General features: G+C 43.7%; 8 protein-coding genes and 1 long non-coding RNA gene across 13 annotated transcripts in view; 4 read left to right on the forward strand and 5 right to left on the reverse strand.

The window, feature by feature from the left end:
• Window positions 1-7,890, forward strand: part of LOC132978274 (L-amino-acid oxidase-like) — a 9,352-nt gene extending 1,462 nt beyond the window's left edge. The window contains exons 3-8 of one of the 2 annotated variants that reach the window (XM_061043424.1): window positions 4,413-4,636; window positions 4,981-5,093; window positions 5,609-5,810; window positions 5,881-5,949; window positions 6,086-6,222; window positions 6,691-7,890. In XM_061043424.1, coding sequence (XP_060899407.1) covers window positions 4,413-4,636; window positions 4,981-5,093; window positions 5,609-5,810; window positions 5,881-5,949; window positions 6,086-6,222; window positions 6,691-7,492 — 1,547 coding nt within the window. In that variant the 3' untranslated portion in view covers window positions 7,493-7,890. Of the gene's footprint in view, window positions 1-4,090; window positions 4,637-4,980; window positions 5,094-5,608; window positions 5,811-5,880; window positions 5,950-6,085; window positions 6,223-6,690 lie in introns of those variants that run through there. The other variant, XM_061043423.1, reaches the window with a different exon arrangement.
• A 6,069-nt stretch (window positions 7,891-13,959) lies between these two features.
• crtc3 (CREB regulated transcription coactivator 3) lies at window positions 13,960-46,783 on the reverse strand. Its single transcript, XM_061043429.1, has 16 exons — window positions 46,451-46,783; window positions 45,540-45,743; window positions 43,486-43,596; window positions 35,424-35,552; window positions 34,818-34,879; window positions 29,934-29,999; window positions 28,780-28,883; window positions 27,146-27,184; window positions 26,973-27,055; window positions 24,821-24,870; window positions 24,485-24,705; window positions 23,388-23,623; window positions 23,009-23,287; window positions 22,629-22,703; window positions 20,088-20,301; window positions 13,960-15,969 (listed from the first exon to the last, which is right to left on the reverse strand). The coding sequence occupies exons 2-16, from the start codon at window positions 45,669-45,671 to the stop codon at window positions 15,764-15,766; spliced, it is 2,007 nt and encodes a 668-aa protein (XP_060899412.1). The 5' UTR covers window positions 45,672-45,743; window positions 46,451-46,783; the 3' UTR covers window positions 13,960-15,763.
• On the reverse strand, window positions 19,392-20,081 carry LOC132978326 (uncharacterized). The gene is made up of 2 exons (XR_009673900.1): window positions 19,754-20,081; window positions 19,392-19,559 (listed from the first exon to the last, which is right to left on the reverse strand). It is a non-coding gene; the product is annotated as an uncharacterized LOC132978326 (long non-coding RNA).
• On the reverse strand, window positions 27,370-28,773 carry LOC132978300 (uncharacterized histidine-rich protein DDB_G0274557-like). Its single transcript, XM_061043425.1, has 2 exons — window positions 27,713-28,773; window positions 27,370-27,556 (listed from the first exon to the last, which is right to left on the reverse strand). Exon 1 carries the CDS (start codon window positions 28,163-28,165, stop codon window positions 27,740-27,742), a length of 426 nt encoding a protein of 141 aa, XP_060899408.1. The 5' UTR covers window positions 28,166-28,773; the 3' UTR covers window positions 27,370-27,556; window positions 27,713-27,739.
• A 1,279-nt stretch (window positions 46,784-48,062) lies between the features above and the next one.
• On the reverse strand, window positions 48,063-106,732 carry iqgap1 (IQ motif containing GTPase activating protein 1). Of its 3 annotated transcripts, none has more exons than XM_061043467.1 (37): window positions 106,494-106,732; window positions 104,875-104,977; window positions 96,665-96,821; window positions 96,473-96,550; window positions 96,308-96,384; window positions 91,671-91,738; window positions 91,384-91,497; window positions 90,117-90,295; window positions 88,446-88,530; window positions 88,205-88,362; window positions 87,775-87,862; window positions 87,479-87,642; window positions 86,885-87,045; window positions 86,541-86,665; window positions 86,234-86,397; window positions 67,822-67,912; window positions 67,481-67,648; window positions 66,642-66,784; window positions 66,371-66,541; window positions 65,509-65,592; window positions 64,704-64,775; window positions 64,344-64,413; window positions 62,415-62,779; window positions 60,572-60,735; window positions 60,266-60,490; window positions 59,557-59,697; window positions 59,224-59,308; window positions 57,875-58,107; window positions 57,642-57,774; window positions 56,012-56,114; window positions 54,460-54,595; window positions 54,282-54,369; window positions 53,453-53,662; window positions 52,361-52,527; window positions 50,495-50,614; window positions 48,590-48,698; window positions 48,063-48,474 (listed from the first exon to the last, which is right to left on the reverse strand). In XM_061043467.1, the coding sequence occupies exons 1-37, from the start codon at window positions 106,537-106,539 to the stop codon at window positions 48,361-48,363; spliced, it is 4,959 nt and encodes a 1,652-aa protein (XP_060899450.1). In that variant the 5' UTR covers window positions 106,540-106,732; the 3' UTR covers window positions 48,063-48,360. The 3 variants fall into 3 exon arrangements, with proteins under 3 accessions (XP_060899450.1, XP_060899441.1, XP_060899432.1); XM_061043458.1 differs by having other exon boundaries at window positions 87,775-87,859; window positions 88,446-88,533; window positions 106,494-106,731; XM_061043449.1 differs by having other exon boundaries at window positions 88,446-88,533; window positions 106,494-106,731.
• A 1,278-nt stretch (window positions 106,733-108,010) lies between these two features.
• On the forward strand, window positions 108,011-111,389 carry cartl (cocaine- and amphetamine-regulated transcript-like). Its single transcript, XM_061043480.1, has 4 exons — window positions 108,011-108,063; window positions 108,476-108,602; window positions 108,965-109,042; window positions 110,863-111,389. The coding sequence occupies exons 2-4, from the start codon at window positions 108,480-108,482 to the stop codon at window positions 110,968-110,970; spliced, it is 309 nt and encodes a 102-aa protein (XP_060899463.1). The 5' UTR covers window positions 108,011-108,063; window positions 108,476-108,479; the 3' UTR covers window positions 110,971-111,389.
• A 14,819-nt stretch (window positions 111,390-126,208) lies between these two features.
• Window positions 126,209-127,189, forward strand: cart3 (cocaine- and amphetamine-regulated transcript 3). Its single transcript, XM_061046471.1, has 3 exons — window positions 126,209-126,427; window positions 126,711-126,794; window positions 126,900-127,189. The coding sequence occupies exons 1-3, from the start codon at window positions 126,248-126,250 to the stop codon at window positions 127,005-127,007; spliced, it is 372 nt and encodes a 123-aa protein (XP_060902454.1). The 5' UTR covers window positions 126,209-126,247; the 3' UTR covers window positions 127,008-127,189.
• Window positions 127,190-134,638: 7,449 nt separating this feature from the next.
• cdkn2aip (CDKN2A interacting protein) lies at window positions 134,639-141,439 on the reverse strand. 2 transcript variants are annotated; one of them, XM_061043680.1, is made up of 4 exons: window positions 141,294-141,439; window positions 136,145-136,394; window positions 135,936-136,057; window positions 134,639-135,820 (listed from the first exon to the last, which is right to left on the reverse strand). In XM_061043680.1, the coding sequence occupies exons 2-4, from the start codon at window positions 136,390-136,392 to the stop codon at window positions 135,276-135,278; spliced, it is 915 nt and encodes a 304-aa protein (XP_060899663.1). In that variant the 5' UTR covers window positions 136,393-136,394; window positions 141,294-141,439; the 3' UTR covers window positions 134,639-135,275. The 2 variants fall into 2 exon arrangements, with proteins under 2 accessions (XP_060899663.1, XP_060899667.1); XM_061043684.1 differs by lacking the exon at window positions 141,294-141,439 and adding an exon at window positions 141,068-141,259.
• Window positions 141,440-141,568: 129 nt separating this feature from the next.
• The window catches only part of tubgcp4 (tubulin gamma complex component 4), a 17,105-nt gene continuing 16,127 nt past the window's right edge, over window positions 141,569-142,546 (forward strand). The window contains exons 1-3 of the mRNA XM_061043676.1: window positions 141,569-141,744; window positions 142,209-142,337; window positions 142,425-142,546. The exon at window positions 142,425-142,546 is cut by the window's right edge and continues 1 nt beyond it. Of these exons, the coding sequence (XP_060899659.1) occupies window positions 141,667-141,744; window positions 142,209-142,337; window positions 142,425-142,546 (329 nt within the window). The 5' untranslated portion in view covers window positions 141,569-141,666. The remainder of the gene's footprint in view (window positions 141,745-142,208; window positions 142,338-142,424) is intronic.

Here is a 142,546-nt window from a genome sequence, read left to right on the forward strand (position 1 = left end):
ATTATTTACCATTGGCATGGATACCCGAATTCTTTTTTGGACATTTCTGCACGTTTGGCTCCTCTGGGAGTTTGTGACTGCGAGCAGAAACAACGTTCCTGGCGGGTCGCGAACCACCTACTGGAGAGACATTCTGCTGCAGCTCGGATTTAAAACTCATCATGCCATCAACACAGACATGCTTCCCGAAGAAATTCTCCAGGATAACTCAGTCAGCCAAGACAACTCCGCTCACAAAAATAACAAGGTAACCAGGAGGGGAAAGAGAAAGGGAGGAATCAGAGCCAGGCTTAAACGGGAGACATGTAAACAACGGCCGCTTCCATCTATCATCCTGGCTAATGTACGCTCCCTCCGCAATAAAACGGACGAGTTACAGGCCAACATTAACCACATGCATGAGTACAGGACTGCCTCTGTTCTTGCTTTTACTGAGACGTGGTTAAATAAGAACGACGATGATAACACGCTGCACGTTGATGGCTTCTCCCCCCCTTTAAGACTTGATCGAGACAGTGAGCTCACTGGGAAACAACATGGCGGCGGCGTGTGTCTTTATGTAAACACATGCTGGTGCTCGACGACCGTCGTGAGGGAGAAACTGTGCATCTCGGACATTGAGCTTCTAGCTGTCTCCCTTCGCCCTTTCTATCTCCCCAGATAATTTCTACAGCTTTTTCTCATCCTGGTTTACATCCACCCAGAGCTAATGCAGCCACAGCCACTGAACACATCACAAACTTATTAAATAAACTGGAACTCATATCACCGGACTCTCCCAAATTCATCTTGGGCGATTTCAACCATTGCTCTCCTGAAAAAGCACTAAAAGGCTTTCAGCAGTACATTACATGCAGCACCCGCCTGGGGAAGACACTGGATAAATGCTATGGTTCAGTTCCTAACACATACAGATCTGTTGCTCTCCCCCCTCTTGGCTCTGCTGGCCACCATGCCGTCCTACTCGCTCCAGCATATACTCCTGTAATAAAGAGGGTTAAGAAAGTTGTTAAGCATTCTTACACTACAAGGATGCTTTGAATCCACTGACTGGGATAACCTCTTAGCCCCCTCCAACAACATTAATGAGCATGTGGACACTGTTTCATCGTACATCTCCTTCTGTGTGGACAACATCATCCCCTCCTAAAGAGTCACAATCTACCCCAACGATAAACCTTGGATCACCAAAGAGCTCAAGGAGGTCCTCAACAAGAAGAAAAGGGTCTTCTTCACCGGCTCCGAAATGGAGAAAAAGGAGGTAAACAGAGAAGTCAAGCACGCCATAAAAACATTTGTAAATAGTTCTGTTTACATCTGGTCACTACTTGCACATAGTTCTGTATATATATATTTATTTCTCGTTTACTGCACATAGTTATGGTTACATCTGGTCACTGCTGCACATAGTTCTGTATATATATATTTACTTCTCGTTTACTGCACATAGTTATGGTTACATCTGTTTACATCTGTTAGTCCAATCACTGTCCACTTATATCTCCTCTTTTTACATTTTGTATTTTAAGTTAAGTTTAAGCTTTAAGTTGTATTTAAATTGACACTTTATATTTAGGTTAAAATGTTTCGTTTACTTGCACTGTTGTTAATTTACTGCTCTGTGTGCCTTTGAATTGCCCCCCAGGGACAAATAACGTTTTTTTTTATTTTTAATTTGAATTTGATGTGATACTGTATTTGGATTGGATTCTAGGCCTTTTGAAGTATCTTATTTGAACTTTCCAGGAGAACTCCCTCCAAAATAAGGAGTTCGTCATTTTCCAGTAACCAAAAGTTAAGCTAATAAAAAGCCTGTTCCTCTGTCTTCTTCCTTCTCTGCTGATTGGACACATTCAGAAAGAAGGAGTTCCCTCTCTTTGTTTCATCATGCTGTGATTCACATCCTCATACTGAAAGCAGAACTCATCATGAAATGTGGATGTGTTTATTGCATGTCACATGCCAAGGAGAAGTTTCCCAACACCAAGCATTCTTCTGATTCTGTAAAATGAGAGCGCTGATTTTGTGTATTTGTTCTTGTAATAGGCAGATCCACTCCGAGTTGTTGACTTTTGATCCAAGTAGAAGTTGTGCTTTTGATTGGACTAAATGTCGTGATTAACCCAGATGAGTGTGCATGCGTGTCCTCTCTGTTATGGCTACGTGCACCCTCGTCATTAACACCCACAGGCTGTGTCCTCCGTCCGCAGCACGGATCAGCACAGCTGGACAGAACCTCTAATCGATTTCAATTATTTCCAGGGCAGTCACACGTCCATTTTGGGACATGAAAGAAATGTCCGTCGTTTGGAAACATTTTGTCTTCAGGGAATATGATACAGAACAAAAAAGGTTAAACGTAAACACTGCAGAAAAACTGTTTGCAAGAAATGCAAGTTACTTATTTTCTTCTGTTTTAGAGAAGTTCATTTATACTCTAAAACTAAAATGTGTCATTTTCATTTCGTGATGTTTTGATCTCAGTTCGAAATATTCTGTTACGGTTCGGTGTGTAAAACAAGAGAGGTGGACCCAAGTGCAGAAACCAAAAATTATTTATTTAAACAAAAAGGCAAAAACTAAAACTATCAAAAATGTCCAAACTGAGAAAATCCAAAAATTGACAAGCACTGAGAAACACTAGGAAACACTGACACTCTAACATACGACAAACAACACTAGCAACTTACATGAACTGACACGGGAGGGAAGGACCTCCAGGCGGACGGCCTGGAGGCAGGGCACATAGCCCGGAAAGTTCAGGAGGCCGACTGAACACAGGGAGCAGTTTGGGTGGGCCGACCAAGCTTAGAGAGGAGATCAGGGGGCCAGCCGTGAGGCCGACCAGATGAACCCACGGGACCAGTGAGAGGCCAGGCCTCCCACAGAAACACAGGGGTGGGCAGAGTCAGCAGGGCCTCTGACGAGAGCACAGGAGTCCAAGTGTGCGGGGCCTTCCACAGAGACACAGGAGTGGGCAGAACCTCCCACGCAGACCCAGGAGTCATAGGAGTGGGCAGGGCCTCCCACGGAGACAGGGGAGTCAGACGCAGCTCAGCAGATACAGGCACAGGGGACAGCAGACGGCGCTCTGCTGTAACTGGTGGCAGACAGCGCTCTGCTGGAACACAGGGAGGCTGAGGCTTGAGCTGGGGCATGGGAACAGAGGTTGAACGTGATGTACCAGGAGTAGCGGCTTGACCTGAAAGCTGCGTAAGCTGAGAGTTGATGTGGGAGAGATTCCTTTGAAGACTCTGTAGAGATTCCATAACTTTCTGTAGCATATTGTCTTCCAATGAGGGCTCCTTGTTCTGGAGAGGGCCTGGTGAAGGGGGTTTTGGTCTGCTGGGTCCATAGTTGGTCAGTTCATTCTGTTACGGTTCAGTGTGTAAAACAAGGGAGGTGGACCCAAGTGCAGAAACCAAAAATATTTAATTAAACAAAAAGGCAAAAACTAAAACTTTCTATCAAAATGTCCAAACTGAGAAAATCCAAAAATTGACAAGCACTGAGAAACACTGACACTCCAACATACAACAAACAACACTGGCAACTTACAACATACAACTGACCTGGAAGGGAAGAAACACAGAGACTAAATAGACATAGGGTAATCAGACACAGGTGAGACTAACAAGACACAGGTGAGACTAACAAGACACAGGTGAGGACAATCACACTGGGAAACACACAGAGGCAGGAATACAAGAAACACTGAGGACAAACTAAATCATGAAACACACAAGGGAAAAACCAGCAACACTGGGAAAACAGGGAAACTCAAATACAAAACCAAATCATGACATATTCATTAATAACCTCAAAATAGTTAATCAGATATGCACTCTGTCATTAGAAACCAGCTTTAATAGTTTAGCATATTTACAGTAGAGACCTTGTCAATGAACTATGAGAGCAAAAAAACAAAAACGAAATAATCCGTCATGAATCGTAATCGAGGTAAAATATTCAATTAATCGTGATGTTGATTTGAGGTCATATCACCGCGGCCTACAATGTATGTATGTATGGTATAAAACCGTATAAAACACATATACGACGCTATACAAATAAAAATTGATTGATTGATTGATAATCAAACACACAAGGACATATTTCCACACTGTCAAAACGGAGTGTTTTATTCTGAAAATAAACCGGATGTTAATTTGGTTTCGGTCACTGACTTCCCATCCCGCCTGATCTTTTCTGTGCTAAATTGATGCTCCGTGAAAACTAGAAGCCCTGCACATCTGGTGGAAGTTAGCCATTAAGGGTCTTTAGACTAAACACAGTGTTTAGATGTATAAAGTAAATGCATATGATAGGATTTAGGGAGGCTACATTACAAACACTTCCTGTTGGACTGATGTGTGTGTTTTTTCTTTTTCTGGGGGGGTGTGTGTTTCCAGTTGCTGTTTGTCTGCTTCTGCTCAGCGTGTTCTGCATCAACCCTGCAGCTGTCAATCTGAAGGAACAACTGGTTGATTGTTTCAAGGACAATGATTATGATGAACTGCTACAGACGGTGCAGAAAGGCCTCCCACACTTGAACTCATCCCATCATGTTGTTATTGTTGGAGCGGGTGCGGCAGGACTGACAGCTTCCAAATTACTGCAAGACGCAGGACACAAGGTACAGACGGCGGGTGGATGCTTTATAGCCACAGAAAGGCACTTTAGGAACAGCATCTGTGTGGAACCAAATGTGTTTGAATGTCTCAGTGCTTCCTTTACTAAAGATGAGGAAGATTGTGAATGTGCACCCTGACTGAAAATGTACCTTTCTTTATAACGGTGGTTCTTTGCAAAAGGTTGTATCTGCTAAATTTCATAAATGTGCTTGTCAACAAATAATTTTGGGTTTCAAAATGACACACCCTTTCATTGGATACATCATGCATTTTTCCCTGTCATAAAAGTTAGACAGACACACATTGGGCGATGTGGGTTATTACTATATTTATCTGTTCTGAAAAGGTGACTGTATTAGAGGCCAGTGGTCGTGTTGGAGGACGGGTAGAGACCTACAGGAATGAAAAAGAGGGCTGGTATGCTGAACTGGGAGCCATGAGGATACCAAGTTTTCACCTGTGAGTTTAAATTAAATTTTCTGTTCAAAACAAGATAAAAAATGTAACGGTAAAACACATTATTCTAAATCAGCTGTAGGCATTAAACTTCTACTACGTCTCTCATCTCACCCACGTCCATCATGATGATATCCATGGGAGTTCTGTTTTATACATATTTATGTCTTGGTGCTGTTTTTATGATGTGTATCGGCTGTATGGACTTCTGTTAAAAAACAAATTGCCCCTCAGGGACAATAAAGATTGTCCAATCCAATCGTAAAAAGGACCCTTCGAGAACACCGCTGTAAAATAATCTCGGAGCTGAGTTATTATTTTTTTGTGATCAATGGGGTCAAAAGCTTGAGACAAATTAATGAATGCTGCAGTTCTGACCTCCTTAATGTCTAAATCTGTAGTAATTTTGTCTGCTAATCGGATCAAGACTATATTACTTTTCATGGAATCCATATTGATAATCGTATTGATGTTCCTATGTGGCCAGAATTAATATCACATTTCTCTTCTCTCCATAGTATCATCCGCTGGTTTGCTAATGAACTTGGCGTGAAGCTGAATACATTTGTCATGGATGACATAAACACTTTTTACCTGGTCAAAGGGCTGCGAAAGAAGAATTATGCCGTGAAAGCAAACCCTGACATCCTGAAGTATAAATTGCCAAAAAGTGAGAGGGGCAAGTCAGCGGACCAGCTGCTACAGCAAGCTTTAGATAAGGTACTGTATGTTAATAAGAGGGATGCTATCTGATAGCAGTAACAACTTAAAAATGCGATCTTCTGTGTAGGTGAAAGAAGAGGTGGAGGCACATGGCTGCAAAGCTGCACTACAGAAATACGATCACTATTCTGTAAAGGTAATTCATATTGTGATCTCATGAGATATTAAGTTAGAAAAAAAAATGTGTGCTAGGAGAAACAGCAGAAAAACCTTATTTTCTTTTTATGGTTAATATGTAGAAATGTAGAAAACCTTTGTGTGCTTTGTCCCAGGAGTATCTGAAAGAAGAAGGTGGGTTAAGTCCACAGGCGGTGCAAATGATTGGAGACTTGCTCAATGAACAGAGTCTTATGCATCTGGCCTTAACTGAGATAATCTACCTCCAGAGAGACGTCAGTGACAGTACCACGTAAGTTTTCCCACATTTGTACATTCATCCAAAAAGATTTTAGGTCAATGTTACAATTTACTTTAAAGCCAGGGTACTCCTGGGTACTTTCCTTGAGTCCGCCTGTTTGTAAACTGAGCACGCTTCATGACGTTATGTATCTCAGAATGGTTGTTTGGTCCGCACCAGGGTTTGATTGATACCTTTTTAACTTGTTGCCAGCTGAACTGCTTTTGCTTACAGCTTGACCCATGCCCACAAGTTTGTTGAAAGACTTCATATATTAGAGAATAGTACTCCATCAAGTGCTTCTATTTTCTTTTCCTTTGTTACTTTCACCCTTTGTTCTTTTAGTATTTGCTAAGAATACTTCAATATTTCTATATTTTTCCGTAAAAGTAGGCAGTAGCTTCACTCTGTCAACATACTATTATCACTCTTCACCATTTCTGTCTAGAAGGATATATGAGGATTTTTTTTCCATTGCAGGTACGATGAAGTCACTGGTGGGTCAGATCTCTTAACTACAGCTTTCCTCACTGTCCTTGATGTCCCTATTCACCTTAACTCCAAGGTCAAACACATACGCCAGTCAAAAAAGGGAGTTACTGTTTCCTATCAGAAAGGCAACCAGTCATCTTTGACAGAAATACCCGCTGACATTGTCCTGGTAACTACCACAGCCAAAGCCGCCCTCTTCCTGGACTTTGATCCATCACTCTCCGCTAAAAAAATGGAGGCCCTGAGGGGGGTCCACTATGAGAGCTCCACTAAAATCATCCTCACCTTCAGCAAGAAGTTCTGGGAGGAGGACGGGATACAAGGAGGGAAGAGTATCACAGATGGACCCTCTCGTTACATCTACTACCCCAGCCACAGTTTCCCAACAAATAAGACCGTCGGCGTCCTCCTGGCTTCCTACACCTGGTCTGATGACTCCCTCCTCTTTTTAGGAGCAAGTGATGAAGACCTGAAAGATCTGGCTCTGAGAGATTTGGAAAAGATCCATGGCAAACATGTCAGGTCTCTGTGCACAGGGGTGGTTGTGAAGAGGTGGAGTGAAGATCCTTACAGCTTGGGTGCCTTTGCCCTCTTTACACCCTATCAGTATTTAGAGTACTCTAAGGAGCTCTTCAGAAGTGAAGGCAGGGTGCACTTTGCTGGTGAGCACACAGCTTTTCCTCATGCTTGGATTGAGACATCTATGAAGTCTGCTATAAGGGCTGCTAGGAACATCAACAAAGTGGTGAACAAACACTCAACTGAAACTCAACAAAGAGAAGAGCTCTAGGGTCTTAAGTTGGCCTTTTTTTAGTGGTTTTAAGGAGGAGGCTAACTATGATTCCCTCTTTTACCATGATTCTTGTTTGGTCAAACTGATGTATTTCATAGGGTTAGATATTGTCAGGAATTGTAACTCTTGTTTAAGAACGGGTTTTAGCTACGACTATTGCTTACACCAATGTATGTTTTTATGACTAATGTTCATCCTGTTTTTCTAAACATTTAGCATTTAAACGTTTAGAAAAACACCTCTACTCTGCACCTATGGAGAAAGAGTCTTCAGCGATACAGCCCCCCAACCTCTGGACCACCCTCCACTCAGACATCCACAATGCTCCATCTTTGGACTCATTTAATAAACTGGGAAAACACCATCTGTTCTCCACAGCCTACAACCTCCCTGAACACTGCCTCTCCATCCTTTGTTAGCTGTCTCACTTTGGTTTTTCTTTTCTTTTTTCTAAGGGTCACTCTACTTTGTAAAGTGCCCCCTAAAAGGTGCTATATAAATTCAACTCATTATTATCATATTACAAAGTACATACTAAGTTTTTTTAAATGACATATTATTTTCTTTTTTTGTTCAAAAATGTATTTAGTGAATGAAAATGACAGTTCTGATGAATCAACATCTTAAGGTAACCATCAAACTGAGAAATAATCTGACAAACATTCGGTTAGTAGAAATCTAGGAGTTCTATTTGATCAAGATATGTCCTTTACCTCTCACATCAGGCAAATTTCAAGAACAGCCTATTTTCACCTTCGTAATATATCCAAGATCAGGAATATCCTGTCGCAAAATGATGCAGAGAAACTAGTTCATGCATTTGTTACCTCCAGACTGGATTATTGTAACTCTCTTTTGTCAGGGTGCTCTGGTAAGTCTCTAAAGACTCTTCAACTGGTCCAGAACGCTGCAGCTCGTGTACTGACCAGAACTAGGAAAAGGGACCACATCACTCCTGTCCTGGCTTCTCTGCACTGGCTCCCTATACAGTCTAGAATAGAATTCAAGATCCTTCTTCTCACTTACAAAGCTCTAAGTGGCCAGGTACCATCTTACCTGAAGGAGCTACTAGTGCCGTACTGTCCCTCGAGAACATTACGGTCCCAGAATGCAGGCCTGCTGGTGGTACCTACAGTCTCCAAGTGTACTATGGGAGGTAAAGCCTTCAATTATCAGGCCTGCTCGTGGTACAGTCTCTAAATGTACTATGGGAGGTAGAGCCTTCAGTTATCAGGCCTGCTCGTGGTACCTACGGTCTCTAAATGTACTGTGGGAGGTAGAGCCTTCAGTTATTAGGCCTGCTAGTGGTACCTACAGTCTCTAAATGTACTATGGGAGGTAGAGCCTTCAGTTATCAGACCTGCTCGTGGTACAGTCTCTAAATGTACTATGGGAGGTAGAGCCTTCAGTTATCAGGCCTGCTTGTGGTACAGTCTCTAAATGTACTATGGGAGGTAGAGCCTTCAGTTATCAGACCTGCTCGTGGTACCTACGGTCTCTAAATGTACTGTGGGAGGTAGAGCCTTCAGTTATCAGGCCTGCTAGTGGTACCTACAGTCTCTAAATGTACTATGGGAGGTAGAGCCTTCAGTTATCAGACCTGCTCGTGGTACAGTCTCTAAATGTACTATGGGAGGTAGAGCCTTCAGTTATCAGACCTGCTCGTGGTACCTACAGTCTCTAAGTGTACTATGGGAGGTAGAGCCTTCAGTTATCAGGCCTGCTAGTGGTACCTACAGTCTCTAAATGTACTGTGGGAGGTAGAGCCTTCAGTTATCAGACCTGCTCGTGGTACCTACAGTCTCTAAGTGTACTATGGGAGGTAGAGCCTTCAGTTATCAGGCCTGCTAGTGGTACCTACAGTCTCTAAATGTACTATGGGAGGTAGAGCCTTCAGTTATCAGGCCTGCTAGTGGTACCTACAGTCTCTAAATGTACTATGGGAGGTGCATGTCGTTATCTATAAATCTTATTTAATAACCACACATTTTCCTGGGAGCTCCTGAGCTCTCAGGTCGTGTAAATTCCTTTGGATTATTGGAGAGGACGGTCTGCTGCTATAATCTTGATTATGACATGACTGCATCGTCCCAAACTGTCAGTGTTCTGTGTTCTTGTGAGCTGACGAGCTTGTTGTTTCAAGTCTGTTCTTTATGTTCTTGGTATGGAGAAAGGCTAATATAAAGATTTCCTCCCATATGACTACTTGTTTGTGAAATGAAAGGAAAAGTGCTTTCCCAATGGCAGTGCAAGAAGATGACAACGTCTTTAAATAGAAGTGCCTTAAATAAACATTTGGTAAAGGTGGTTTTGACCACTCAAAGAAAAATGTGAAAGGAAAATTTGCCTGCTGTGATTTATTGAGAAGAGCGGACATAAATATTTTAGCAGACATGCAAAACAGCTCCTGCTTGACTTCATCACTTGGACACATGAACATAATTAATAACCCCCACAAACACACGTATGAAGGTTTATTTGGATCAGAAACCAATGAGCAATAGTCATTGACTCTGGAGCCATTGGAGGAGAACACTAAAAGACTACAGAAAGGTGGGTAGTAATTTGGTCTATATTTGTTGGTCTCAGATTATTATATTTTAAAGATTGCCATAAAGTTCAATGCAAACTCCCCCTTCAGGTTGATTTCTAGTTGTTGTGGTTCCTTTAATTTAGGTGTTATACCATCATTAGGCCAGTACATTATTTTGTGCTAATAAATACATTTAAGAATGGTGGCATAGATAAAAATTATATGGTAAGAAACATTTAACTTGACTGAAATGATGGCCTTATAATTTAGAGTTTGCCAAATAAAGCTCTCTTGGAGCACTTTGACCAAATGTGGCATCACAGTTCAGAATAAAATCTGTTTTTATTCACAATTTTCTATTAGCTCTGTTATACTACAAAAAAAGGATAAATATTTTCTTTATCAATTTACTGTTGAGATTTTTATTGATTAGACAACATAGGACACTTTACTGTAATAACTGTACTATGAAACACTGAAGTTCTGTGTGAGAGACTCCACAAAAGAGAATGAAATTAACAAAAGAGGAAAAACTTTAATCATAACATGCATTTAACTATTCCTTACTAATTTACATACTGTGGCTAAGCTAACTTACACTTTACAGTGTCAGTGACTCAGTCTGTAGAGACCTGGGTTTGGAACCGGAGGGTCACCGGTTCAAGTCCTGGTGCGGACCAAATCTGGAAGTTGTTCTGGTAGCTGGAGAGGTTGCCCTTGAGCAAGGGCACTTCCCGAGCACCGCCAAGGTGCCCTTGAGCAAGGCACCGAACCCCCAACTGCTCTGGTGTGCTCTCTGCTTAGCAGCTTGTAGCAGCCCCACTCGGACATCTCTCCACCATTGCATGTCCACAGGTCCTGTTTGTGCATGCGTGTGATTCGGGCCTATTTGTGTGAGAAGCATGTCCCTTTCTCTGTCTCTTTAACAGCATCACCACCTCATGCTACACACTGTGTGTGTTTTTTTAAGAACAAAACCCTTTCCTGTGTAGTTACTGTGTAATTTTACATTATTGTATATTTTTATTTAACTGCTGTAAATATGTTTGATTTGATTTTAACTTCTATTTTTATTTTTAATAATTATATTCCCGTCCCATTTTCTGGCGCTGCTGTAATGCACAAATTTCCCCCACGGGGGATCAATAAAGTTTATCTTTATCTTTATCTTTATCTTATCTTTATCTTTCTAACCAATCAGGTGAGACTCCCAGCATTCCTTGCAGATCTGAGACCTGTTGTTTTGCCTGCCAGCCATGTCTTTTTTCAGAAAAAGCGCCTTTTGAGCACTTCTGTGTGAGGGTTCTGTAACCTTAACAACGAAATCTAGCCTACGCCGCAACTGTGCCAGAGCAGACCATGGAGCAGACCATGGAGCAGACGCATTAATTTAACACAGAAAAAAACAAGCGGGACGGGAAGTCAGACACCGATACAACTGTTTTAACTGTTTTAGGCTTCAAATGCTGAGGGGCGCCACTCAGGTCACGTCCTCGCTAACGCTGTGCTGGAATCACATGGACTGATTGTAAATATTAAGTAAGATATATGCAGCGAATAGAAAAACAATGACGTTCCTGTTGGAATAAATGACACATTAGGTGCGTCTGAATTGTCTTTTTTGCTTAGGAAGGTTCCTAACTGAGTGAAATGACCTGGAAGCATTTCAGTGGCCGTTTGAATTCTCTAAAAGCTAAGGAAAGGTGGGTCAATGCTTCCTTTATAACCTCCTTTGGCCTAGGATACACTGGACCATCCTTTACCAAAGGAGATGAGATATGTGGTCCCACAATTCCTTGCGGATGCAACATTTAAAGCGAGTCGTGCATCCGACCGATCTGTTTGAGGAGAAATGCAGAGACAATCTGCATTTGGTTTATTAATTGATTTGACTTAATAATTTGTAAATGCCTTTGTATTTATTGTATTTCTTTCACTGTATTTAGTGTGTGTGAAGAAGGTGAACATTGCTTTTATACATTCTTGTATCATGTTTAGTGTAGAGGCCTTACTGTTATTTGATGTTGATTCATACGAGAAATTGTAATTTAAAACATTGTTAATAAAACAAGAAATGAAAAGTAACGATGACCGAAAAGGGACATGAATATCTCTGCGCCTCGGTAACTGTCCCTGATGTGTGCTAACATCTTCATGTCACAAAAATAGAGAACACTTTCCAGTTTACTGTTTGTTGCCCCTTGCTGAGGGCAAACATGATCCATATTGAAGCTCAGACCATCAATCAATCAATCAATCAATCAATCAATGAAAAATATGTTTTTATACATCCCAAACTTCATGGAAATAGTTCAGGAAATTGAGTAGCAAATTCATTATGGCACAACTGGCAAGTTTTAAGAACTATATCGTTTGGCACTGTCTGACGTCACACTGATTTTTATCCATCCAGATGTGTGCGTGAAACACAGCATACTCAGCGTTTATACAAGAGGCCCCAGGACATGTTCAAATCTGCTATATTCTCTGAAATGGACTGGGTCCTGATTGAATAGGAGCTCACTTCTCCGTTTAAACCTGTTGAGGCCCTCGCACAAACATTAAGGAAGGCTCAAAAAACAAGGGTAAATCCCATCTTGGCTTATTCCAAGACAGTGTGGCAAAAGGTTCATAAAAATTGTAAATGCTCTGAAACTAACCAAAAATATGGTATAATCCTAAAATAAAAATAGGTAAACAAACAATTTACTGGGCACAATGGCTAAGACGAGGTATCAGAATGATTGGGGACCTATTTGAGGATGACCAGTTTCTGTCTTATAACAGGATGAGGGAGAAATTTAACTTAGAGGGTCATGGTCATCTCTGGAAGTATCTGCAAATTAGACACTGTATAGAAAAAATGTTTAACTTTCCTAAGGAAAAAAACACAATCGAGCAATACTTTCAACTACCGGTAATGTTCCTTAAAGCCTCAAAGTGGTACGAAATGTGTCCATGGTTAAACAATAATAAAGGTAAAAATCTTCAGAGGATTTGAGAGAAAGATTTGGGATAAACACTGGATGAGGAGATGTGGGAGAGGATTCTTTTACAGAATGGGAAGTATATCAGAGAAGCAAGAGGCAAATTTATTCAACATAAAATACTGAATAGATATTATTACACCCCTGCAAGATGTAATAGTATGGGTTTAATCCAAAGTAGTTCATGTTGGAAATGTAAATCAGAATGTGGTACATATATTCATGCTTTAAGGGAATGCTGAATGGTTTTCCCATTATGGAACAATGTTTTAGCACTTATGGAGGACTGGTTGGGATGCCAACCACCCAGGTCACCTCAGCTTTGTCTCCTGGGGGATAAAGGTGTAGTACCCTATTTAAGCAAATACTCATAGTAAGTATTAACAACTGGCTTAACAACATGTGCTCGGCTAATTCTTAGATTTTGGAAAGAATCAAGAACTCTGACACTGAAAATGTGGAAAGAAGAAATGATGACAATAGCTGCTTGTGAAAATATGCTTGGAAAGCTGAACTGTAAAAATGACATTTCTAAGGAGCAATGGGACAATTTTAGCCAGTTTATATCAGGAGAATGCAACACATCACTGCCAGGGTGTTGATTGACTTTTGTTTGTTAGTAAGCACACATCACCCTTCTGGTGATGCACTGATGATACTTTCTGCATCGTTGTATCTAATCTCTGTCATCCATTTATTGTCTGTTATGTTTCCTGCCTGTTTTGTTGTTCCCTTTTAGTCTGTTTGTTTGTTTTTATAATTGTTTGCTATCAAAATGTTGTCATAAAATCAATAAAGTATAAATTTAAAAAAGAAAATCTGCTATTTTCTGTTAAAGTAAAAACATTCTGACATCATGATGGCATGCCTATCTACCCCCATACTTCAGTGTGTTTCAGTACACTGCTGCCCTCTACTGGCAGGAACAACAACCACATCCATAATTCAGACTTAAAGTTTATTGTTTATATCAAACCAGAATGATTACCACTATGACTTCTGTTACAGACCAAATATGTTTTAAATGTGGGATTAAACAAACTCAAATTACATTAAAAAAAATAGCAACACTAGTGGACAAAAATATTCTTTAAATAACATGACATGTGCATTTTAATATGAAACTAAAGAGTAAGACAACAAAAAAACAACAACAATGAAACAGAAAGAAAAGAAGACAAATGCTAAAACAGGAAGTGAAAACTGCTGGAATAATAAAATGAAGTAAGGCAGCAGACGGCAGCAGGATTATAAATTTACAGAGTTAAAATGCAAAGCGGCTCCATCATGTTAATAACAAGAGTAAAAATGTGTAATAAGTCAAACTGAATATACTTCTTATAAAACATCATAACCAACAGCCCTCTTCATCACAATCGTCCACACAGTGCAGATCTCACATCAAATACAAACCTCTTTCAATGTTTTTATTCCTGCAGGAGCACAAACCCGTCTATATGTGGACACTGGACTCATGTCATATCGGGCTTTTAGCTCATTTGACCCCCACATTATGAAAAACACACAAAGTGTTCAGAGTTGGGGGGGGGGGGGGGGTCAGGGGGTATACTACATGATGTGAAGTTTAACCTGATCCACAGGGTTCACTGAATACGAAACACCTTTGCATAGTTTAATAAATGCTTCAGGGTTAAAAGGAGAAAATCTCTGAATTGATTTCCATGGTCACTAGGGGGCGCTCTATTCCCAGAGAGTCCAAGTTAGTACAGAATCAGCTGTAAATATTTTTTTAAAATTATCAGCTGATCTAAGAATAATCCATTTTTAATTAGTTCTGATCTTTGGGATAAAAAACTGACCATGTGTAAAAATATCTCATGAGGAACAATTAGTGCAAAACAAGTTAAATACAACGTCACATGAAGTCCACATGATCACTGTGTGTGTGTGTGTGTGTGTGTGTGTGTGTGTGTGTGTGTGTCTGTATGTGTATGTGTATGTGTATGTGTATGTGTATGTGTATGTGTGTGTGTGTGTGTGTGTGTGTGTGTGTGTGTGTGTGTGTGTGTGTGTGTGTGTGTTTTGGCGGTTACAGAAGTCAGGTACAAACATTAGATACAAACTGGGCGCACAGCAGCACAGAGCTTGCCCGTCTTCTCGACCACTCGGCTCCATCTTTTAGTTCTTAGAGTCTTTAGTAATATTTTATAAAATCGTAAACACTTTGCCCTTTTTGTTTCTCTTTTAAAAATACATTTGAATCAGTGTTTCATAGTGTTCGTTTATAAATCTGTCAATAAAAACATTTTGAACAGGAGATCCAAAGTCTTCATTTCTCCCACGATTGTTTCAGAGCCTCAAGTATCCGCAGCTTGCTGCCTTTATTCACCTGAAGAAGAAAAAAGTCACAAGTTTCCAGAAGGAACAGAAAACGTCTCTGAGCACAAACATGTCTTTCAAAGTACAAAACCAGGAAGTGCATGTTTCCATGGCGATAGGGTTACCATGGCTTCAGGGTGCAGTCGGTGAGAGAGGTCGGAGGAATCCTCGCTAGATCGTCCATCCTGATCCGGGTTTTCAAAAACACGTGTTCACATGTCACATGTTAATGTGTGTGTGTGTGTGTGTGTGTGTGTGTGTGTGTGTGTGTGTGTGTGTGTGTGTGTGTGTGTGTGTGTGTGTGTGTGTGTGTGTGTGTGTGTTGTTCCCAGGTAAATGTGCTCACATTGACTGTGGATTCATGTCGGTAAAGTCTGTTCAGATTAAACTTTTTTTGTGTGTGCGTGTTCACAGTCTGTCGCTACGGAAAGAATCCTCCACAGATGGGTCAGGGAGCACCATGTCAGGGTCACTGAGCATGCTCAGACCGTCCAGGCTGAGAGGCTCTATGTGCAGCTCATCCTCCAATCGAAAGCCCCCCTCAGAGTCGAAACATTGAGGAACAGCAGAGAGCGCGGTGCTGATGTCCTTGGACAGAGTCTGGTTTGAATCATCTGAGAGACAGAAAGAGGGAGGGGCTTATCATTTTTACAGTTTTTATCTTTACAAGAAGTTTTTAAATTGTACAGTTTTTACTCCTATAGTTTTTATATTTTAAGTCTTATTTTACAGTTTTATTTTTACAGTTTATATTTTTAGTTGATATTTTTACATGTTGTATATTTAACTTTTTATATTCTACAAATCTTCAATTCACTTTGCAGACGCTATTATCCAAAGCAACGTACATCAGAGAGTAAGTACAACACTAATCCATTCATACACGGTCACTGAAGCAGTGGGAGCAATGCGGGGTTAAGTGTCTTGCCCAAGGACACATCGGACATGTTGCTCAGCTGGGGATCGACGACTCTACCAACTGAGCTAGAGCCGCCCTAACTTTAACACTTTTAAATTTTTACAGTTTTAATTGAACACTTTTTATTTTTTACAGTTTTAATTGTTTTTTTTGTTAGGGTTAAGGTTAGAGAAAAGTTGACAATTCTACAATTCTACAATTCACTTAGCAGACACTTTTATCCAAAGCGACGTACATCAGAGAGTAAGTAGAACACAAGCAAGGATCTAGAAAAAGGGAACAATGTCAGTAAGAGCAAACGATCAGCTTTGAGTCTGATTGGACACACAGGTGCTGACAGGAAGTGACCAGAGGCAAAGCACAACATTGAGGGCAGTTCTTGAGAGCTCTAATCAGTATAGAAACCATCTTATAAGTCATCGTTATCAAACAAAAACCATCGTCATTATCATCATCATCATCAATAATATGGAGACCATCATCATTAAGTTAGTAGGTATTCATGAAAGAGCTGGGTCTTTAACTTTTTCTTAAAAGTGCAGAGGGACTCTGCAGATCGAATGGAGTTTGGAAGTTCATTCCACCACCGGGGGGCGACAGAGGAGAAGTCTTGTCAGAGATTTAGGACCCTGTTGTGAAGGTTGGATCAGACGCCTTTCATTGGCAGAGTGTAGTGGGCGGGAGGGAGTGTAGACCTGGATGAGAGACATGTCATGTGCTCTTTTAGGAAGGTTGAAGACCAGTCGTGCTGCTGCATTTTGTATCATCTGCAGGGGTTTGATAGTGCATGTAGGAAGACCTGCCAGTAGAGAGTTGCAATAATCAATGTGTGATATCACAAGAGCCTGTACCAGGAGCTGTGTAGCGTGTTCTGACAGGTAAAGTCTGATCTTCCTGATGTTGTACAGGGCAAATCGACATGACCGGGCAATCGAGGCTACTTGAACCTTAAAAGTTAGCTGGTCATCAATCATGACACCCAGGTTCCGGGCAGACTTTGTGGGCATGAATTTGGTTGTTCCAAGCTGGATATTGATCTGTGGTTGCATAGAGGGACTGGCTGGGATGACAAGGAGCTCAGTCTTTGAAAGATTGAGTTGAAGGTGCCGTTCATTCATCCATTTAGAGATATCAGCAAGGCATGACGAGATTCTTGTAGAGACTGTAACATCGTCTGGCGGGAATGACAGGAAGAGCTGGGTATCGTCAGCATAGCAGTGGTATAAGAAGCAATGAGAGCGGATTATTGAACCAAGTGAGCTTGTGTATATGGAGAAGAGAAGGGGACCAAGCACTGACCCTTGAGGTACCCCTGTGGATAAGCTGTGCGCTTTGGACACATCTCCCTTCCACAACACTCTAAAGGATCGCCCAGAGAGGTGGGACACGAACCAGCAGAGGGCAGATCCTGAGATGCCAAGTTCAGAGAGTGTGGATAGGAGGATTTGATGGTTGACTGTGTCAACGGCAGCAGACAGGTCTAGCAGTAATAGAACTGAGGACTGGCAGCTCGTAGCGATTCTGACACTGACAGTAGTGCAGTTTCAGTAGAGTGGCCCCGCTTAAAGCCTGACTGATTTGGGTCAAACAGATCGTTTCTGGACAGGAACTCAGAGACTTGCTTGAAGACTGTGCGCTCAAGTATTTTTGACAGAAAGGGCAGAAGAGAAACCGGTCTGTAGTTTTCCACCTGGGCTGGGTTTAGTGTGGGTTTTTTGAGCAGAGGGGTGACCCGAGTTTGCTTGAATGCGGTGGGGAACACACCCATTGACAGAGAGGAGTTGATGATATGCTTAAGTGCAGCATTAAGCGGAGAGGAAATGGTCTGCAGGAGACTTGATGGTATTGGGTCCAGAGGACAGGTGATGGGCCGAGAGTCAAGCTTAGAGACTTCATCCTCAGTCAGAGAGGAGAATGAGTCGAGTGAGGCACTTTTGGTTGGTGCCTTTGGGCTGAGTTGGTCAGGCTCAGAAAACTGGTTACTGATGGTTGCAACCTTTTCAGTAAAATACGAGGCAAACATGTCTGGTGTGAACAGATCGGAGGGTGGAGGAGGAGGTGGTTGAAGCAGTGAGTTAAAAGCAGAAAAAAAAATTCTTGTATCTGTGGCATTGCATATCTTGTTCTGATAATATGTTGTCTTGGTCGTTTTCAGGCTGAAGGAGAATGAGACAAGTCTTTGCTTATAGTCACTGAGGTCAGCGGACTGTTTGGATTTTTGCCATTTTCTCTCTGCTGACCTCAGCCCTGCTCTTTGCTCTCTTATGACTTCTGTGAGCCATGGGCTAGGGTGGGTTTTGCGAGCAGGTTTGGACACCAGAGGGCAGAGCTTGTTCAGAGATGAGGCTAGTGTGGAGCAGTGTGTCTGTAGCCTCGTCTGTAGAGAGTGCGGTAAAGACCTTTTGGGCAGGCATGGCAGCCATTTCCTCGTTAGACAGCTGAGCTGGCTTGAGCGATCGCATGTTTTGTTGGTATGACACCATTTGTGGGTGTGCCTGAGGGAGTTTCCGGCAAGGAGATTGTGAATTGAATAAAGAAGTGGTCTGATAGATGTAGAGGGGTGACAGTCAGGTTTGCTGTCGAGCAGTTCCGAGTCAGGATTAAATCAAGAGTGTTGCCAGCTTTGTGGGTAGGAGGAGTTGGGACCTACGTGAGGTCAAATGAGGATAGGAGAGCAAGGAAGTCTGTAGCCTGGGCTTTATCAGTGTGTATATTCATGTCTCCCATTACAATCAGTGGTGTTCCATCATCAGGGATTTCTGAGAGTAGCATGTCCAGTTCCACAACAAAATCATTCAGATTACACCCTGGTGGGTGGTAAATGAGGAGTTGTTGCTCAGTGGGTTTATTGAATTTCCAGGTATTAGAAATGAGGATACCTGTACCACCTCCACGTCCAACAGAGCGGGGTGTGTGTGAGAACACTGTGTCAACAGAAAGAGCAGCTGGTGTGACTGTATTTTCTGGGCGGATCCAGGTTTCAGTAAGGGCAAGTGCCTGAATGTCTGACATTTTTGCAAGTGCTTGGATGAATTCAGTTTTATTCATAGCAGATTGACAGTTCCAGAGGCCAAAAGTAAATGAAGGGTGGGTAGAAGAGGCTTTCTTAAGCTGAGCCAAGTTGTTAAGATTTCATTGTCTATGACAGATGTGTCTTTTCCTGTTCCCATGAATGACAGAGATTTCTTTGTAGCACATGTTGCGTTTAGCAGATGACCAGAGAAAATAGGCAAAGCAGTAGTCGTGTATGCCCGGGCTCTGTGGCCACGCTGAAGCGCTAGCTTCCTAGTTTTCAGATCAGAGCTTGTTCTGCTGCAGTTTCGGATTCAGACTCTTTTAAACTTGGATTTTCGTGAAAATCCCGCCCCAGATTTTCAGCTTGCAATCAACAGAGGGTGTGACACGCGTCAACTGCCTCTCCTGTTGATGCTCAGAGAATGAAACTTAAGTGCTCAGTCCAAACAAAGCCTGACAACGACCCACTATCAATATCTACTCAAAGCAAGTTTCGATTCACCCACCTAGCTAGTTGACGTCCTCATTGTTGTCATAATGTGTGACCTTGTCAGCAGTTGTGTCTGAACAGCTTTAATTGAGGTTCTGTCGCCATGGTTACTCTTAAATTACACCCAGGCTGATGGACACAGTCTTGTTGAAGAACAGTGAAGAGAGAGTAAAAATGAGTTCTACTTCTTTTCTGCGAACGTGACTGTAAAGGCTTAGAATTTATTATTTTCTTTGTTCTTTCTTTGTTTCCTCTATTGATAAACGACCAATCAAAGCACAGAGAGGGAACATTGTGGTCACACTGACCTGTGAGGATGATGTTGGGCAGTCCTCCACTGTAGTTGGAGTACAGCATGTTGGACCTCATGTTCTGGGGCTCCTGCAGGCTGCCATGGCTGCCCCCCAACTCTGACAGGGCGGCCTGGGAGTAAAAGAGCAGTGAGGAGGAGGAGGGGGGGTTGAAGCCTGAACTCCCCGCTGACGAGCTCAACGAGTTCTCCAGCAGACTGAACTGGTCCAACTAGGTGACAGATGGTGGAGAGGAAACGGCCAATCAGAGAGAGGCTGAAATATTTTATATATCAGAACCTCTCAGACCCCACACAGACGTTTAGAGAACCTCTTAGACCCCACACAGACGTTTAGAGAACCTCTCAGACCACACACAGACGTTTAGAGAACCTCTTAGACCCCACACAGATGTTTAGAGAACCTCTTAGACCACACACATACGTTTAGAGAACCTCTTAGACCCCACACAGACGTTTAGAGATAGACCCCACACAGACGTTTAGAGAACATCTTAGTCCCCACACAGACGTTTAGAGAACCTCTCAGACCACACACAGACGTTTAGAGAACCTCTTAGACCGCACACAGACGTTTAGAGATAGACCCTACACAGATGTTTAGACAACCTCTTAGACCCCACACAGACGTTTAGAGATAGACCCCACACAGACTTTTAGAGATAGACCCCACACAGATGTTTAGAGAACATCTTAGACCCCACACAGACGTTTAGAGAACCTCTTAGACCACACACATACATTTAGAGAACCTCTTAGACCCCACACAGACGTTTAGAGAACCTCTCAGACCCCACACAGACGTTTAGAGAATCTCTGTGTTAGAGAACCTCTGAAACCCCACACAGACGTTTAGAGATAGACCCCACACAGATGTTTAGAGAACCTCTTAGACCCCACACAGACATTTACAGAACCTCTGAGACCACACACAGACGTTTAGAGATAGACCCCACACGGACGTTTAGAGAACCTCTCAGACCACACACAGACGTTTAGAGAACCTCTTAGACCCCACACAGATGTTTAGAGAACCTCTCAGACCCCACACAGACGTTTAGAGAACCTCTTAGACCACACACATATGTTTAGAGAACCTGAGACCAGACACAGACGTTTAGAGATAGACCCCACACAGACGTTTAGAGAACCTTTAGACCCCACACAGACGTTTAGAGAATCTCTGTGTTAGAGAACCTCTCAGACCACACACAGACGTTTAGAGAACCTCTCAGACCATACACAGACGTGTAGAGATAGACCCCACACAGACGTTTAGAGAACCTCTTAGACCCCACACAGACGTTTAGAGAACCTCTGAGACCCCACACAGAGGTTTAGAAATAGACCCCACACAGACGTTTAGAGAACCTCTTAGACCACACACATACGTTTAGAGAACCTCTGAGACCACACACAGGCGTTTAGAGAACCTCTCAGACCCCACACAGACATTTAGAGAACCTCTTAGACCCCACACAGACGTTTAGAGAACCTCTTAGACCCCACACAGACATTTAGAGAACCTCTGAGACCACACACAGACGTTTAGAGATAGACCCCACACGGACGTTTAGAGAACCTCTCAGACCACACACAGACGTTTAGAGAACCTCTTAGACCCCACACAGATGTTTAGAGAACCTCTCAGACCCCACACAGACGTTTAGAGAATCTCTGTGTTAGAGAACCTCTCAGACCACACACAGACGTTTAGAGAACCTCTCAGACCATACACAGACGTTTAGAGATAGACCCCACACAGACGTTTAGAGAACCTCTTAGACCCCACACAGACGTTTAGAGAACCTCTGAGACCCCACACAGACGTTTAGAGATAGACCCCACACGGACGTTTAGAGAACCTCTTAGACCACACACATACGTTTAGAGAACCTCTGAGACCACACACAGACGTTTAGAGAACCTCTCAGACCCCACACAGACATTTAGAGAACCTCTTAGACCACACACAAACATTTAGAGAACCTCTTAGACCCCACACAGACGTTTAGAGAACCTCTGAGACCACACACAAACATTTAGAGAACCTCTCAGACCATACACAGACGTTTAGAGATAGACCCCACATAGACGTTTAGAGAACCTCTGAGACCCCACACAGACGTTTAGAGATAGACCCCACACAGACGTTTAGAGAACCTCCTAGACCCCACACAGATGTTTAGAGAACCTCTTAGACCCCACACAGACATTTAGAGAACCTGAGACCCCACACAGACGTTTAGAGAACCTCTCAGACCCCACAGACGTTTAGAGATAGACCCCCACACGGACGTTTAGAGAACCTCTTAGACCCCACACATACGTTGAGAGATAGACCCCAAACAGACGTTTAGAGATAGACCCCACACAGACGTTTAGAGAACCTCTTAGATCCCACACAGACGTTTAGAGAACCTCTGAGACCACACACAGACGTTTAGAGAACCTCTTAGACCCCACACAGACATTTAGAGAACCTCTTAGACCCCACACAGACGTTTATATATCAGGGTGTGTGTGCGTGTGTATGTACCTGGTAAGGGAGGGTCTTGCTGCGATTGGTGAACTGGGGGTCGATGAAGGCGTCGTTAAAGAGCGTCGACATGTTCTGTCAGAAGAAGAAAAAAAGAAGATTCAAATAAAAAGCAGTTAATAACTTGAAATGTTTAAAGAATAATACAACATAAAATACTACATAATTCAATAATTTAACACCTGATGATGAAAATCAACTTTGACATTAAAATCAGTACATAAGTACAAAAGTTCACTCATAAACTTCAAACATGAAACATTTAACACCTTTACAGTTATTACAGACAGGTAAATACACACCTGAGACTTTGATCTCTCACTGCAGGTAGACAGAGACAATTCACACACACACTGACACACACACTTCATGTTTCTCACTTGGCCTGTGTTGAAGTCCAGCGATCCACTCTGGAGGGGGGAAACAGGTTTGTGTTGTTGATGTTGTTGTCGATGTTGCTGCTGTTGTTGTTGATGTTGCTGTTGTTGTTGTTGATGTTGTTCTTGTTGTTGTTGATGTTGCTGATGTTGTTGCTGATGTTGCTGCTGCTGTTGGTGCTGGTGTTGTCGGCTCTGGTCAATGGCATGCTGGGACTGTTGGTAGAGTGGGTAGGGTGGTGGCGGCTCCCTCAGCATATTGCAAGTATCCAGAGCAACTCCCTGCACAGACAGAAGGAAGGTAAGGATTTCAAGTCTTTAAGTGTCATTAAATTAAAAGGGACAGTACCTGTGTGATGGGGGACACAGAGGAGGACAGTACCTGTGTGATGGGGGACAGAGCAGGAGACATGGTGGGGGACAGCTGCTTGGACAGTCCTCTACGCTGGTCGTTGCCAGGCGACAGAGTGAGGGGGCTTATTGGAGCTGGACGCCTTCGGGGGGAGTTGTTGGACAGTCGTAGAGAAGAGTTGATGGAAGGATTACTCAGAGACGACTGCAGCTGACAGGTGTTCAGAGACGCCTGAATGGATGGATTACTGAGAGACAAGGACAGACCTGCAGGGACAGAAAGGACTTTAATCTATACAATTAATAATAATCAGTAAATTAATAGATGGATTATTGACATGCATGGATGGAGAACAGATTCAGTAAACAACAAAGATGAACATATATCTTTGAATATAACTTTCTTCATACAACATACAGATTTATCAGATTATTTATCAAATTTCTCTAATTGTTCCCTCTGACCGATGATGAAGTCTCTAAGCTGATGCTAGACTCTCAGCGATAGCTGATGATGTTTTTGATGACGATAGATTCATTTTAATTATTTTAATAATTTAATAATAATAATAATAATAATAATTTATTTTATATGAATTGTAGAATTGTAAACCAACCAACCAATCAGATCGGACCTTAATGATGAGCATAACCCTCCAAATGTCACATTACGAGCTTCAAGTAAAACTGAAAATCTTTTATATAATGATCAATAATAATGAGAACGAGCTGTTTGATTGAATTAAGATGATAAATAATTATTTGAATTAAACAGCTCTAAAGGCTTACTTTTTTTTTTTTAGCTTTTTTTATTTGAATCTGAAACACTACTACTACTACAATAAAACAAACGTTTCATGATATTTACTTTAAAGTTATATTATTATAACTTTTAAAAAACGATTTTGCCTTCATTGGATAGGACGGTTGAAGAGAGACATGAAACTTTGGGAGGAGAGAGAAGGGGACATGCAGCAAAGGGCCGAGGCCGGATTCAAACCCTAACCCAGATGTAGCCTCTGTTCATGGGGAGCACGTTATAACCACTAGGCTATCCAGCGCCCCTACATGATATCCATTTGTTTTTGACTCTAATATTCAAAAACAAACACACGTCGCTCTGCCCACCCTGTGTGTTGCTGATGCCCAGGTGCATCATAGCGGCCGGCAGGTTTCCAGTGCTGCTGCCCCCACTCAGGTTAGGGAACCCTGCGTGGTCATCGGTGTCGAGCGGCGTAGAGAGTGGGGAGGGGAAGTGAAGATTTGTGAGGTCAGGCAGAGAGCCGCCTGAGTTCAACAAACCCTGAAAGTGAGAAAAACCGGGGCTCTGATCTGGAGACGAATATACACTGAAGAGAGAAAAACATGAAACAAATAAATACATTGAAGTATTAAATACAACTGAAAAGAGAATCCGTTATTAGAGGTCGTTAGACGTCTTAATGACATTTTCCTCACACTTACCTGATCCCAGGCACTTCACAGGATTTAGGCCTGGAGGCCAGAGACTGGACCTGAGACACAAACAGAAATCATTACTTTTTATTACATTGAAAAAAGAACACTTGTTATTTTCTGAACATGGTTTTAAACTAGTTGACGTCACAGCGACCTGAAATCATCCAAGGTTTCTCTAAGTGGAGGGAAAATGTGTCTGCTCATGGAGGAGAAAAAACATTTATCAAGGTTTAGTTTCTGCTCTGACTCTGATGCTGAACACATTTTTATTTCTCAGTTAAAAAACCTGAACACACTCAGGGCGCTGGTGTCCATCTCTGCTTTCCTGTCTCTCAAATAAAGGTTTAAAAAATCCCTGAATAAAAAATAAATAAAAACCTAAACACAAAAAAATGTAGACGAGACAAAGCTAAAGAATCAGAAGATGGAGAAGGTTGTGAATAATAAGAATCAGATGAATGTTCTGTGTCTCAACAGTTAAATCTGTCTGTCTTTCTTTCTTCTTATGACTTCTTTATTCTGCTTCATATCTAAACATCATGTCTTAAAGCACCAATCTGTAACTTTTCCACTTTCAAAAAGTCGATCTAATAGGACTATAACCTCCAACAGGGAGAATAAAGTCTCTCTCATGTCCACAGAGTGCCCTGCTCGCCTGTTTTCAGCACTATGTAACTTTGTCAGCGGGTCGAGGTAGTGGTGGGCGATATAACGATCTTAGATCGTAAAGGATTTTAACGTGCTGACGATCTGCCAAAGCAGGGAGATCGTAGAACCGGGCTCATGTGTTTATTCTATCATGCTGCAGTTTATGCTCCGACACAGACGTGTCTCCCTCTCCCCTTTTGCTCCGCAGCGGTGAAAACGAAAACTAAACTTAAAAGTAAAGTCCGCAAAAACAACTCCATCCCGGTTATATGCAACTGTTCTGATATTTTTCCAAACCGACACACTGTGAGCAACAGTTAACTTATCTGCATAGTTTGCACAGTTAAGTTTACATCTCAGATAGCGACACAAGAAACCGTTTAACGAGCCGGAGAGACGTTAACAGTCTGCAGAGAGTCAGACAGAGCGGAGCTCAGACAGTCAGTGATGAGAGATATAACCCCGGTATTTAAAATGTTACTGTCGGTGTTTTCTGCTCTCTCTCAGTTTTTAAAAGTTACTATCAAGCTTCTCCACCCGAAGCTCACCTGTTGTGATTACGGAACTTATAGGGATTACACTAAACGACGTTACAAAGCAGCAGCCAGGTGAAAGTGAGTAACCATGGTGACTGTCTGTCTGTCAATCAACAATGTCCCGCTCCCTCTATGAATAAAACTCTTCTATCAGTAAAACTTACTTTGATCATGTGTCGCAGAATGAACACATTCTGTATTATGTTTGATTATATATAAACAAAACTAAAGTTAGTCCAATGACGTCATAAAAACAACAAAGACTGCAGAGCCTGTATGAAGCTACAGCTGTAGGAACTCTGAAGGGTTAAATAGAACAGAAACACTTGAAGTCTACATGTTTTTAAATGAATGCATCACTGCATGAAAATGTTCCTGATGAACATAAAAAGAGGACACATAACTAAATCATAATTTTAAAGTGGTGAGGAAAACCGTCAAACACCTACAAGACATTTCTGTTGCTAAAGATGTTCTGGGTGAGACCTCCTGACCTCCTTCAAAGATGTTTTTCAAATAGATTAAACTTGTCAGCACAGTTTTTGTGCATTTAGAAAGATCATACAGGGAAGTAAGTTTGGTTGAACTGGTCAGTAACTTACAAATTTGTCTAAAGAACAGTATGATTAAAATCGTGATCGTGATTTTGCCAAAAAAAAATTGTGATATGATATTTTTCCCATATCGCCCACCTCTAGGTTGAGGTCATCTGGTGTAAGTGTGTACGTCTTTACGGCGCTAGTTCACACAGCAGCCTTCAGCTACAAAGCAGCCAGTTAGCCCAGAGCTTTGTGAAACAGGATGCTGCAAGTCTGACTTCAAGCTGATTATGCCAACAGTGCAGTTACACTCAGAGACCTTGGGGGGGGGTTGGGCGCCAAAGTGCACCAAATCTAATTCCTCTATAAGGTTGATTTAACACAAAGAGATGAAAACAAACTGATGTCAGATAGAAAAGGAGCCAGGTGTCTCACCTTCTTGGCCTCCCACAGTTGCATTGGAAGAGGTTTGACTCCCATCAGACTCTCCTCATTAGCGAGGGGGGGGAAGGAGAAGACTGAGCAGAGACCAGAGGGACACTTTAATAATTACATAAACACGTGTTCATTCAATGTCAATGGAAAAAAAATATGTATATTAAACTCACTGTTTCCAGAGCCGTCCACCTCCGCCTCGTTCACACTTGCTGTTTGTCACCCGCACAGACACACACAGAAAGAGTAACAAAGGAAAGGAAATATTAACAAGCTGTTTTTCTGTCACAATAACGTCACACGTGTCACATGGTGTCCATGGCTCCACACCTTATTCAGGTCCTTTTACCTGATCAGGTTATCCAAATGAAGAGCTCAGATTCAAACTGACTTTCTTATTGATGATTGATATGACTGTTAACAGCTCAAGGGCACTTTGGCAGTGCTCTGGAAGTGTCCAGGCACCTCTCCAGCTACCAGACCAACTTACATATTATGGTCCACATTGGGACTTGAACCAGCGACCCTCCGGTTCCCAACTCACCAGCACCACCTCATGGTGTCACCACATGGTGGTGGTGGTGCTGGTGTCACCTCATGGTGGTGCTGGTGTGGTGTCACCACATGGTGGTGGTGCTGGTGTCACCACATGCTGGTGGTGCTGGTGTCTCCACATGCTGGTGCTGGTGTCACCACATGGTGGTGCTGGTGTCACCACATGGTGGTGCTGGTGTCTCCACATGGTGGTTGGTGGTGCTGGTGTCACCTCATGGTGGTGCTGGTGTGGTGTCACCACATGGTGGTGGTGCTGGTGTCACCACATGCTGGTGCTGGTGTCTCCACATGGTGGTGCTGGTGTCTCCACATGGTGGTGCTGGTGTCTCCACATGGTGGTTGGTGGTGCTGGTGTCTCCACATGGTGGTGCTGGTGTCACCTCATGGTGGTGCTGGTGTGGTGTCACCACATGGTGGTGGTGCTGGTGTGGTGTCACCACATGCTGGTGCTGGTGTCTCCACATAGTGGTGCTGGTGTCTCCACATGGTGGTGCTGGTGTCTCCACATGGTGGTTGGTGGTGCTGGTGTCTCCACATGGTGGTGCTGGTGTCACCTCATGGTGGTGCTGGTGTGGTGTCACCACATGGTGGTGGTGCTGGTGTGGTGTCACCACATGCTGGTGCTGGTGTCTCCACATAGTGGTGCTGGTGTCTCCACATGGTGGTTGGTGGTGCTGGTGTCACCATGTTGTCTGTGATTACTGGTGCATTGTGGTAACAGCCGGGTCACTTTGAGTTCACTTAAATACAGATATTTATGAAATACTAATAATAATAGTATTTCAGGATTTAAACTTGACACTGATTTTCTGTATTTTGTATTGTTATGGTTTCAAACTTAATCTTTCAGGTAAGCCACTGCTGAGCGGGTTTAACGTGCTATCAAAAAACAAACAGCAGCCGCAGATCCAAAGTCAACTTAAACATTTATTAACAGAAAACTTTCAGCAGAAACTAAACTTGACAAAATAAACAACTCAGATCGCTATCACGTCTAAGCTGCAGTTGAAAAACTGTTCCACTTTCCCCCTACCACACTCACCCCAGGTGTCCTTAATCACCTTCAATGACGCCGCCACAGCTCGGCTCCACAGAGGGAGGAATAAGGCACAAATACCCCCAAACCAAAATAAGCCAGAATAAACAATAACATAAAGAAATCATTCTAATTCATTACTGTTAGGCTCTATTTCTAAACAAGAAATAATCCAGATTCCTATCCCAACATGGATATGATGCGTGCGTCTCTCACCGTTGCGTTGGGGAGGGGCTCTGCTCATCTGCTGATTCATACCAAACGGGTCCTGAGGGTTTGGATTCATAACACTTGTATGAAGAGCTGAGTCCGAGTTTGTTCTGAGGAGAGGGGGAGAGGGTTAGAGAGCTGTTCACTTGTTAAAAATGTTCCTGTATTTACTGTAAATACTTATTTCATGCACTTTCACTGCCAATGATAATTTTTTGGATTTGGAAAATCTTTATTGTCCCCTAGTGACATTTTGACATTGTGACTTTAAAGAAGTTTTTTTAGGCGCTGTAGTAAACGTTCGACCCGCTTATTACAGTACAGTCTGTGAGTCTGTATTACCTTATGACAGAAATCTATGCATTTCCTGTTATTTCTGACCATTTTATAAATAATATTATCATTATGCTTAAGTTACTGAAACACATTTTATTTTAACAGTGAAACATGGGAGGAGTGGGATTTTGAGGGAGAGGGGAGGTCACATCCTGCCAGTGCATTTCACCCTCTTCGCTGCTTTACAAATAAAGATTGATTGATTTAAAATGAGGTCATTTTTGATGATCCTAAAGTAAAAACCTGGAAAAGAGACTGTCACATTTATAGATTATAAATCATTAAAATGATTGAATCTGAAGTTAGGGGCGATTCATAAAGATGTGTTTTTAAACAAGCGTAATTTTTTAGTGTAACGTCATAAAGCTTATTCTAGTAAAATCATGTCTTTATTTAGTTTTATACGAGAACATTTTCACAAAAGGAAAACAAAAATTTACTCTGTCTTAAAATAAATTCAGATCTGCTCATGAGCTTTAAACTCAAACTTGATAAACAATAAAATAAGAAAACGTTCCTTTATATTTTTTGTTTTATCCTCAAATCTTTGAAAATACAAACATCTGGAGGAGGATGTAGGAGGCTGAAAGTTAGAAAATGTGAATCAGGAGCCTTCAGTCCTGTGTCTGGTTAGTCAGAGAAGAAATGAAAGAAAATAAAGATCATATAATCAACGACAGACTGAGATTTGTTTCCTCTAAAAGAAAGAGAACCGAGATGTTAAACATCAGATTTAAAAGACAGAAACAAGAAAAAGTGTTAGTGTCCGTGTGAGCGGGCGATGAACAGCTGAAAACAGAGAGAACGACAGATGTCAAAGTCACCTGTTAAGTTGTGAAATTAATCTAAACCCAGCAGGCCGTTTGTCCTCCGTCCACGCCTGCTGCTCCCTTTAAACAAAGACAGACACCTTTATAACCCCCAAAGATGATCAAATATATGTTATAAATACAATAAGTCTGTTGATAACCTCTAAAGATGATCAAATATGTTATAAATACAATAAGTCAGTGTTTATAACCTCTAAAGATGATCAAATATGTTATAAATACAATAAGTCAGTGTTTATAACCTCTAAAGATGATCAAATATATGTTATAAATACAATAAGTCAGTGTTTATAACCTCTAAAGATGATCAAATATATATTATAAATGCAATAAGTCAGTGTTTATAACCTCTAAAGATGATCAAATATATGTTATAAATACAATAAGTCAGTGTTTATAACCTCTAAAGATGATCAAATATATATTATAAATACAATAAGTCTGTGTTTATAACCCCCAAAGATGATCAAATATATGTTATAAATACAATAAGTCTGTTTATAACCTCTAAAGATAAATGGTAAATGGATTTGAGCTTATATAGCGCTTTTCTAGTCTTCCGACTACTCAAAGCACTTTTACACCGCCTGTCACACCCACCCATTCACACACTGATGGTAGTGATCACTATGTAGTATCATCAGAAGTAACTAATCCCATTCATACACCACCACTGAAGCAGGGGAAGCAATTCAGGGTTAAGTGTCTTGCCCAAGGACACATCGGACATGTTGCTCAGCTGGGGATCGAACCCTTGACCTTCCGGTTGAGAGGTGACGACTCTACCAACTGAGCCACAGCCGCCCAATGATGATCAAATATATGTTATAAATACAATAAGTCTGTGTTTCTAACCTCTAAAGATGATCAAATATATGTTATAAATACAATAAGTCTGTGTTTCTAACCTCTAAAGATGATCAAATATATGTTATAAATACAATAAGTCTGTGTTTATAACCTCTAAAGATGATCAAATATATGTTATAAATTAAGTAAATAATATCAGCCACTCAACCTGTCCAGATATTAAAGAATGAATTCCATTCATCAAAATAAATTTTAAAAACAATGAAAATAGTTTTCAATGAGAAACTTTTAAAGATATTCAAACATATTATGAAAATAAAGAGATAGACGAGTTTATCAGCAGCTCTGTGGGAGAAACAAAGTCAGAGAATCTTATCAACAAAATGTATTTATTAGAGTTTATGTCATGGAACACAACACATACTTTACCCAGAAAATACAAAAACAATCCACAGAGAGATTCAATTCTGCTTACTCAACAGTTTTTAAACTGTAAACTGTTGACAAATAAAAGAATTGGACTCACTAACAAACAAACATGTCTTCACTGTGAACTGTTAAAAACATGACTTAGATATTTTTAATCATATTAACCTGGTTATAAATAAATTATCGTGGTGGAGGGGTTTGGGTGTTCCTGTGAACCTGGCTGTTTGCCCCAGGTCACCCAAGGTACATCGGTCACAGAGGAGGGTACAGAAAAAAAGAGTTCAAAAACTTCCATGAATGTGAGAAAAGAGTACAAGGGGAACACCGAAACCTCCCAGGAAGTAGGAGACCAGGGCATCCTTCTGGAGCCAGACCTGATGGCCAGTTCTCCTCCATGGGGCCTGGTCTGGATCAACCCAAGAAACAACATGGGGGGGGGGGGGGGGAATGTGAGTTTGCTCAGCCAATCGACATGTGTTTTTGTGAACATGGAGAAGGCTTCTGATGGTGTCCCTCCTAAGGTCATGTGAAGGGTCACCGCGGAAATATGGGGTCCTAGGGCCTTTGCTGCGAGCCATCCAGTCCCTATATGAACAAAGTGAGAGCAGAGTCTGCATCCTCAGCACAAAGCCAGACACTTTCCCGCCGTGTTGGCCTCCAGCAGGGCTGAGTCACTGATTCTATTCCTGATGGTCAGGATCTCAAGGCCCAGTCAGGGGCAGGAGGGTTTCCGGTTTTTGGGGCTTCAGAAATTCATCTTTGCTTTTTGCAGATGATTATATTCCGTTAGCTTTTTTAGACTGGGTCTCCAGCAGGCATTTGGGTGATTTACAGGCGAGTGCAAAGTGGTTATGATGATTCTCTGTTAGGAAACGGTTCATTTCTCCTGCCGGTTGGAGTGTGAGTCCCTGCCTCAAGTGCAGGAGTTGAAGTATCTCACGGTCGTGTTCCCAGTGAGGGTAAAATGAATCCTGAGATGGCAGATTGGGGCAGCATCAGCAGAAATGTGGGAGTTGTGCTGTGGCCGTCGTAGTGTTGAGGGAGGCGAGCAGAAAGGTAAAGCATACCATTAATCAGTGGATCTTCGTTCCAACCCTCACCTGTGGTCATTAGCTTTAGATTGTTTCCGAAAGAATGAGATAGCGGCTACAAGTGACTGAAAAGAGTTTTCTACAAAGGGTGTCTGGACTCAGCCTTAAGACTGGTTCACACTTAACTAACTACAAAGAACAAGCTGTTCAATCCATACTGATAGCAGCCTAATCCCAATTGGATTGTGCAAACTGCATACCAGCAGGCAGTGACTGTTTGCTATTCGTCCCTCAGAGCCTTCTTATAATTTTTCTGCTGAAGGCGTTCGTAATTACCTCGACTTGAGAAAATGTGTAGACATATGGAGACTGTGCGTGCCCTCTTGAATTGTCATTTGTTTTCAATCATCACTTCCGTTTCACTTCCCGTGCTGTCTGAGAGCCAATCAGAGTAATATCTCTCCCAGAAAGGTTGACGATGATTCTACATGTTGAATCCACAAAAAGCCTCGGGCAAGCCTTGAGCAGTTCCAACACTGCTCTTCAGAACCAGACCAGAACCACTGACTCTCTCTGACAGCCCTGATGAGTCCCAACTGTCGCCTAGTGTATACCTAGTGTTTCCAGAAAGGATGAGGGGCTCAGACATCTGGAGGGAGGCCGGAGTAGGGGGCCACTCCTCCTTCGCATCGAAAGTAGCCAATTTAGGAGGTTCAGGGATCTGATCCGGATGCCTCCTGGTTGTGTGCCTTTGGGAATTTTCAACTCGATTCCAACTGGAAGGAGCCCCAGGGGTAGACCCAGAACACACAGGAGGAATTCATATATCACATCAGGACTGGGATCGCCTCTGGATCCACCAGGAGGAGCTGGAAAACATTGCTGGGAAGACAGACATCTGGGGCAACTTGCTTAGCCTAAAACGATTTCCAAGATCATCGAGATAATAGAACATATTTTCTCCCAGAAGGGTTTAAGTGTACAGCAAGACCACAACATATGACTGCAGGACCCCTTCTGTATTTGAAGGACATTTCTGAGTGCATAGCATTCAGTTTTACCAGAGTGTAACATGTTATAGACCTATATAAAAATCTTAGCTGACTACATACTAACCCTTTCTGAGCCCCAGATTTTTTTTAAATGCAATCATGTAAAAATATATCTGTGATCTTATCTGCCATCAGGGACAGGTCATTATCATACCAGCTCAATAAATTCATATTGTGAATCCCTTATAATATTGTAACAAGCTTTGGTTTACAGTGTGCAGTGTCTGGTTTGTATCACTGTGTGGTGTGATTTCAGGTTGAGAAAGAAAACAAATGGAGTCTTTTTAAGGAAGGGCAGTGATAAGACCACCTGGATGGAGGATAACATCTCTGTAGAGCCATCAGAGCAGATTGTTCTTCTTTTCTACAGAGATCTGCTGAGAGCTTTTTCTCAGACTTCCTCCCCAGAGAGGCTGGCTCATGAAAAACAGACCAAAGATGGCTGAACAGAGGAGGAAGAGAGCGTGAGACTCTGACCCTGAAACCGACCGACTCTAAAGATACAACAGAGTCTGAGGAAAGTCCCCCCTCAGAGACCCTCTCTATGAACACCATGCAGTCAGATCCTTACTTTACTTACTAATTCATATTCTTTATACTATGCTGAAAGGAATCCACAGAGGACAGATGTACTCACACACACACACACTCATCTCATAAACTAAAGTTTGTTCCTGTAGAAATAAAAAATCTAAACCAGAGAAGATATGTTGTCTGTCTCTCGCTGATTGGGCGTATAAAGGCTGTGAGAACTGATCTGTCCCCTGAATTCAGACATGCCAGACAGTCCCTGAGCACCAAAACACTCTCTGGATTGAACTACAAGAGACTGAAAACTACAAACAGGCAGCAGAAAAAGAATTAATGTTCTTACAGCTCAGCAGTGTAGAGAGCTTAATCTGAATCTATAACACAGAATCAGATGTCACAGAGCTGTACACCACTGTTATATAAATAAATATCAATTCATAAACACTGTGACACAAAAACATTTCAACAAAAGTCATGATGGTCTCTGAGTCGGCTCACAGAACAAACATGTTTCTGTCTGAAACAGTTTTTAGGTTTAACCATGCAAGTGTGAAACATTTGATGCTGCTGTTGATAATTGTTGATGTTTGCAGGTTTTTGAGCCAAACGTCAGATCTTTTGGAAGATTTTGATCAAAGACGTGAGGTGAAGATGTACTTCTGAGACATTAATGTGACGTGTGGTATTCACCATGTTTCTCTTACACAAACAAGGGGCGTGGTCGAATTCACCTGTACAATGTGTTACTGACTGCTAAGAGTCTGCACTTGCTCAGGTGAGCCGATGTTTAACTCTGACTGGCGTTCATTAAAACTCAACATTAAACTGCTGCATGACCTTTAAAGACAACCCTCACAGGAACTTCACTGCACCCTGACAAATGGTGTGTGTTTTATATACACCATTTTACACACGTTGTGTTTTTTTTCTGATCCACAGGTAACAGGTGGACAAGAGCATGTAAAGAGGATTCAGAAACGGGTTGACAGTACAGCAGTCAGTGCTTGAACAGGTATGTAACTCACCTTCTCCAGTTGTTGTCCAGAGGAGGGGACAGGTACACCGCTCCATATGGAGAGCTCTCCATGTAGGGTTAGTTAAGGTAAATGTTTTCACTGTTACTAAATCATCAAGATTATATGTAGAAGTAAAACTTAGTGGTCCTTCTGTCTGTGTGATATCATCTGAGAAGTTCACTCTGACCTTATACCCATATATACTTTATCCTTAGTGTTAGTGTTTATGCTTAAATGTATATTTTAGAGGTCAACGTGTGCTACATTAATTACAGCTTAAACTTTACTGTTGATGCACTTAGAAGCCATGTTGGATTTTACAAATGAAGGTTCTCAGAAATGTAATTTTGAACTACTCAATAATCCTTCTGCAGTTGACATTGAAAGAGCACCTGAAACAACTCATCTGTAAACTTCCAAAGAAGCTAGTAATGGCATACTCAAGGCAAAGCATGGTCTGTAAGTGCTGCAAAATCTCCACACTCCATCTCTGGAGAGTGTGTTTAATACAGAGCATCAACTCACCACACATACAAAGCTGTGAAACACAAAAACGACATCATGTTCCATCCTCTCCCACATCTCTTTAAGTCAGCTGATCAAAGTTAAGGATATCTGGCGGCCGTGCTTGTCGATTGGTCGGCGGTGGGGGGAGTTGATGCGGTTTCGGTCCCGGTGAACTCTCTCGACCAGCCCGTGGTGACGTGTGCCTCTGACTGAGTCCAGTCCTGAAGGAAATTCACCCTAAGGATCAGAAACCGTACTGTTTTAAAGTGATGTCTGGCAGAGCTAGGACATGTTGGTAAAACTGTTTTCTCCTTTCATGAACCCTGAGATAAAAGAAGCTGATTAACAAAGTTTACCTGAAAAGTCTCCCTCAATTAAATATCTGTTCACATACTACTTTACTTCAGGTTGATTCCATTCTATCCTGTATGAATCTGTAAATCTTTACATATGCTTTTGTCAACCTGTTTGTGACACATTCATAAGGTTTACAAGGTTAACATGAACTAGGTTTGTAAAGTTTACAGTCTAAAATGATGACTGGGGACTTCCGGTGGCGCCATGTTGTAGTGGACAGAGGGAAATTTTGCTCTACAAAAAGCCAACTAATAACCCGCCAATGTTTAATAGCTAACGGCAGAAACCAAACAAAACTAAAGGGCAATAGTTGAAGAAAGTAAATCAGGAGAGATAGGGAAAAAGGGGAGACTTAATAAGAAGGAAAGCGTGAATGTAACATGTACCGACTCCATGAGGGGAGCAATGCCGGCGGCGAAGCTGCCTGCCGGCGGTGACAGCGAGCAGGATTCGATCATTTTAGCGGAGCTACGCTGGCTCAGACAAGAACTCGGAAGCGGTAATCGAAAATAAGAAGGCTTTGACCAGAATGGAGACTAATGTGAAAGAACTGGTCTAGAGAACTGCCTCGCTGGAGAAACGCACAGTAGACATGGAGGAAAAGCTGGGAGAGACGGAAGAAAAGGTGACGCGGCTAGAAAGGACGATGGCTTTTCTCCTACACCAAGAGGCTAAGTTAGAGGCGAAGTGCAACGATTTAGAAGCAAGGTCAAGAAGAAATAATATTAGGATACATGGTATCCCGGAGGGCTCGGAGAAAAACGACACCGCTGGATTTATCAAGGAGTTTATTCGCGCACAACTACAAGTCCCAGACGACATGGATATACGTATTCAAAGAGCGCACCGCTCCCTGGTCGCCAAACCGAGGGACAACACCACACCGCCACAGGCAATTATTGTTTGCTTCGTGGACTATCAGGTGAAGGAATATGTCATTCAGAAAGCATGGAAACAAAAGACTACATACGAGGAACGGGCCATTTACTTCAACCAAGACTACACGACGGAGGTGCAAAGAAAGAGGAAACAAGTGCAGGACGTAATAAAAGCACTAAAGGAGAAGAACGTTAAAGCACAGTCTCCTTATCCTGCTCAGCTCAAAGTGTTTCTGGACTCTGGGACCAAGACTTTTGCTTCAATACGGGAGGCTGCACCTCTGTTAAAAGAGATGGGGATCAATGTTGCAGAGGATGAAACGGAGAGACAACAGAAGGTGATGATGCAGGGCAGCTGGACCACAGTGACAGGGCGGAGGGAGAAGAGGAGGTCGCCTTGTATGACAGAGGAGGACATGCATGCCTTTTTCAAGTGAACTCATTTATTCATTATAGTTTTACAAGGTAAGGGGTCAAAGCATGAACGGTAATAAGTAATTGTGTGGGCAGTTAAGGTTATAAAACAAACAGTCAAACAACCAGAATATCTGCCGGACTTGAAATGGAAAAATAATAGTGAGCTGGTTAATGATGCAAAACTAATTTGAAGCTGACAGAAAAGTTGGCAACAAAGAGCAAAATTTAGACTCAATTTGAGTAAAGAGCAACTTACGAAACACCTAGGAAGTTGCAGGTGCACATAGTGCTATTCACCAGAGACAATTTGCCACATCTCTCTGAGTCTGGGACTTTTGGGAGTCATGTTATTTTGTTATATTGTAGTTCTAAAGGAGATGCTTATTGTTCTTTTTGTTGTGCTATGTTTTGCACAGTTGTTTTTTTTCACAGAGGTACAGAGTTGAAAGGTTTAAAATTAAACAAGATGAATAAGCTAAATATAATTTCATATAATGTCCATGGTGCAAACCATCCCATTAAAAGGAAAAAAGATAATGAGTCAACTAAAGAAAATGTTCTATAGCTCTTCTACAAGAAACACTATAGCGGCTTTCCTGAAGATGAAGCCGCTGAGAGGCTAAGGTTGGGCCTAATATCTTTGTCCGACGCGCTTTCAAAAGAATACTGTGATACGTAAAAATAGGTTTGAATACGTTTTTTTATTAACGAAAAAAGATAATTAACTTAACTTATGATAACGTGCATTAACTCATAATCACAGTGAGCCTGAAACAATAGAATACCCAGCTCACCCCCTCTCTTCCACTGAGAACAAAAGGTGAACAGGTGAGTTAAATCAATACATCTCCGGCAATACCCATGTGACCCGACATCCCCCTACTCAATATAATCCTAATAAATGAAATAATAATCAATAACCCAAAACAGCAATATATAAGAGACTACCTTAACCTTAAATAAATACTACAAAGACAATTATATCCATCCATGGCTACAACAAACACACTTAACCGAGGTTGAACATCAAAAACTGAAAAGGGAATGGGTAAACCATGTATTTTATGCCTCATACGGCAAGAAAAGGGGTGTAGCCATATTAATAAGTACCATTCTCTTTAGAGAAAGAAATAAATGATAAAATGGGACGGTATGTAATGATAGTAGGCTCCATGGGAGATATGAGTATATCTTTAGTAAATATATATGCCCCACAAGAGGAGAACGAAACATTCTTTAAACACTTAGCCAATGTTATTACTAGTGATGCAAAGGGGATGAAAATAATGGGAGGGGATTTTAATACAGTACAAAATGGGAAGTTAGACAGACTACCATCAGAAAAGGGATCGATCACAAAAAAATAGTATTAAATGCAGGTATTAAATAACACTATAAAAGAGTTAGGCCTTATTCATCCATGGAGAAACATTAATCCCAGGAGCAAGGATTTGACGTTTTACTCCAACCCACATGACAGCTATTCAAGGATAGACTCTTTCTGTGTATCCAAAGAACATGCACACAAAATCCTCAACTGTAGCACTGAGAGCATAACCATAAGTGATCATGCCCCCATTACAATAAGATAAGATTTAACGTGTCACTTCTATCTGATGAGCAGGTGTCGAAGGAACTAAAACAACATCTAAAAGAATACTTGGAGATAAATGACAATGGCCAAGTATCGCCTTCAATTTCATGGGAGGGGGGAAAAGCGGCAATGAGAGGGAAAATAATAGAACTAACATCTAGACTAAAAAAAGCGAGACTGGAAAAGCAAATAAGGTTAGAGAGTAAAATAAGAGAACTAGAGTTGAACCATAAGAGAACATCAGACAACTCTATACTACTTGACCTAAAAAAGACTAGAAATGACCTTGAAGATTTTTCAAAGAAAGGTGTTATTTCAAAAATGTATAAAGCATTACAACATGAATCTGAAGAAAACAACATGGGGGTTAAAGAAAAATGGGAACTAGAAACAAACATTATAATAAGAGATGAACAATGGGAGGAATCATTCAAAGAGCGACATAAATTAACAAACAGTCCAATGTGGAGGGAGTTTGACTGGAAAGTCAAAATGCGATACTTTAACACCCCACCCATCACCTCAAAATACTTCTGAGTTGTGCTGGAGGGGATGTGGACTAGTGGGGGATTTTACACACATTTTTTGGTGCTGCCCAAAAGTTGTAGACTTTTGGAAAAATGTACAAAAATAAATAAGTCAGATTCTGGGCATCAATCTAATCTTGGATCCGTCACTCTTTATTTTAGGTATAGCTCCTGATACCAACATAGACAGAGACTTGATTTCCTTGCTTAGAATTTTGCTATTGATAGCAAAGAAAACAATAACAGCATCCTGGCTGAAACCACAGCCTCCCAACATAACTCAGTGGAGACAAAGATTAAAAAATGTTTTCATCATGGAAAAAATCACAGCCAGATTACAGCTGAAAACAAATAGATCTGATGTAAAATGGGCCCCAGTGATGCAGGTACATTTAAATTTAATTTAATTTAATTTATTTTACTTTAAATGCACTTATTTGTATAGCAAATTACCAATATGTTTGCAGAAGTTGTTAGTCAATCAAGGAAAAAGGATTGAAAAAGGATGTGAAGGCTGCCATATGTGTGGTTATATGCAGGGCCGGCCCGTGGTATAGGCAGTATAGGCGCTAGGGGCGCCAGCCTCCATAGGCCTCAAATGAATGAGGCAGAAAAGTTGAAGATAAGAAGAAGAAATAGAAGGAAAAATGCATTTAAATATCACTAAATATTATTTATTTAATATAATTGTCATGCTTTTAATTAGCAATGTTATGAAAGAAGCCATGAAAACACAACTAGGCTACATCACATATTTAAAAAGGCTCTATTTTCTTGCCTCCTGCTTGACCCGGCACATCACAACACAGCTGCTCGTTGTGGAGGAGGAGGGCAGGTGACTTATTAGAAGTGAGTGGCAATGAGTGTACCGATTAATATCACGTTTATAAATGACGTGATGTAAAAAACAACAACAAAGCCCTTGGGAACCCAGGGACGAAAAAATAAGAGGAGGAGAAATAATATGAAACAGACACAGAGGTAAAGTGCTGCACGGATCAGTTATTTATCTGTTGTAGTTAAGCTAGCTTGTTATGGATGGATGATAGTAACGTCAGTGTTTACTAATTCCTGATCAGTAGCTTGAGTTAACATCTGTTAGTTCCACTGTACTATCATTAGATAGAAGATTATTCTTTTTAAGAAAATAATCAGTGTAAGAAATACACTTCTTATTTTCTTCTTATGTTGTTGGACACAAACCTACTTATATATTTTTTGACATCTTTGTGAACTTAGTTAGCTTTCACCTTAGTCAATTTAAATGTTTATTTTCCTCCTCCTGTTGTTAATAGTTTTAAGCACTTTCCTTTAGAGTATTTTATGTCTAAGAGCCTCACTGAATAGATAGTTGTGCATGCTGTAGGTCTGGCTGTAAGGAAAACATTTGGGCTCACCTAAAAAACTATGCTGTATGATGTTTCTGTACTGCTCTGAAGAGAAAATAATATTTTGTTTTCACACTATATTATAAAATGCAGATTGTTTCACAAATGCTCCTCTTCTCTCCCCAGATGCAATCAGAAACATTTAAATCCATCCCCTGCCATACCCCGGTCGTCTGGGACCACTTCTGCTCCCTGCACTGTTTGATATTGTTTGTTCTGTTACACTAGTTATTTGCATTTATTCATAAGAAATATTAGTGTTATTACCATATTATTCAAGTTTTTTAGAAGTATTTTTTATTTTAAATAAAGAAATTATGTTAAATATAAAGATGTATGCAAGTTTTGTGTATGAATATTGTGATTAATGGTCAAACTGGCTGCAATTTAAGGGGCAACCGCTGAAATCTTGCCTAGGGCACCAAAATGGTTAGGGAAGGCTCTGATTATATGCATGTATGTAAGTTTATGTCTATCTAATGTAGGTATGAAGGAAAGGGTGTGTGTAGTTGTTTGGTAAAATGACATGTTAGGATGTCATGAGAAAATGGACAAGTGTAACTGAAAAGCATCTCCTGAAGTTGTATGTTTTATCTGTGTACTAAATAAAAAATAAGTTAAAAAAATAATAATGATGACTGGGTTTGTAAAGTTTATAGTCTAAAATGATGACTGGGTTTGTAAAGTTTACAGTCTAAGATTATGACTGGGTTTGTAAAGTTTACAGTCTAAAATGATGACTGGGTTTGTAAAGTTTACAGCCATATTCTAACTGGGTAAGCAAAGTGTACAGTCATATTTGTAAAGTTTACAGTCATGTTTGTAAAGTTTACAGTCATATGATGACTGGGTTAGTTAAGTTTACAGTCATGTTTGTAAAGTTTACAGTCATATGATGACTGGGTTAGTTAAGTTTACAGTCATGTTTGTAAAGTTTACAGTCTAAGATGATGACTGGGTTTGTAAAGTTTACAGTCATGTTTGTAAAGTTTACAGTCTAAGATGATGACTGGGTTTGTAAGGTTTACAGTCTTATGAGGACTTTCCTTCCTACACTTATGAAGTGTAGGAAGGAAAGGAAACACCAGATGTTACATCAAAGACCGCTGCATAAGGAAGCGGGAGCCATACTGTAGCTGTTTGTGCTGCTGTGATAAAAACGTCATGTAAATTATACTTGGAAACATCGTCGGTAAACATATTGTCTTTCTCAGGTCGTTTTCACCCGTCCTTATTAACTACAGACAACACAGAGTTTTCACCGTTGGATTCCCCACTAGCCTGTTGTGGTGTTCCTCAAAGGGTCTGTTTTGGGCCCTCTGTTGTTTTTGTTGTATCTGCTCTCTCTGGGGCATCTTATAAGAACTTTTAAAGATGTGTCCTATCATTGTTATGCAGATGACATTCAGTTGTACGCAGGGTCCGAAATTAACTTTTTGACTCACCGGCCAAGGTGGCAGGTAGATGAAAAAATTCACCAGCCAAGGTGGCAGGTAGATGAAAAAATTCACCGGCCAAACATATTTTTTTACCTGTTTTTGTGTCCTATACACATCTGTTACAGTACATTTAATTGAGAAGGCATTATGTTTTGTTTAATCAATAACAAATTTAAGTCACAGATTCAATCATGTCATCAGATCAGGAAATTGTAAAAAAATATATTTGCTGGCCTTTATTTTTTTCTTAGGGCATGGTCACACTGGCCATCCGTACCGTGCCCAAGCACGCTTCAACGCTAAAGTCCAGTTCGTTTGACCAGTGTGACCGCTCCGTAACGTGCTCAGGCACGGTACACTTTCTTGGCTTTAGCACACTTCGGAGAGGTGTGCTTCGGCACGGTACACTTCATGCACGAGCACAAGCACGCGGGTGCACAACGCTGACAGCCTTCATTAAGGAGAAATCCAGAGTTTCATGACTGTATCTGACTAACATGACACAATATAAGACACAAAGTAGCTGTCATGCTCTGTGTTGTTCTCCGATGTGCAGGCGTCCGTGCGGACTTGCGCACGGACTCGGCGCATCTATTTGATTTATTTATTGCTGTGTCTGATTAAAATGGCTTAAAATAAGCTGCAAAGTCAGTAAAGTAGCTGTCATGCTCTCTGTGTTTTTCTCTGATGTGTAGACGTGGACTCGACTACGCATCTCTTTTTCTCTCTCTCTCTCTCTCTCGTCCGCTTGTTTGTAAACTGAGCACGCTTCATAATAACATAAAGCATGCATGTGTTGTATTACGACGTTATGTACAAGAGGTAATCATGCTTAGGCACGGTAAGTCCTGGCCAATATGAGTGGGGGAGTGGCACTGCGGGGGGGGCAATCGTGCTTGGGTACAGCACGGTACGGATGGCCAGTGTGACCGCGCCCTTAATGTATTATCTGTAGGCAGTAGTTCCCAGACTCCCCCCCCCTGCTCCCCTCTGAACCGCCCCTGCATTACAACATTACAGACTAAAAACAAAACGGAAAAATCTACCCGCATTTGGCGCTTGGCGGGTGTTAATTTCGGACCCTGGTTGTACGTGTCTTTTAAACCTTTAAATGTCTTAATGTCTTAAGTTGTCTATTTTGCTTGAGTGTGTGAACTGCATAAAAGCTTTCATGCCAATGAATTGACGATGAGATTCTCATCTCCGTTCCTGAGCATTTTGTTCCAGAGGTGAATAAATGTCTTGTGTTTCTTTCCTAAACCTGCCCTGCGTAATTTAGGGGTACTAATGAGTCCAGCTCTAAGTCTAGACCAGCATGTGAACAGTTTGGTCTGCACATTCTTTTATCATCTAAGGAATATAGTAAAACTCAGCCCTGTTGTGTCCAGAGCCGAGCTGGAGATGATTGTTCATGCTTTTATTTCATCAAGGCTTGTGTTTAAATCAGCTGTTACCCTGACGACGCCTCGCCTGAAAGTCACAGCTGCTTTGAATCAGCTGTTACCCTGACGACGCCTCGCCTGAAAGTCACCGCTGCTTTAAATCAGCTGTTACCCTGACGACACCTCACCTGAAAGTCACTGCTGCTGTTGCTGATCTGGTTCACATTGGGCAGAGAGCCTCCATAGTACGGCGCCCTCGACTGAGTAAGACGAAGCTGTTGGATCTTCTGGAACTGAACCTGTCAGACAGAAAGCAGGACAAAATAACACAGGAAGTCCTGGACCTGTAGGGGTTAACCCTTACCCTCCTGAAGTATAGTTACTCTCTATAGAGACAGTATATAATGAATATATAACGTATAGTTAGGGCTTAATAAAGTGTATGATGAATGATTAAGGTGTTCTTTAATAAAGTGTATATAATGAATGATTAAGGTGTTATTTAATAAAGTGTATATAATGAATGATTAAGGTGTCCTTTAATAAAGTGTATGATGAATGATTAAGGTGTTCTTTAATAAAGTGTATAATGAATGATTAAGGTGTTCTTTAATAAAGTGTATATAATGAATGATTAAGGTGTTCTTTAATAAAGTGTATATTATGAATGATTAAGGTGTTCTTTAATAAAGTGTATATAATGAATGATTAAGGTGTTATTTAATAAAGTGTATATAATGAATGATTAAGGTGTTATTTAATAAAGTGTATATAATTAATGATTAAGGTGTTATTTAATAAAGTGTATATAATGAATGATTAAGGTGTTCTTTAATAAAGTGTATATAATGAATGATTAAGGTGTTATTTAATAAAGTGTATATAATTAATGATTAAGGTGTTATTTAATAAAGTGTATATAATGAATGATTAAGGTGTTCTTTAATAAAGTGTATGATGAATGATTAAGGTGTTCTTTAATAAAGTGTATATAATGAATGATTAAGGTGTTCTTTAATAAAGTGTATGATGAATGATTAAGGTGTTATTTAATAAAGTGTATATAATTAATGATTAAGGTGTTATTTAATAAAGTGTATATAATGAATGATTAAGGTGTTCTTTAATAAAGTGTATGATGAATGATTAAGGTGTTCTTTAATAAAGTGTATATAATGAATGATTAAGGTGTTATTTAATAAAGTGTATATAATGAATGATTAAGGTGTCCTTTAATAAAGTGTATATAATGAATGATTAAGGTGTTCTTTAATAAATTGTATATAATGAATGATTAAGGTGTTATTTAATAAAGTGTATGATGAATGATTAAGGTGTTCTTTAATAAAGTGTATATAATGAATGATTAAGGTGTCCTTTAATAAAGTGTATATAATGAATGATTAAGGTGTTCTTTAATAAAGTGTATGATGAATGATTAAGGTGTTCTTTAATAAAGTGTATATAATGAATGATTAAGGTGTCCTTTAATAAAGTGTATATAATGAATGATTAAGGTGTTATTTAATAAAGTGTATATAATGAATGATTAAGGTGTTCTTTAATAAATTGTATATAATGAATGATTAAGGTGTTCTTTAATAAAGTGTATGATGAATGATTAAGGTGTTCTTTAATAAAGTGTATATAATGAATGATTAAGGTGTTCTTTAATAAAGTGTATATAATGAATGATTAAGGTGTTCTTTAATAAAGTGTATGATGAATGATTAAGGTGTTCTTTAATAAAGTGTATATAATGAATGATTAAGGTGTTCTTTAATAAAGTGTATATAATGAATGATTAAGGTGTTATTTAATAAAGTGTATATAATGAATGATTAAGGTGTTCTTTAATAAAGTGTATATAATGAATGATTAAGGTGTTCTTTAATAAAGTGTATGATGAATGATTAAGGTGTTCTTTAATAAAGTGTATATAATGAATGATTAAGGTGTTCTTTAATAAAGTGTATATAATGAATGATTAAGGTGTTCTTTAATAAAGTGTATATAATGAATGATTAAGGTGTTTCTGAATAAAGTGTATATAATGAATGATTAAGGTGTTCTTTAATAAAGTGTATATAATGAATGATTAAGGTGTCCTTTAATAAAGTGTATATAATGAATGATTAAGATGTTTCTGAATAAAGTGTATATCATGAATGATTAAGGTGTTCTTTAATAAAGTGTATATAATGAATGATTAAGGTGTTCTTTAATAAAAATGTATATTTACCCTGGACACGGTGAGGTCGGTCATCAGCTGCTCAAAGGCCCGGGTTTCCTCCGCCTGTTTCTGGTTGTGCAGCGCGATCTTCTCGCTGAACTTGCGGGGGTTGGAGCCTCCAGTTCCCGGGGAGCCGGCCATGTTGGAGCCGCTGATTGTTCAGGTAGTGAATAAAATTGATGGAGGAGCTGGAGAGTGTGTGTGTCAGACTGTCTGTGAACTCATCCCGGTGTTACACACACACACACACACACACACACACACACACACACACACACACACACACACACACACACACACACACACACACACACACACACACACACACACACACACACACACACACACACACACACACACACACACACACAGTCTCAGTGTTATTGTAAGCAGAGCTTCGGGCTAACGAGGCTATGCTAACGGCAAAGCTGCGGTAATAAAAGTGTTGTTATTGTGAATAAAACTCGGAATAAATAAAAGAGTGCATTTAAAAAGTTCCCTCTGACAGTTTTGATGAAAGCTGAGCTGATTGTGTGGAGTTAACTCTTAAATATAACTTAATATTGACACATTTACTGGAAACCACTTGTTTGAATGTTAACATGATGCTAGCTGTCATGCTAACAGAGCATTAGAGGGTAACAGCTGCAGCTAGATAAGTTAGCTTAGCTGCTGTCAGTGACACTCAGAGCACTTTGACAGCCGGGGTTTATTTAATACAGCGTTTATAAAGACGTAAAAACGAGTTCATAAAAAGTTCCAAACAACTTTATGAAAAGTTTGTTAAGATTTTATAAAGATGCTAATAAAAAAATACGTTTTTTAGGGTCATATTCAGACGTTAGCCCTTTTAGCTGAATGCTAACGTTAGCACAGCTCTCAGGTGTTTCTCCTCTGAACTGTCCTCAATATAAACTCACGAGCTCGCTCCGTAAAGCGCAGGTATCCTCAGCTGAGGCGAGATGAAATCCGCAGGTTTTCATCAAAATTAATCCACGAAGATGAACGAAGAAAGCCGACAGCAGCTCGTCCACCGAGAGGGAGCAGCGTCCGTCCGCAGGTCCGGATCCGCAGCTTTCACTGCCGAGGCAGGAGAGAATGATTCCCTCTGTCCACCAGGCGCCGCCACAACGGCTCGTTCCCACAGGCGTGATTTACTAAAGGTTTGTGTGTCTTAAAACGTGTGCAAACTTGATACCACCAGCAAAAAAAAGTGCTATCTGATCTACTAACGGCGCGCAGTGAGGATTGAATCTTTCAAATGAGCAAAACAACACACATTGACCATTTAGTATGTTTGACTTAATGAATATTCAATATAGGGCGTTTCTGCCCTAACGTGCAAAATACTGGGAGGAGAAAATGTAAACAAGTTAAGTTAGTACACGCGTTGTGATTTACCAAGAATAATAAAAACTGAGGTGATTGTGACGATGTCTGAATTTAACACCTCTGAAAGGAACGTGCTAACCCAGGAGACCAGTGTTACACACAACAGACTGCTGTTATTGAAGTTAGGAGGAGATAGGCTCAACAAAAGAAGGCATACAGATCGCTTTATTCCCCACACATGTTAATATGTTTGGAGTGACAGCAGGAAACACCATGATTAAACTATATTGTTGCCTATTTAAACAAAACTGAACATTCACATCCTCTGCCTTCTAAAGAATTTCAACATTGACATTTATTTCTTCCTATTTCCCTCTTTTCACCAACATTATATTTTAAACAGGGGATTTCCTTTTTCTCGGTTTACGCGTCTCTCCCCCAGCTCGTGTCCTCTGGTGCGCTCTTCTTCATAATGCTCTCGTCTCCTCCCTCTAAAGCCCGCTGCTGTTACTCTGTAGGACGCTTGGATTGGGGGACCTCACCACTGTTTGTACCCCCGTCTTCGATACCTCTCTCCAGAACATTTATGTCCGATCAGACACAGCGCTGGCCAGCTGTCTGCTGCTCAACACGAGTGTCACACCTGAGCGCCACAGCGGACACAGCTCACACCTCATGCACAATGTATGACACTTCATCTTCAAAAGATGGAGGGCAGAAAAGAGAGGCCCTGTTTAATAACGAGGTTTTCTTATAATCCAAATGTTTTTTATATATTTAGTTTTATCTGCTATAACTCGAAATAAGTTTGCCTCTTCCACTGATACCTATTTTGCGCTTGCAGTCATCCTGCTTTCCGTCCAAACTCTTAGGCAAAAGCCTAACTGAAATACTACAGCCTCCACAAGGTTTGAACCTGTTGTCATTCACGCAAATTTTCTTAGTAGATCAGCCGCAAAACGCCCACCAACCAAATGTGCAATTTTTGGGGTGAGCACGCAATTTAGTACTCTTTAATTAGGATTTTAAATAAACCAGTAACCATAGACTGTAAACATGAACCCACCAGTTAACCCAGTACCCATAGACTGTAAACATGAAACCTAACCAGTTAACCCAGAGACTGGATCCATAGCATGAAAGGGTGGGGGAGGGGAGGGGGGAGATAATTAATGAATAATTGATGTTTACAGATGTTGAGACATTTATGAAGATTCTATTTATTGTTATATTTAATAAAAACATGAATAATCTACTTTCAGCTGGATCAGAGAAATGATGAAGAAAGACACCAAACAGGAAGTTGGTACAGCATGTGTTTATGTTGGAGCTCATGAGATGTTGAGAAGCTACAGACAGAAGAAGAATCAGCTGTTCTCTGCTCCTTTAAGAAACAGCACTAAAGAGGTTTGCATCGAAGGAGAAGTGCAGAACATGTTCAGGACTTTATCACACGTACTAATATGACTTGCGTTACACATGAAGCACCTTTTCTTCTTTATTTGCCATAAAACTTTTTGTTGAGCAGAAAAATGAGCAGGTTGACGTTGATGGTCGCTCGATCGAAGAGCTTCATCACAGCAACGCCTTCGTACTGCAGCTGCAGGAGGTCCTGCATCACAGGAAACAGGAAGTCAGACTCATTTATACATCATGTATTTATTCATAGAGACAGAGCTCTGACAGCACTCTCAGCCTAAATCATATTCATAGAAATAACATGGTACCTGATACTCCAGCTGCAGCGTCTCCAGGTGGACGCCCATCAGCTTGGCCTTCACATCGAACACTCCCACAGCCTCTGACGGCGAAATCTCAAAAATCACGTTTTTAAACCTGCAAAGAGAAAAAAGATGAATTTCATTCATCAAGTGATCAATGAGAGTTACAAAGTTCTTCAACAGTCAGAAATAAAAAAATAAAAATACTGTTTTTATAAACTGAAGATTTGAACGACAAATGTCAGTAATCAGAACAGTCGCCTGTAATTGGCTGTCAGAACAGGGGGCGGCACCTCCTGTCAACTCAGGCTCTCATTGGATATTAAAGGCTGGGGGGGACAGTTAATGGAAGGTCTTGATTGGCCAAATGAGGTGTCAATCAAAAGGCCAAAGTGCGGCCAGAAATTTGATGCATCACAATCAGTAAAACAGAAAATACAGCGGGATGCTGGGAGCAGGGATGACAAATGTTCAATCAGTTGGTGGATCTTTGTGATCGTGATTGTGCTTGGATTAAATCGTGGAGACTCGTTCAGATGCAGCAGAACCGATTCTGTCAGAATAATATATTCAGGAGAGTAAATTTTAAAAACAGCCATGACTCAAGTGCAAAGCTGGGTCAAAAATTCATGTCTTCAATTAAACGCAAAGAAAACAGTCTGCATGATGTTCACTAAACAGCCAACCAGCCAGTCCGGCGTTTACCTGGAAGGTGTAGAGCTTAGTCTAGCTAATGAGTTTAAATATTTAGGCCTAACATCGGACCCAACATTAACATTTAAAAAACACATCAAACAATTAACAAAGACAGTAAATTTAATATAAACTATTTTAGACAGTTAAGATCCTTCATGACTATCAATGCTGCTCGAATGTTTTTTCACATATTGAATACTGTATAACCACATGGTCACTTTCTGCTGGCACAACACTTAAACCAATACAATCTCTTTTTAAAAAGGCCATAAAAATCTTTGACAAAAAGCCATTTTCGTTTCACCATTGCACTGTTTTAGATAAACATAATTGACTACATTTTCATAATTTTGTTCATTTTAAAAATGCATGTTTTATATGTAAAATTTTGCATGGACTTGCTCCTCCTCCTTTGAAGGACTTTATAAAGCTCAAGTCTGCCAGTGGGATCAGCACCAGGGCCACAGCCCGAGGAGACTATGAGGTCCCATACAGACGCACTACATTCAGACAAACTGTTCTGTCAGTCAAAGGAATTAAATATTATGCATCCTTCAAAACACACCTCAAACAGTGGATAAAAGAAAAACAAGTCTGTGACCACCTTTAACCTTTAACCTCTATTATTGTCTTGTGTCACTTGTGCCTTTGTATTTTATTTGTAATTTGTCTTTCTCTGTTACCTGCCTAGGGACAACAGATGGAAACTAGCACTTCTGCTATAATCTGGCATTTTTACAGCTGTAATTGTTACAGCTGTTCATTAATATGCACTGTCCCTAACAAATAAATAAATATATAATAAATAAATCTTCAAACGCTGAGTCACAAACAGGAAACATCGACCTCACCTCACCTCACCTTTCCTGACCTCACCTCACCTCTCCTGACCTTGCCTTCCTCACCTCGGCTCACCTTTCCTGACCTCACTTTCCTCACCTGTATCAGACTCGTACTTTATCTCTGAGACTGATGAGTGATGCTCTGCTTCATGTGCTGCACACAGTGCTGAGTGTAGAGTATGGAGCCAGAGCGCCCTCTGCTGGACAAACCATATGATGACCCCTCTTCTCAATCAGCCCAAACATTTGTAAATTTGATAACATATAAACTATATATGTATAAATCTATCAAGTGCTAAACTTTATTTCAACATTTCCTGCACCTGCCAGAGTGAGGCTATAAATAATAATAATAATAATAACAGTAACTCACTGGTTGGGCTGCAGGTCTTCGATGGCGATCAGGACGCCTTTCTCGTGCAGCCGAGAGGCCGTGTACTTCTGAGACACCTGTTTACTCTTCTTCGCCTTGTTGTCGGGTTTCTTTGACAACCTGAGGACACACACACACACACACACACACACACACACACACACACACACACACACACACACACACACACACACACACACACACACACACACACACACACACACACACACACACACACACACACACACACACACACACACACACACACACACACACACACACACACACACACACACACACACACACACACACACACACACACACACACACACACACACACACACACACACACACACACACACACACACACACACACACACACACACACACACACACACACACACACACACACACACACACACACACACACACACACACACACACAGTGTACAGTATGGCAACACAACAAAGCAATCAGGACCCCAGTGGGTGTTTGGGGTTCGCAGGTCGTTTGTTTAGGCTAAATGGTAAATGGACTGCTTTAAATGAAGTGCTTTTACAGTGCAGGTCACACCTACACATTCACACACTGATGGTAGAGGCCGCTGAGTAAAGAGTCCATCAGTATTAACTCATCCATTCATACACATTCACACACTGATGGTAGAGGCCGCTGAGTAAAGAGTCCATCAGTATTAACTCATCCATTCATACACATTCACACACTGATGGTAGAGGCCGCTGAGTAAAGAGTCCATCAGTATTAACTCATCCATTCATACACATTCACACACTGATGGTAGAGGCCGCTGAGTAAAGAGTCCATCAGTATTAACTCATCCATTCATACACATTCACACCCTGATGGTAAAGGCCGCTGAGTAAAGAGACCATCAGTATTAACTCATCCATTCATACACATTCACACACTGATGGTAGAGGCCGCTGAGTAAAGAGTCCATCAGTATTAACTCATCCATTCATACACATTCACACACTGATGGTAGAGGCCGCTGAGTAAAGAGTCCATCAGTATTAACTCATCCATTCATACACATTCACACCCTGATGGTAGAGGCCGCTGAGTAAAGAGTCCATCAGTATTAACTCATCCATTCATACACATTCACACCCTGATGGTAGAGGCCGCTGAGTAAAGAGTCCATCAGTATTAACTCATCCATTCATACACATTCACACACTTATGGTAGAGGCTGCTGTGTAAAGAGTCCATCAGTATTAACTCATCCATTCATACACATTCACACACTGATGGTAGAGGCCGCTGAGTAAAGAGTCCATCAGTATTAACTCATCCATTCATACACATTCACACACTGATGGTAGAGGCCGCTGAGTAAAGAGTCCATCAGTATTAACTCATCCATTCATACACATTCACACACTGATGGTAGAGGCTGCTGTGTAAAGAGTCTATCAGTATTAACTCATCCATTCATACACATTCACACACTGATGGTAGAGGCCGCTGAGTAAAGAGTCCATCAGTATTAACTCATCCATTCATACACATTCACACACTGATGGTAGAGGCCGCTGAGTAAAGAGTCCATCAGTATTAACTCATCCATTCATACACATTCACACACTGATGGTAGAGGCTGCTGTGTAAAGAGTCTATCAGTATTAACTCATCCATTCATACACATTCACACACTGATGGTAGAGGCTGCTGAGTAAAGAGTCTATCAGTATTAACTCATCCATTCATACACATTCACACACTGATGGTAGAGGCTGCTGTGTAAAGAGTCTATCAGTATTAACTCATCCATTCATACACATTCACACCCTGATGGGACTATTTACAGGAGTTCTCAACATCCACAAGGTTGTCTCACATACTTGCCCTTGCTGGCCAGGTTGTCCATGCAGGTTTTGATATACTGGTTGTAGGAGTCGATCTGAACGTTGAAGAAGTTGGTTTTTGAGTTGAGGGCCGCATTTGTCTGCTGGAGCCGGACCAGCTCGGCTTTCCGCCGCTGACGGTAACGTCTCTGATTTCTGATGTCCTGAAACACAATAAGGCATCACAGCGAGGAAACTGTTAGATTCTATGCAAACATTTGAACTTCAGTTTTGAACCTCCTGTTGATTTGTCCTCTCAGGTCACGTTTACACGACCATGATTTCAGCTGTAAACGGGAACGTCTCGCTGTGTTTTGTTTGTTTACACGAAAACTGAAAACAAAAACTATTAAAAACGACAGCGTTTCCGTCGTCGTGTAATCTGATAACGTAGATAATCTGAAAACAGAGACTTTTCCCACATGCTCAGTACAGCTCTAGTCAATTACCATGAGTGAGTAGGTGGACTACAACAACAATGGCCGACTCCTGAGTACTGTTTGTGCCGCTCACTCTGTTAAATGGATCAACAGAGTCACTGTCAGGCAGAGACGCTTTACTGATCCTGAACCCACCAACACGCTGATGAGGGGCAGCCTAAAGGTGATGAGTCATGTTAACACCTCACCGCTCTGTAAGGGTCCTGAACCCACCAACACGCTGATGAGGGGAAGCTTAAAGGTGATGAGTCATGTTAACACCTCACCGCTCTGTAGAAGTCCTGAACCCACCAACACGCTGATGAGGGGAAGCTTAAAGGTGATGAGTCATGTTAACACCTCACCGCTCTGTAAGGGTCCTGAACCCACCAACACGCTGATGAGGGGCAGCCTAAAGGTGATGAGTCATGTTAACACCTCACCGCTCTGTAGAAGGAAGAGTGAACCAGCATGCATGTGTTGTTTCATTACAAAGTCACAGCACCAACTATTGGCCTGGCATGTTTAGTACACCCTTGTTAGTGGTGTGAGTGGCTTTCAAGTGGTTGTTATCAAGACGCCTGAATGCAGACACTTTTTGAAAACGCTCACAAAAAAGGACTCAGTCTCGTGTAAACGTGGCCTCAGACAGGAACCAAGGATTTCTGACCTTAGCAATGTCGTTGATTAGGTCCTGGTAGCGGTTCTGGGGGTGGACTTTTCCCAGCTCGGCCAGTCTCTGCAGGTTGCTCCGGATCTTGTCTTTCTTTCCCTGCAGGGTCAGACTGTCGTCCACTACCGGATTCACCTGCTTCATCTTCTCGGGAGTCTTCGCGTCTCTGATGGCCCTCCTCTGCATCGCCCTCTGGTACTCTGCTTCCTGTTTGTAAACAAAACAAGATGTCTCTGGTCTCTGACTTTGGTCTGGCCTCTGGTCTCTGACTTTAGTCTGGTCTCTGGTGTGTGGTCTCTGACTCTGGTCTCTGGTCTCTGACTGTGGTATCTGACTCTGGTCTCTGACTTTGGCCTGGTCTCTGGAGTCTGGTCTCTGGTCTCTGACTGTGGTATCTGACTCTGGTCTCTGACTTTGGTCTGGTCTCTGACTCTAGGTCTCTGGTCTCTGACTTGGTACCTGACTCTGGTCTCTGGTCTCTGACTTAGGTCTGGTCTCTGGAGTCTGGTCTCTGGTCTCTGACTTTGGTTTGGCCTCTGACTGTGGTATCTGACTCTGGTCTCTGACTTTGGTGTGGTCTCTGACTCTGGTCTCTGGCCTCTGGTCTCTGACTGTGGTATCTGACTCTGGTCTCTGACTTTGGTCTGGTCTCTGGTCTCTGACTTTGGTCTGGTCTCTAGTCTCTGGTCTCTGACTCCGGTCTCTGACTTTGGTCTGGTCTCTAGTCTCTGGTCTGGTCTGGTCTCTGGAGTCTGGTCTCTGGTCTGGTGTCTCTCTCTGACTGACTCTCATTTGTCAGTCAAGTTTCATTAAATCTAGTTTTGACCTGTTCGGTGCTCGCGCTGGAGTCCAGGATCTCAGTCAGAGTCTCTCCAGGTTGGAAGCGGATCACATCCACGATGAGCCTCTTTGTGCTGAAAACAAAAATGTAATTAAAATGATTAAAATAATATAGAAGACATACGCCTTGTTTTGACATGGAATTATTCTCCATTCAAACTGACTTGAGCAGAAGCGTCTTGGCGTCCGTCTCAACATTGGCCTCACCAGGAACATCAAACTTGTTGGTGAGTGTGAGGGAAACTTCGGTTTTTCCCATCAGCTCTTTGTTTGGATCGTTGGGAGGAAGAGGATTCTCACCTGGACAGAGACACACAGGTAAAAATCAGACAGGTGATCCAAGTTTATAATGACTTTATGAGAGTAAATCACAGCTGGTTTAAACACTTCAATCTGAGACATTTCAGAAAAACTCTCAGAAACAGACTCTTTAAAGAACCAGGAGAAGGTCTTGAAGAATCCCATGTATAAGAGAGTCCTGACCGAGACATTAAACACAGATCAACAGATCCTGAGCCACAGAGCAGAAAGTCATTCTTCAAAGCATCTAAAGCATCTTCCTCCAGCACCTCCAATCTACTTTTAAAAAGATTGAAAGAAACCAACAGAGAACCTGACACTTCTTTTGAACAGATAACAACAATAGGTTTGTGACTGAGTCACAGAGAATGTGGCTAACAGCACTTCACATGAGTACACTTGCACATGTTTGAGGGGAAGCAGGTTCAGTAAAGCCTTATAAATAAGGACATGCCAATGAGTTAGTCTACGCTGAGACAATGCAGGCCAGCGGACTCAATTATACAGAGTACAATGATGAGTCAGAGCCCTGAGATTAGTTATAAATCTCAACGCACCATGATAGACAGTATCCAAAGATTTTAGGCCCTGAGATGATGCATGCCTATATAAAACATCTCTGTAATCAATCAGGGGCATGAAAGTAGCAGCAACAGGTCTCCTTTTCTCTAATGTGTTGTTCATTGTTGCATTTGTCTTGTTATCTGTGTGTCACGATGGATGTCCATCTTGCTGGCTGCAAACAAATCTACCTACAGGTACAAATAAAGTCTTTATATCTGAAGTTTTTATGCAGCAAAAGAAAATCCAAGACCAATGTCTGAAATAAAACCTAGCTGCAGCTTTAACATGTTAACGAGCTGCTGAATATGAAGCTTCAATTAAGAATCCGAGGTATTTATACGATGACAGACTCAATCACATCACCCTGAGATGTAACACTAGAAGGCAGGTTTAGTGTCTTTTTCTTTGAGTTTGAAAACATCATGAGTTTAGTTTGAACTCCTGAAGAATGTCCTGTACAGAATCTAAGGCCTCAGAGAGCCTGATGCTGTGTAGGAGCGGAGCAATAAATAACACTATCATCCACATAGAAACCAACATTTGCATCGGCAATATTGTGACCAAAACTGTTAAAAGTGGGAATAACAGTGGCCCCACGACTCAGCCTTGTAGCACACCATTTTTTACTTCAAGACATGTGGAAGTAATGCCTTCGTCCTGCACACATTGGGATCTGTTAGATAAATAACGAATCGAAGGCCTTCGACAAGTCGATCTCAGACTACATTTAAAGTCGCTGTGGTTAAGATACCGGACCTTTTTGTACCATTTCAATAAATCTGTTCAAACAATAAACACAACCATATGCATTTATTTAGTTTTAACATTAAAGTTAATACTTGTCCGACCTACCAATCAGAGACTCGACTGTGGGAACCTCGCCCAGGTCCTCCAGCAGCTCGTGGACCGGGTCGTTGTGTTCTGGAGCTATGGCGTCCTGATGATCCAACAGCAGCTACACGAAACGCCAGAGAGAAAATATTTCAAATAATGTGGGAATATATGTTCACATATATTAAATATAGAGACTAAAAACATGTTGTCATGATGAGTATAGATATAGAGTTTGTAGAGCAGAGAGTCAGTCTGAATATAGAGACTAAAAACATGTTGTCATGATGAGTATAGATATAGAGTTTGTAGAGCAGTCAGTCTGAATATAGAGACTAAAACATGTTGTCATGATGAGTATAGATATAGAGTTTGTAGAGCAGAGTCAGTCTGAATATAGAGACTAAAAACATGTTGTCATGATGAGTATAGATATAGAGTTTGTAGAGCAGAGAGTCAGTCTGAATATAGAGACTAAAAACATGTCGTCATGATGAGTATAGATATAGAGTTTGTAGAGCAGAGAGTCAGTCTGAATATAGAGACTAAAAACATGTTGTCATGATGAGTATAGATATAGAGTTTGTAGAGCAGAGAGTCAGTCTGAATATAGAGACTAAAACATGTTGTCATGATGAGTATAGATATAGAGTTTGTAGACCAGTCAGTCTGAATATAGAGACTAAAAACATGTTGTCATGATGAGTATAGATATAGAGTTTGTAGAGCAGAGAGTCAGTCTGAATATAGAGACTAAAACATGTTGTCATGATGAGTATAGATAAAGAGTTTGTAGAGCAGAGTCAGTCTGAATATAGAGACCAAAACATGTTGTCATGATGAGTATAGATATAGAGTTTGTAGACCAGTCAGTCTGAATATAGAGACTAAAACATGTCATGATGAGTATAGATAAAGAGTTTGTAGAGCAGAGAGTCAGTCTGAATATAGAGACTAAAACACGTTGTCATGATGAGTATAGATAAAGAGTTTGTAGAGCAGAGAGTCAGTCTGAATATAGAGACTAAAACATGTTGTCATGATGAGTATAGATATAGAGTTTGTAGAGCAGAGAGTCAGTCTGAATATAGAGACTAAAACATGTTGTCATGATGAGGATAGATATAGAGTTTGTAGAGCAGAGTCAGTCTGAATATAGAGACTAAAACACGTTGTCATGATGAGTATAGATATAGAGTTTGTAGAGCAGAGAGTCAGTCTGAATATAGAGACTAAAACATGTCATGATGAGGATAGATATAGAGTTTGTAGAGCAGAGTCAGTCTGAATATAGAGACTAAAACATGTTGTCATGACGAGGATAGATAAAGAGTTTGTAGAGCAGAGAGTCAGTCTGAATATAGAGACTAAAACATGTTGTCATGACAAGGATAGATAAAGAGTTTGTAGAGCAGAGAGTCAGTCTGAATATAGAGACTAAAACATGTTGTCATGACGAGGATAGATAAAGAGTTTGTAGAGCAGAGAGTCAGTCTGAATATAGAGACTAAAACATGTTGTCATGACGAGGATAGATAAAGAGTTTGTAGAGCAGAGAGTCAGTCTGAATATAGAGACTAAAACATGTTGTCATGACGAGGATAGATAAAGAGTTTGAATTATTGATAATTAAAATGATCACATGTCAGACCGTGTGAGTGTTGATGATTTCTCCGATGGAGATGTAGATGACGGGTTTGGTGACGGTGACGAGGTCGGAGTATTGATCCACGTTAAACTTCTCCTCCAGGGACGGGACGTCACATGCTGCCAGGAAAAACCGCCTGAGATAAACAAGATGGAGACGATGAAGACGGGGAGTTGGACTGGTCATTAAAATATCTCTCTTGAACTTCCTGTTTGATCACTTGAAGGTCGTCTCACCTGAACTTCAGGTAGGAGGCGCTCAGGTACTCGTTGATGGGGTTCAGGTGTGCGTTGTCTCCCAAAAACATCTTGTTGGAGGCGGCGTGCTGCAGCATCTTAGCGACTGAGCCCAGATTTCTTCTCTGCTCGGTGGTCAGCTGACCGCCTGCCGAAACTTCAATGATGTCGAAGGCGTCGGGCGCCACGATGGCAGGGTTCATATAGCGATAATAGAGCAGGTTCCCCACGATCTGAAGGAATATCAGCGAGCCAGTTTACATTAAAGGGTGATTCTGTGCTTTCATAATCAAACAATACAAACATCATTCACACATGTCTTCTGGAGAAGAGTTTTCATGAATGTGTTTTTGCTGCAGGAGGAGAAGCTCTGGAACTCGGCAGGTTGTGAAGGAAGAGGAGGAGAGGATGAAGAGCGGTGTGACTCGCCTTTATGTCAGCAGACAGAGAAGGACGGCGCGCTGACAGAGAGGCTGCAGCTGATTGGACAGAGAGAAACAAGGAAGAGCAGAAAGAGAACAAGAAAAGACAGTTTAAGAAACAGAGCATGAAAAAGATCAAGATGATCAAAGTAAGCGGGCTGTGGTGAGGGATTGGTGGTCAAAGAGGCGGCCTTTGACCACCAAAGGTGGTGCTGAAAACTCCCTACAGTGCTGCTAAAGTGCTGCTAAGGCGCTACTAAGATGCTGCTAAAGCGCTCCTACGTCGCTGCTAAGGTGCTGCTAAGACGCTGCTAAAGCGCTCCCACGGCGCTGCTAAGGCGCTCCTAAAGCGCTGCTAAAGCGCTGCTGAAGAGCTCCTACAGCGCTGCTAAAGGGCTGCTAAGGCGCTGAAAAGGCACTCCTAAAGCGCTGCTAAAGTTGCTAAAGAGAAGGAAACACACGAGTACACACACCGGCTTATCAGAACATCTGGTATGAGCTCTTAGAATGATTTTATGCTCATGAGCAGTTGAAGTTTTGAAATAAGTGAAATCTCTTTAAATTATCAAACAAAGAGAAGAGATGCTCTCTGTCACATTCAGCTACAAGCTCATCAGAATTTAAAGAGGTCGTCTTGTTTTAAAATCATCGATTGAGCACCGCTATCTAAAAACCCTAAAGGATACCCAACCCTAGAGAAGCAGAGCATTAAAGGAGCGGTTCTGAGTTTGACTGTAAAGTGTCTTCAGAGGGACAAGGACGTCCAACATGTCTGAATCTATTTCAATCTGAATCTGAGCTCAGCTGTTCTGACATCCTCTCAGTGTCTGCATGCTCAGGTTAGGGTTAAGTCAAGGTGCTTAGTGGGGGTTAGTGTTTACACTGAAGACCGCTGGGTTCATAAGACCAATCCACAAACATCCAGACCTTCAGCAGCTCGTCCTCTGTAGCATCTGGAAACTTCTCATGAAGAGAATCCTTCAAAACCTTCGAGACGAAACGCATCCCGTACCTGAAAAACAAAAACTGACAGCATTTCACCTCTGTGTGTGTGTGTGTGTGTGTTTGTGTGTGTGTGTGTGTGTGTGTGTGTGTGTGTGTGTGTGTGTGTGAGTGTGTGTGTGTCTCTGTGTGTGTGTGTGTGTGTGTCAGTGTGTCTGTGTGTCTGTGTGTGTGTGTGTGTGTGTGTGTGTGTCTGTCTGTCTGTCTGTCTGTCTCTCCCAGTCAGACAGACATACAGGCTGTGATTGGAGGACTTACGGGATTTTGTCTACAGAAACGATGATGGCGGACAGGAACTTGTCTGTAATTGTCTTCATGTTCTTGATGGACGCTTCCAGTCGGGTCCTCACCTCCTCGTGGGTCATCGCCTGCTCAGGTGTTACGTCGTACGGTAGCTTACTATAGAAAAGAGGATGAAGACCAGGTGAGACAGGTCACAAATACCAAGTGAGACAGGTCATAAAGAACAGGTGAGACAGGTCACAAAGACCAGGTGAGACAGGTCACAAAGACCAGGTGAGACAGGTAACAAATACCAGGTGAGATAGGTAACAAACACCAGGTGAGACAGGTCACAAACACCAGGTGAGACAGGTAACAAACACCAGGTGAGACAGGTCACAAAACCAGGTGAGACAGGTAACAAAGACCAGGTGAGACAGGTCACAAATACCAGGTGAGACAGGTAACAAATACCAGGTGAGGCAGGTAACAAATACCAGGTGAGGCAGGTAACAAATACCAGGTGAGACAGGTCACAAACACCAGGTGAGACAGATAACAAACACCAGGTGAGACAGGTCACAATGACCAGGTGAGACAGGTCACAATGATGTATCAGTTCAATGATGTTTAATAATTCCTGTCCTGACACACATCTGACTGTTGAAAAAAATCATGTCTGAGGAGTTCATGAAAACAAAGAAGAGGAGAAGATCTCGTACAGAGCATGTAAATCTGAACTCACCTGGCCTCTCCAGTCTGCGTCTCCATCTGGTTCACCCAGCTCTTGTAAATGTCCACCGGGTCCGTCTTAATGTTCAGCGTTTTGTCGTCCATGATCTCCTTGACAACAGGAGCGAGGATCTGTCTGAGAGCGTTCTGTCCTCTAGCTCCTCGGTGGAAACTCACCACCATCTTAATGACGGTGGGGTTACCTGTGACGATTTCCTTCATCTGGTCCACCTTTGACCTTTGGACAGAAGTGAAAGATGTTAGCCCGGCCTCAGCTGATTATTGATGACATTATAAATGATTGGAGCCTGTTTCTCACTTGATCTCCTCCTGCAGGGCGGTCTTAAACAGCTTGAGCAGCAAATACTCCTCTCTCTGGTTGGAGGCGTAGTTATACAGCGTGAAGATCACAGAGTCCATAAACTTGGTGGATTTATTCTGCGGCATCTGGAAGATGAGCTTGGCCAGATACGTGGGGTTGGTCTACAGGAAGAAGGAATTTGTATGATCAATTATTGAATTCTAGTGTTATATCTTAAAGGAGAAATAATCACTCTTAGACAGCAGCAGTGTCTTCATCTCTGATTCTGTTGTTCAGCATTTAGAAGAAAAGATCAGTCGAGAAATGTGAGTCCCTGTTCTGACTCCAAAGAGTCCCTGTTCTGACTCCATAAAGTCCATGTTCTGACTCCATAAAGTCTCTGTTCTGACTCCTTAGAGTCCCTGTTCTGACTCCTTAGAGTCCATGTTCTGACTCCATAGAGTCCACGTTCTGACTCCATACAGTCCCTGTTCTGACTCCTTAGAGTCCATGTTCTGACTCCAAAGAGTCCCTGTTCTGACTCCATAGAGTCTCTGTTCTGACTCCAAAGAGTCCCTGTTCTGACTCCATACAATCCCTGTTCTGACTCCTTAGAGTCCATGTTCTGACTCCAAAGAGTCCCTGTTCTGACTCCATACAGTCCCTGTTCTGACTCCATACAGTCCCTGTTCTGACTCCATACAGTCCCTGTTCTGACTCCTTAAGAGTCCCTGTTCTGACTCCATACGGTCCCTGTTCTGACTCCATACAGTCCTTGTCCCTCTTGACAGGATCTGTTCTGACTCCATAGAGTCTCTGTTCTGACTCCATAGTGTCCCTGTTCTGACTCCATAGTGTCCCTCTTGACAGGATCTGTTCTGACTCCATAGAGTCCCTGTTCTGACTCCATAGTGTCCCTGTTCTGACTCCAAAGAGTCCCTGTTCTGACTCCATAGTGTCCCTGTTCTGACTCCAAAGAGTCTCTGTTCTGACTCCTCAGAGTCCATGTTCTGACTCCATAGATTCCGTGTTCTGACTCCATAGAGTCCCAGTTCTGATTCCTTAGAGTCCGTGTTCTGACTCCATAGAGTCCCTGTCCTGACTCCATACAGTCCCTGTTCTGACTCCATACAGTCCCTGACCCTCTTGACAGGATCTGTTCTGACTCCATAGTGTCCCTCTTGACAGGATCTGTTCTGACTCCATAGAGTCTCTGTTCTGACTCCTTAGAGTCCATGTTCTGACTCCATAGAGTCCCTGTTCTGACTCCATAGTGTCCCTGTTCTGACTCCAAAGAGTCCCTGTTCTGACTCCATAGTGTCCCTCTTGACAGGATCTGTTCTGACTCCAGAGTCTCTGTTCTGACTCCATAGTGTCCCTCTTGACAGGATCTGTTCTGACTCCATAGAGTCCCTGTTCTGACTCTATAGAGTCCATGTTCTGACTCCATACAGTCCCTGTTCTGACAGTATCTGTTCTGACTCCATAGAGTCCCTGTTCTGACAGTATCTGTTCTGACTCCACAGAGTCCCTGTTCTGACTCCATAGAGTCCCTGTTCTGACAGTATCTGTTCTGACTCTATAGAGTCCCTGTTCTGACAGTGTCTGTTCTGACTCCATAGTGTCCATGTTCTGACTCCATAGAGTCCCTGTTCTGACTCCTTAGAGTCCATGTTCTGACTCCATAGTGTCCCTGTTCTGACTCCAAAGAGTCTCTGTTCTGACTCCTCAGAGTCCATGTTCTGACTCCATAGATTCCGTGTTCTGACTCCATAGAGTCCCAGTTCTGACTCCTTAGAGTCTGTGTTCTGACTCCATAGAGTCCCTGTTCTGACTCCATAGGGTGCTGGTGTTATGTTACCTGTAACAGGTAGAAGAGATACTGATAAGCTTCCAGTTTGAGCCTCTTCTCCTTGCTGAGCGCCTTCAGGCCTCCTCTCTGCTTGTTCATCATCATCATGTTGGACAGCTGTCCCTTGTTCTTCTTTGTCAGCTTATTGCTGTGGGACACGACTTCCTGCAGTGTGATTTTATTCTTCACCAGCAGTCCGATCTTAATGTCCATCAGGTTCAGGTCATTCTCCAGCTGCTGGTTGGACCGGATATTGGTCACTACCTCCTCACGGAGACGCATCAGCTCCAGCTCCTCCTGGAAGTCCTGATCGCTGTGGTCCAACAGGTGGACAAATTTTCTTACCACCGCCATCGGAGGGTCCTCCGCACTTACTGGATGATCAAAGACATTTTGATTTAAGAAATTAACAAACATCTAAGAACCTTTAAACACATGATGACATTTACAGACAATTTGAGATGACAAGAGACAAGATGAGGACAATTAAGGACATGATGGGGACATTAAGAGACATGATGGAGTAGATGATGAGGACATTTAGAGACTTTATGAGCTCATTTAGAGACATGACCGGGACATAAGATACATAAACAGGACATTAAGAGAATTTAACCAGGACAATTTAGAGACATGATGAGGACATTTAGAGACTTTATGGGCCATGGGAACAGTTGAAGGACATGATGGGGACAGATAAAGACATGACAAGGACAACTGACATGATGGGGTCATGATGGTCGACATGGTCGACAGCTCTTGGTAACTATGGTCTTTAAATGTACTATGGGAGGTAGAGCCTTCAGTTATCAGGCCTGGTCGTGGTACCTACGGTCTCTAAATGTACTGTGGGAGGTAGAGCCTTCAGTTATCAGGCCTGCTCGTGGCACCTACAGTCTCTAAATGTACTATGGGAGGTAGAGCCTTCAGTTATCAAGATGCTCGTGGTACCTACGGTCTCTAAATATACTGTCGGAGGTAGAGCCTTCAGTTATCAAGATGCTCGTGGTACCTACGGTCTCTAAATGTACTGTGGGAGGTAGAGCCTTCAGTTATCAGGCCTGGTCGTGGTACCTACGGTCTCTAAATGTACTATGGGAGGTAGAGCCTTCAGTTATCAGGCCTGCTCGTGGCACCTACAGTCTCTAAATGTACTATGGGAGGTAGAGCCTTCAGTTATCAAGATGCTCGTGGTACCTACAGTCTCTAAATGTACTATGGGAGGTAGAGAATTCATTTATCAGGCCTGCTCGTGGTACCTACAGTCTCTAAATGTACTATGGGAGGTAGAGCCTTCAGTTATCAGGCCTGCTCGTGGTACCTACAGTCTCTAAATGTACTATGGGTGGTAGAGCCTTCAGTTATTAGGCCTGCTCGTGGTACCTACAGTCTCTAAATGTACTATGGGTGGTAGAGCCTTCAGTTATTAGGCCTGCTCGTGGTACCTACAGTCTCTAAATGTACTATGGGAGGTAGAGCTTTCAGTTATCAAACCTGCTCGTGGTACCTATCAGACCCCTCTCCTGGTATCATCTACCAGTCAGGCTTAGACTACCGGGGGAATAGGCACCTTGAGCTCCTATCACTACCTCTCTTTCTCTCTCTTTCTCTCTCTGTGTATTCACATCATATTACTACCACAGTTTAAGACACAATGTGGACAGTTGAAGACATGATGGGGACACAATGTGGACAGTTGAAGACACAATGGGGACAGTTTAAGACATGATGGGGACAGTTGAAGACACATTGGGGACAGTTTAAGACATGATGGGGACAGTTGAAGACACATTGGGGACAGTTGAAGACACAATGGGGACAGTTTAAGACATGATGGGGACAGTTGAAGACACATTGGGGACAGTTGAAGACACAATGGGGACAGTTGAAGACATGATGGGGACAGTTGAAGACACGATGGGGACAGTTGTCACTTACTGAGCGTCTTGTAGTCGTCCCTGGCCTTGTTGGCTCTGATAAAAGCCTGAATTTTCACTACGTCATTGATCTGCAGTAAAAATAAAAATCAATCAGCTGATCGATAGAGTTCATTAGAAACAGGACCAGAGGAATCTACACGGCAGAGCATTAAATGAGTCATCAGTCTCTGAGACAGCGGGGACGGGGAATCACAGCCTCAGGACACCGTTAATGTCAGGCAGGATTTATGCTCCGTTATTTAAAGCACTGATTAGATTTCAGGTGGAACGGTTTCATTTCACCTCTGATGAGATAAAAATTCTCTGTTTTCGTTTTCTTCAAAGTGAATCTGGGACTGACTAAAAGTTTCACACTCACGTGATCCTGGAAGTATTTCAGACGGTCTTTGTACTTCTTACGAGCCTGGTGCATCCGGACCATGGCCTGAATCTGAGACACAACAATTATCAGAGTATAAACATCCTCCATACAACAGACTATAATATAATTAAAGAGGTCATATTATGCCCTTTTTGGGGTTCGTATATTTAATCTATGTACCTACTAAAGTATGTTCACAATAGATAAAGTTCTAAAAAAGTGTCTGTTTTCATGAACTGCCACTCCATGCACCGGCTCGCTTCTGACTCTCTCTCTAAGGCTCTGAAGTGCCCACATGTGCCAAGTCTGATCTGATTGGTCGGCCTGTCGGCTCTGCCGTAATTGGTCAGTCGCTCAGCACGGTTCTCGGAAATGTCCCGCCCCTTTTACCATATTGGGAATGCAGCCACTTTAGCTCTGAAGGGAGCAAAAACATTAGCACCTTAGCACTACTGTGCTACCGCATATCGTGGGCGTGCTACAGAAGTTAACGGGCGTGCAACATGAACTGCGGGGTTTGCCACAACGAGCCAATGGGCTTAGATCAGTGATATCACACTGACAAGACGTCACACTGGCAAATTTTCGAGGGGGGCTAGAACCGAGCGTTACATGCAGCTAATGCTACAGCTAACAGGAGGACGTAGGAGAAGCCGTGTTTCCGCGGACTTTGAATTTTTGCACATAGATGTGCCTAAACATGCACAGGACACTGTGTGGAAAACACACTAAAGAGCATATAAAACCAGAAAAAGCAGAATATGACCCCTTTAATGAAAATAATCAGATTATAAGAATTTACCTTCACAGCCTCATCACTGTGATCTTTCAGATACTGTTTACGATCTTTGAACTTCTTCCTCTGTTTGTGTCCTTTCCAGTGAGCCTGAAGACACACCCAGAGATACAGAGACACGCAGACACACATATACACACACACAGAGACACACACATGGTCAGTTCAACGGGGCAGTTGTGTGTAGTTGAGGTAATCTTCTGTAATAAGTATATCAGCCACAGGAGATGTGAAGTCTCCATGGAATGAAAAATACATGTTCCTGGTTTTGATCCAGCGTTTTTTGGGTTAAATTTTCATTTATCTGCCAAATAAATAAATAGAAAATATTATCTCAGTGTTTTTACATCGTAATAACAGTATGACTCACCCTGCACTCAGGGGCGTTTACTACTGCTATCCCAGGACAGTTAGATACTCTGAGAGTTCTGTTTCATGGAAACTTTAAGGCGAGGCCAGCAGCAGTGCATGGAAGCTCGACCATACATCGCTACAGATAAGAGTAATTTAATGCCTGTAATTAGGGCCAGAGCAACAAGAAGGCGCCAGGACCCAATCGAAAGGCAAGGAATGATTATTATTTACTTTAGTGCAAGAAAAACAGGACAAAAAACCCACAATATCATACAAAACAACCTTTAAAGACTGAGGACTGTCCCTTTAAAGACACAGCACTGTCCCTGTAAAGACACAGAACTGTCCCTTTAAGGACTGAAGACTGTCCCTTTACGGACTGAGGACTGTCCCTTTACGGACTGAGGACTTTGTTTTTAAAGACACAGCACTGTCCCTTAAAAGGTGAGCTGTTAAAAACAGAACTGTCTACTTTACTACTAGGTTTATCTACCTGTATATGGATATATCTCACCTGTATGCAGGTAACAGCTGGGTCCTGGGAGTTCAGGAAGTTCATCCGCTCCTTTAGACTCTTTCTCATCATGTAACCACGGCAACGAGCCTGCAGCTTGGTGATGAGACTCTCATTGGCCAACCACAACTGCTCTCGGTTGTATGCCGTGGTTACCCCGGAGACAACTGACTGAAAAGACAGAAAGCGTTGTTTACTGACTGTTGAGTGATTGCCTGGTTGATTAAATAAAATTGGTGTTAAAGTGTGTTATCGTTACCCTGAGACTAACCTGGATGTCCTCTTTGTTGAGCTGTGTGTTGTTCTGGACAAAGCCCTCAGGCTCCGCCCACGTCCCCTCTCCGCTGTTCAGGTTAAAATAATAGTTGTGGCCTCCCTTCACCCAATGCTTCACCCACTCACTGCCGTTATCACCTGAGAAAGGTCAGAGACGGACAGGTCAGAGACAGACAAGGTCAGAGACAGACAGGTCAGACACAGACAGATCAGAGACAAACAGATCAGAGACAGACAGGTCAGAGACAGAGAGGTCAGAGACAGACAAGGTCAGACACAGACAGATCAGAGACAGACAGGTCAAAGACAGACAGGTCAGAGACAGACAAGGTCAGACACAGACAGATCAGACACAGACAGATCAGAGACAGACAGGTCAAAGACAGACAGGTCAAAGACAGACAGGTCAGAGACAGACAGGTCAAAGACAGACAGGTCAGAGACAGACAGGTCAGCGACAGACAGGTCAGAGACAAGCAGGTCAGAGACAGACAGGTCAGAGACAGACAGGTCAGCGGCAGACAGGTCAGAGACAGATAGGTCATCAGAGACAGACAGGTCAAAGACAGACAGGTCAGAGACAGACAGGTCAGCGGCAGACAGGTCAGAGACAGACAGGTCAAAGACAGACAGGTCAGAGACAGACAGCTCATGAGAGACAGACAGGTCAGAGACAGACAGGTCAAAGACAGACAGGTCAGAGACAGACAGGTCATCAGAGACAGACAGGTCAGAGACAGACAGGTCATCAGAGACAGACAGGTCAGAGACAGACAGGTCAGAGACAGGCAGGTCAAAGACAGACAGGTCAGAGACAGGCAGGTTTGTCCTCACCGTCTCTCATCTTGTTTTCTTTGATTTGCGACAGGTCGTCCTGGTAGGTGTGTGCACACTCGGAGGTAACCCCGTACAGTCCTGTTGCCGGGTTACGCAGAGCCAGCAGAGTCTGAGCCTGGTCACTTGAGTCGACGGCCTCGTTGACAGCCTGGATGGACTGAGAAACTGAGAGACGGACAAGCGTTCAGTTGGATTTATTAGTTGGTTTTCAATGGAGTGTCCTGTCTCTCTTTTCTTAGTATTCATATGATCGAACTTTATAAATATAATAATAAATATATATTTGAATATACAAACATAGTGCCATGTATTTGAATGTAATGAGTGGGAGGTCTCACACTGTAGCGCCTCCTGTGTGCCCTGATTGGCTCTCAGGATGGCGTTCTGGATTTCATCCAACCACAGAACAGCTGACGGATCCTGAGTCTCCTGAAGAACCGGACAGGGATGTTAGGATGGATACACACACAGTTTAAAGACACAGGCCCTTTCCAAAGAGCCACAGTTCAGTATGGAGTTTCAGTAGTCGGAACCCTCGTGGTCGTTCAGTAGTCTCGTGGTCGTTCAATAGACTGAATCCTCGTGGTCGTTCAGTAGTCTGAACCCTCGTGGTCGTTCAGTAGTCTCGTGGTCGTTCAGTAGTCTGAACCCTCGTGGTCGTTCAGTAGTCTGAACCCTCGTGGTCGTTCAGTAGACTGAACCCTCGTGGTCGTTCAGTAGTCTGAACCCCCGTGGTCGTTCAGTAGACTGAACCCTCGTGGTCGTTCAGTAGTCGGAACCCTTGTGGTCGTTCAGTAGTCTCGTGGTCGTTCAGTAGTCGGAACCCTCGTGGTCGTTCAGTAGTCTGAACCCTCGTGGTCGTTCAGTAGTCTGAACCCTCGTGGTCGTTCAGTAGTCTCGTGGTCGTTCAGTAGACTGAATCCTCGTGGTCGTTCAGTAGTCTGAACCCTCGTGGTCGTTCAGTAGTCTCGTGGTCGTTCAGTAGTCTGAACCCTTGTGGTCGTTCAGTAGTCTCGTGGTCGTTCAGTAGTCTGAACCCTCGTGGTCGTTCAGTAGTCTCGTGGTCGTTCAGTAGTCTGAACCCTCGTGGTCGTTCAGTAGTCTCGTGGTCGTTCAGTAGTCTGAACCCTTGTGGTCGTTCAGTAGACTGAACCCTCGTGGTCGTTCAGTAGACTGAACCCTCGTGGTCGTTCAGTAGTCTGAACCCTCGTGGTCGTTCAGTAGACTCGTGGTCGTTCAGTAGACTGAACCCTTGTGGTCGTTCAGTAGACTCGTGGTCGTTCAGTAGACTGAACCCTTGTGGTCGTTCAGTAGACTCGTGGTCGTTCAGTAGTCTGAACCCTCGTGGTCGTTCAGTAGTCTGAACCCTCGTGGTCGTTCAGTAGACTCGTGGTCGTTCAGTAGTCTGAACCCTCGTGGTCGTTCAGTAGACTGAACCCTCGTGGTCGTTCAGTAGTCTGAACCCTCGTGGTCGTTCAGTAGACTGAATCCTCGTGGTCGTTCAGTAGTCTGAACCCTCGTGGTCGTTCAGTAGTCTCGTGGTCGTTCAGTAGTCTGAACCCTCGTGGCCGTTCAGTAGTCTCGTGGTCGTTCAGTAGTCTGAACCCTCGTGGTCATTCAGTAGACTCGTGGTCGTTCAGTAGTCTGAACCCTCGTGGTCGTTCAGTAGACTGAACCCTCGTGGTCGTTCAGTAGTCTCGTGGTCGTTCAGTAGACTGAACCCCCGTGGTCGTTCAGTAGTCTCGTGGTCGTTCAGTAGTCTCGTGGTCGTTCAGTAGTCTGAACCCTCGTGGTCGTTCAGTAGACTGAACCCTCGTGGTCGTTCAGTAGTCTCGTGGTCGTTCAGTAGTCTGAACCCTCGTGGTCGTTCAGTAATCTCGTGGTCGTTCAGTAGACTGAACCCTCGTGGTCGTTCAGTAGTCTGAACCCTCGTGGTCGTTCAGTAGTCTGAACCCTCGTGGCCGTTCAGTAGTCTCGTGGTCGTTCAGTAGTCTGAACCCTCGTGGTCGTTCAGTAGACTCGTGGTCGTTCAGTAGTCTGAACCCTCGTGGTCGTACAGTAGACTGAACCCTCGTGGTCGTTCAGTAGTCTCGTGGTCGTTCAGTAGACTGAACCCCCGTGGTCGTTCAGTAGTCTCGTGGTCGTTCAGTAGTCTGAACCCTCGTGGTCGTTCAGTAGACTGAACCCTCGTGGTCGTTCAGTAGTCTCGTGGTCGTTCAGTAGACTGAACCCCCGTGGTCGTTCAGTAGTCTCGTGGTCGTTCAGTAGTCTGAACCCTCGTGGTCGTTCAGTAGTCTCGTGGTCGTTCAGTAGACTGAACCCTCGTGGTCGTTCAGTAGTCTCGTGGTCGTTCAGTAGACTGAACCCTCGTGGTCGTTCAGTAGTCTCGTGGTCGTTCAGTAGACTGAACCCCCGTGGTCGTTCAGTAGTCTCGTGGTCGTTCAGTAGTCTGAACCCTCGTGGTCATTCAGTAGACTCGTGGTCGTTCAGTAGTCTGAACCCTCGTGGTCGTTCAGTAGACTGAACCCTCGTGGTCGTTCAGTAGTCTCGTGGTCGTTCAGTAGACTGAACCCCCGTGGTCGTTCAGTAGTCTCGTGGTCGTTCAGTAGTCTCGTGGTCGTTCAGTAGTCTGAACCCTCGTGGTCGTTCAGTAGACTGAACCCTCGTGGTCGTTCAGTAGTCTCGTGGTCGTTCAGTAGTCTGAACCCTCGTGGTCGTTCAGTAGTCTCGTGGTCGTTCAGTAGACTGAACCCTCGTGGTCGTTCAGTAGTCTGAACCCTCGTGGTCGTTCAGTAGTCTGAACCCTCGTGGCCGTTCAGTAGTCTCGTGGTCGTTCAGTAGTCTGAACCCTCGTGGTCGTTCAGTAGACTCGTGGTCGTTCAGTAGTCTGAACCCTCGTGGTCGTACAGTAGACTGAACCCTCGTGGTCGTTCAGTAGTCTCGTGGTCGTTCAGTAGACTGAACCCCCGTGGTCGTTCAGTAGTCTCGTGGTCGTTCAGTAGTCTGAACCCTCGTGGTCGTTCAGTAGACTGAACCCCCGTGGTCGTTCAGTAGTCTCGTGGTCGTTCAGTAGTCTGAACCCTCGTGGTCGTTCAGTAGTCTCGTGGTCGTTCAGTAGACTGAACCCTCGTGGTCGTTCAGTAGTCTCGTGGTCGTTCAGTAGACTGAACCCTCGTGGTCGTTCAGTAGTCTCGTGGTCGTTCAGTAGACTGAACCCCCGTGGTCGTTCAGTAGTCTCGTGGTCGTTCAGTAGTCTGAACCCTCGTGGTCGTTCAGTAGACTGAACCCTCGTGGTCGTTCAGTAGTCGGAACCCTCGTGGTCGTTCAGTAGTCTGAACCCTCGTGGTCGTTCAGTAGTCTGAACCCTCGTGGTCGTTCAGTAGACTGAACCCTCGTGGTCGTTCAGTAGTCTGAACCCTCGTGGTCGTTCAGTAGTCTGAACCCTCGTGGTCGTTCAGTAGTCTCGTGGTCGTTCAGTAGACTGAACCCTCGTGGTCGTTCAGTAGTCTGAACCCTCGTGGTCGTTCAGTAGTCGGAACCCTCGTGGTCGTTCAGTAGACTCGTGGTCGTTCAGTAGACTGAACCCTTGTGGTCGTTCAGTAGACTGAACCCTTGTGGTCGTTCAGTAGACTCGTGGTCGTTCAGTAGTCTGAACCCTCGTGGTCGTTCAGTAGTCTGAACCCTCGTGGTCGTTCAGTAGACTCGTGGTCGTTCAGTAGTCTGAACCCTCGTGGTCGTTCAGTAGTCTCGTGGTCGTTCAGTAGACTGAACCCTCGTTGTCGTTCAGTAGTCGGAACCCTCGTGGTCGTTCAGTAGTCGGAACCCTCGTGGTCGTTCAGTAGTCTGAACCCTCGTGGTCGTTCAGTAGACTCGTGGTCGTTCAGTAGACTGAACCCTTGTGGTCGTTCAGTAGACTCGTGGTCGTTCAGTAGTCTGAACCCTCGTGGTCGTTCAGTAGTCTGAACCCTCGTGGTCGTTCAGTAGTCTGAACCCTCGTGGTAGTTCAGTAGACTCGTGGTCGTTCAGTAGTCTGAACCCTCGTGGTCGTTCAGTAGACTGAACCCTCGTGGTCGTTCAGTAGTCTGAACCCTAGTGGTCGTTCAGTAGACTGAATCCTCGTGGTCGTTCAGTAGTCTGAACCCTCGTGGTCGTTCAGTAGTCTCGTGGTCGTTCAGTAGTCTGAACCCTCGTGGCCGTTCAGTAGTCTCGTGGTCGTTCAGTAGTCTGAACCCTCGTGGTCGTTCAGTAGACTCGTGGTCGTTCAGTAGTCTGAACCCTCGTGGTCGTTCAGTAGACTGAACCCTCGTGGTCGTTCAGTAGTCTCGTGGTCGTTCAGTAGACTGAACCCTCGTGGTCGTTCAGTAGTCTCGTGGTCGTTCAGTAGTCTGAACCCTCGTGGTCGTTCAGTAGTCTGAACCCTCGTGGTCGTTCAGTAGTCTGAACCCTCGTGGTCGTTCAGTAGTCTGAACCCTCGTGGTCGTTCAGTAGTCTCGTGGTCGTTCAGTAGTCGGAACCCTCGTGGTCGTTCAGTAGTCTGAACCCTCGTGGCCGTTCAGTAGTCTCGTGGTCGTTCAGTAGTCTGAACCCTCGTGGTCGTTCAGTAGACTCGTGGTCGTTCAGTAGTCTGAACCCTCGTGGTCGTACAGTAGACTGAACCCTCGTGGTCGTTCAGTAGTCTCGTGGTCGTTCAGTAGACTGAACCCCCGTGGTCGTTCAGTAGTCTCGTGGTCGTTCAGTAGTCTGAACCCTCGTGGTCGTTCAGTAGACTGAACCCTCGTGGTCGTTCAGTAGTCTCGTGGTCGTTCAGTAGACTGAACCCCCGTGGTCGTTCAGTAGTCTCGTGGTCGTTCAGTAGTCTGAACCCTCGTGGTCGTTCAGTAGTCTCGTGGTCGTTCAGTAGACTGAACCCTCGTGGTCGTTCAGTAGTCTCGTGGTCGTTCAGTAGACTGAACCCTCGTGGTCGTTCAGTAGTCTCGTGGTCGTTCAGTAGACTGAACCCCCGTGGTCGTTCAGTAGTCTCGTGGTCGTTCAGTAGTCTGAACCCTCGTGGTCATTCAGTAGACTCGTGGTCGTTCAGTAGTCTGAACCCTCGTGGTCGTTCAGTAGACTGAACCCTCGTGGTCGTTCAGTAGTCTCGTGGTCGTTCAGTAGACTGAACCCCCGTGGTCGTTCAGTAGTCTCGTGGTCGTTCAGTAGTCTCGTGGTCGTTCAGTAGTCTGAACCCTCGTGGTCGTTCAGAAGACTGAACCCTCGTGGTCGTTCAGTAGTCTCGTGGTCGTTCAGTAGTCTGAACCCTCGTGGTCGTTCAGTAGTCTCGTGGTCGTTCAGTAGACTGAACCCTCGTGGTCGTTCAGTAGTCTGAACCCTCGTGGTCGTTCAGTAGTCTGAACCCTCGTGGCCGTTCAGTAGTCTCGTGGTCGTTCAGTAGTCTGAACCCTCGTGGTCGTTCAGTAGACTCGTGGTCGTTCAGTAGTCTGAACCCTCGTGGTCGTACAGTAGACTGAACCCTCGTGGTCGTTCAGTAGTCTCGTGGTCGTTCAGTAGACTGAACCCCCGTGGTCGTTCAGTAGTCTCGTGGTCGTTCAGTAGTCTGAACCCTCGTGGTCGTTCAGTAGACTGAACCCCCGTGGTCGTTCAGTAGTCTCGTGGTCGTTCAGTAGTCTGAACCCTCGTGGTCGTTCAGTAGTCTCGTGGTCGTTCAGTAGACTGAACCCTCGTGGTCGTTCAGTAGTCTCGTGGTCGTTCAGTAGACTGAACCCTCGTGGTCGTTCAGTAGTCTCGTGGTCGTTCAGTAGACTGAACCCCCGTGGTCGTTCAGTAGTCTCGTGGTCGTTCAGTAGTCTGAACCCTCGTGGTCGTTCAGTAGACTGAACCCTCGTGGTCGTTCAGTAGTCGGAACCCTCGTGGTCGTTCAGTAGTCTGAACCCTCGTGGTCGTTCAGTAGTCTGAACCCTCGTGGTCGTTCAGTAGACTGAACCCTCGTGGTCGTTCAGTAGTCTGAACCCTCGTGGTCGTTCAGTAGTCTGAACCCTCGTGGTCGTTCAGTAGTCTCGTGGTCGTTCAGTAGACTGAACCCTCGTGGTCGTTCAGTAGTCTGAACCCTCGTGGTCGTTCAGTAGTCGGAACCCTCGTGGTCGTTCAGTAGACTCGTGGTCGTTCAGTAGACTGAACCCTTGTGGTCGTTCAGTAGACTGAACCCTTGTGGTCGTTCAGTAGACTCGTGGTCGTTCAGTAGTCTGAACCCTCGTGGTCGTTCAGTAGTCTGAACCCTCGTGGTCGTTCAGTAGACTCGTGGTCGTTCAGTAGTCTGAACCCTCGTGGTCGTTCAGTAGTCTCGTGGTCGTTCAGTAGACTGAACCCTCGTTGTCGTTCAGTAGTCGGAACCCTCGTGGTCGTTCAGTAGTCGGAACCCTCGTGGTCGTTCAGTAGTCTGAACCCTCGTGGTCGTTCAGTAGACTCGTGGTCGTTCAGTAGACTGAACCCTTGTGGTCGTTCAGTAGACTCGTGGTCGTTCAGTAGTCTGAACCCTCGTGGTCGTTCAGTAGTCTGAACCCTCGTGGTCGTTCAGTAGTCTGAACCCTCGTGGTAGTTCAGTAGACTCGTGGTCGTTCAGTAGTCTGAACCCTCGTGGTCGTTCAGTAGACTGAACCCTCGTGGTCGTTCAGTAGTCTGAACCCTAGTGGTCGTTCAGTAGACTGAATCCTCGTGGTCGTTCAGTAGTCTGAACCCTCGTGGTCGTTCAGTAGTCTCGTGGTCGTTCAGTAGTCTGAACCCTCGTGGCCGTTCAGTAGTCTCGTGGTCGTTCAGTAGTCTGAACCCTCGTGGTCGTTCAGTAGACTCGTGGTCGTTCAGTAGTCTGAACCCTCGTGGTCGTTCAGTAGACTGAACCCTCGTGGTCGTTCAGTAGTCTCGTGGTCGTTCAGTAGACTGAACCCTCGTGGTCGTTCAGTAGTCTCGTGGTCGTTCAGTAGTCTGAACCCTCGTGGTCGTTCAGTAGTCTGAACCCTCGTGGTCGTTCAGTAGTCTGAACCCTCGTGGTCGTTCAGTAGTCTGAACCCTCGTGGTCGTTCAGTAGTCTCGTGGTCGTTCAGTAGTCGGAACCCTCGTGGTCGTTCAGTAGTCTGAACCCTCGTGGTCGTTCAGTAGTCTGAACCCTTGTGGTCGTTCAGTAGTCTCGTGGTCGTTCAGTAGTCTGAACCCTTGTGGTCGTTCAGTAGTCTCGTGGTCGTTCAGTAGTCTGAACCCTCGTGGTCGTTCAGTAGTCTCGTGGTCGTTCAGTAGTCTGAACCCTCGTGGTCGTTCAGTAGTCTCGTGGTCGTTCAGTAGTCGGAACCCTCGTGGTCGTTCAGTAGTCTCGTGGTCGTTCAGTAGTCGGAACCCTCGTGGTCGTTCAGTAGTCTCGTGGTCGTTCAGTAGTCTGAACCCTTGTGGTCGTTCAGTAGTCTCGTGGTCGTTCAGTAGTCGGAACCCTCGTGGTCGTTCAGTAGTCTCGTGGTCGTTCAGTAGTCTGAACCCTCGTGGTCGTTCAGTAGTCTGAACCCTCGTGGTCGTTCAGTAGACTGAACCCTCGTGGTCGTTCAGTAGTCGGAACCCTCGTGGTCGTTCAGTAGTCTGAACCCCCGTGGTCGTTCAGTAGTCTGAACCCCCGTGGTCGTTCAGTAGACTGAACCCTCGTGGTCGTTCAGTAGTCTGAACCCTCGTGGTCGTTCAGTAGTCTGAACCCTCGTGGTCGTTCAGTAGACTGAACCCTCGTGGTCGTTCAGTAGTCTGAACCCTCGTGGTCGTTCAGTAGTCTCGTGGTCGTTCAGTAGTCGGAACCCTCGTGGTCGTTCAGTAGTCTGAACCCTCGTGGTCGTTCAGTAGTCTGAACCCTCGTGGTCGTTCAGTAGTCTCGTGGTCGTTCAGTAGACTGAATCCTCATGGTCGTTCAGTAGTCTGAACCCTCGTGGTCGTTCAGTAGACTCGTGGTCGTTCAGTAGTCTGAACCCTCGTGGTCGTTCAGTAGACTGAACCCTCGTGGTCGTTCAGTAGTCTCGTGGTCGTTCAGTAGACTGAACCCTCGTGGTCGTTGAGTAGTCTCGTGGTCGTTCAGTAGTCTGAACCCTCGTGGTCGTTCAGTAGTCTGAACCCTCGTGGTCGTTCAGTAGACTGAACCCTCGTGATCGTTCAGTAGTCGGAACCCTCGTGGTCGTTCAGTAGACTGAACCCTCGTGGTCGTTCAGTAGTCGGAACCCTCGTGGTCGTTCAGTAGTATGAAACCCCCGTGGTCGTTCAGTAGTCTCGTGGTCGTTCAGTAGTCCGAACCCTCGTGGTCGTTCAGTAGTCTGAACCCTCGTGGTCGTTCAGTAGACTGAACCCTCGTGGTCGTTCAGTAGTCGGAACCCTCGTGGTCGTTCAGTAGTCTGAACCCTCGTGGTCGTTCAGTAGTCTCGTGGTCGTTCAGTAGACTGAACCCTCGTGGTCGTTCAGTAGACTGAACCCTCGTGGTCGTTCAGTAGTCTGAACCCTCGTGGTCGTTCAGTAGACTCGTGGTCGTTCAGTAGACTGAACCCTTGTGGTCGTTCAGTAGACTCGTGGTCGTTCAGTAGTCTGAACCCTCGTGGTCGTTCAGTAGTCTGAACCCTCGTGGTCGTTCAGTAGACTCGTGGTCGTTCAGTAGTCTGAACCCTCGTGGTCGTTCAGTAGACTCGTGGTCGTTCAGTAGACTGAACCCTTGTGGTCGTTCAGTAGTCTGAACCCTCGTGGTCGTTCAGTAGTCTCGTGGTCGTTCAGTAGTCTGAACCCTCGTGGCCGTTCAGTAGTCTCGTGGTCGTTCAGTAGTCTCGTGGTCGTTCAGTAGACTGAACCCCCGTGGTCGTTCAGTAGTCTGAACCCTCGTGGTCGTTCAGTAGTCTGAACCCTCGTGGTCGTTCAGTAGACTGAACCCTCGTGGTCGTTCAGTAGTCTGAACCCTCGTGGTCGTTCAGTAGACTGAACCCTCGTGGTCGTTCAGTAGTCTCGTGGTCGTTCAGTAGTCTGAACCCTCGTGGTCGTTCAGTAGTCTCGTGGTCGTTCAGTAGACTGAACCCTCGTGGTCGTTCAGTAGACTCGTGGTCGTTCAGTAGTCTGAACCCTCATGGTCGTTCAGTAGTCTGAACCCTCGTGGTCGTTCAGTAGACTCGTGGTCGTTCAGTAGTCTGAACCCTCGTGGTCGTTCAGTAGTCTCGTGGTCGTTCAGTAGACTGAATCCTCATGGTCGTTCAGTAGTCTGAACCCTCGTGGTCGTTCAGTAGACTCGTGGTCGTTCAGTAGTCTGAACCCTCGTGGTCGTTCAGTAGACTGAACCCTCGTGGTCGTTCAGTAGTCTCGTGGTCGTTCAGTAGACTGAACCCTCGTGGTCGTTGAGTAGTCTCGTGGTCGTTCAGTAGTCTGAACCCTCGTGGTCGTTCAGTAGTCTGAACCCTCGTGGTCGTTCAGTAGACTGAACCCTCGTGGTCGTTCAGTAGTCGGAACCCTCGTGGTCGTTCAGTAGTCTGAACCCTCGTGGTCGTTCAGTAGTCTCGTGGTCGTTCAGTAGTCTGAACCCTCGTGGTCGTTCAGTAGTCTCGTGGTCGTTCAGTAGACTGAACCCTCGTGGTCGTTCAGTAGACTGAACCCTCGTGGTCGTTCAGTAGTCTCGTGGTCGTTCAGTAGTCTGAACCCTCGTGGTCGTTCAGTAGTCTCGTGGTCGTTCAGTAGTCTGAACCCTTGTGGTCGTTCAGTAGACTGAACCCTCGTGGTCGTTCAGTAGACTGAACCCTCGTGGTCGTTCAGTAGTCTGAACCCTCGTGGTCGTTCAGTAGTCTGAACCCTCGTGGTCGTTCAGTAGACTCGTGGTCGTTCAGTAGTCTGAACCCTCGTGGTCGTTCAGTAGACTGAACCCTCGTGGTCGTTCAGTAGTCTGAACCCTCGTGGTCGTTCAGTAGACTGAATCCTCGTGGTCGTTCAGTAGTCTGAACCCTCATGGTCGTTCAGTAGTCTCGTGGTCGTTCAGTAGTCTGAACCCTCGTGGTCGTTCAGTAGTATTAAACCCCCGTGGTCGTTCAGTAGTCTCGTGGTCGTTCAGTAGTCCGAACCCTCGTGGTCGTTCAGTAGTCTGAACCCTCGTGGTCGTTCAGTAGACTGAACCCTCGTGGTCGTTCAGTAGTCGGAACCCTCGTGGTCGTTCAGTAGTCTGAACCCTCGTGGTCGTTCAGTAGACTGAACCCTCGTGGTCGTTCAGTAGTCGGAACCCTCGTGGTCGTTCAGTAGTCTGAACCCTCGTGGTCGTTCAGTAGACTGAACCCTCGTGGTCGTTCAGTAGTCGGAACCCTCGTGGTCGTTCAGTAGTCTGAACCCTCGTGGTCGTTCAGTAGTCTGAACCCTCGTGGTCGTTCAGTAGTCTGAACCCTCGTGGTCGTTCAGTAGACTGAACCCTCGTGGTCGTTCAGTAGTCGGAACCCTCGTGGTCGTTCAGTAGACTCGTGGTCGTTCAGTAGACTGAACCCTTGTGGTCGTTCAGTAGACTCGTGGTCGTTCAGTAGTCTGAACCCTCATGGTCGTTCAGTAGTCTGAACCCTCGTGGTCGTTCAGTAGACTCGTGGTCGTTCAGTAGTCTGAACCCTCGTGGTCGTTCAGTAGACTGAACCCTCGTGGTCGTTCAGTAGTCTGAACCCTCGTGGTCGTTCAGTAGTCTGAACCCTCGTGGTCGTTCAGTAGACTGAACCCTCGTGGTCGTTCAGTAGTCGGAACCCTCGTGGTCGTTCAGTAGTCTGAACCCTCGTGGTCGTTCAGTAGTCTCGTGGTCGTTCAGTAGACTGAACCCTCGTTGTCGTTCAGTAGTCGGAACCCTCGTGGTCGTTCAGTAGTCGGAACCCTCGTGGTCGTTCAGTAGTCTGAACCCTCGTGGTCGTTCAGTAGACTCGTGGTCGTTCAGTAGACTGAACCCTTGTGGTCGTTCAGTAGACTGAACCCTTGTGGTCGTTCAGTAGACTCGTGGTCGTTCAGTAGTCTGAACCCTCGTGGTCGTTCAGTAGTCTGAACCCTCGTGGTCGTTCAGTAGTCTGAACCCTCGTGGTCGTTCAGTAGACTCGTGGTCGTTCAGTAGTCTGAACCCTCGTGGTCGTTCAGTAGTCTGAACCCTCGTGGTCGTTCAGTAGACTGAATCCTCGTGGTCGTTCAGTAGTCTGAACCCTCGTGGTCGTTCAGTAGTCTCGTGGTCGTTCAGTAGTCTGAACCCTCGTGGCCGTTCAGTAGTCTCGTGGTCGTTCAGTAGTCTGAACCCTCGTGGTCGTTCAGTAGACTCGTGGTCGTTCAGTAGTCTGAACCCTCGTGGTCGTTCAGTAGACTGAACCCTCGTGGTCGTTCAGTAGTCTCGTGGTCGTTCAGTAGACTGAACCCTCGTGGTCGTTCAGTAGTCTCGTGGTCGTTCAGTAGACTGAACCCTCGTGGTCGTTCAGTAGTCTCGTGGTCGTTCAGTAGTCTGAACCCTCGTGGTCGTTCAGTAGTCTGAACCCTCGTGGTCGTTCAGTAGTCTGAACCCTCGTGGTCGTTCAGTAGACTGAACCCTCGTGGTCGTTCAGTAGTCGGAACCCTCGTGGTCGTTCAGTAGTCTGAACCCTCGTGGTCCTTCAGTAGTCTCGTGGTCGTTCAGTAGTCTGAACCCTCGTGGTCGTTCAGTAGTCTGAACCCTCGTGGTCGTTCAGTAGTCTGAACCCTCGTGGTCGTTCAGTAGTCTCGTGGTCGTTCAGTAGTCTGAACCCTCGTGGTCGTTCAGTAGTCTCGTGGTCGTTCAGTAGACTGAACCCTCGTGGTCGTTCAGTAGTCGGAACCCTCGTGGTCGTTCAGTAGTATGAAACCCCCGTGGTCATTCAGTAGTCTCGTGGTCGTTCAGTAGTCCGAACCCTCGTGGTCGTTCAGTAGTCTGAACCCTCGTGGTCGTTCAGTAGACTGAACCCTCGTGGTCGTTCAGTAGTCGGAACCCTCGTGGTCGTTCAGTAGTCTGAACCCTCGTGGTCGTTCAGTAGTCTCGTGGTCGTTCAGTAGACTGAACCCTCGTGGTCGTTCAGTAGTCTGAACCCTCGTGGTCGTTCAGTAGTCTGAACCCTCGTGGTCGTTCAGTAGTCTGAACCCTCATGGTCGTTCAGTAGACTCGTGGTCGTTCAGTAGTCGGAACCCTCGTGGTCGTTCAGTAGTCTGAACCCTCGTGGTCGTTCAGTAGACTCGTGGTCGTTCAGTAGACTGAACCCTTGTGGTCGTTCAGTAGACTCGTGGTCGTTCAGTAGTCTGAACCCTCGTGGTCGTTCAGTAGTCTGAACCCTCGTGGTCGTTCAGTAGTCTGAACCCTCGTGGTCGTTCAGTAGTCTGAACCCTCGTGGTCGTTCAGTAGACTCGTGGTCGTTCAGTAGTCTGAACCCTCGTGGTCGTTCAGTAGACTGAACCCTCGTGGTCGTTCAGTAGTCTGAACCCTCGTGGTCGTTCAGTAGACTGAACCCTCGTGGTCATTCAGTAGTCTGAACCCTCGTGGTCATTCAGTAGTCTGAACCCTCGTGGTCATTCAGTAGTCTGAACCCTCGTGGTCGTTCAGTAGTCTCGTGGTCGTTCAGTAGTCGGAACCCTCGTGGTCGTTCAGTAGTCTCGTGGTCGTTCAGTAGTCTTGTGGTCGTTCAGTAGTATGTTATTTAGTTATTTAATCTTTTACTTGATTTACATTGTAATATTGTTTTTTGTTTACCTGACTGTATATGCGCATTACTCTTCTTGAATAAAGCTGAACAAAAAACAAACACAAAAAAAACAGGTGAATGCGGCCGGTTCGGGTAACGTAAATGACGCCACTTCCTTACTGGATGAATCAGAAGAAGTAGGAACAAATATCAGAATACTGAACAGAATACTGAATACTGAACAGTTCAGTATACTGAAACTATACAGCACGGATAGTAGGTACTGTCTACTGTCTTTTTAAAAAAAAAAAAACATGTTTTTATAAAGATTTTCAGGAAGTTTTACGGAGTAAAAAGAATAAATTCAGACAGAAAAAACAAACAAAAACAAAACAGGGCTTCCATTGCAGGACATTATGCTACATTGCATCACTAGCGCAATGTTTCTTAACACAAACGTTTAAAGAGAGGTGAGCAGTAAAATCAGTTCTGTCCGGGAACTCTGTCCAATCGGGCAAGATAATCCAAAAAAGGCTGCCAGAGCTGCTATTCTATTCTATTCTATTCAGATGCTTAACATTTTGTTAAGATTGCCCATCATGCCATACCGGATTTTCTCCTTGTGCAGTACACAAGTGAGGTCGTACTGTCTACTGACTACTGATAGATTGTGGAGGCACTTTGGTGCACCCCCACACACACAAACATTTATATCAGACTTGTTATTTTGAGGCGTAGTTACACCAGACTGCACACAGAGGGCACCCTCTGTCTGTCTCATGGAGACTTCTGAAACAGGAAACCTGAACCTCCACGTTCTACCCTCCATGTGTCCCGCCCTTTATGGTGCTTCGGGGGAAAAGAAAGACGCAGTGTGTGTGTGTGTGTGTGTGTGTGTGTGTGTGTGTGTGTGTGTGTGTTTAGTCACTGCAGACAGGGTGTGGTGTCAGAGTGTGTGTGTGTGTGTGTGTGTGTGTGTGTTGCTGGCTGTAGCTAATAACACATCATGGAAAGAAGAAGTGAAAGCTGAATTCAATATTCGTCTGTTTCTTATATAACTTTCTGTCAAACCTCGAGGTCATAAAGTAAAACTTTCAAAGAACAAGAGGACTCTTCAACTTAAGGAGGTCCACTCTGTACCCTGGGGTCTGGATTTTAAAAAGGTCCACTCTGTACTCTGGGGTCTAGATTTTAAAAAGGTGCACTCTGTACCCTGGGGTCTAGATTTTAAAAAGGTCCACTCTGTACTCTGGGGTCTAGATTTTAAAAAGGTCCACTCTGTACCCTGGGGTCTAGATTTTAAAAAGGTCCACTCTGTACTCTGGGGTCTGGATTTTAAAAAGGTCCACTCTGTACTCTGGGGTCTAGATTTTAAAAAGGTGCACTCTGTACCCTGGGGTCTAGATTTTAAAAAGGTCCACTCTGTACTCTGGGGTCTAGATTTTAAAAAGGTCCACTCTGTACCCTGGGGTCTAGATTTTAAAAAGGTCCACTCTGTACCCTGGGGTCTAGATTTTAAAAAGGTCCACTCTGTACTCTGGGGTCTGGATTTTAAAAAGGTCCACTCTGTACTCTGGGGTCTAGATTTTAAAAAGGTGCACTCTGTACCCTGGGGTCTAGATTTTAAAAAGGTCCACTCTGTACTCTGGGGTCTAGATTTTAAAAAGGTCCACTCTGTACCCTGGGGTCTAGATTTTAAAAAGGTCCACTCTGTACTCTGGGGTCTAGATTTTAATATGAAAGTGTTCTGGTTACTGTTTGAAATCCCAGATCAGCAGGAGAAACAGTCTGTGTGGAAAACAAAAACCAGGAACCCAAGCCCCCGTAATGACATCCTGTTTCTGTCTGTCTGTGACGCTGCTCACAGTGTGACTCTGTGTCAGGAAGGCCAATCAGCGTACACATTTCCTCGGCGACGACGAGAGCACCGTCTGTTCATAGTGTTCAGTGTGTCAGTGGAGTGTGTGCAGACTCTGATGTTTACGCAGGCCTCGTCTACTCGTCTGTCTCTGACTGCCTGTCTGTCTCTGACTGCCTGTCTGTCTCTGACTGCCCGTCTGTCTCTGACTGCTCGTCTGTCTCTGACTGCCCGTCTGTCTCTGACTGCTCGTCTGTCTCTGACTGCCTGTCTGTCTCTGACTGCCTGTCTGTCTCTGACTGCTCGTCTGTCTGCTCGTCTGTCTCTGACTGCCTGTCTGTCTCTGACTGCCTGTCTGTCTCTGACTGCCCGTCTGTCTCTGACTGCCTGTCTGTCTGCTCGTCTGTCTCTGACTGCCTGTCTGACTGCCCGTCTGTCTCTGACTGCCCGTCTGTCTCTGACTGCTCGTCTGTCTCTGATTGCCCGTCTGTCTGCTCGTCTGTCTCTGACTGCCAGTCTGTCTCTGACTGCCAGTCTGTCTATGTCTGCTCATCTGTCTCTGTCTGCCCGTCTGTCTCTGACTGTCCGTCTGTTTCTGACTGCCCGTCTGTCTCTGACTGCTCGTCTGTCTCTGATTGCCCGTCTGTCTGCTCGTCTGTCTCTGACTGCCCGTCTGTCTCTGACTGCCCGTCTGTCTATGTCTGCTCGTCTGTCTCTGACTGCCCGTCTGTTTCTGACTGCCCGTCTGTCTCTGACTGCCCGTCTGTTTCTGACTGCCCGTCTGTTTCTGACTGCTCGTCTGTCTCTTACTGTTCGTCTGTCTCTGACTGTCCGTCTGTTTCTGACTGCCCGTCTGTCTCTGACTGCCTGTCTGTTTCTGACTGCCTGTCTGTTTCTGACTGCTCGTCTGTCTCTTACTGTTCGTCTGTTTCTGACTGCCTGTCTGTCTCTGTCTGACCGTCTGTCTCTGACTGCCCGTCTGTCTCTGACTGTCCGTCTGTTTCTGACTGCCCGTCTGTCTCTGACTGCCCGTCTGTCTCTGATTGCCCGTCTGTCTCTGACTGCCCGTCTGTCTCTGACTGCCTGTCTGTTTCTGACTGCCTGTCTGTTTCTGACTGCCTGTCTGTTTCTGACTGCTCGTCTGTCTCTTACTGTTCGTCTGTTTCTGACTGCCTGTCTGTTTCTGACTGCCTGTCTGTTTCTGACTGCTCGTCTGTCTCTTACTGTTCGTCTGTTTCTGACTGCCTGTCTGTTTCTGACTGCCTGTCTGTTTCTGACTGCTCGTCTGTCTCTTACTGTTCGTCTGTTTCTGACTGCCTGTCTGTCTCTGACTGCCTGTCTGTCTCTGACTGCCCGTCTGTCTCTGACTGCCCGTCTGTCTCTGACCTGTCTGTTGTAATTCTGCAGTTATGAAGCGACACACAGAAGTCATTCACAAACTGAACCACAGGATCAGATAGCACACTGTTTTGTTCCCATGACGGCCTCAGATCACCTGAAACAGACTCAGACCTCACTGCAGCTTACAGCCTGTCCAATCAGGACCAGGTTAAACATGATGTCACACTTTAGATATGAAAGATCAGACAGCCTATCACAGCTTTACATGCACAGAAACACTTCCTGCAGGACACGCCCCCCCCCCCCCCCCCCCCCCCCCCGAAAGGCCTGTGAGCTGCAGAAGAAGAAAGAGTCATTCTTCAGAAAAGTTCAGAAAGAAGGAGAAGTAGAAATGAGGTGGAGAAAGTGAAGTTCAAAAGAAATAGTGATCAACAGGTCAACTCAGACCTGTAGGTGTGTCTCCACATTCAGCTGCTGTAACTACTTCCTGTTATTACCTCATTGCCCTAAACAAGGAGAGTGTGTATGTATGTGTGTGTGTGTGTGTGTGTTGTGGTCGATTTTCTGCCCTTTTAAGGAAGCAGACGACCGAGGCGACTTATTTCCTGCATCTGTGAAATCTGCAGAAAACAGTTTTTCTCTCCTCTGATGTTTTATAAAGTGTTCTAAGTTTCCTCATGATGTGTTCAAGGTCGGTCATTATTAGCATTAACTAGTTATCTGGATTTATTATTGTCTGAAATGAGTTAATTAATTCATCTCATGTTTGTCCCTTCAGGCTCTCCGTAGATAGTGGTCCTCAGTGTCTCCCTGTAGTCTCAGTGATGTAAAAGAAGGACACTGCTGCATCTTTGAATGTCTCATTTCACTTTAACAAACTCTCAGACAGCTCAGCTGACGAGTCCAAAGAAATATCCACCTTATGACATCACACATTGACCTTTGTTACCGTTCCTTTGAGCTCTTTGACCTCACTTTGGATCCATATTTGTTGAAAACAACAAGAAAACATCTGTATATTGTGTGTACATTGTGTGTACATTGTGTGTATATTGTGTGTATATTGTGTGTGTTGGGCCATCCAGGCTTAAGACAGGCAAATAATGGACTTGGGCCTGCATCTCTTTGAGAAGCCTCATTTGAGTTATTCACTGGGATCACAAAGAGACCTAAAGGACTCCTACTCCCAGAATCCTCTGCAATACTTCACACCTACGCATGAAGAAAAGGGGGGACCTAAACCCCTCTCTTCTCATTGGAGGGGACCTAATAATCAGATGATAAAAATAATAATAATTCCTTCAGTTTCAATAGGTTCCTCGCTCTTAAGTCGGTGCCCGGGCCCTAAATATGTACCTAGACCCTTTGTGAGCCGGGAGCTGAGACTCCTTTTGGATCAGACCACGCAGCACTGCAAGAAACGGTTGCTGGTCTGTCACACCTCTCCTCAGAGGAGAGTGCCAACCTATATAGCTATTCAATTAGCATTAGTGATAAGAAGTTGAAGGATCTAGTTGATCTTGTCAACCATCGAGCCAGGACCACCCCTAATAAAGACAGAATGTATGAGAGCAGAAAGTGTTGGAAGTGTTTGAACTAATTCAGGGAGCACAGGTAAGACATATGGTCAGGATATGACTCTGATCTTGGACCAAGCCCCTTAAGAGATCAAACAACCCTGCTGAAAAAGCTCAGAACAGAGCAGCCAGGATAACCCAAGGACTGAGGAAATAAGTCTAGTTTTCCCGGACTTTGACTGTGGAGCCCCGCCCTTTGGTGAAACGCCCCAGTTCCCTGACAGCTGTGACACCTTTTCACACCTTCACAGGTTTGAATCACCACATAGGAAGGGGGGTGACTTCTCAGCTCCCAGAGGCAGAGATAACACCAGGCCCCCTCCTGCTACCTGTAGGTTCCCATCGCATGATTCACAGCTGAGGAATATCAAAACCTCAGATGACTCGGATGGCTCCCTTTTACCCAGAGATCAAAGAATGCTCATTGAATCTATGGCAAAGGATGTAGAGCGGTTTGATCCAGATAACTCAAACCTCTGCATCAATGACTACCTCGGAGCGATTAACCTGTGTCTCAGTGATTTACCTGATTTATCCACAAGAGAAAAACTCAGGCTGATCTGGAAGACAACTTCCAAGAGTGTCCATGACTTCACGACTACCCTTCAGCCTGAGATCAAAGACCAGTACTCTGCGCTCTGCAATGCTTTGCACCAGGAATACTCCACCTACACTGACCCTGCATCTGCCCTTCTTAGTGCTTTCAGTGTCTTGCACTTATGCATGAGGCCCCCAAAGATTATTACTGGCGCCTAAGATCTGCATATTTCCAGGGACGAAAGGCTCCAGGTTTGGAAGAGAACCAATCTTTCAAGTCCATCTTCATGCACAATCTGAATGGCTGCGTGCAGTCAGATGTCACCATGCATAGTCGTACACATCAGCTTAGTATGAAAGAGATCAAGAAATTCGCACAGGAGGTTTGGGAGACACGCTTACGTCCGTGGTTTGTGACACACGATAGTTACCTAACTCGTGCTAGGAATAAGCCGAAGTGAATGTCACCAGCAGAATAGACAACAGAACCAGAGGGGTGAAGGTGGGACTCAACCACAGGCTAGGTTCCAGCCTGGAGAACTGATCACTACCAGATCCGAACGGAACTCTCGGGATGGCATTGTGTGTAAATTGTGTGTGTATAATGTGTGTACATTGTGTGTATAATGTGTGTACATTGTGTGTATAATGTGTGTACATTGTGTGTACATTGTGTGTGTATAATGTGTGTACATTGTGTGTATATTGTGTGTACATTGTGTGTATATTGTGTGTACATTGTGTGTACTTTATGTGTACATTGGGTGTTACATACATGAGCTTTCTCGCGGCGGGCCTCCAGCAGGATGTCGTGGTAGTGCTGAGCCACAGCTGGGTCAACGTCAGTGAGTTTGGCTGACGCGTTCTGCAGCATGGCGAGCGTCTTCATGGGGTCTCCTTCATCCAGAGCCTCATTGATCAGGCCGATGGCAGCAATACCTGCAAACACACACCTCAGATGATCGTCTCAGGTGTGTTTGTTTAGTAATATTTAAAAACATGTCTCTGTGTGTGTGTGTTTGCGTGTGCGTTGATGTGTGTGTGTCTGTGTGTGTGTGTGTGTGTGTGTGTGTGTGTCTTACGTTCATGCTCCTCCTGCACACTCAGGTTCACTCCGTCTATACAAGCCTGAATATCGTTCCAGGTGAGGAAATCACAGCCCTGCTCTCTAGCTGCTGCCTTCAGACGCATCAGCTCATCCATGTATCTGAAAACACACACACATCAACGCACACACACGCATAGCCTCAGGGAATAAAAATACACCTTTGAAATCTCAGAAATCAATGACTTGATTTAGTCACTGTCACTAGTGTGTGTGTGTTTGTGTGCGCGTTGATGTGTGTGTGTGTGAATGTTTTTCCATGTCTGTGTGTGTGTGTATATCTGTGTGTTTGTGCATTGATGTGTGTGTGTGTGTGATCACCTCTGTGCGTATTCGTCCTCCACGTTACTCAACCCGGTCACTGAGCTGCTCAGCTGTTTCCACAGCGCCGCTCTGTCTCCCACATCCATCGCCTCGTTCATCAGCACCACTGCTGACAGCATCTCCACGGCAACCAGCAGCTCGGGGTGTAACAGCGCACCCTGCAGGACACATAAACATTGTCCTCATTCATCAAACTGCCAAATACCAGAAACTCAACAACATACTAAAGGTTCACCATTACCTGCTGTGTGTGTGTATATGGTAATGGTTGGTAAATGGACTTGAGCTTATATAGCACTTTTCTAGTCTTCCGACTACTCAAAGCGCTTTTACACCACATGTCACACCTACACATTCACACACTGATGGTAGTGATGATCGCTATGTAGTATCATCCATCAGAAGTAACTAACCCCATTCATACACCACCACTGAAGCAGTGGGAGCAATTCAGGGTTAGGTGTCTTGCCCAAGGACACATCGGACATGTTGCCCAGCTGGGGATCGAACCCTTGACCTTCCGGTTGAGAGGCGACGACTCTACCAACTGAGCCACAGCCGCCCTGTATCTGTTTGTGTGTGTGTCTGTACCTCCGGGCTCTGCTGCTGCAGGCTCAGTAACTCTCTCTGATAAAGATCAGCAGCAGACGGAAAAACTTCAGGAAGCTGAGCGTCAGGATTCATCAAGTCCTCCACCGTCTGCTCTGCTACACCTGCTCGAACCGCTGCATTGATCCTCTCCACCGCCCGCAACACTACACACACACACACACACACACACACACACACACACACACACACACACAGTATTGAATATGGTTCATTCACAGCATCTGTACAGAACATTGAGAAAACACTCCAACAAGACAGTCTGTGTGTGTGCTTACTCTTTGTGTAGCTCTCTGCATTCTGATTGGCCACGTTGACACCACTCTGCAGCTCTTCTTTGGTCAGCGCTTCTCCTGGAGACAACTGGTGGGGAAGAGGAGGTTAAAGAGGAGGCAGACGACTCATCTTCATCATCACACTCGTCATCACCATCACCATCATCATCAGCATTATCATCATCACCATCATCATCACCATCATCATCACACTCCTCTTCACATGAAAACTCGGTCTGCTCTTCATCATCACACTCCTCTTCACATGAAAACTCGGTCTGCTCTTCATCATCACACTCCTCTTCACATGAAAACTCTGTCTGCTCTTCATCATCACACTCCTCTTCACATGAAAACTCTGTCTGCTCTTCATCATCACACTCCTCTTCACATGAAAACTCTGTCTGCTCTTCATCATCACACTCCTCCTCACCTGCTCCTTGTTCTCTCTGTCGGCCTGCAGCTGTTTCAGGTACCAGCTTTTGTTCTGGTTCTGCAGGTTCTGGATTCCCATCGCCTTCAGAGCCTCAAACAGTTTATCTTCATCCCCGCTGAGCAGAGCCTGTTCAGCTGAACTTAGAGCCACACTCACTGAGAGAGAGCACACCTGTGTTACCATGGAGACAACAACATTGTGTGTATTGTGTGTGTATGTTTGTGTGTCTGTGTCGTACCGTTGACTGTGTTGACGTTTCCTTGTATCTCAGCTTGAGTCAGCAGCTCGTCGTACACGTCTCTCTCTGCATCCGCATTCTCCATCTGCTGTGAGAGCAGGTACAAAAAAAATGATGTCATCAACACCATCATCACATCATAATCATCATCATCACCACCATCACAATCAACACCACCATCATCATCACAATCATAACCACCATCACCATCATCACCACCATCATCATCATCACCATCATCATCATCACAATCATCATAATCACCATCATCATCATCATCACCATCATCACCACCATCATCATCATCACCATCATCATCATCACAATCATCATAATCACCATCATCATCATCACCACCATCATCATCATCACAATCATCATAATCACCATCATCACCATCATCATCACCATCATCATCATCACAATCATCATCACATCACCACCATCATCACCATATCATCACAATAACCATCATCGTCATCATCACAATCATCATAACCATCATCATCAGTATCATCACATCACCATCATCATCATCACAATCATCATAATCACCATCATCATCACCACCATCACCATCATCACCATCATCATCACCATCACCACCACCACCATATCATCACAATAACCATCATCATCATCATCACCATCATCATAATCACCATCATCATCACCATCACCATATCATCACAATAACCATCATCATCATCATCATCACCATCATCATCATCACAATCATCACCACCATCATCATCATCACCATCATAACCATCATCATCAGTATCATCACATCATCATCATCACAATCATCATAATCACCATCATCACCATCATCATCACCACCACCATCATATCATCACAATAACCATCATCATCATCATCACCATCATCATAATCACCATCATCACCATCATCATCACCACCATCACCATCATCATCACATCATCACAATAACCATCATCATCATCATCATCACCATCATCATAATCACCATCATCACCATCATCATCACCACCATCACCATCATCAGCACAATCATCACCACTATCATCATCATCATCACCATCATAACCATCATCATTAGTATCATCACATCATCATCATCATCATCACAATCATCATAATCACCATCATCATCACCACCATCACATCACAATAACCATCATCATCACCATCACCATCATCACAATAACCATCATCATCATCATCACCACCAACACCATCATCATCACCATCACCATCAGCACAATCATCACCACCATCATCATCATCACCATCATAACCATCATCATTAGTATCATCACATCATCATCATCATCATAATCACCATCATCACCATCATCATCACCACCACCATCACCATATCATCACAATAACCATCATCATCACCATCACCATCATCATCATCACAATAACCATCATCACCATCATCATCACCACCATCACCATATCATCACAATAACCATCATCATCACCATCATCATCATCACAATAACCATCATCATCACCATCATCATCAGCACAATCATCACCACCATCATCATCATCACCATCATAACCATCATCATTAGTATCATCACATCATCATCATCATCATCACAATCATCATAATCACCATCATCACCATCATCATCATCACCACCATCACCATCATCACCATCACTGTCATACCCGTTTCCGTGAGCGTGCGACCTTCTCTCCTTTGGCGTGGTACAGGGTCTCGTGGTAGTGAATGGTGTAGCTTGGGTCCAGCTGGATCAGCATGGCGTTTGGGTTCTGCATGGCAGCCAATGTGCCCTCAGGTACACCGTGGTCGATGGCTTCATTGATGGCAATCACAGCAGCATGCACTGATGATGGACGAGAAGATGATGGAGAAGAAATTCATTTTATAGCTGAGTGAGATTAAATAAATATGTTGATTCAAGATTTATATCTGTGTCTTTTAGCCTCAGTTAGCTTAGCTTAGCATAGAGTTGGATAGCAGACCCTGGTCAGACTCCTCGGGTTGTTATCTTCACAAACTGAACAAGTGATGATGAAAATGACTCTTTACTTCATTGAGTTAACCAGGTGAGTTAACCAGGTGAGTTTTTCAGGTTGATCACTTTTGTATGAGCCATGCTAAGCTAACTTTTTTTGCCATGTTAAGCATCATCAATCGTTTTTTCACTTTCCTTTATAATTGAATGTACTTCAAACATTAAATTCATCTGTATTTATTATTACATAAATAATGATTGAGCTTTATTGACACTGAAACAGATGAGGAGATTTAATTTCAGAGCATATATCAGTTACTATTTAAGCCCCCCCAACTTAAGCCCCGTTTCCACCAAGCAGTTCAGTTCGGGTGATCACGGTACGGCACGCATTTTGAGGCATTTCCACTATCAAAAGTCGGGAAAGGTCCCCAAATTACCGTCCCGTCCTACTTTTTGCGACCCTTCTGTTGGGGTGCCAAGTCTACCGATCCGACCCTAAAAGCTGGAGCTGAACACTGCAGTCCGTTGAGTGGTCGAAAGGATCGTCACTTCCTGTGTGACAGCGGTAATAAAGGACGGCTGTATTTTTCCTCGCAGCCTCGTCTGAAACAAAGCTTTGATTTGTAACAAAGAACCACAAGCCGATGAGAAAGACCACAAACAGCTGGATGTCCTCCATTGTTGCTCTTTGTTTACTGTGTCACGTTCTTCTTCTTTGTCGAATTTATTAGCGGGGTATACTGTGTCGCGCTGCTATGATGTCACGCTATTACGTAGCTGACTCGGTTATCGGCATCCGGCTTAACACGGTACAGTACCTACGGTTGGCTGTGGAAACGCAAACAGGATCAGGCTTTACTGAACCAAACTGTACTGATCCATACCAGACCGCTCGGTGGAAACGGGGCTTTACATGACCCTCCCCCCACCCTATACATGACCCCCCTACTCACATGCAGCTTCATCCACTGACAGCTCATTGGCCAGAATCCCTCCAATCTTACTGAAGGCCGGCATCTGGATCCCATATTTCTCCAACTCACTCTTCATGTTGTTGATCTCCTCCTCTGAAGGAGATAGGGAGAGACATTGGGGGGGGGGGAAGGGGACAATGTTCCTCTTTTAAAGATAAACATTTAATCGTCATGGTAACCATGCAGTATGGTGATGATCAAACAGAATTTCAGGTGATTTCTGGTGATGAGTGACTGTCACAGACTTGAAGAAGAAACAGACTCACCTGTGAAATCTACCTTTCCATACAGATCCTGAATTTGTGGAGCCAGACCCAGTTTGAACAGGTACAGACTGGAAAACAACACATGATCAATGCATCATCAATATACCTGAAATAATCAATATATTAGAAATGATCAATACACCTTCTGTTGGAGCCAAATGAGGTGTTTGTTTTGTGTGATGCTATTTTCCTTGTGGTTGTGTGTGTTGGCCCTCTACTGGGCACTATGTGTAGCCTGGGCGGATGCTGTGATTAAGGCAAGGCTCCAGGTGAGGTGGGACAGGTGATTGAATGGAGGCAAACAGTTTTTTTTGCTTTAATGGAACTCGTCGGATCTTCGTTCGCTGGGTCTAACGGCAGATCGATTGGACAACGTTGGATTTCTTTGTTTCCTTGTTGGACTCCCATTTCAGTGTTAATTCGGCTGGAGCCGTATCAACACCGGTACATCGTAAACTGAGCACCGGGACAAAGTGCACTCTTGGTCGGTCATTCATGGACAGTGAAAAGGACACGAATCAGGTACGCGTAGCGCTACAAACATTATGGCCATGTTTTATTTATTTATTTTACCGTGTCAGCCTGTCGGAGTTAAACGCATCCAACACAGATTTGTTTGTTTTATTTATAGACAGTGGTTCGTCATATTTTCCTTTATTTGATAAGAAGTGTTTAAAAATAAATGGATTGAAATATCCAGGTCAAATCATCAATGGACTGTGTTAATTTCTTCGAGCTAAGCACGCGTCCGAAAGCTTCCACATTCATCCCTCAAGTGACTTTTCTAAACAATATTGGGTTTGTTAAAATTGGTCACTACACCTTCAATAATCAATACACCTGTAATCATCCATAATCTGCTCAAAAACATGAGGGGAACACTTAAACCACAATAGATCTTAATGAATGGGTCAGGATAACTAACAACAGTCAGGATAACTAACAACAGTCAGGATAACTAAGAGCAGACAGGATAACTAACAACAGTCAGGATAACTAACAACAGTCAGGATAACTAACAACAGTCAGGATAACTAACAACAGTCAGGATAACAACAGTCAGGATAACTAACAACAGTCAGGATAACAACAGTCAGGATAACTAACAACAGTCAGGATAACTAACAACAGTCAGGATAACAACAGTCAGGATAACTAACAACAGTCAGGATAACTAACAACAGTCAGGATAACTAACAACAGTCAGGATAACTAACAACAGTCAGGATAACAACAGTCAGGATAACTAACAACAGTCAGGATAACTAACAACAGTCAGGATAACTAAGAGCAGTCAGGATAACTAACAACAGTCAGGATAACTAACAACAGTCAGGATAACAACAGTCAGGATAACTAACAACAGTCAGGATAACTAACAACAGTCAGGATAACTAACAACAGTCAGGATAACTAAGAGCAGTCAGGATAACTAACAACAGTCAGGATAACTAACAACAGTCAGGATAACTAACAACAGTCAGGATAACAACAGTCAGGATAACTAACAACAGTCAGGATAACTAACAACAGTCAGGATAACTAACAACAGTCAGGATAACTAAGAGCAGTCAGGATAACTAAGAGCAGTCAGGATAACTAACAACAGTCAGGATAACAACAGTCAGGATAACTAACAACAGTCAGGATAACTAACAACAGTCAGGATAACAACAGTCAGGATAACTAACAACAGTCAGGATAACTAACAACAGTCAGGATAACAACAGTCAGGATAACTAACAACAGTCAGGATAACAACAGTCAGGATAACTAACAACAGTCAGGATAACTAAGAGCAGTCAGGATAACTAACAACAGTCAGGATAACAACAGTCAGGATAACTAACAACAGTCAGGATAACAACAGTCACGATAACTAACAACAGTCAGGATAACTAACAACAGTCAGGATAACAACAGTCAGGATAACTAACAGTCAGGATAACTAACAACAGTCAGGATAACAACAGTCACGATAACTAACAACAGTCAGGATAACTAACAACAGTCAGGATAACTAAGAGCAGTCAGGATAACTAACAACAGTCAGGATAACAACAGTCAGGATAACTAACAACAGTCAGGATAACAACAGTCACGATAACTAACAACAGTCAGGATAACTAACAACAGTCAGGATAACAACAGTCAGGATAACTAACAACAGTCAGGATAACTAAGAGCAGACAGGATAACTAACAACAGTCAGGATAACTAACAACAGTCAGGATAACTAACAACAGTCAGGATAACTAAGAGCAGTCAGGATAACTAACAACAGTCAGGATAACAACAGTCAGGATAACTAACAACAGTCAGGATAACTAAGAGCAGACAGGATAACTAACAACAGTCAGGATAACTAACAACAGTCAGGATAACTAACAACAGTCAGGATAACTAAGAGCAGTCAGGATAACTAACAACAGTCAGGATAACTAACAACAGTCAGGATAACAACAGTCAGGATAACTAACAACAGTCAGGATAACTAACAACATTCAGGATAACTAAGAGCAGTCGGGATAACAACAGTCAGGATAACTAACAACATTCAGGATAACTAAGAGCAGTCCGGATAACAACAGTCAGGATAACTAACAACAGTCAGGATAACTAACAACATTCAGGATAACAACAGTCAGGATAACTAACAACATTCAGGATAACAACAGTCAGGATAACTAACAACAGTCAGGATAACTAAGAGCAGACAGGATAACAACAGTCAGGATAACTAACAACAGTCAGGATAACAACAGTCAGGATAACTAACAACATTCAGGATAACAACAGTCAGGATAACTAAAAGCAGTCGGGATAACAACAGTCAGGATAACTAAGAGCAGTCGGGATAACAACAGTCAGGATAACTAACAACAGTCAGGATAACTAACAACATTCAGGATAACAACAGTCAGGATAACTAAGAGCAGTCGGGATAACAACAGTCAGGATAACTAAGAGCAGTCGGGATAACAACAGTCAGGATTCAGGATAACTAAGTGCAGTCAGGACAACTATTGTGAAGGAAATCCGGATGACAGGCAGTGCACTGGATGACTCATACCAACAGTCACGAGTCATCAGGAACAACTAAGTCGGCAAATACCTCAAGGTTAGGGAGAGGAGTGGCACTACACCCTGCCCCATATGCCTTGGCGATGGTGTCAATAACCCAGTGACCCAGGAACCAGCAAAGCAGACAAATAGACGCTTTGACTGCCTTATTGCTGTGGGGGCATTAATGTAAGCCTCCAGAGTCTGCACAAGACATGTTGTCGCAGTGGGACGTACTGGAGGGTGCAACCTTGAGCATCGCTTAGGAATAGGTATATTTGTTCAAAGACCTTCAGGGTAGGCGAAAACCGTCCCCGGGCTTGCAAGTCCTGCAGGAATGTCAATATAGAGCAAATCGGACAGTATACCGGTTGCAGATTTCTTTTTTCAGTTTTGACACCAGCAGTACAAATCTTGCAGCTGTTAGAATACAAGAGTTGTCTGGACGGGGCTTGTGCGTTTAAGATAGTGTTCCTGGAGTCGCTGCATGTGGACAATGCTCCCATTGTCCCACCAAAGGCCAGACCCAGAGCCGTAGGCAACCAGGGTTGGGATAGGAGATCTCCCATGGTGAAGAAGGCGCATTGGTGAGCTGTAGCAAAGCCTATGCAGGACTTACAAGCCCGTCCCCGGGCCACAAGAAGCAGCCCTCTTGAAGGAACTTCAGGAGTGTTCTCTGCCCTTCCAAAGTGGTTAGATATGCATTGCACATGGCAACAGATTTTAAAGCCACTCCAAGAAGGTGGTGCTCTGTGAAGTGGTCAGGTGGCTATAGTTGAAATTCACCGTCAGCGTGAGTGAGCATAAAATATGTATCCCAGATCACCTAGTCTCTGGTCAGTGCACAGATTAGCCTGTCGTCTGGGTAGGGCAAGATCCATGCTCCTGGTATTTCCTGCTCCTGGAATCTCCTCCATGCTCCTGCTATCTCTTCCATGCTCCTGGTATCTCCTCCATGCATCTCCTCCATGCTCCTGGAATCTCCTCCATGCTCCTGGAATCTCCTCCATGCTCCTGGAATCTCCTCTATGCTCCTGGTATCTCCTCCATGCTCCTGGAATCTCCTCTATGCTCCTGGTATCTCCTCCATGCTCCTGGAATCTCCTCTATGCTACTGGTATCTCCTCCATGCTCCTGGAATCTTCTCCATGCTCCTGGAATCTCCTCCATGCTCCTGGAATCTCCTGGTATCTTCTCCATGCTCCTGAGACTGTGCTGGGAGACACAGTAAACCTTCTTGTGTCCTCCTGGAGGAGCTTGGAGAGCTGTTTAAGCCGATTGGCTGCAGAAAGCAACTTGTGCTGCCAGTAGTGACGAGGACACGAGCAGTGACCATTGTGTGTTCCTTTAAGGTTTTTTAACAGTTAATATAAAACAGCACACACACACACACACACACACACACACACACACACACACACACACACACACACACACACACACACACACACACACACACACACACACACACACACACACACACACACACACACACACACACACACACACACACACACACACACACACACACACACACACACACACACACACACACACACACACACACACAGTACCTGAGCGCATGTATGCAGTAGATGCAGCGCGGCATGTTTTTTCTGTCGTAAATGTCGGTCGTTTCAGGGTAAAAAATCTGAAACAGTAACAAACAGAACAGCATGTAAGTGAGTGTGTCTGTTAGTGCGCGTGTGTGCATGCGCGCGCGTGTGTGTCAGACTCACCTTAGGAAGTCCTTTCTCTGACATGGCGTTGAGCCACTGGATCACGTTATCAGTGTGTCTGAAATGAAGACCTGTGGCCTGAAGAGAGACACAAAGATTCTTCAAACTTTCCTCTTGGCCAGCAGGGGGCGACTCAACAGGAAGTCTTTGAAAGATTTAATATAAACATTATACTCTGCATGTTTTTCTCACCTTGTATCTTGTCTGTTCGCGGTCGTAGATTTTCTTTAGCGAGACGGTTCTCGGAGCGAAGAAGTTTCCTAACTTGGCCAAATAAACGCCATTTCTAAGCCCCTCCTCCAGCTCTGTTGTGGGCGGCAGCTCCTCGTCCAGACACGCCTCCATCCACCTAAAGAACAAAGAGAGTTAGAGTTACTCCTGAAACTCTAAATACAACCTGTCTGCAGCACCATGCCAACAAAGACCTCCTGTTACCGTGGTAACCTGGAGTTCCCAGCATGCCTGATGTGTGACAGTCTGTTTATAGGCTCACATTAAATTCATTCACTGTAAAACACACTGTGATCCAATCACAGTATTTAAAGAGATAATTAAAGAAAGATGAGTTTGTGTTTTTACAGTGACAATAAGCCTCAGAAACCCTTTTCACATATACAGAAATCTCCTGAAAAACTCTGGAGATTAGTCTACCTGGAGGGACTTGTGTGAACGCAAACAGACACATTTTTCACACAGACATTACCCGGAGTTTCTCCTGACAGACCCCGAGTATTTTTTCAGCAGAAAATCCGAGTGAGCTGATGTCTGAACGCGGCAGCATATACTCCGGAGATTTCAATTTCAGCCAATAGAAAGAGAATGACGTTTATATACTGACTGCCTAAAGTGTCTGCACGCAACCACTACCATCTCCGTGCACTTAATTAAACGTCTGCATTATGTTTTCTGTTCGTCAGTATGTTATTCTCCCCCCCCCCCCCCGTAATTATCTACATATAATCCGGAGTGCAGATGTGAAACAGCTCGACAGACGGACTTTGTTTGACTCTCTGACGCTCTGTATGCAAATGACGATTTGAATAAAGAAATAATTCACCTTCAGATAAACGTTAGCGAGCTGACACTCTCCTGTTCCTCACACAGACTCACACTCACCTGTTCCTCACACAGACAGGTGACAGAATGTTGAAAGACTTTCTCCTCTCCTAACACGTCAACTAATCAAACCCTCCTCGCTCACTTTCACTCACCTCAAGAATCTGTGTCACCTGAAGAATTACAAACTTTCAGCTACGCTCTAAACACAACCATTAACGTTGTGCAAGTCAGTGAACGCAACACGGCAACACACCACATCGTGTGTGTGTGTAACGAGGGAATGTGAGTGAATCAATAAAACAAAATATCCAAGAACATGTCAGACTGCATTCTGGGAGGGAGGGAGAGAGAGAGAGAGAGAGAGAGAGAGAGAGACAGAGACAGAGAGAGAGAGAGAAAAAGAGAGAGACAGAGAGAGAGAGGGAGAGTATTACGTATGCAGTACGTTAGTATGTGGTATAGGAGACACACACACTGAACTTTTTAATCCGAGGAATACTCATGCGAGAACACGGCACTGTAACAGCCTCTGTTTCTATGGCAACCATGGGAGAAACAAAAAGAAAACATGACTCACATCCTGTCTGACACATTGCTTCCTGTTTCAACCTGCCACACGGACAGTTGTCTGTTTGTAGCGTCAGTTTGTAGCGTCTGTTTGTAGCGTTATCTGTTTGTAGCGTCTGTTTGTAGCATCTGTTTGTAGTGTTGTCTGTTTGTAGCGTTGTCTGTTTATAGTGTCTCTTTGTAGTGTTGTCTGTTTGTAGCGTCTGTTTGTAGTGTTGTCTGTTTGTAGTGTCTGTTTGTAGTGTTGTCTGTTTGTAGTGTTGTCTGTTTGTAGTGTTGTCTCTTTGTAGTGTTGTCTGTTTGTAGCGTCTGTTTGTAGTGTTGTCTGTTTGTAGTGTCTGTTTGTAGTGTTGTCTGTTTGTAGTGTTGTCTGTTTGTAGTGTCTGTTTGTAGTGTCTGTTTGTAGTGTTGTCTGTTTGTAGCGTCTGTTTGTAGTGTTGTCTGTTTGTAGTGTCTGTTTGTAGCGTCTGTTTGTAGTGTTGTCTGTTTGTAGTGTCTGTTTGTAGTGTTGTCTGTTTGTAGTGTTGTCTGTTTGTGTTGTCTGTTTGTAGTGTTGTCTGTTTGTAGCGTTGTCTGTTTGTAGTGTTGTCTGTTTGTACTGTCTGTTTGTAGTGTTGTCTGTTTGTAGTGTTGTCTGTTTGTAGTGTTGTCTGTTTGTAACGTCTGTTTGTAGCATCTGTTTGTAGTGTTGTCTGTTTGTAGTGTCTGTTTGTAGTGTTGTCTGTTTGTAGTGTCTGTTTGTAGTGTCTGTTTGTAGTGTCTGTTTGTAGTGTTGTCTGTTTGTAGCGTTGTCTGTTTGTAGTGTTGTCTGTTTGTAGTGTTGTCTGTTTGTAGTGTTGTCTGTTTGTAGCGTCTGTTTGTAGTGTTGTCTGTTTGTAGCGTCTGTTTGTAGCGTTGTCTGTTTGTAGTGTTGTCTGTTTGTAGCGTCGTCTGTTTGTAGCGTCTGTTTGTAGCGTCTGTTTGTAGCGTCTGTTTGTAGTGTTGTCTGTTTGTAGCGTCTGTTTGTAGTGTTGTCTGTTTGTAGTGTCTGTTTGTAGTGTTGTCTGTTTGTAGTGTTGTCTGTTTGTAGTGTTGTCTGTTTGTAGCGTCTGTTTGTAGTGTTGTCTGTTTGTAGCATTGTCTGTTTGTAGCGTTGTCTGTTTGTAGTGTCTGTTTGTAGTGTTGTCTGTTTGTAGCATCTGTTTGTAGTGTTGTCTGTTTGTAGTGTTGTCTGTTTGTAGTGTTGTCTGTTTGTAGCCTGTTTGTAGTGTTGTCTGTTTGTAGCGTTGTCTGTTTGTAGTGTTGTCTGTTTGTAGCGTCTGTTTGTAGTGTTGTCTGTTTGTAGCGTTGTCTGTTTGTAGCGTTGTCTGTTTGTAGCGTTGTCTGTTTGTAGCGTCTGTTTGTAGTGTTGTCTGTTTGTAGCGTTGTCTGTTTGTAGTGTTGTCTGTTTGTAGTGTTGTCTGTTTGTAGCGTTGTCTGTTTGTAGTGTCTGTTTGTAGTGTTGTCTGTTTGTAGCATCTGTTTGTAGTGTTGTCTGTTTGTAGCGTCTGTTTGTAGTGTCTGTTTGTAGTGTTGTCTGTTTGTAGCATCTGTTTGTAGCATCTGTTTGTAGTGTCTGTTTGTAGTGTTGTCTGTTTGTAGCATCTGTTTGTAGTGTTGTCTGTTTGTAGTGTCTGTTTGTAGCGTTGTCTGTTTGTAGTGTTGTCTGTTTGTACTGTCTGTTTGTAGTGTCTGTTTGTAGTGTCTGTTTGTAGTGTCTGTTTGTAGTGTTGTCTGTTTGTAGCATCTGTTTGTAGTGTTGTCTGTTTGTAGTGTCTGTTTGTAGCGTTGTCTGTTTGTAGTGTTGTCTGTTTGTAGTGTCTGTTTGTAGCATCTGTTTGTAGTGTTGTCTGTTTGTAGCGTCTGTTTGTAGTGTTGTCTGTTTGTAGCATTGTCTGTTTGTAGCGTTGTCTGTTTGTAGTGTCTGTTTGTAGTGTTGTCTGTTTGTAGCATCTGTTTGTAGTGTTGTCTGTTTGTAGTGTTGTCTGTTTGTAGTGTTGTCTGTTTGTAGCCTGTTTGTAGTGTTGTCTGTTTGTAGCGTTGTCTGTTTGTAGTGTTGTCTGTTTGTAGCGTCTGTTTGTAGTGTTGTCTGTTTGTAGCGTTGTCTGTTTGTAGCGTTGTCTGTTTGTAGCGTTGTCTGTTTGTAGCGTCTGTTTGTAGTGTTGTCTGTTTGTAGCGTTGTCTGTTTGTAGCGTTGTCTGTTTGTAGTGTTGTCTGTTTGTAGCGTTGTCTGTTTGTAGCGTCTGTTTGTAGCGTTGTCTGTTTGTAGTGTTGTCTGTTTGTAGCGTCTGTTTGTAGTGTTGTCTGTTTGTAGCGTTGTCTGTTTGTAGCGTCTGTTTGTAGCGTTGTCTGTTTGTAGTGTTGTCTGTTTGTAGCGTCGTCTGTTTGTAGCGTTGTCTGTTTGTAGTGTTGTCTGTTTGTAGTGTTGTCTGTTTGTAGTGTTGTCTGTTTGTAGCGTTGTCTGTTTATAGTGTCTCTTTGTAGTGTTGTCTGTTTGTAGTGTCTGTTTGTAGTATTGTCGTTTGTAGTGTCTGTTTGTAGCGTTGTCTGTTTGTAGTGTCTGTTTGTAGCGTGTTTGTAGCGTTGTCTGTTTGTAGCGTCTGTTTGTAGTGTTGTCTGTTTGTAGCGTCTGTTTGTAGTGTTGTCTGTTTGTAGCGTTGTCTGTTTGTAGTGTCTGTTTGTAGCGTTGTCTGTTTGTAGTGTCTGTTTGTAGCGTTGTCTGTTTGTAGTGTCTGTTTGTAGCGTTGTCTGTTTGTAGTGTCTGTTTGTAGTGTTGTCTGTTTGTAGCGTCTGTTTGTAGCGTCTGTTTGTAGCGTCTGTTTGTAGTGTTGTCTGTTTGTAGTGTCTGTTTGTAGTGTTGTCTGTTTGTAGCGTTGTCTGTTTGTAGCGTCTGTTTGTAGTGTTGTCTGTTTGTAGTGTCTGTTTGTAGTGTTGTCTGTTTGTAGTGTTGTCTGTTTGTATCGTCTGTTTGTAGCGTCTGTTTGTAGCGTTGTCTGTTTGTAGTGTTGTCTATTTGTAGTGTCTGTTTGTAGTGTTGTCTGTTTGTAGCGTTGTCTGTTTGTAGTGTTGTCTGTTTGTAGCGTCTGTTTGTAGTGTTGTCTGTTTGTAGCGTTGTCTGTTTGTAGTGTTGTCTGTTTGTAGTGTTGTCTGTTTGTAGTGTTGTCTGTTTGTAGCGTCTGTTTGTAGTGTCTGTTTGTAGCGTCTGTTTGTAGCGTTGTCTGTTTGTAGCGTCTGTTTGTAGTGTTGTCTGTTTGTAGTGTCTGTTTGTAGTGTTGTCTGTTTGTAGCGTTGTCTGTTTGTAGTGTTGTCTGTTTGTAGTGTCTGTTTGTAGTGTTGTCTGTTTGTAGCGTTGTTTGTTTGTAGCATTGTCTGTTTGTAGCGTCTGTTTGTAGTGTTGTCTGTTTGTAGTGTCTGTTTGTAGCGTCTGTTTGTAGTGTTGTCTGTTTGTAGTGTTGTCTGTTTGTAGTGTCTGTTTGTAGTGTTGTCTGTTTGTAGCGTTGTCTGTTTGTAGTGTTGTCTGTTTGTAGCGTCTGTTTGTAGTGTTGTCTGTTTGTAGCGTCTGTTTGTAGTGTTGTCTGTTTGTAGTGTTGTCTGTTTGTAGTGTTGTCTGTTTGTAGCGTCTGTTTGTAGTGTCTGTTTGTAGCGTCTGTTTGTAGTGTCTGTTTGTAGCGTCTGTTTGTAGCGTTGTCTGTTTGTAGCGTCTGTTTGTAGTGTTGTCTGTTTGTAGTGTCTGTTTGTAGTGTTGTCTGTTTGTAGTGTCTGTTTGTAGTGTTGTCTGTTTGTAGTGTCTGTTTGTAGTGTTGTCTGTTTGTAGTGTCTGTTTGTAGTGTTGTCTGTTTGTAGTGTTGTCTGTTTGTAGTGTTGTCTGTTTGTAGCGTCTGTTTGTAGCGTTGTCTGTTTGTAGTGTTGTCTATTTGTAGTGTCTGTTTGTAGTGTTGTCTGTTTGTAGCGTTGTCTGTTTGTAGTGTTGTCTGTTTGTAGCGTCTGTTTGTAGTGTTGTCTGTTTGTAGCGTCTGTTTGTAGTGTTGTCTGTTTGTAGTGTTGTCTGTTTGTAGTGTTGTCTGTTTGTAGCGTCTGTTTGTAGTGTCTGTTTGTAGCGTTGTCTGTTTGTAGCGTTGTCTGTTTGTAGCGTCTGTTTGTAGTGTTGTCTGTTTGTAGTGTCTGTTTGTAGTGTTGTCTGTTTGTAGCGTTGTCTGTTTGTAGTGTTGTCTGTTTGTAGTGTCTGTTTGTAGTGTTGTCTGTTTGTAGCGTTGTCTGTTTGTAGCGTTGTCTGTTTGTAGCGTCTGTTTGTAGTGTTGTCTGTTTGTAGTGTCTGTTTGTAGCGTCTGTTTGTAGTGTTGTCTGTTTGTAGTGTTGTCTGTTTGTAGTGTCTGTTTGTAGTGTTGTCTGTTTGTAGTGTTGTCTGTTTGTAGTGTCTGTTTGTAGTGTTGTCTGTTTGTGTTGTCTGTTTGTAGTGTCTGTTTGTAGTGTTGTCTGTTTGTAGTGTTGTCTGTTTGTAGTGTTGTCTGTTTGTAGCGTCTGTTTGTAGCGTTGTCTGTTTGTAGTGTCTGTTTGTAGTGTTGTCTGTTTGTAGCGTCTGTTTGTAGCGTTGTCTGTTTGTAGTGTCTGTTTGTAGTGTTGTCTGTTTGTAGTGTCTGTTTGTAGTGTTGTCTGTTTGTAGTGTCTGTTTGTAGTGTTGTCTGTTTGTAGTGTTGTCTGTTTGTAGTGTCTGTTTGTAGTGTTGTCTGTTTGTAGTGTTGTCTGTTTGTAGCGTCTGTTTGTAGTGTTGTCTGTTTGTAGTGTTGTCTGTTTGTAGCGTCTGTTTGTAGTGTTGTCTGTTTGTAGTGTTGTCTGTTTGTAGCGTCTGTTTGTAGTGTTGTCTGTTTGTAGTGTTGTCTGTTTGTAGTGTTGTCTGTTTGTAGTGTCTGTTTGTAGCGTCTGTTTGTAGCGTTGTCTGTTTGTAGTGTTGTCTGTTTGTAGTGTTGTCTGTTTGTAGTGTTGTCTGTTTGTAGCGTTGTCTGTTTGTAGTGTCTGTTTGTAGTGTTGTCTGTTTGTAGTGTTGTCTGTTTGTAGTGTTGTCTGTTTGTAGTGTCTGTTTGTAGTGTTGTCTGTTTGTAGTGTTGTCTGTTTGTAGTGTCTGTTTGTAGTGTTGTCTGTTTGTAGTGTCTGTTTGTAGTGTTGTCTGTTTGTAGTGTTGTCTGTTTGTAGTGTCTGTTTGTCGTGTTGTCTGTTTGTAGTGTTGTCTGTTTGTAGTGTCTGTTTGTCGTGTTGTCTGTTTGTAGTGTCTGTTTGTAGTGTTGTCTGTTTGTAGTGTCTGTTTGTAGTGTTGTCTGTTTGTAGTGTTGTCTGTTTGTAGCGTCTGTTTGTAGTGTCTGTTTGTAGTGTTGTCTGTTTGTAGTGTTGTCTGTTTGTAGTGTTGTCTGTTTGTAGTGTCTGTTTGTAGTGTTGTCTGTTTGTAGTGTCTGTTTGTAGTGTTGTCTGTTTGTAGTGTTGTCTGTTTGTAGTGTCTGTTTGTCGTGTTGTCTGTTTGTAGTGTTGTCTGTTTGTAGTGTCTGTTTGTCGTGTTGTCTGTTTGTAGTGTCTGTTTGTAGTGTTGTCTGTTTGTAGTGTCTGTTTGTAGTGTTGTCTGTTTGTAGTGTTGTCTGTTTGTAGCGTCTGTTTGTAGTGTCTGTTTGTAGTGTTGTCTGTTTGTAGTGTTGTCTGTTTGTAGTGTCTGTTTGTAGTGTTGTCTGTTTGTAGTGTCTGTTTGTAGTGTTGTCTGTTTGTAGTGTCTGTTTGTAGTGTTGTCTGTTTGTAGTGTCTGTTTGTAGTGTTGTCTGTTTGTAGTGTCTGTTTGTAGTGTTGTCTGTTTGTAGTGTCTGTTTGTAGTGTTGTCTGTTTGTAGTGTCTGTTTGTAGTGTTGTCTGTTTGTAGTGTTGTCTGTTTGTAGTGTCTGTTTGTCGTGTTGTCTGTTTGTAGTGTTGTCTGTTTGTAGTGTCTGTTTGTCGTGTTGTCTGTTTGTAGTGTCTGTTTGTAGTGTTGTCTGTTTGTAGTGTCTGTTTGTAGTGTTGTCTGTTTGTAGTGTTGTCTGTTTGTAGTGTCTGTTTGTAGTGTTGTCTGTTTGTAGTGTCTGTTTGTAGTGTTGTCTGTTTGTAGTGTTGTCTGTTTGTAGTGTCTGTTTGTAGTGTTGTCTGTTTGTAGTGTTGTCTGTTTGTAGTGTCTGTTTGTAGTGTTGTCTGTTTGTAGTGTTGTCTGTTTGTAGTGTTGTCTGTTTGTAGTGTTGTCTGTTTGTAGTGTCTGTTTGTAGTGTCTCTTTGTAGTGTTGTCTGTTTGTAGTGTCTGTTTGTAGTGTTGTCTGTTTGTAGTGTTGTCTGTTTGTAGTGTCTGTTTGTAGTGTTGTCTGTTTGTAGCGTCTGTTTGTAGTGTTGTCTGTTTGTAGTGTTGTCTGTTTGTAGTGTCTGTTTGTAGTGTTGTCTGTTTGTAGTGTTGTCTGTTTGTAGTGTCTGTTTGTAGTGTTGTCTGTTTGTAGTGTCTGTTTGTAGTGTTGTCTGTTTGTAGTGTCTGTTTGTAGTGTTGTCTGTTTGTAGTGTTGTCTGTTTGTAGTGTCTGTTTGTAGTGTTGTCTGTTTGTAGTGTTGTCTGTTTGTAACGTCTGTTTGTAGCGTCTGTTTGTAGCGTCTGTTTGTAGTGTTGTCTGTTTGTAGCGTCTGTTTGTAGCGTCACACACACGCTGACACAGGAAGTATATATCTGGCTTCAGAACACTGTCTTCTTCCTGTTTGCACTCAGAGATTCTCTCACCTTTTGGCCTCCTCCAGGTGGCACAGGTATTCATACGCCATGTTCTGCTGCCGCTGCTCATCCATCTCCTCCGCAGTGAGACGCTCCACGCCGTCCAGCACCGCTATTGAAAAAAAACAACAGAAGAGGTCATACAAATATTACACACAAAAAACAAAGACCATGTCCTACCAGCACGCAAGGACTGGATATCTGGCGCGGTCGCTCGGTCACACGATGACTCGCGGTCAGTCCACACTGCATCCGTTAAACATTCTCTGCTCTGTGAATTTTATTTTCCCCCTGGTGCTTTTATTTTGAAGGTGGACAAACAGAAGTCTGGTGCTTTTATTTTGAAGGTGTTCAAAGTGAAAAGCGTTGCTCTTATTGCTTGCGGGCAGTTAGGACACTAAACAGGAAACAGAATCAGCTGATGTAGTCGCTGCTGCTCGCTAACACAGCGTGCTGCTAGAGAAGATGTTTATAAAGTTGTTGTTGTTATTCTTTAAATTGAAACACAAAGTGTGTTGCACCCCATGTATGGAGGCTGAAGTCCTCCAAGCGGGCGGCCCAAGTTCTCACACACACACACACACACACACACACACACACACACACACACACCATAATGAGGTCAGTGTGTGATGTGGGCTAGTTGATTATGGATCATTCATACTGAACAAACACGATGCAGCAGGGGTGTGTGTGTGGGGGGGGAGGGGGGGGTATCACAGAGAGGACCCGCCTATTAAGAAATGTTAATAAAGGGGGGGGGGGGGGGGGGGGGGGGGGGGGGGTGAACAGGTAAATCCTGATTGAATCAAACATAGAAAATAAAACAGAAACAGTCTGTAGCTCACACATTAAGACATTAAAACATGAACATGATTAAAATGATGTCATGAGTTCATTAATGAGCCAATCAGAGAGCTCCTGCTCTGTTACCGGGAAAGAGGCGTTTCTGTAATCATGGAGGACCCTCTTTTTAAATCACAGACACACAGAAAGTTCAGTTTGTTCAGCGTACACACCTTTATACCTCAGGTAACAACAGTGTGTGTGTGTATGTGTGTGTAACAACAGGTGTGTGTGTGTGTGTGTGTGTGTGTGTGTGTGTGTGTGTGTATGTGTGTGTAACAACAAGTGTGTGTGCGTCTGTGTGTGCGTGCGTCTGTGTGTGCGTGTGTCTGTGTGTGCGTGTGCGTGTGTAACAACAAGTGTGTGCGTCTGTGTGTGTGCGTGTAACAACAAGTGTATGTGCGTGTGTGTGTGCGTCTGTGTGTGTGCGTGTAACAACAAGTGTGTGTGCGTGTAACAACAAGTGTGTGTGCGTGTGTGTGTAACAACAATCGTGTGTGTGTGTGTGTGTGTGTGTGTGTATGTGTGTGTGTGACTGTTGGGTGAGAAAGTTGTGTAATCCCCCCCCCCCCCCCCCCTCTGAGATGTTCTCTAATAAAACGCGGAAGTGATGGGGAGCCTGAATCCGCGCGCAGCCTCATTTCAAACATCACACCTCTGAGATTCACTTTCAAAAAGTCCACATCAGTCTAATCCGGATCACCGTGCCCCTGTTCAATGAGCCCCCGCCCGCACGGGGCGTCCAGGTGAGCAGAAAGAAAGAGAGAGAGAGAGAGACTTACAGCCGTATCTGGGCCGGAGCCCGTCCGTCTCCTCTGAAGCTGACATCCTGAAGACTCAAACTTTTCGCTCCGCTGCTGAATCGTGACACCGATCACCGAGCGAGCAGTAACGGCGACCAAACACACGTTCACCGGGAAGAATCCGAGAAGAGTCCGAGGAAGAATCTGTGAGAGTCCCGGCGCGCTGCTCTCTGCACACTCCAACTTTTCTGTCTCTGGGTGTGTTCTCTGTCTCAGCCCCAAATATTCAGGAAACGACGCTGCGCAGCCACAAGCACGCAAACTCTGCACCGCAGCGCCCCCTGCTGCCCTGCTGCGTACACTGCGGTGCACCAAGCTGCGGCCAGGGGGCCGTCACGGGGTGAAGGAGAGGGAAATGTTTAATAATGGAGTGAAAAGAAATAAACGAAAGACTACTTTTATTCTTCTTCTTTAAGGTTAATCAAGTTTTGAAGGCTGAAACACAAAGTTAGAGTTTTTAATATCATTCTAGTCCATTTAAAACTATATCTGTTACTATGGCAACAGAGGTAGGAGCCAAACACTGGGTAATGTTGTGAATTTAATGATCAAAGTAACAAATCTGACACTTTTTGATCATCATTCAAATAACATATTTTATTATTTAAAACATTTAAATCAAATCAAAGTTACTGACAGATCATTAAAGTCTGTCTCTGAAATCCTCCTGATGACTGTGTACACCTCCACCTCACAGCAGGGTCTCCTGGGGTAAGACGTGTCGTACTAAGCCTCTATATGACTCTATAATAAGAATATTTGTCTTTGTATCAAGGCTACGTGTAGTTGAAGAGAATCTCAATGTGAACTAAAGAGTGGAGAAGAACATCCTGGAGAACAGGAAACATGCAGCAGCAGGTTGATTAGAGCACGGAGATGGTAGAGGTGGCGTGCAGACAGTCTATGGTTGTGCAGCGATCACAGGGAATAAAGGTCACCACCCCCTCCCACTGGCTCCAGGTGAATTCTCCTGATTATATCCTGCTGTGTTCTCACATCAGATCACTCTGACTTTCTGCAGAATAAATACGAGGAGGCTGAAGAGAAACATTCAGCTGTTTGTGTGATCACGACGCTCAGACTGATAAAGTTCAGGAGGTTTCCTGCAGCTTGTGTTTACAGCTCTATCGTGTGGCGTTCAGAGGTACTGCAGGACTTCACTGTGTGTCTTCAGAGTTTTTTGTTCCCTCTGTGGTATCGAGGAGACACGATCACAGTTCGTTCATCTGTTTATTCTTAAGAAATCAATATTTCAGAACACACAACTGTGTTCTGACTGCTGGTGTTTATCTAACTCCGCCCCCTCTGTGATGTGGGCTGGGCTTCATGAGTCTTTATAAGCCAGGGCTTTGTGTCTGAGAGAGACTCTCTCTGGACCCACCAAGACCTCCTAATCCTCCAGACCTGACCGTGTCCTCCTGCTGGGAACTCCAGCTCTTATTGTACACCTCCTGCTCTCTTTCTTCTCCTCTTCTTCAGCCTCCTGCTGCTCCTCCTCTTCAGACTCCTGCTGTGACAGATCAAAGCCTCCAGGTCTCATTCATCTCAGGTACAGTTAAACGATGTTATTATCTGATTATTTTACATTTTATCTAATATGAAAGTTGTGAATTGTGATTTTAATTTGGATTAAAGACATCATCTCATATCACTCTTCCTCCTCCTCTTCCTCCTCCTCCTCTACCTCCTCCTCCACTTCCTCCTTCTCCTCTTCCTCCACCTCCTCTTCCTCCTCCTCTTCCTCTTCATCTTCCTCTTCTTCCTCCACCTCCTCTTCCTCCTCCTCTTCCTCCTCTTCCTCTTCTTCCTCCTCCTCTCCTCCTCCTCCTCTTCCTCCTCCTCTCCTCTCCTCCCCTCCTCTTCCTCCTCTCCTCCTCTCCTCCTCCTCCTCCTCTTCCTCCTCTTCCTCCTCCTCTTCTTCTTCCTCCTCTTCCTCTTTCTCCTCTCCTCTTCCTCCTCAGCCTCATGGAGATCTCCGGGATACTCCACTCCCTGCTCTTGCTCCTCCTTCTCTCTGTCCTCTGTGGCGGTGAGGCGTCTCCTGAAGTATCCTCAGAGGACCCTGATGCTGCACCAGACAGAGACCTGGTGAGTACCTATGGATTAGTGATTAACCATTGTGATGGTTAGTGATTTAAGGTGGACTGATTTAGATCCACTGTTAGTGATTTAAGGTGGACTGATTTAGATCCACTGTTAGTGATTTAAGGTGGACTGATTTAGATCCGCCGTGAGTAATTTCAGGTGGACTGATTTAGATCTACCGTTAGTGATTTAAGGTGGACTGATTTAGATCCACTATTAGTGATTTAAGGTGGACTGATTTAGATCCACTGTTAGTGATTTCAGGTGGACTGATTTAGATCAACTGTGAGTGATTAAAGGTGGACTGATTTATATCCACTGTTAGTGATTGAAGGTGGACTTGATTTGGTCTGTGTATTGATCAGGTTGATGCTGTGGAGGCTCTGCTGTCCAGGATTCACTCTCGAGTTTCCTCCACCGAGAAGAGAGGAAGCATCCCACTGGTAAAATAATCTACTTTCATGTACTCTGATGAACCTTAAATTTATTAACAATAACCCAGAAGAGTATTTATATATATTGTGATAAATTGCATGATTGAAATTCCATTATTTCTCATAAAAAATAAAAATTGTTAGGCTTTTATTTTGTCCTAAAGGCAGCGTTGGTAATTTTCGAAACCTAGCATGATTTTGAAAGTAGCAGTCCCTCAGTGCTCCGTCTGCACACCCCCCTAGGACTGGAGGGACTTACAGAGGGTGGTGGGGGTGTTAGAGGACTGGAGGGACCTACAGCGGGTAGTGGGGGTGTTAGAGGACAGGCGAGACCTACAGCAGGTGGTGGGGGTGTTAGAGGACAGGAGGGACCTACAGCAGGTGGTGGGGGTGGCAGACGGCAGGAGGGACCTACAGTGGGTGGTGGGGGTGTCAGAGGACAGGAGGGACATACAGCAGGTGGTGGGGGTGTTAGAGGACAGGAGGGACCTACAGCGGGTGGTGGGGGCGGCAGACGGCAGGAGGGACCTACAGCAGGTGGTGGGGGTGTTAGAGGACAGGAGGGACATACAGCAGGTGGTGGGGGTGGCAGAGGACAGGAGGGACCTACAGCAGGTGGTGGGGGTGTCAGAGGACTGGAGGGACCTACAGCGGGTGGTGGGGGTGTTAGAGGACAGGAGGGACATACAGCAGGTGGTGGGGGTGGCAGAGGACAGGAGGGACCTACAGCAGGTGGTGGGGGTGTCAGAGGACTGGAGGGACCTACAGCGGGTGGTGGGGGTGTTAGAGGACAGGAGGGACATACAGCAGGTGGTGGGGGTGGCAGAGGACAGGAGGGACCTACAGCAGGTGGTGGGGGTGTTAGAGGACTGGAGGGACCTACAGCGGGTGGTGGAGGTGGCATATAATCCCATATGCTCTTTTGGAAAGCTTCTCGAGTTAACACTTGTTATGAATTGGTAATATACAAATAATGATTGATTGATTGATTTGGAAACTCAGAGAATCTTCAATAGCCTGAGCTCAAATCCAACATGGCTGCTACGTGCATCAACAGTAAAGTTAAAGCTGTACATCTCAACTCAACATCCTCTTTGAGTGTAATCAAATCAATCACTGCGATGGTATCTTGTTCTATCTGTGGACATGTTATGATCATTTCCTTCACTATCTATCAGGCAGTCGTTATCGTCAGGTGTTAGCTAACAAAACAAAGGTACTCCTGGTGGTGTCCTTTTCCGACATGTGACGTCCTTCTCAGCTCCTGGAACGCCCCCCCACCACCACCACCACAGCAGCAGCAGCATTTGATTACATATTACTGTTTGCTGTCACCACAGCAGCAGCAGCATTTGATTACATATTACTGTTTGCTGTTCATGGCGTGGACCGCAGTAGCAGCAGCTTGTGAGTCCTGTGATAAAACAGAGATGTATTCCTGCTGTCTAATGAAAGCTGCTAACGCTGCAGCTCATTAAAAGATAAGAAAACACAGACTCAGGGGTTTTAATTAAAGAGTGATCAGGATTATTACTGAGGTCTAATTAGACTAATCCATCATGAAGGAGCCAATGAACATTTTTAATTAATATAATCAGTTATTATTCTCATGTTTGAGTTAATGTAACAGAAAGTCAATAAGTAACCACCATCCCTCATTTAGAGGCTTTTAATGTGATTATAATGAGAAATGTTTAGATTCTCTCTAAGTCCTGTGTGTGTGTGTGTGTGTGTGTCCGTGTGTGTGTGTGTGTGTGTGTGTGTGTGTGTTTGTATGTGTCCGTGTGTGTGTGTGTGTGTTTGTATGTGTGTGTGTCTCTCTCTCTCAGTGTGGGATGGGCGATCGTTGTGCGATGAAGTTTGGGCCTCGTATCGGGAAGTTGTGTGACTGCGGCCGAGGAGCGAACTGTAACTCGTACTTGCTGAAATGTCTCTGAGGATCTTCACAAACACTGTGTGTTCATTTGTGTGTGTTAATGTGTGTGTATGTGTGTGTGTTCATGTGTGTGTATGTTCAGTCTGAGGACGAACATGAGTCGGTCAGTTGTCCTTGCAGCATGTTTCTGTGGAAATGTTAATCAAACACATTCCTCTTCACGTCTGTCACCGACTGAATTTATTGTATTTATTCTTCATGCCTGTTTTGTTTGATTTGTGTTTAACTTGAAAAATGTTTGTGAATTGTTCTGGACTCTTGCAGCTTTTAATGGAGTCAGAAGCTTTTATTTTTTTCTTCTAGCTGCTGTCATGTCTGATTATTGAGAATTAAATCAACATTAAAGAACAAACAATCCTTAAAAAGAAACTTTAAAAATGTGGTGAAATCTGAATCTGTAATAAAGCATGCTGTAAGAGAGGAATGTGTCTCTGTGAGGTTTTTTATTCCAAGATGTCTACAAGGAGCTAACAGGAAGGAGCTTACAGACAGGAGCTAACAGGAAGGAGCCAACAGGAAGGAGCTAACAGGAAGGAGCTAAAAGACACATGCTAACAGGAAGGAGCTAACCAGAAGGAGCTAACAGACAGGAGCTAACAGGAAGGAGCTAACAGGAAGGAGCTAACAGACACATGCTAACAGGAAGGAGCTAACCAGAAGGAGCTAACAGACAGGAGCTAACAGGAAGGAGCTAACAGATAGGAGCTAACAGACAGGAGCTAACCGGAAGGAGCTAACAGGAAGGAGCTAACAGGGAGGAGCTAACAGGAAGGAGCTAACAGAAAAGAGCTAACAGGAAGGAGCTAACAGGAAGGAGCTAACAGAAAGGAGCTAAAAAGAAGGAGCTAACATCAGGTGTTCTACAGGGTAACAGCTCAAGTGTTCTACAGGGGCTCAGGTAACAGCTCAGGTGTTCTACAGGGTAACAGCTCAGGTGTTCTACAGGGTAACAGCTCAGGTAACAGTTCAGGTGTTCTACAGGGTAACAGCTCAGGTAACAGCTCAGGTGTTCTACAGGGTAACAGCTCAGGTAACAGTTCAGGTAACAGCTCAGGTAACAGCTCAGGTGTTCTACAGGGTAACAGCTCAGGTAACAGTTCAGGTAACAGCTCAGGTAACAGCTCAGGTAACAGCTCAGGTGTTCTACAGGGTAACAGCTCATGTAACAGCTCAGGTAACAGCTCAGGTGTTCTACAGGGTAACAGCTCAGGTGTTCTACAGGGTAACAGCTCAGGTGTTCTACAGAGTAACAGCTCAGGTAAAAGCTCAGGTAACAGCTCAGGTAACAGCTCAGGTGTTCTACAGAGTAACAGCTCAGGTAACAGTTCAGGTGTTCTACAGGGTAACAGCTCAGGTAACAGTTCAGGTAACAGCTCAGGTGTTCTACAGGGTAACAGCTCAGGTGTTCTACAGAGTAACAGCTCAGGTAACAGCTCAGGTAACAGTTCAGGTAACAGCTCAGGTAACAGCTCAGGTGTTCTACAGGGTAACAGCTCAGGTGTTCTACAGAGTAACAGCTCAGGTAACAGCTCAGGTGTTCTACAGGGTAACAGCTCAGGTGTTCTACAGGGTAACAGTTCAGGTAACAGCTCAGGTGTTCTACAGGGTAACAGCTCAGGTGTTCTACAGAGTAACAGCTCAGGTAAAAGCTCAGGTGTTCTACAGGGTAACAGCTCAGGTGTTCTACAGAGTAACAGCTCAGGTGTTCTACAGGGTAACAGCTCAGGTGTTCTACAGGGTAACAGTTCAGGTAACAGCTCAGGTGTTCTACAGGGTAACAGCTCAGGTGTTCTACAGAGTAACAGCTCTGGTAACAGCTCAGGTGTTCTACAGAGTAACAGCTCAGGTAAAAGCTCAGGTGTTCTACAGGGTAACAGCTCAGGTGTTCTACAGGGGCTCAGGTAACAGCTCAGGTGTTCTACAGGGTAACAGCTCAGGTGTTCTACAGAGTAACAGCTCAGGTAAAAGCTCAGGTGTTCTACAGGGTAACAGCTCAGGTGTTCTACAGGGTAACAGCTCAGGTAACAGCTCAGGTGTTCTACAGGGTAACAGCTCAGGTAACAGCTCAGGTGTTCTACAGGGTAACAGCTCAGGTGTTCTACAGGGTAACAGCTCAGGTGTTCTACAGGGGCTCAGGTAACAGCTCAGGTGTTCTACAGGGTAACAGCTCAGGTAACAGCTCAGGTGTTCTACAGGGTAACAGCTCAGGTGTTCTACAGGGGCTCAGGTAACAGCTCAGGTGTTCTACAGGGTAACAGCTCAGGTGTTCTACAGGGGCTCAGGTAACAGCTCAGGTGTTCTACAGGGTAACAGCTCAGGTAACAGCTCAGGTGTTCTACAGGGTAACAGCTCAGGTAACAGCTCAGGTGTTCTACAGGGTAACAGCTCAGGTGTTCTACAGGGGCTCAGGTAACAGCTCAGGTGTTCTACAGGGTAACAGCTCAGGTGTTCTACAGGGGCTCAGGTAACAGCTCAGGTGTTCTACAGGGTAACAGCTCAGGTAACCGCTCAGGTGTTCTACAGGGTAACAGCTCAGGTGTTCTACAGGGGCTCAGGTAACAGCTCAGGTGTTCTACAGGGTAACAGCTCAGGTAACAGCTCAGGTGTTCTACAGGGTAACAGCTCAGGTAACAGCTCAGGTGTTCTACAGGGTAACAGCTCAGGTAACAGCTCAGGTGTTCTACAGGGTAACAGCTCAGGTGTTCTACAGGGGCTCAGGTAACAGCTCAGGTGTTCTACAGGGTAACAGCTCAGGTGTTCTACAGGGGCTCAGGTAACAGCTCAGGTGTTCTACAGGGTAACAGCTCAGGTGTTCTACAGGGTAACAGCTCAGGTGTTCTACAGGGGCTCAGGTAACAGCTCAGGTGTTCTACAGGGTAACAGCTCAGGTGTTCTACAGGGGCTCAGGTAACAGCTCAGGTGTTCTACAGGGTAACAGCTCAGGTAACCGCTCAGGTGTTCTACAGGGTAACAGCTCAGGTGTAAAGTGAATCCTGCTCGTAAACACAGGATGAATGAACGTTTTTAAAGTTTAAACTGACGGATTTAAAGAAGCTTTGTTACATAAAATATTTTTCATAACAAAAATATTTTTTTATTCTGACCTACTTAAAGCCCCCCCCCCCCCCCCCCCCCCCCACACACACACATTTAAACAGCTTTAATAAAAACATAATTCACAGAGTGTCTTCAAACAGTGACAGATGAAAGCAGAGCGTCCAGCTGAGACAAAAACAAGAAGAGAAGAGACGCAGGAGACGCCTGCAGCTGCTGTTATTGATTAAATATAAACTGGACAGCCTTTACACACACACACACACATACAAACACATACACACACACACACATAGATTGTGTCTGTATGTGTATATGTGTGTGTTTATGTGTTTGATGGTTTTTAATGTTCGGCCGTTCGTCTTGAATGTTTCCTCAGGGAAATACAGACATATGGATCACACACGTTAAGTGACCCCTCAGGGGCAGCTGACCTTTGACCTTTAGAGAAAAACAAACAGAAGGTGGTCTAATTCACATTTAATGTATCAGCACATGTGAGGTTTGGGGCCCTCACCGAGTGAGGACACACGCCTCCATATATAAAGAACTCCTGAGGTCAGCTGACAGGTCATGTGATACAAAGTCAGGAAAGATAATACAATTTAAAACATTCACAGTGAAGGACGTTTGTCTAAACAGCTCGTAGTGTTTGAAATGTGTGTCCTTATATTACTGTAATCAGGTGTGTACAGCAGTCTAACTTCTTTTATCTTTGGACTTTTCTGTTTCTATTTCCTGCAGGGCTCCATGTATGACATTCCTTTTCTTATACATGTAAAGGTCAGAAGTTCATTTTGTTCTGTATCTGAATTGAAAGTGTGAAACGTTCATATGTTTTACATTTATTACACATAAATGTACACATCTTTTCTATTTGAATCTTGATGGTTACAGCATCTTAGGGTCAGGTGTCTGTCCTAGATTCTCTTTGACGTTAAGGTCAGGCGAGTTAGCCAATCGAGTTATACCACCATCAGCAAACAAGTTCCTGGTAGTTTTGGTGCTGTGGTTCCACATCCTGCTGGAAAAGGAAATCAGCGGCTGTGTAAAGCTCGTCAGCTGACAGAAGAATGAAGCTCTAAAGTCTCCTAGTAGACGTCTGCGTTGACTCTGAACTGAATCAAACACAGTGGACCAGTAGGTGACATCATGACATCCCAAACTTCTGACCTGACCCCAAAAGAGAATCTCTGAGAGACACCAGACCTGAGCCAACGATACAGACCACTATACTTCATCACTATCTTTACCGCCATCATCATACCTAGAAGTACACTGATTTACAGAAGTTTGAATCACAGAGCTCCTTGTGCTGAAGTCGGATTAAGGAGGTGAGTGACCCAGCATGCATCAGACACACCTCTGGTATCAGTTTACAGTAAAAGTCTGACCAATGTTTTTCTGTGATGAGTGGAGCAGAGGAGGCTCTATGAACATGAACCACCTTCATTAGACTGTGAGGTCATGGTCTGCGAGGTTGAGGCTGACCTCAGCTGCACGCCTTTGTCGGTCTGCAAGGTAGAGGCTGACTCTGCGAGGTCGAGGCTGACTCCAGCTGCACGCCTTTATCGGTCTGCGAGGTCGAGGCTGACCTCAGCTGCATGCCTTTGTTGGTCTGTGAGGCTGAATCTAGTCACACGCATCAGCGTCCCAGTTTTTATTCCTTTTTATAGGAGCAGTTTGTTTTTTTACCAGAAGATGGCGCCATTTCCTCACTAATGTTCTAACAGCTGCAGAAGAAAATAAATCATTATTTATTCATATATAATTTAATATAAAGGTCATTTCAAACAGAACACAGCATTGTACATTACATCAAACATAAGAACAACTCATAAATAATTTTCTAAAACTTAAAGATAACAGTGAAATCCTGATTGTAGGCCCACAAAGACAGAGAAAGAGCTCATATCCATGTCATCATCCCTTCAGTGCACTGAAGACCTGGGGGTCAAACACCTGGGGGTTAAACACCTGAGGGTCAAACACCTGGGGTTAAACACCTGAGGGTCATACAACTAGGGGTCAAACACCCGAGGGTTAATCACCTAGGGGTTAAACACCTAGGGGTCAAACACCTGGGGGTCAAACACCTAGGGTTAATCACCTAGGGGTTAAACACCTGGGGGTAAAACACCTGGGGGTCAAAAACCTGGTGGTCAAACACCTGGTGGTCAAACACCTAGGGGTCAAACACATGAGGGTTAATCACCTAGGGGTCAAACACCTGGTGGTTATTCACCTAGGGGTCAAACACCTGGTGGTTATTCACCTAGGGGTTAAACACCTGGGGGTCAAATACCTGGGGGTCAAACACCTGGGGGGTCAAACACCTGGGGGTTAAACAACTAGGGGTTAAACACCTGGGGTCAAACACCTAGGGTCAATCACCTAGGGGTCAAACACCTGGGGGTCAAACACATGAGGGTTAAACACCTGGGGGTTAAACAACAAGGGGTCAAACACATGAGGGTTAATCACCTTGGGGTCAAACACCTGGTGGTTATTCACCTAGGGGTTAAACACCTGGGGGTCAAATACCTGGGGGGTCAAACACCTGGGGGTTAAACAACTAGGGGTTAAACACCTGGGGGTCAAACACCTAGGGGTTTAACACCTGGGGTCAATCACCTAGGGGTCAAACACATGAGGGTTAAACACCTGGGGGTCAAACACCTGGGGGTTAAACACCAGATATGATCACTGTAAGGCCCTCTCTGCTGGACTTCCTAAAAATCAATAAACTCTTAACTCATCCAAAACGAAGCAGCCAGAGCACTAACAGGGACACATTACATTGAATGGAATTCATAACATGACACTGACTACAGCCCAATCAGCAGGTGTACGGGCTCTGCAGAGTTTACCTGAAGTCAGAACTGAATGTGGTGAAGGTGCATTTAATCACCATGGTGAGGCTATGTGGAACAAACTGCCTGCTGACCTGAAGTCTGCAGAAACTGTAAGTTCATTTAACAGCGGTCTGAAAATACTATCTATGTGTGTATGAGGGTGTGTGTGTGTGTGTATATGTCTGTGTGTGTGTGTATGTGTGTATATGTCTGTGTGTGTGTGTATGTGTGTATATGTCTGTGTGTGTGTGTGTGTGTATGTGTGTATATGTCTGTGTGTGTGTGTATATGTCTGTGTGTGTGTGAATGTGTGTGCATCTGTTTAGGTGTGTGTGTGCGTCTGTCTGTGTGTGTATGAGTGTGTGGGTGTGTGTGTGTTGTGTGTGTATGTGTATGTGCTTCTGTATATGTCTGTGTGTGTGTATATATGTCTGTGTGCGTATGTGTGTGCGTCTGTTTAGGTGTGTGTGTGTGCGTCTGTCTGTGTGTGTATGAGTGTGTGTGCGTTGTGTGTGTGTGTGTGTATGAGGGTGTGTGTGTTCCTCTGTGTGTGTGTGCGTCTATCTGTGTGTGTATGAGTGTGTGTGTTGTGTGTGTGTGTGTATTAGTGTGTGTGTGTGCGTGTGTGTGTGCGTATTAGTGTGTGTGTTGTGTGTGTGTATTAGTGTGTGTGTGTGCGTGTGTGTGTATGTGTGCGTCTGTCTGTGTGTGTATTAGTGTGTGCGTTGTGTGTGTGTGTGTATTAGTGTGTGTGTGTGTGTGTGCGTTGTGTGTGTGTGTGTGTGTTTTGTGTGTGTGTGTGTGTGTGTGTGTGTGCGTGCGCGTTGTGTGTGTCACCTCCCTCATCCAGAAAGGACATTAGAGGATGTACTTCCTGCTGCAGCTGAAGACGTTCAACCTGTCAAAGACCATGATGGTTCAATTCTACACTGCCATCATAGAGTCCATCCCCTCCTCCTCACAGTCTGGTACGCCTCAGCCACAGCAAAGGACAAATGCAGGCTGCAGCGCATCATCCGCTCTGCAGAGAGGGTGATTGGCTGCAACCTGCCATCTCTCTTTCTGGGGGTCGTAGGGGAATTTTCCTGGTAAAGGAGCAGGTCCAGGTTTTTCGCCCCTATATTGATTAATGGTTATTGATGACTATTGTAGTAATGATGTGTTGATCTGTTATTAATTGTGGGTTTGTTAACCCCCAAAGGGGGGATTATGTTCTAGTTTGAAAGGTTGAATCATAACAGAAACACACAATCTGGACAGCAACAGGCACAAACCAATAAGTATCTAACCTCTGAATTTAGCCAGGTCATGTTCTGATACACGTACACACATACACACAGACCCACACACTCTTTCCTGTTAAGAGACCAGTTGTCTGTCCAGGAAACTTCTAGGAAATGTTCTTTATATAGCACACATGTTGTAATTGCTAACTGTGATGATTGGGATGTTACAAAAGAAATAAACAGATCCTCGATTCACAAGCCAGAGTCTCTGATTGTTCAAGAGCATTTACTCTCCTACACTGTCAGCCTTATGAACAATGGGGCTGACAGTGCCCCCCACATAACACAGACTCTCATCAGCCCCACAGTCAGAGAACATCACAGTAATGTGGAGGCTGAATCTGTTTTTATGCGTTACATTAACGCTCACTGGACTTTAAATGTATTTTCTTTACATGCACTCTGTGAGGAGTTGTATCTTGTAACTGTATGACTCCTTCATTACATCTACTATACATTTTGTGTTTTTATATTTTTATACTCTATTATATTTATTGGTTTTTGATTTTTTTTTAAATCTTAATTTAAGTTCTAAATTCGCTTTATTTCCTTTGCTAACTGTTTTTGCACCAAAATACCAAGACAAAGTCCTCGAATGTGCTTGGCAATAAAAAACTATTCTGATTGTGATCAGTATTTTAGTAGAAAACGTATTATTTGAATGACATGTTACCATGGTTACATAACCTTCCTGTTTCCGTGACCAGTTCACTCAGTGACAGAGACCGTGTGGAGGCAGGTCCCGTCAGCCTCTGATCTTCCAGGTGACCTCATCTGTCTCTCTTGATGTTGTGGTATTTCTGTGAAGAGTGCAGAGCTTCAGGCTGTATTGACTTTTTTATTCCTGTAGGAAGGTTAGAGCTACAACCCCCACAGTGCTCCGCTTCATTTAACACATTCACATTTAAACAGTCCGCTTATACAGGTACGCACCAAGGTCTTACCTGAGGACTGTCTCACCTGTACACATGGAGGGGAACACCTGAGGACTGTCTCACCTGTACACATGGAGGGGAACACCTGAGGACTGTCTCACCTGTACAGATGGAGGTCCACACCTGAGGACTGTCTCACCTGTACAGATGGAGGGGAACACCTGAGGACTGTCTCACCTGTACAGATGGAGGTCCACACCTGAGGACTGTCTCACCTGTACACGTGGAGGGGAACACCTGAGGACTGTCTCACCTGTACAGATGGAGGGGAACACCTGAGGACTGTCTCACCTGTACACGTGGAGGGGAACACATGAGGACTGTCTCACCTGTACACATGGAGGGGAACACCTGAGGACTGTCTCACCTGTACAGATGGAGGGGAACACCTGAGGACTGTCTCACCTGTACACGTGGAGGGGAACACCTGAGGACTGTCTCACCTGTACACATGGAGGGGAACACCTGAGGACTGTCTCACCTGTACACATGGAGGGGAACACCTGAGGACTGTCTCACCTGTACACATGGAGGGGAACACCTGAGGACTGTCTCACCTGTACAGATGGAGGGGAACACCTGAGGACTGTCTCACCTGTACACGTGGAGGGGAACACCTGAGGACTGTCTCACCTGTACACGTGGAGGGGAACACCTGAGGACTGTCTCACCTGTACACATGGAGGGGAACACCTGAGGACTGTCTCACCTGTACACATGGAGGGGAACACCTGAGGACTGTCTCACCTGTACACATGGAGGGGAACACCTGAGGACTGTCTCACCTGTACACATGGAGGGGAACACCTGAGGACTGTCTCACCTGTACAGATGGAGGGGAACACCTGAGGACTGTCTCACCTGTACACGTGGAGGGGAACACCTGAGGACTGTCTCACCTGTACAGATGGAGGGGAACACCTGAGGACTGTCTCACCTGTACACGTGGAGGGGAACACCTGAGGACTGTCTCACCTGTACACATGGAGGGGAACACCTGAGGACTGTCTCACCTGTACACATGGAGGGGAACACCTGAGGACTGTCTCACCTGTACACATGGAGGGGAACACCTGAGGACTGTCTCACCTGTACACATGGAGGGGAACACCTGAGGACTGTCTCACCTGTACACTCTAATGGTAAATACTCAATCTCCTTAAGGAAACATTCTATCTCCTTAAGGACACACTTTATGTATATGTTAACATGGCAGCTAAACACAAGATGGCTACCGATGAGGGTAAAGAAGCGTGGATTTAAAAACACACACACACACACACACACACACACTCTGTCTCAATAATTACAGTCTAGATGTGTATTATTATTGTGATGAGTGCGGGCAGACAGGACCTGAAGTACAACCTTTAATTAGCTCACAGTGACGCGCACACACACACACACACACACACACACACACACACACACACACAAACACACACACACACACACACACACACACACACACACACACACACACACATAAATACAGTGAAGGCCTCGCTATGAGAAGATGACAGAGCAGATATCAGATGAAATAATATTACAGGTTGGTGGAGAGTAGGGTTGCCACCTTCCAAGCAGAAAAATAAAGGACACCCCGCAGCGGGGCACAGCTCAGTATGGGCCTGACCACCACTGGCCCAACGGTGGGGTGGGGCACAAGTTGAGGTGAATCATGATTTAAAACGTGGTTTTAATGAAGTAATAAGAGTAATCCTTACAGTTTTAAGTGCTTTATGAACACTTTTTACAAACACAAAACTTCAGTGTAAAGGCAGATACAGTAATGTATGAACAATGAAATGCATCTAACAGGACTTCAGCAAATGATTACTACTAGCTAGGCCTATTTAATTTATAACTTAACTTAAACCTAAAATAAAGTTATTAACTTAATTCATTAACAGAGTATTATTGAAGTGCTTCTGACACTGCTGTAACATAGAGGGGAGCAGTAAGATGACAGATTTTTAATTAAATAAACAGTACAAATTTAATAGTATTTTTATTCATTTATTCTGTCCTTCTGTCTGTTGTTTTTGTTGTTTTCTCATGATGAATGATACTATTAATATGGTTTTGAACTATTTTCTTATTGTATTAATTAAGTGTCTACTGTCGATATATTGATGTTGTATTGATGATATCTCACCCAGGTCATAGTGTGAATACAGATTAGGCTAAAATAAATGTCATCTGCTTGTCTTATGTACTGAAAATGTTCACACTATCCAAACTATACTGGAATAACCTATCTATAAACAACGAAAACACAGAGAATAATAGAGTAGGCCTACAGTAGTTTCCTTTACATTATATTCATTTTCACTGACACTGATAAGCCAGGCATTACTTTCTACTCACGTCTGTATTTCTGCATCCGTTTACGTTTCAATGGTGCACAGTGCGGGAATCAGAGGCAGCCGCAGACATGTTTCCTACTGACTCCTATGACTTTTTCTCTCCCAATCACTGACGAGCTCTCATTGCTCATGCCTAAACAAACCAAAGAAACCAACCTACGAGTAGGCGGGAACTAACCATAAGAGGCTGAATGCGGGCGGAATGATGCTGAGTTCAAGGCATCTTGGAAATACGGGACAAACTGCATCCCGTATTGATTCAAAACGGGACGCAATATTAAAGTGTGATATACAGGACAATTCCGTATTTTACGGGACGGGTGGCAACCCTGGTGGAAAGACAGCATGCACTCACCTGTCTCCAGGTGCGATCCAGCCAGGTGAGCCCTGATGTGACATCATATTAATAGAAACTTAGGAGCTGTACATTTTGTTGATGGTATATAATTTTTTTTACCTGGACCTGTCAGGTGATGTTTGGACCTGTCAGGTGATGTTTGGATCTGTCAGGTGATGTTTGGACCTGTCAGGTGATGTTTGGATCTGTCAGGTGATGTTTGGATCTGTCAGGTGATGTTTGGATCTGTCAGGTGATGTTTTCTTGTAATGAGATATATTTTGAAAATGGACTCTGTAATATAGTAGTGTTTGAATGTTTGAGTGTCTTTGGACTTTAAACGTATACAGAGACTGCAGGAACATACAGACAAACAGAGATAATTATAATAATAGTTAAAAAAATATGGTTATTTAAAAGAATCAGAGCTCAACACTGGACATGCTCCTTCAAAGCCCTGCGTGTTGTTTCATTAACTCTCCCTGAACAAAGAAATTAAATCTCATAAAGCACCTTCATTATCGCCTTCATTATTCATGAATAATTTATTCACTTCAAACAGCTGTTGTTTACAAACACCTCAATCCCTCTATCAGACAAAAACAGAGAGAGGGTGGGGGAGAGAGAGCGAGATGGAGAGATGGAAGCTCAGTGGACAGAAGGAAAAAAACATTTGAGTTATCAAGAAGTAATGAGACAAAACAATGACTCACATGTACACACACACACACACACACACACACACACACACACACACACACACACACACACACTGTATATCAGCTCACAGACTCATTAAAACGGCTGTCGATTCTTCACACTTTGATAAATTCACACTCACAGTTTGAACTCATTAACCTGACAGGAAACAGCCGACTTTAAATTAAAAAACATTGAAAAGAAAACTGGAATCAATGAAACAAGAGGTCACCTGATGAGGGTCATTTGACCTTCACAGTCAGCAGGTTGTCATTGACAAGAGAACCTCCAGAGATATAAACATGTACCATAAACTCCAGTTCCTCCACTGTCCACTAGAGTCTGTCTCCTGCAGTGAGTCAGTCCTCATAGAGCTCTATGTTAAAATGTCTAACTTTACAGCTGCAGTTCCTCCAGTGTCCACTAGAGTCTGTCTCCTGCAGTGAGTCAGTCCCCATAGAGCCCCATGTTAAAATGTCTAACTTTAAAGCAGAAATAACATGATATTGCTGACTCACTGTTACTGTCACAAGTTAGCTTAATGTTGGTTGATGCATAAATCCTGATGTTGCCAATGTAATTTTTGATGGACTCGTTCCACTCGTACTCACCTTTTTTGTGCAAAAGATGTCTTCTTTCAAATGTTGTGGTTGCTAACCTGAAGGCTGGTGCTAGCACTGCTAACATTAGCCACACTTGTTAAACCTGTTTACTTGAGGACACTGTGGTCCTTCTCGCTCTGAAACTTGACAGTTCATTACAACAATGACTGCAGAGAGAGCCTGTTTTTAGACGGGTCAGATACTCTGAATTTAAACTTGTGTTTGACAGTGAAATGAGTCAGAAGGAACATCCCTTATCAGCTCTTTAGGAAAAACTGTGTGCTGACTCACAGACCATGACGCCATGTCAGTTCTCAACTATCACCTGTTCAACTAGAAAAGCGTTATATAAGCTCAAGTCCATTTACCATTTACCATTCAACGAGTGTTCATCTACATCATCTTCTCATCATTAGCACCTTTTGGTGGCCATAAAAACTTCACATCTCTCTCCCTCATGACCAAAATGAACGGCAGCACTCCTCTCTCAGGCTCATGTTTACGAGGGGGAACTTAATAAGATTTGGTAATAATGTCAGTCAGATGGAGGTAAATGAGCTGACGTCCTCGGCTTTAAATGAGGGAAGGTTCTCCTGCAGGATGTGAGCCCGAAGCAGCGGAGTCAGAGTTAGTTCACAGACTAATGATGGTGGATGTGAAGGAAACGGCCTGCTCAAACTGAATGAAATGTTACAGTGAAGTCTCATTCATTAAAAGTGCAGCGAGACATGAGTCATGCAGCCTGCAGCCGCTCACAACTTCGTCTGAACAAACACACAGCAGAGATCAGAGCAGAGATCATGATCATTAACGAATAAGAGACAGGATTATAACAGGTAACGTGTGTGTGTGTGGAGGCGTGTGTGTGTGTGTGCTTTGCTAGAGGCTTGGTGGTTTGAAATAAATAAAATAACATCAACGCCACATGAAATGTTTTTAGTTCAGTTCAACGCATTTTAATTCACAATCAAATGTTTTATTCAGTTAATGATTAAAGATCAAGCTGCCAACTTACAGTGTTGAAAAATGAAGCTGATTCTAGAGTCCTAAAGATGCCATTCCTCCACTGTCCACTAGAGTCTGTCTCCTGCAGTGAGTCAGTCCTCATAGAGCTCTATGTTAAAATGTCCAACTTTACAACTGCAGTTCATCCAGTGTCCACTAGAGTCTGTCTCCTGCAGTGAGTCAGTCCTCATAGAGCCCCATGTTAAAATGTCAAACTTTACAGCTGCAGTTCCTCCAGTGTCCACTAGAGTCTGTCTCCTGCAGTGAGTCAGTCCCCATAGAGCCCCATGTTAAAATGTCTAACTTTAGACACCCATCCAGATGCTCACTAAAATTTCCCTGTGACTGCAAACTGAGCTGGCCAATCAGAGAAGAGCGGGCACATGGGGTGGGGGGCCTTAAAGAGACAGCAGCTGAAGCGTTTCAGGCAGAGGCTGAAATGAGGGATTTCACTGACTCCAGTATCAGATAAATAAGGAGGTTTTTGAGCTACACATCTTACAACTCTACTCAAGGTGTCTCAGACTGAAATCATTACTGCTAAGAGTGAGTTTAATAGATCTGCTTTAAACCTGAGGCTTTTAATGTGTCTCTGAGGAAATAACCATTCAATCTGAGCTCTGAATTGTTAATGAAACAGTGACTGTTGTTATTACATTCTGAAATGTAATAGGAACTACTAACTCACATCTCATAATGACAATAGATCATTTCAATCCATCAACCTTTTAGACAGTGCATACAGTGTATATATATATATGTATACTGTATATACAGTATATATATAAATACTGTTTATATATACAGCATAGAGAGAGAGAGAGAGCAGGGTGAACTAATACTGATGATGTGATTTTATATTGAAGCATTGATTTTATATTTTTCATAAATAGATAGAATTAAGTAAAAATCAAACCATATTTCTCCCTGTTTGATACCAACAATCTAAGTCTTAGACACCAAATGTTGAGCAACATCTTGTTTTCATTACAAATAGGTGCATATGCCCATTTTCCCCACTTCTTTTTGCACTTTTCATTGAACCCCAAGCTGCTTCGTTCAGAGAATGCAACAATATCTCAGGTATCAAATCAAAATCACATCACCACAAAATCAGTCTATACGCTGATGCCATCCTATTATATATCACAAATCCATCATCATCTCTTCCATCAGTCCATAATCTAATCAATAACTACAGTAAGGTGTCTGGCTACTCCATCAACTGGTCAAATTCCCATAACCACATCCAACTGGGATGCTGGGGCCGAGGACCCCCTCCTAAAACGTTCAGCCAAAGTTATTACATACCTTGGAATTCGTATCTCTCCAAATTTAAATGAATTATTCAAGCTCAACAACACCCCATTTGCAAGAAATAAAAGACATCCAGACATCCTGGAACATATTACCATTATCCTTAATAGGCCGCATTTCCACCATCAAAATGAACATCCTCCCTAAAGTTAACTACCTCTTTGCAATGATCCCTACTACCCCTCCCCCCGAGCTGGTTCTCCTCTCTCAATAGTACAGTCACTCATTTCTATTGGAAAGAGAAAACACCCAGAATCAAACTGTCTACCATCCAAAAACCCAAACAATATGGGAGACTGGGTGTCCCAAATTTCTACTACTACTTTTTATCAGACCAATTACTATACATCAGGCACTGGACAAACAACACCAACCCACCCTGGTTGGATATTGAAAATAGTTTATCTGAAAAATTACAAATACACACTCTCCCATTTATAGACAAATCCATTAAAACTCATAGCTGAATCATTGTGTTTCAGACGAAAGATGGACTCATTCCTCTCTTCCACACAATGAAAAGACGTTTTCGTACAGAAGTTTTGGGGATTCTCTGTGATGACATCATCAATGTTTTTATTGGTTTACAAAGAAGATCTGAAAGGTAGTTATAACATGATCAGCTGTTTGTCTTTAAGACCATCCAAACGTTCAGAAACAACTCGTCACTGCAGCTCCGTTGACTCTTTGAGGAAAGTTCTGCGGTGACTCACAGGAGGCTGCTACGCATGACACACACACACACAGCGGGGGGTGGAGCTGTGTGTGAGGGGGCTTCATATAAAAAGGTGTGTGTGTGTATGTGGGTGGCTGGACACGATGAGGAGCACAGGGAGCATGAGGAGCTGCAGGCTGTTGCTCTGCTTGATGCTGCTTTCAGGATCCAGCAGAGCCCACCTGACGGAGACCAAATCCCCGATCAGCGAGGACCAGCTGAGCCCCAGAGCACTGCGTCACTTCTACTCCAAAGGACCAAACCTGACCTCAGAGAAACAGCTGGTAAGATCACACCTGAGATTTAACCTGACCTCCGAGAAACAGCCGGTAAGATCACACCTGAGATTTAACCTGACCTCCGAGAAACAGCCGGTAAGATCACACCTGAGATTTAACCTGACCTCCGAGAAACAGCCGGTAAGATCACACCTGAGATTTAACCTGACCTCAGAGAAACAGCTGTTTAGTTAACTATGAACTCCTTCACGTACCTGTGAGGTTTGTTTACCTTTGAGATACTTGAGCCTGATGAATCTGAGGCTCTCTCTCTCCCTCTCTTGCCCAGCTCGGAGCTCTGCAGGAAGTTCTGGAGAAACTTCAGGCGAAGAAAACGTCTCCATGGGAGAAAAAGTTTGGCCAAGTCCCCACGGTGAGAAGCACGTTGTAATGATAGATTAGATATTGATTGATTTTAATTCATGCAGAAATAGATAAACACTCACTCTCTCTCTCTCTCTCTCTCCCTCTCTCTCAGTGTGACGTCGGGGAGCAGTGTGCGGTGAGAAAAGGCTCTCGGATCGGCAGGATGTGTGACTGTCCTCGTGGAGCGTTCTGTAATTTCTTCCTGCTGAAGTGTTTATGAGAAACACATACAAACACACACACACACGTCTTTTATTAAAGGTCACATTTGAATGAGAGCTGAGGAGCATGCTCAGTAACCACATGGTGTTTAACAGAGAGTCTGTGTGAGGCTTGTTGTGATGAGAAGAAGAGTTAAAATTTGTGATGTCATGTAAACAAACTGTAAATATTTGAGTCTAATATCAGCGTCTGTCCGTCATTCATAATTCATGTTCATAATAAAGAGCGAATCATGTTTTATAAAGCAGTGGACTCATACTTATTTTCTCTGATTCAGTCACATGATCACTTGAAGTTTGTGATGTTAAAATGTTTTTACAGCTGATATTATTCATATTATTCATCGTAACAGTGGTGTGCTGGGCAGAGGGGGGACAACAGATCAAAACAGTATGAACATATGAATTAGGAGCAGCTCCATCACTGAAACGATCAACCTTCAGCAGGTTACAGAGACGAGTTTGAGCTAGAATAGAGTCGGATGGGGCAACTCCAGAGTATATTAGGGCCACTCTAGAGTCTGTAGGGGCCACTCTAGAGTCTGATGGGGCCACTCTAGTTTCTGATGGGGCCACTCTAGAGTCTGTTAGGGCCACTCTAGAGTCTGTTGGGGCCACTCTAGAATCTGATGGGGCCACTCTAGAATCTGATGGGGCCACTCTAGAGTCTGATAGGGCCACTCTAGAGTCTGATGGGGCCACTCTAGAGTCTGATGGGGCCACTCTTGAGTCTGTTGGGGCCACTCTAGAGTCTGATAGGGCCACTCTAGAGTCTGATAGGGCCACTCTAGAGTCTGATAGGGCCACTCTAGAGTCTAACGCCTTCAGTTATTAGGCCTGCTCGTGGTACCTACGGTCTCTAAATGTACGATGGGAGGTAGAGCCCTCAGTTATCAGACCTGCTAGTGGTACCTACAGTCTCTAAATGTACTATGGGAGGTAGAGCCTTCAGTAATCATTCCTGCTCGTTGTTGTGGAATTTCTGTAGTTATTTAGATTATAATGTACAGACGTCATTAGGTTTATTCACTGTTCTCTAATGTCAGTCAGACCTGACAGAGTTCAGTTGTTATTAGAACACCAAGTACAGCTTAGAGAGTGTCAACTGTTCTTCCTGATATCTGCAAGGATGATTGGTAGACTTGTTGTCTGCTCCAGTGTTATAGACGTCACAGTTTAATGGGTGGGTCAATGTGACATGACCCTGATAATGATAATGTCTTTTAGGATATATGCGATGCCTTTCGAGAAGTTCGGGAGATGTGATTGAGCAAGACACGAGTACAGAAGTGTGATGTTGAATCATGTCTCCTTCTGAGTATTCATCTGATGCAATAAACTTTCATCAGCGTAAGCCATCTGAGTCAACTGAGTCTTATTGTGTGGAGTCAAGTCTTAGTAATTTCTTCAACAATTTGGCGTCACGAAACAGGATATCTACAAACAAAGACTGGTAAGTGCAAACAATTTTTATTCTTTGCTACTGCCATGTCTAAGTTTGACGATATCTAAAGAAACTGTAATTCGGATGAAATTATTGTAAGCTTGATAACATGCTGTTGAATAATATTTACATATAATAGAAATTGAATAAATTGTCAATGATTGAGAATCATTGATTGCTTGTATTTGCAAATTGGTGAGAGTTGGGCTGTCGAGCATCCTGTGGGGGTGTCTCGGATGTCTGAGCCAGCTGTTCTTTTTGAGCTGTGACTCGACACAGATAAGATCAAACTGTGAACTTATATCCTAGGGGAGACGTTCCGGGGTGGATTACTAAGAATTCATTTCAATATAGGTAGACCAGTAGGTGAAATCTGTGTCCGGCGGGACGTAAGACTCTGTAGTCATAGGGACGTCAGAGCGATAAGAGTTGTGTGCACAGTGAAGTGATTACCTCTGGTAGTTGTTCAATATTAACAGACCCAACACGTTTTTTTTTATTAAAAAAACGTATACATTGTTCTGAATATGCAAAGCTGAAATAAATGATAAAAGGTTGCTTAAGTGGACTCAGATGCGGTTGAAATGTTTATGCAATGTTCTAAATGTTTGATTGTATGTGCCTGTTGCTGCTGGTTTTGTTTAATGCTATAATTGCTTTATGCACGATGGGGAATCATCAGTCCACAACAGCGAATAAAACTGAATCTCAAAACAAACATAACAACAAAAGTAAAGATAAACGAAAACACATAGAACATCCACACACGCATAATGCTGCTACAGGTAAAAGCACATCACCCTTAGATGGAACACACTCCAACATACAGACAAGAGATGATTTTATCACACATGAAACATATCATTTTAATCAGATATACCCTGCCGATATGCCGGCAGGAGTTGTAGGAAGAGAGAAAGGCTCTGAACAGACAGACAGTGCTAGTATTAACACATATTGTATGATTTGGTCTTATTTCGTTTTTATTTTGGTATATATTTTGGTATATGACAGAGTTTAGGTTTCCTTGTTTTAAAGACTCTTATCTATCCTAGTGTTGCTTGGTTAAATTAATTTTTTTGTTTTAAAGTTCCTAGTTTAGTCTTTCGTCTTTCGTATTTCATGTTTTTATTTTGGAAAGTTTCTCTTTTGTAGGGAGTATTGTTAAATTCTTGAGTTCTCTGTGTCTTCAGTGTTTTGTGATTCATATTGTAGTTCTTGTCCAAGTGTGTCTTATCTTGTATTTTCTTCATTTCTGTGTGTTTTCCCTCCAGTCTTGATTGCCCTCATTGTCTTTCCCTGTGTTTGTTTACCCATGGCTATTTAGTCTCAGTGTTCTTTCCCTCTTGTTGTGAGTTAGTTGTTAGATGTTGTATGTCGGTCTATGTCAGTGTTTCTCAGTACGTACCAGTTTTTGACCTTTCATGAATTTTATTAGTTTGGACTTTTTAAGATATAAAGTTTTGATTTACTTTTGTTTAAAAGTAAAATTACGTTGGTTTTCTGGAATTTTCAGAGAATCTGTAACACTGTCTCATGTTGTTAAACTCGAAGCTAATGCGAAACTATCAAATATTAGGCAATACATTCTGCCTCAAAGAAATCAATTACAGGAATCGATGTTGTAGTTCAATCCCTTTTGATAAAGGTTTGATGGTTGAAACTATCAGCCCATGTAACACTCCCATCTTGCCAAACCCGAAGCCAGGCTGCCCTGATGAATTGAGGTTTGTGCAGGTCTCAAAGCTATAAATAACATTGTTGTGCCTTCAGTTCTGAATTTGTCGGATGTAAATTCCATTCTGGCAGCAATGCCTGCAGATTCAAAGTACGATACAGTCATTGATGGAAATTGAGATTTTCCTCCATTCCTCTGCATCCAGATAGCCAGTATCTGTTTGTTTTTAAATTCAAAGGACGAAAGCTGACATGGACCAGGCTTCCACTGGGATTTTCGGAATCATTGGTTAATTTATGCGCTTTGTGTCAGGCGTGATTTGCATGATTTGGAACTATCTGGTGGAAGTACCTTGTTGCAGTATGCTAATGATTTGTTGATCACTTCCCCTTTGAGAGAGGACTGCCAAATTGACTCTGTGTTACTGATGGAAAGACTGGCTGAGTGTGGTCACAGAGCTTCTCTGGCCAAATTGCAGTACTGTCAGCCTCAGGTTAAATACCTGGGACATGTGTTAAGCGAGGGACAGCGGCTGCTGTCCCCTGAGAGAGTCAACCTCCTTGCAAACATGTCCCCTCCGAGGATGAAGAAAGAACTGCTATCTTTTCTGGGAATGACAAATTACTGTCGTCATTGGATTTCTGAGTATGCTGCAATGGACTCTGTGTTAAGGGCTTCCACTGGACATGCTGCACCCTCTGTTGTGCAATGGAATGAAAACATGTACTCAGCCTTCCAAAATCTTAAGAGTGCTCTTATCTCAGCTCCCGCGCTGGGGCTGCCGGACTACACACAGCAGTTTCACCTAAATGTTTGTGAGAAGGAAGGATTTGCTTCTGGTGTTTTGGTGCAGAAGCATGGATCACATTACCGTCCAGTGGCGTATTATTCGTCTAAGCTAGGGCCGGTTGTCCTTGGGATGCCTGGTTGTGTCTAAATGGTATTTGTTCGTTTTGTGTGGTGTCTTGAATGTGATTGCAGTTGCTGCTGTAACGGTGTACTTTACTTAAAGTATTAATAGAGCATCCATCTATCTATCATCATGCCCATCTGACACCACAAATCTAGCAGGTTTTGTAGATTGAGAAGTTATTGAAGCACAGGCTCTACCTAGTGGAACCTCTGCTCAGACTGCAGAGTTGTATGCTCTTATCAGGTACTGTTCTCTAGTGAAGGACAAAGTAGTCACAGTATTTATAAATTTAAGTTTTGTTTTTGGTGCAGCTCACTCACACTTGTGTCATTTTCGATTTGAAGCACACTAAACACAACTAAAGAGTTCAGCCCTCATGAAGTTTTGACTGTTATGGACTGATGAATTCATGACTGAATATGTGAAATACTTAACAGAACAACTAATGAAGTTTGATTTATTTACAGGTATCTGACAGGCTTCCAAATCCTCAGATAACCCTATTCACCCTTTGCAGTGTGGAGATTGTGTATTAATCAAGTCGTTGGACAAAGTCTCTCTTTCTCCTAGGTGGAAGGGACCTTTCCAGGTGCTACTGGTCACCCGAACTGCCCTTAAGGTCGAAGGCAAGGCAGAATGGGTTCATGCATCCCGCTGCCGACCTGCTCCCTCTGGAGCAGGAACTTAGCTAAAGGCGGAGGGCTAGCTAGCCTCCTCCTCCTTCTCGTCTTGGGGGTCACTCTCTGCTGGCGAGCAGAGGAAATTACCTCTGGTGATTCTGATCTGGACATCAGGAGCTGGGGTGCAGAAGGGCCTCACAATGAGTACGAGGACTCTCGTATTCAGTCAGGAGTGCGTAGTGCTGATGACAAGCTGGATGTAAACGGACAAATGGCTATCTCTGAGCTCAGCAAAGACGTGAGATGCACCACTCTGATGAAAATGAAATCTAATGAGAATAAAGACTCTGTGAAAAGTATTTGGAGAAAAAATGACGGAAGTGAACCTGATGAGACTGTTAATCTTGATTCTGTTTCACCCCTCTCCAGACAGAAAAGAGAGGTGAATCCCGTATATATAAGATGTCCTCTAAATGTACTATGGGAGGTAGAGCCTTCGGTCATCAGACCTGCTCGTGGTACCTACGGTCTCTAATGTACTGTGGGAGACATTGAATTCACAGACAGACAGACAGACAGACAGACAGACAGACAGGCTGCCGCTGCTGCTCTGATAATCACACTGTTTGTCTTTGTTCCTGAACACACACACAGGATTCATCCTCATTGTTTCCTGTGATAATTACATCTGAATCTGACAGGGATTACATGGAGGACACAGAGAGACAGATCACACCTGCAGGAGGAGACCCCCAGGGACAGGCCGCTCACTGTCAGATAATTAAAGAGGGAGGGGGAGGAGGAGAGTTAGACTGATGAAGAGGAGGAACAGGATGATGAAGAGGAGGAGCAGGTGAGTGAGGATTCTCTGCAGCCAAGATGACGAGTTTAAAACATTCAACAGAACAGCTGCAGGCAGACAGGATTGTTACACACATACACACACACACACGTACACACACACACCTACACACACAGACACACACAGACACACAGACACACACACGTACACACACTTCAAAAAGATATGCAAACTTGGGGTGCTGGTGGCTCAGTGGTTAGTGCACGCACCCCATGTATGGAGGCTGTAGTCTCCATGGGTGATCCAGGTTCAAATCCAGCCTGTGGCTCCTTTCCCGCATGTCATTCCACACTCTCTCTCTCTCCCTGATTTCAGACTCTATCCACTGTCCCTTCTCCAATAAAGGCGCAAAAGCCCAAAAATGAATCTTAAAAAAAAAAAAAGACATGCACACTTTAAAATCAAATATAGACCCTGACGCCCTCTGGAGGTGAGACTTGGACCAGCTTTAATAAAACACTAAATGATGGCAGTATACAACAATATAAGATAAGACAGTGGTTCTCAATCTTTTTAGACTGCGTACCACCTCCGAAAATATTTGGCTCTCCAAGTACCACCATCATGGTAGATGTTAAAATACACTGTAGACCCTACACACATTTTACGCAGGAGGTTATTTATTATTGACTGTTGGCAGCCACACTATAGGACTACTAAGGGTTAGCGCTAGAACTGGCACTTAAACTAACACAACTCTGACATTTACCCAAATCAAAAAAAAGTGCAGCACAATAAAAATTAAAACTTTATACCAACAACCTGTTTGAGAATATTTAATCTCCAGTGTTTCCCACACAAAGACGATACCTGGGCCCAAGTATATATCCCACCTGTTCTTATTTAATTTTTCATTTATTCATAAAATTGCTGCGTGAGAGAGAGAGAGGGAGCGGTGGAGAGAGAGAGAGAGGGAGGGAGCGGGGGGAGAGAGAGCGTGCAGGCGCGCGCTCTGCAGGCTCCGTGCAATCAGAGCCTCTGTATTATAAGTCTCTGCGTTCAACATAGCAAAACTGCCTCTTTTTTTTTTTTTAATCCCTCTCGACTCCTGAGGAGTGTTAACACTAGAACCACCAAGACCGTGTGACGGACGGTTTGGGTTGTTGTTGTTTTTTGCGTGCGTGTGTGTTGTTCAATGATTTCCTCTATGTCGGGGAAACAAACCCAGTTGCAGAGAGGAGGAGGAGCATCAGTGTTTATCTCTTTATTTGCAGTGGTTTTATTAAAATGCATAGCCTAATATATCCAACAATATAATAGACTAAAAGTTAAGTATGTTTAATTATTGTAGAATGTTTTTTATCAACGGGAGACGTGGCGCAGCAGTAAAAAATGGTGCACTAAAAAAGCCGACAGATATTGTAAATTGACATGCGACATTTAAAAGGTTACCAATCCTGCTTTATGCTGATAGCCTATTTGGTTTGTAGATAAAAGTAAGTTGTATTTAACTTCATCAAAAAATGTCATTATTTGTGTGCTTCTGAGCACAAACAATTTTGGGCAGATTAAAGTTGTTTGTTGCAAAAACTAGATTAATTTACAGGGGAAAACACATTTGATATAAATACAACTCAATAGATACAAGACAGATAAGATAAGAGTATGTCAAAAAAAAAAGTCATTTTATGCTGAACAGGTTTTTTTTTTATATTGTGGAGATTTCTTTGCGTACCACCACAGGGAGCCTGCGTACCTACCATAGTTTGACAACCACTGAGATAAGATAATCCTTTATTTATCCCACAATGGGGAAATTTACAATATATAAATATATATATGAATCATAATTGGCATAGAAACCTCAGAGACTGGAGAATGTGTGTGTGTTTATAATCTGTGTGTAAAGATGATGAGCATGAGCAGCATTAAGTGCCAGTGACCCTGACAGAGCTTAATGAGACATCTGAACATTTTTAATCATCTCATGTCTCTGAACATCCTGTGACATCATCATCACCATCATTAATATGTGTAATGAGTGTTTGTGTTTATGAAACCTGATGGTTGTTATTTAAAGGCAGAGAGCTGTTTTTTTTATTTCAACAATCTTTATTTAAAAATGTAAAGAAACAGGAGCACTGTAACACATGAAGCACAAACACTGTTTCACTGTGTTCAAAAGTACATTTATTCATCATAATCAGACACATCCATCAAATCAAAGAAAGTAAAGTTCAGTCTGTGTGTGTGCAGAAACATGACAAACTTTAGTGAAATAAAAAAAAACCTCCCAAAGCTTCAGACCGCTCTGTATTTAAACTCTTTAAATCAGGTTAATCAACACACCACGTTGCCATGAAAACACCACTGTGCATCATCTGGTCTCCATGACGACAACACCATCGCCTCATCATCAGAACACGTGGAGGAGTGTGAACTAATTCAATCAGGATAAAGAGGGTTAAAGGTTAAAGGTTACAGGTGTGATGACGTCGTGCTCCGTCTCAGGTAAATATACACAAATCAAAGCTGATCACAAATAAAAACATATATAACAAAGTCTGCTTTGATCCCGACAGGTGATCCAACCTGTCAACACACCTGTTAGTTTGTCCTGGTGACTTTGTTTCTATGGTAACAGAGCTATCAGAGTAAAGACATGGGCTGTGATTGGACACATTAAAGGTACCTGTAGGTGTGAGTGACAGGTGACAGAGTGTGTTCCTGATCACCAGGAGGGATGTTAATGTGAACTGTGCACAGGGTCAAATACAGCCTGATTCATGAAGGGGTGGGGTTGTTTTGCTCTATGAGGGGGGGTCGGGGACATCGTCGTGCTCTGTAAAGGGGTAGCTGAGGGCGGGGGGGAAGCCCTGGCTGTGGGGCTGTTCGTCCAGCAGCACCAGGTCGTCCACATCTCTTCCATTGAACCTTCGTCTGCAGATCTTCACCGTCACCTTCCTGCCCTGAAAAACCTTTAACGCCTCTTTGGACGCCATTGCTTTGGCGGCGGTCTCGTCCCGCCCGTAACCCGTCCCCATGTAGACTGTCTGACAGCGGATCTCACACACGTATCCCTCCTTCTGAGCGCGCCCGGCGGGCAGGCCGGTTATGTCTTTCAGTGGAACGAACACGCAGGTGAGGGTCTGTTTGCACGACTCCACACAGCTCCTCAGGATCTCACAGTGGTCCAGGTTGGGGCCAAAGCCCCCCGCGGACACCAGCTTCCAAGCCACGGCCTTATAGAGGCGATTAAAGAACGGTTGGTGCTCTGCTGGAGCCTGAGGGAGGGGTCCAGATTTCTGACCAACACCACATTTCACCTTCTTTACACAGAGGTCAGTGTCGCCGTCTGCAGGACAACACATGACACACCACACACACACACACACACACAACAAACAAATCAGACACATAACACATCATGTTGTGAGGATTGAAACAAGAAAACAAAAATCTGTTTTTACCTGAGCAGGAGCTGCGTTTTCCTTTAGATGATAAATCTTTTGTAGTTTTATGAACAGGAGCTTCATGGACTACAATTCCCTCTCCCATCTCCCTGATCTTCTCCATCACAGCCTGAGGATAACTGGAAGAGGAGCACAGACACACAACTCGTCACCTTTACTGTCTGTGGTCCATCACAGTGTTGTGTCAAGTGTTCAGCTGTTCTTACCAGCAGCCCAGGAACACGTGGTTGGTCCACACCATGGACAGAGACAGTAGTCGGTCCAGGCTGGAGCTCACCTGTCCTGGCTGCACGGTGGGAAAGGCCTCCATGTTCCTGAGGATGAACTCTCTGCGGGCCAACCACTGTTTATTAGTCTCACAGTAACCTCTGAACGATTCCACCCACTGCGCCAGCTCAGGGTTCTGATCCAGGTACTCTGACACCGAGTCCTGACCGCTCCACAGCCCCGCCATACCTGCAGGATACAAAAACAAATTTCAACAAAAGACACACTGGGACAACTACAGACACACTGTAACTACAGAAACTGTAAATACAGACACACTGCAACAACAACAGACACTGCAACAACTACAGACACACTGTCACTACAGACACACTAACAACAGACACACTGTAACAACAACCACACTGTAAAAACAACAGACACACTGCAACAACAGACCCACTGCGACGACTACAGACATATTGCAACAACAAACAGAAATTTCCCCTTGCGGGATCAATAAAGTAAATCTTAATCTTAACAGCCACACTGTAACATCAGACACACTGCAACAACAGACACTGCAACAACAGACACACTGTAAGAACAACATACACACTGCAAAAACAACATACACACTGCAAAAACAACAGACACACTGTAACACCAGACACACTGCAACAACAGACACACTGTAAGAACAACATACACACTGCAACAACAACAGACACTCCAACAACAGACACTCCAACAACAACAGACACTGCAAAAACAACAGACACACTGCAAAAACAACAGACACACTGCAAAAACAACAGACACACTGTAACTAGACACCCTGTAACATCAACATACACTGCAACAACAACAGACAGAATGCAGCAACAACAGACACTGCGACAACAGAAAGAATGCAACAACAGACACACTGTAAAACAACAGACACATTGCAACAACAGACACTGCAAAAACAGACACACTGCGATGACTGCAGACATACTGCAGACATACTGCAACAACAGCCACACTGCGACAACAACAGTCACACTGTAACACCAGACACACTGTAACGACAATAGATGCACTGTAACGACAACAGACCGCTGTGACAACAGACAAACTGTGACAACAGACACACTGTAACGACAACAGACACATTGTGACAACAGACAAACTGCAACAACAGACACTGCAACAAAAGACACACTATAAAAACAACAGATACACTGCAACAACAGACACACTGCAACAACAGACACACTGTGACAATAACAGACACACTGTAACAACAACAGGCACACTGTAACAACAGACACACTGCAACAACAACAGACACACTGTAACAACAGACACACTGCAACAACAACAGACACACTGTAACAACAGACACACTGCAACAACAACAGACACACTGTAACAACAGACACACTGCAACAACAACAGACACACTGTAACAACAGACACATTGTAACAACAACAGACACACTGTAACAACAGACACACTGCAACAACAACAGACACACTGTAACAACAGACACACTGTAACAACAACAGACACACCGTAACAACAGACACACTGTAACAACAGACACACTGCAACAACAACAGACACACTGTAACAACAACAGACACACTGTAACAACAGACACACTGTGACAATAGACGCACTGCAATAATGACACACTGTAACAACAACAGACACACTGTAACAACAGACACACTGTGACAACAGACACACTGTGACAATAGACGCACTGCAACAACAGACACACTGTAGCGACAACAGACGCACTGTGACAATAGACGCACTGCAACAATAACAGACACTGTAACAACAGACACACTGTAACAACAACAGACACACTGTAACAACAGACACACTGTAACAACAGACACACTGCAACAACAACAGACACACTGTAACAACAACAGACACACTGTAACAACAGACACACTGCAACAACAACAGACACACTGTAACAACAGACACACTGTAACAACAACAGACACACTGTAACAACAGACACACTGTAACAACAACAGACACACTGTAACAACAGACACACTGTAACAACAGACACACTGCAACAACAGACACACTGTAACAACAACAGACACACTGTAACAACAGACACACTGTGACAATAGACTCACTGCAACAATGACACACTGTAACAACAGACACACTGTAACAACAGACACACTGTGACAACAGACACACTGTGACAATAGACGCACTGCAACAACAGACACACTGTAGCGACAACAGACGCACTGTGACAATAGACGCACTGCAACAATAACAGACACACTGTAACAACAACAGACACACTGTAACAACAGACACACTGCAACAACAGACACACTGCAACAACAACAGACACACTGTAACAACAGACACACTGCAACAACAACAGACACACTGTAACAACAACAGACACACTGTGACAATAACAGACACACTGTAACAACAGACACACTGCAACAACAACAGACACACTGTAACAACAACAGACACACTGTAACAACAGACACACTGCAACAACAGACACACTGTAACAACAAACACACTGCAACAACAACAGACACACTGTAACAACAACAGACACACTGTAACAACAGACACACTGTGACAATAGACACACTGCAACAACAGACACACTGTAACAACAGACACACTGTAACAACAACAACAGACACACTGTAACAACAGACACACTGTGACAACAGACGCACTGTGACAATAGACGCACTGCAACAACAGACACACTGTAACAACAACAGACACACTGTAACAACAAACACACTGCAACAACAACAGACACACTGTAACAACAACAGACACACTGTAACAACAACAGACACACTGTAACAACAGACACACTGTGACAACAGACGCACTGCGACAATAGACGCACTGCAACAACAGACACACTGTAACAACAGACACACTGTAACAACAGACACACTGTGACAACAGACGCACTGTGACAATAGACGCACTGCAACAATGACACACTGTAACAACAACAGACACACTGTAACAACAGACACACTGTAACAACAGACACACTGTGACAATAGACACACTGTAACAGACACACTGTAACAACAACAGACACACTGTAACAACAGACACACTGTGACAATAGACACTGTAACAACAGACACACTGTGACAATAGACGCACTGCAACAACAGACACACTGTAGCGACAACAGACGCACTGTGACAATAGACGCACTGCAACAATAACAGACACACTGTAACAACAACAGACACACTGTAACAACAGACACACTGCAACAACAACAGACACACTGTAACAACAACAGACACACTGTAACAACAACAGACACACTGTAACAACAGACACACTGTGACAACAGACACACTGTAACAACAGACACACTGTGACAATAGACGCACTGCAACAACAGACACACTGTAGCGACAACAGACGCACTGTGACAATAGACGCACTGCAACAATAACAGACACACTGTAACAACAACAGACACACTGTAACAACAGACACACTGCAACAACAACAGACACACTGTAACAACAACAGACACACTGTAACAACAACAGACACACTGTAACAACAGACACACTGTGACAACAGACACACTGTGACAATAGACGCACTGCAACAACAGACACACTGTAGCGACAACAGACGCACTGTGACAATAGACGCACTGCAACAACAACAGACACACTGTGACAATAACAGACACACTGTAACAACAGACACACTGCAACAACAACAGACACACTGTAACAACAGACACACTGTAACAACAGACACACTGTAACAACAACAGACACACTGTAACAACAGACACACTGTGACAATAGACGCACTGCAACAACAGACACACTGTAACAACAACAGACACACTGTAACAACAACAGACACACTGTAACAACAGACACACTGTAACAACAGACACACTGTGACAACAGACGCACTGTGACAATAGACGCACTGCAACAATGACACACTGTAACAACAACAGACACACTGTAACAACAGACACACTGTGACAATAGACACACTGTAACAACAGACACACTGTAACAACAACAGACACACTGTAACAACAGACACACTGTGACAATAGACACACTGTAACAACAGACACACTGTGACAATAGACGCACTGCAACAACAGACACACTGTAGCGACAACAGACGCACTGTGACAATAGACCCACTGCAACAATAACAGACACACTGTAACAACAACAGACACACTGTAACAACAGACACACTGCAACAACAACAGACACACTGTAACAACAACAGACACACTGTAACAACAACAGACACACTGTAACAACAGACACATTGTGACAATAGACGCACTGCAACAACAGACACACTGTAGCGACAACAGACGCACTGTGACAATAGACCCACTGCAACAACAACAGACACACTGTGACAATAACAGACACACTGTAACAACAGACACACTGCAACAACAACAGACACACTGCAACAACAACAGACACACTGTAACAACAGACACACTGTAACAACAACAGACACACTGTAACAACAGACACACTGTAACAACAGACACACTGTGACAATAGACGCACTGTGACAATAGACGCACTGCAACAATAACAGACACACTGGATATTCTTGTTGCCATGGTATCAAACAGGTATCGATATCGATTTTTTACCAGAATCAATGTTTAAAGGTGCGGTATCATATATTAACACTAACACGGTATGAGAATCACACCTGTTACAACACACACTTTGAGAAGGAAACACATCTGCAACAACAACACACACACACCTGTAACATAACACACAAAACAGAAACAACACACTGTAACTTACACCCGAATAATGACGTCGCATCATGCTAATTAAAGGTAACAGGTGTGATCTCGTACCTGTCAGATAGCGTTTTCAGACCACATACAGCTGCTGCTTCAGATGCTAAATGCTAGCTAAAGTGTTACAGAGTGCTACTTAAAGTTCAAACAAACGGCTACCTGAGGGATTGCTGAGCTAACAGTTCTAGCATGATCAAAAAAATATTGATAATAAGGTATCACGACATTTGACGCTCACTCAGTTTGTACGATGGAGTCATTTATACAGGTATAAAATACACACCTTATCCGATAAGTGCTGCTGGTAACTAGCTACATGACACAAAGATGACGTAAGAGATGAGGCGCTACGTTTAGCGGGAAGAACTACATTTCCCAGATTGACAACGGAATGCTTACTTTAGTGTTGTTTAGCGTACATGTGTTATAGAATGCTTTATTTGATTTAAAGCATCGTTTAAATCAAAGTAAACATAAGCTAAAAGCTCAAAAAGCTAAAAGCTAAAATGACTGAACATTAAAAACCCGCGCATGCCCCATGACGCTCTGCGTCTTGACGTAATCAAATTGCGACAATTTGGGCGGCAGTTTGTGCTGATGGGTGTACGGGGAGCTCTCCGGAATATTTCAGGGAAGTCAGACAACGGTGAGAGAGGATGATTCACGAGCTGCTGCTGGCGCTGAGCGGATACCCGGGGACCATCTTCACCTGGAACAAACGGACAGGTCTGCAGGTAAAGTGTAGGGGGAAAAACCCGCTTTGTGACGGTATTGCGCATGCGTGTTAACACCGATAATAAGAGATCACTTCATACAAAGCTACAGGTGTTAGGGTTAAAAAAATGACCGTGTTAACATGTGACTGTAACACAGACACACAGAGAGACACACAGGCAGATGGACAGACCTTTATTGTCATTGCAAAAGTACAGTTTAACTTCACTGGACAAACGCCATTGAAATATTTTGTAAAAAGCAAAAAACATTGTTACTTATGTTACTTATATTAATCCTTGAAAGGTTTTAATGTGGCCTGAAGCGCCCTCCAGAAGGCAACAGTTGAAACAGGTGTTGTGTTGGTGGGAGGAGTCCTGAAGCTGCAAGCACTGCGGAGGCTGTGTTTAATGTGAATGTCCTCACAGGACAGTAGATTTATAAATGAAACACTGATCATGTTAACACTGTGTTTACCTGTCAGGTGTCTCAGGACCTACCATTCCTCCACCCCAGTGAGACCAGCGTCCTCAGCAGGCTGTCCAAACTGGGCTCAGACTACATCCGCTTCAGTGAGTTCATCGAGCAGCACACTGGGCACGTGCATCCGCAGGTGAGAGCACTTGTTCCTGCTGCAGATGTTCACATGTCAACACATGGTCGGGGTGTCAGAGGGATTTAATGAACACTTTGTTTAAAGGAGCACCACTCAAACCAACCCAGTCAGACGGGTCTCCATGGGATCTACCTGCGAGCGTTCTGCACAGGTCTGGACTCGGTGCTGCAGCCGTACAGACAGGCTCTGCTGGACCTGGAACAGGA

The sequence above is a fragment of the Labrus mixtus genome, chromosome 1 (assembly GCF_963584025.1).
Source record: "Labrus mixtus chromosome 1, fLabMix1.1, whole genome shotgun sequence".
In the NCBI taxonomy this organism is placed as follows: domain Eukaryota; kingdom Metazoa; phylum Chordata; class Actinopteri; order Labriformes; family Labridae; genus Labrus; species Labrus mixtus.

Bases quoted from the DNA above. Each gene is read 5' to 3' on its own strand.
- cartl (XM_061043480.1), top strand. From the start codon at position 108,480: ATGGAGATCTCCGGGATACTCCACTCCCTGCTCTTGCTCCTCCTTCTC. The intron at 108,603-108,964 runs GTGAGTACCTAT...TGTATTGATCAG, and splicing joins CTGCACCAGACAGAGACCTG to GTTGATGCTGTGGAGGCTCT. The intron at 109,043-110,862 runs GTAAAATAATCT...TCTCTCTCTCAG, and splicing joins AGAGAGGAAGCATCCCACTG to TGTGGGATGGGCGATCGTTG.
- iqgap1 (XM_061043449.1), bottom strand. From the start codon at position 106,539: ATGTCAGCTTCAGAGGAGACGGACGGGCTCCGGCCCAGATACGGCT. The intron at 96,385-96,472 runs GTGAGTCTGACA...TTACTGTTTCAG, and splicing joins CAGAGAAAGGACTTCCTAAG to ATTTTTTACCCTGAAACGAC. The intron at 48,699-50,494 runs GTGAGTTACTGT...TTCTCTTTGCAG, and splicing joins GAAGACCTGCAGCCCAACCA to GTTTAAAAACGTGATTTTTG.
- cdkn2aip (XM_061043680.1), bottom strand. From the start codon at position 136,392: ATGGCGGGGCTGTGGAGCGGTCAGGACTCGGTGTCAGAGTACCTGGAT. The intron at 136,058-136,144 runs GTAAGAACAGCT...CTCCTCTTCCAG, and splicing joins CACGTGTTCCTGGGCTGCTG to TTATCCTCAGGCTGTGATGG. The intron at 135,821-135,935 runs GTAAAAACAGAT...GTTGTCCTGCAG, and splicing joins AAAACGCAGCTCCTGCTCAG to ACGGCGACACTGACCTCTGT.
- crtc3 (XM_061043429.1), bottom strand. From the start codon at position 45,671: ATGGCCGGCTCCCCGGGAACTGGAGGCTCCAACCCCCGCAAGTTCAGC. The intron at 23,624-24,484 runs GTGGGCAGAGCG...CTGTCCCTGCAG, and splicing joins GGGCATCAGCAACACACAGG to GTCTGTCCTTGTCTCTCAGT. The intron at 15,970-20,087 runs GTCAGTGTGACC...TCTGTCTCTCAG, and splicing joins GCCCAACATCATCCTCACAG to ATGATTCAAACCAGACTCTG.
- LOC132978300 (XM_061043425.1), bottom strand. From the start codon at position 28,165: ATGTGGAGACACCAGCACCAGCATGTGGTGACACCACACCAGCACCAC.
- cart3 (XM_061046471.1), top strand. From the start codon at position 126,248: ATGAGGAGCACAGGGAGCATGAGGAGCTGCAGGCTGTTGCTCTGCTTG. The intron at 126,428-126,710 runs GTAAGATCACAC...TCTCTTGCCCAG, and splicing joins TGACCTCAGAGAAACAGCTG to CTCGGAGCTCTGCAGGAAGT. The intron at 126,795-126,899 runs GTGAGAAGCACG...CCTCTCTCTCAG, and splicing joins AGTTTGGCCAAGTCCCCACG to TGTGACGTCGGGGAGCAGTG.